Source organism: Tiliqua scincoides, chromosome 1 (genome assembly GCF_035046505.1).
Source record: "Tiliqua scincoides isolate rTilSci1 chromosome 1, rTilSci1.hap2, whole genome shotgun sequence".
In the NCBI taxonomy this organism is placed as follows: domain Eukaryota; kingdom Metazoa; phylum Chordata; class Lepidosauria; order Squamata; family Scincidae; genus Tiliqua; species Tiliqua scincoides.
Window position 1 is genome coordinate 156,636,893 of NC_089821.1, and position 144,179 is coordinate 156,781,071.

At 43.8% G+C, this 144,179-nt stretch overlaps 1 protein-coding gene across 1 annotated transcript; it reads right to left on the minus strand.

The window, feature by feature from the left end:
- Positions 1 to 2,713: 2,713 nt before the first annotated feature.
- Positions 2,714 to 113,439, minus strand: VSNL1 (visinin like 1). Its single transcript, XM_066639855.1, has 4 exons — positions 113,404 to 113,439; positions 66,475 to 66,641; positions 3,522 to 3,737; positions 2,714 to 2,911 (listed from the first exon to the last, which is right to left on the minus strand). Exons 2-4 carry the CDS (start codon positions 66,634 to 66,636, stop codon positions 2,714 to 2,716), a joined length of 576 nt encoding a protein of 191 aa, XP_066495952.1. The 5' UTR covers positions 66,637 to 66,641; positions 113,404 to 113,439.
- Between the last annotated feature and the right edge of the window lie 30,740 nt (positions 113,440 to 144,179).

A 144,179-nucleotide genomic window follows, 5' to 3' on the forward strand; every position in this document is an offset into this window, starting at 1 on the left:
GATCTCCTCTATGGAGAACTTGTGCAAGGAAAGCGCCCTACAGGTAGACCACAGCTGCGATACAAGGACATCTGCAAGAGGGATCTGAAGGCCTTAGGAGTGGACCTCAACAAGTGGGAAACCCTGGCCTCTGAGCGGCCCGCTTGGAGGCAGGCTGTGCAGCATGGCCTTTCCCAGTTTGAAGAGACACTTGATCAACAGTCTGAGGCAAAGAGGCAAAGAAGGAAGGCCCATAGCCAGGAAGACAGACCAGGGACAGACTGCACTTGCTCCCAGTGTGGAAGGGATTGTCACTCCCGAATCGGCCTTTTCAGCCACACTAGATGCTGTTCCAGAACCACCATTCAGAGCGCGATACCATAGTCTTTCGAGACTGAAGGTTGCCAACAATTATGCTCTGAATGTGACCTTCCCAGTAGATCTGCTGGGAAATCATATGGTGACTAGATAGACACTGGTCTGATCCCACAATGCAATGAAGTTCTTAACATCATGATTTTTGTGAGCATGACATTACTTTTCAAGCTAGCAGGGTTGAGATCTCCATCACCACGACTTGATGAAAGCAATGTCTAGCCCTGCTTCACAGCTGCAACTTCCCACCTGATGTTTGGGACAACAGGCATAATTTTGGAGTGTCAGAACTTATTTTCGCATTCAAATGGTGAACTAGAAATTGTTGACATTCCTTTTTTAGGATGAGTGTGAAAACAAGATTGTCATATCTGGTAGGTACAATCTATACTTTCAGGGGAGAGCAAGAGCAAGCTAATAACTTGGGATATGCAATTGTTTTGGTAGGTTGCAACTGGCTCTTGCATAGACCAGCAACCTAAAATGAAACTGGCCTGTAGTCAGATCTGTTGAACTTGTAGTTATTGCCATACTGGGACAAACACTAAATAGGTGTTTGTGGTGCCCTCCTATATTCAGCAGGGGGCAAGCAAGCATGGCATCTTTTATCCCAGCATGGCACCGTTTCTAGTGGCTCTTACTGATGTCTTTTTTGTATTTTTTTTAGATTGCGTGAGTCCTTCTAGGACAGGGAACCATTTATTGATTTATTTTACTATATAAACAGAATTGTGAACTACACTTGTTCAAAAGTGGTATACAAACAATACTAATACTAATACTACTACTACTACTACTACTACTAATAATAATAATAGGTCATCACTAAGAAATTTTGGAAAAGTTAGTTCTCTAGTTAGTCTACTGTTCAGATCTTACGGAAATATTTCTCTGCCTTTAAATAAAAGTACACAGCACTTAATAAGGATGGTAGATCTATGACTACAGTACATTCTTTGTGGAGAATTGCTTGTACCTATTATTTATTTGATGCACGTCTAAGTGGATTATTTTTGGATTTTATCAAACTTCTTTAGTGCCTTGGATGTAAGACTCGTTGTTCCAATAAAATCATATTTCAAGCAAATGGCTAAGGTTGCAGCTGTGGTCCTGCTAACTCAAATGGCACTAAAATGCCCTTTAAATACAAATATTTTGGCTAGCTTGGGAATGCTGTAAATTAGACCAAGATGTAGAGATGCATGGATATCGAGGTGTTTGTGCCAAGTTGTTGTCAGGATTTCCAGTTTCAACATGTAGGACTGTAGTTGTATCAGAGACAGGTCTAGAGGGTGCTCTGACTTTCTGGGACAAATGAAAGGCTGCTTTGGGAAGTGGTAGGGTAGGGGAAATATCAGAAGACTTTTTGTATGTGGTGAAAAGTTCCAGTGCCTGGTCAACAGCTCAACTAACATCTCTGTGGATCCCAACTATTATACAATGGCTTTGGCCACTTTTTATCCCAAGAGTAACACACCAGTTGTGTGAATAAAACAAATGAGAAGTCAAATGTTATAAATTTATTTTGGGACATAGATTTCAACCTCTTTGGAAGCTTATGAAAGTTTCAAGCAGAAATCAATACACTCCCAACAAAACATTTTAAACTTCCAATAAAACAGTATTTTAAATGTGTGTGTTTTATATATATTTATATATTATATATCTATATCTATATTTATGTCAATTTTTCAATTAAGGGAACACTTTAGCAGGGATTAGTTTTGTTCGTTTGTTGTATATTTCATTCCTCTGACTTAGCTCTTTTTTTCTGATCAAAAGGATGCAAATGAGGTAAGAATTAAGGCAAACCTAAAAGTCATGCAAATGAAATACATTTATATTCACTGACAATACAAGCACATATCAGACTCATGAACTGAGAAGCATTCCCTCTGTCTGTCCAATATTACTATACAGCAGGATGGGTGACATGTTTGCTAATGAACAGCTACACTACCATGGGGATTTCAGTGTCACTAACATTACCCAGTTTAGGAGACATACAGCGAGCATCAGTAAAACATGAACAATAAATAGTCTAGTTCACTGCAGCATGGCATTGCTGCACAGGCATCAGAGGAATAGGGCTTATGAAATGACACTGCACACATCACATCGTGGCATAATTTTTGTTTAGAATATATACTTTTGAAATTCTTTAGCAATTGACATTCTCATGCACACAAGTGTTTCAAACACAAGAAGCAAGTCCATTGATAGGTAGTCCAAGCAATTTTTGTTTGTTTGTTTCGTGTGTGTGTGTGTGTGTGTGTGTGTGTGTGTGTGTGTAAATAGCTGCAAACTGAATGGAACATTTAAACTTCTGTGCAGTCCATGAAAGCATGTTTGCATGAGCTCATTTCTGAATGTCACATTGCAGGAGTAATACGATGGAAGGGTCACTCTTTGCGGCTTCTTTGAACTCATCCAGTGTGATCTGGTCATCTTTGTTCTTATCCATCTTGCTGAAAATTTTGTCTACTCGTTGCTCTGGTGTGAGGCCATCTTCATTCATTTTCATCATTATCACAGTGCCGACCATTTTATAAATGGCCTAGAGGGACAGAGAGAGAGAGAGAGAGAGAGAGATCATTTTCATGCTATCCAGGAGAGTTAATTTATCCTGGCAATTCTGAACACCTAAACATACAATCCAGTCAAAGTCAGACTTAAAAGTGCTTAATTGTTGATCGATTAGAAAGTTGGAGTGAACATAAAGTGCATTGTGAACAGCTGAACTGTCACAATAAGAGATTATAGTTGCTACACAGCTGCCTCTACAAGTTCCTGGAAGCTCTCTATATGCATCTTTTACTGTTCTGCAGACACCTGCTCTGCAGTGTGAACTTCCCTGCAGCGTTTCTGCCAACAAAGGCCTGTCATCATGTTGGGAATAGAGGTCTTTCCCCCTCACTGCTACAGTGTGTCCTCAGTGCACTGTTTAGCCTTTAGTGCGCCAGTGCCCCCACATGCAGCACCCTGGGGGTGAATAACAACTAAGAAGTGAAAGTGATCAGGGGCACAGCTGGGGTGTGGGTGAGTCTACACCTTGCATGGTGACACCCAGTTATTAAGGCTCAAGCCCTTTCCTGCGTTCTGTGTCTTCTTTGCAACAGAATGTGTTGAAATGTTGGAAGCTGGTTTTTATGTACGTCAGTTCCTACCTCTATAATTTCCAGCATCTCCACTCGTGTGATTTTTCCGTCTCCATCTAAATCGTACATATTGAAGGCCCAGTTGAGCTTTTGTTCAAAACTGCCACGGGAGGTGATGGATAGTGCACAAATGAACTCTCTGAAGTCGATGGTTCCATCACCATTCTTATCAAAGGTTCTGAAGGCGTGCTGAGCAAACTTCGAAGCATCTCCGTATGGGAAAAACTGCAAAATGAAACACAGACATAATTGTTGGATGATGATTTCATTTTTTGTCTTTTTTTTTTTTTGGCTTGCCTTGAGGCCTCTAAGCAGCTAACAACAATTAAAAACAGCAATACAACAAAAAATGCTTTCCACGTTTGGCATTTTGTACTGAAGTATAAAATGCATCAGAGGAAGTAGCCCTTAAGTACCCCAGCCTTACTGGAATATTTTGGGTTTTTTAAAATGTGTTTCAGTCTGCCACCCATTTGACACCATCATAACCCAATTGACTTTAATGAAACTATTTCTAAGTCTGAAGGCTGCAGCCTTGGGTCCCTTTGAAGATGACATCTCGGCTTTAATTCTATAAAGTGCCTGCAGAATTTATATTATTATAAATCAAACTGAATTAGCTATTTCCAGCTGCTGTCAGCTTATGCCAGGAAGTATAAAACTTATTGGCCTTCATCGTTTCTTTGTTTCTTGCCTGAGCTGTGCATTCTAATAGCCATGAAATCACGCCATTTATGTAATGAAAACCAAGTATGTCTGTTTGACCTTTTGATGCATCGGATTTCATGGTTGCCCACATATTAGCTATCCCAAGGAGGAAGTAAAGGTAGTTTAAATTTAGTTTGCTTTGCCATTTAAATAACATCAAGATAGGACACATTAAGCACTTTGCACACACAGAAATGCTATATAGATGTCAAGAATTATTTTTTTAAAGTAGCATATAAATTTGAGCATACAATATTGCTGAGCAAGTTGCTGTGAAGAAATTTTTTTGAAATTCTGGAAATCTGGAGAATAGTGTGTTTTTTCTGATAGTGCCCCCCCCATATTTATGACAATTACAATCCTTTTTAGAAAACAAAACAAAAAAAACCATACATGCCAGGTATATAAGAAACACAAACAGCATCTCTCTCTCTCTCTCTCTCTCTCACACACACACACACACACACCAGTCAGTCATGGTAGACATTAATGTCAATTTTGTCTTGAAGCCCCAGCTATACTTGGGAATATAAAGGACATTATCAGTTGCAATAAGAGGAAATAGAGGGCTATAAAATTCTGCAAAAACTATACTTTCAAATTAATTGATTTTTTCTGTAAACCACTTTGAGAACTTTTTGTTGAAAAGCAGTATATAAATACTGTTAATAACAACAACAACAAATTTAGTTAATATGTAGGCCTATATGGAACTAGTTAATCATGCATTAAAAGATGGAAGTGTTGCACTGTCATAGGGATTGGAGACTGGTAATTCTCCAATGATGGGGGAGGGAGAAAGTTCTTATTACAGAACTTGATATGAGCTAGGGGATTCAGTAGCGCAGCTAGGTCATTTGACTACTGGGGCCCATAAATTTTTGTCTTTATGCCCCACATGACTTAATTAATTTTTCACATTTTTATACCACCCTTCCTCTTAGGAGCTCAGGGTGGTGTGTATGGTTCCTCCCCTAATTTTTTCCTCACAACAACCCTGTGAGGTAGGCAAGAATGAGAGAAAGTAATAGTCATGACATGAAACAAATAATAATAATGACCAGAAAATAAATGCAGTGAATATTTCCCCACAAGCAATGGATGAAATTCTGCATCAAATGGTATATAACATGATGGTATTATTCCTAAAAGCCACAATTTCCACAATTTTGGTCACTAGGGTGCCCCCCCCCCGAGGATGTCTCATCGGTCCATTTTGAGTTAAGGCAGTGGTTCTCAAACTTTTAGCACTGGGACCCACTTTTTAGAATGACAATCTTTCCGGGACTCAGCAGAAATTATGTCATGGTGGCAGTGACATCATCAAGCAAATAAAAATAAATATAAATAATTAAAGTAAAACTTATAAGAGGAAGGGAGACTTGTTCCACCAAGTGAATTTTCTCTGTAGCCTGCCTGCAATAACAACCCCCCCCCCCAAAAAAAGAGAGAGATTTTCAGCCCTACCCAGTGCCCAGTTCAATTTTATATTTAAACCACATCACTATCAGGACCCACCTAGCTTTACAACAGAAAAAATCCACCTTACCAGCTCAAGCCTCTGTTGTAATCTTTTTATGGGAGGGGGGCTGCCTTCTGGAGTATTTGTTGAGCTCCACTTTCATCAGATCAAGACCATTTTGGCAGCCTTGCATTCCCCTTCGCCTGACCTGAACACGAGGTTTGTTTCGCTTTCTATAAGGCTCAATATAGTTGTCAGCTTGGAAGGAAGGAATTCCTTCTTGGGTGCTTTTGGGGGGCTCTGTTCATCGAATCGGGACCATTCTCAGCCGTCGGACTCCTCTCAGCCTGCCCTTTCCGATGGATTAAGGCACATTTGCCTACTCATGGGTAAATGCGCGATATGGCTCCATTTCATTTTCCATAGGGCTCCATGCATTTTTATTTTTCGGTTTTTTGGCCATAACGTTTGATAGAATTGAGATATTTCACTCCGGTTTTTTTTATTGCATTCTGCTGTAAATTCCACACCAAATGGTATATGAGATGATGGTATTATTACTACAAACTGTGATTTTAGCAATTTTGGTTACCCCCCCCGGATGGTACCTAGGGTGAACTTCCCCCCGCCCCTTCCCTACACCACTGAGGGGATTATAATAGACACTTTACTTTCATGCCAGTGTGTTATGATACATAAATTGATGTTGTGCTGCCAAAGACCAAAGCAAGAATTGGCAGAGAAGCTTACGGTACCTTGTTTCTCTGCAGGATCCATAGCTCTAACCTCTTGCCTTCCACTGAGCTGGTACTATGCAGCATTATTTTTACCATGGTTCTGCATCAAGCAATCATTCCCAGGGACAGCCCACAGTGATAAGCCAAGTGCCCCAAGACCCACCCAATTGTCCCTGACCTGTTGATGTGTGCCCCCCCAAAAAGCTGCATGGAAGGTGAGGATCCAGTTCCCTACCACCTCATGTTGCTCCTTGCTCCTTAAATGTTCCCTTAAATCCATTTCTGCCAGGCCCACAGCTGGACATATTTGGCGCCTGATGTATATATGCAACCTTGGGCAGAAATGGGTCCAGAACATTCTGGGAGTGCTCCCACTGCGTCCCACACTTCCTGTTTTGTTTTAAGGAACTGTGTGATGAAGATGTAAGGATGTATAGGGCTGGATCACCACCATCCGATCCACTTCCAGCTTGCTTTTAGTAGGTGAAAAGAGGATGAGAGCGGCTCCATCCATGTTGGGCTGGAGGAAGGCGGCAGCAGACTCAGCACGAAAAGCAATCTGAGTCTGTTTGCTGCTCCCTGCATCCCGCCACTCAATTTGAATCGCATCGGTTCTGTTGTGGGTGGACTGGCCACAATAATTTCTGCTGCCTATACCTGACAAACAGACTTCCCATCCAAAGAGGTTCCTGTTGCATTTCTGTATGAATTATAATTCTTTGCCTTCTTTCAGTCAAGAAGCATAATTGAAACAGTGAGGCACACAGAAACAGAGCTCCTCTAAGATGCAGGAGGACCTGAAGATTAGTTACAATAAGTCATCAAATAATAGCATATGCTTTCTCTGTTTACCCTCCATGTCCTTCCCCTTCCTCCCTTATTTATTTGATTTATTTGATTTATACCCCACCTTTCCACCCTGCTTAAGGGCCCTCAATATCTTGATTGCAAGCGCCTTGGGGCAAGGACCTGAACTCTGTGTGAAATACCATGTACATTGATGCCACTCTATCAATAGTAAGTAAGTAAGTTGGCATCCTTCAGTCTCGGAAGACTATGGTATCGCACTCTGAATAGGGTTCTGGAACAGAGTGTCCTCTCCAGTGCGCAAAGCCTGGGCAAAGTAGATATGGAGGATAGACTGTTACCCATGCAGCAAATCCCCCCTCTCCACATCGCTGAAATGGTCCAATGGAAAGGCAGAAGCCAATATGGTTGGTTCCAGCGACGTCGCAGGAGTTGCCAGAACGTGACTGTGTTCAGCCATGAACTGCCTCAGGGACTCCGGCTCCGGATTTTGCCTCGAGGTTGACTCCTGAAGCCTTTTCCATAACTGGATGTAGCCACAAGGCAGTGGAGGTTTGGGATCAGAGTTTTCCTTCTCTCAGATGAGCTGCTTTCCCAGGCTAACTAATCCCATCTACCCGGTGGCTGTTCAGTCGCCTCTTACGACAAGTACAGCCAAACTGAGGGCCTATTCTTATCCCCAGCCCTCAGGGGATGACTCTATCAATAGTAATATGCATTTGGGTACAAGAGGTATACTGCTGCTCATAACTCAGGAAAAAGATGCATACGTCTTGGTGCTTTGGTACTAGATTTTACCACAACACAGGCTATTAATGAAAATCTGTGACTGAGCCTCCCTCTTGACATGTAAAGTAAAAGCACCAGAATGAGCACTCTTGAAATGAAAAAGGTGTAAACACCGCAGAGTTCATTCCAGGCTGTGTAAGTAGACTCAAATAGAGATGAGATGTTTCTGGTTAGGCCTCTTTCACATTTGAAAGTTTTCTTCACAAGTATTAACAGAGAGCTGAAATATCATATTAAATCCTGCAAAACACCAGGAAGGCTGTCACGTTAGAGCTAACACAATTTCTTTCCAGATGTACTCAGTAACTGTATGGCAGGCAGCAAGTTAACCTGTGTAGCTTTTTTCCATCGCAACATATTCCTGACAGGAAGCCCTGCCCTAAATGTCTGCCTGTCATGCAGTTGTTGAAGTCACCATGGAAGAAAGGCAGGATAGAAACAACTAATTATAAATCCTACACTGTGGAATGGCTTGGATGGTATTTTATTCCCCCCACATAATTACAGTTAAAAGTGTTAGTGTTTAGGGATGATTTGGATGAACAGTCCCCAAAAGCAACTTAAAAATGTCCTCTGGAAAATCTGAGAGCCAGGATGTGCATGCCTATAATTTTGTGGGGCCTGTTTGGTGGGGAAAGATTTAGTCCAAACCAGCCCCGTAGGGCTTGAAGTACTGCCTCTGCCCAGATGAGTCTCAGAATTCTTGGATATGCTATGTGCAGGTATCAGAGACAGGGTCTTTTTAGCTGTGGCTCCCAGAATCTAGAACCATCTCCACAGGGAGATAGGCCTGCCTGGCTCCCTTACTGCTTGAATAGTGAGTTGGTGCTGATGATGCAAAGTGGCTACAAGACTGAGCTGCAAACCAGAACTCCTCAGCTCAGATCTTGACTCTGCCATGACCAAACAAAGTGGCCTCAGTGGCGTCACTAGGGTTTGCGTCACCTGGTGCAGAAGACCAGTGTGCCACCCCCATGATGGGCCTCCTCCCATGTAGTGGGTGGGGCAACTCCCCAGGCAGTGGGCATGGTGATGTACCATCGCCCCACCATACTGGTTTTTTGGCTATAACTTTTGACAGAATAGAAATTTTTTCAATGTGGTTTGTTTCACTGCATTCTGCATGCAATTATGCATCAATTGATATATAACATGATTCAAGAATACCAAGATTTAAAAATTTTTGGTCAGTAGTGGTGTCACCCCCCTGTGCACCTCACATGGCGTGGCCCACACCGCCCGCACCCTCCTAGCAACGCCACTGGGTGGCCTTATGCAAGCCATGAGCTGTCAGTTGCAACTTGGGGATAGTACCTTACAACAGATGTTCCCAAAGTGTGTGACATAGTGCCATAGGGTGACATAGCGCCATAGGGTGTCGCGATGCATTCCTAGTGGTGCTACATGGTATAGAGGGCCTGTTCTTTCTGGCTTGCTGGGCTGACATTCTGCAATATCTCACAAGAATAGCATGAGATCTTGCGAGAATAGTGCAAGTTCTCGGGCTATTTGAGAAAGGTTTTGCGCCATGTCAGTGTGGTAAGCCAGGAAAAATAGGTCATGTGGCGCCACTTGGCACCCCTGTGAGTGTGCAGGGTTCCACAGACCCAGTGAGTTTGGGAACCACTGCCTTACAGGTTGTTGCAAGGATTACATCAAGACTATTCAAGTGAAATACTTTCCTCACAAATGCTGAGTACTTCGTATTTTTTAGTTAAGAACAAAGACAGGTTTATCTTAGCTCAACTTCTTGGAATATTACTTTTAAATATATGTTTGCTGCTGCTATTTTGAAACTGGATCAAATGGTTATTGATGAAATACGGCTTTTTTCTTATATTGCTGTTGTATTATCTTTTATTACTTGTAAGTCACATTCATTTTGTATTGGAAAGGATGGTGGGTTGGAAATTCAGAAGTAAATAAATAAATGCAACTGCAAGCCTACATGTGCTTGTATATGAAAGATTAATTGGATTGGGCCATGGTCTGCTAGAGTGTGATACCATGTATCTAAACTGGTAAAAACACTACTGCATGAATAAATTGAAGCTGCAGCCATTAATGAATAAAAACAATGGACTTAAATAAGGGCGAAAATCATTACATGTCTGCCTATCACGAGAATATAAAAACAGTTATAGTTGCTCTTGGTCCGTCCTCCCCCCCCCCCCAGTAAAAACAACTTTTCACAAAAGTGCTGTAAAGAGCCAGATCTTCCACAGAAACTTCAGCCTGCTAAAATGTTAATGATTACATTCTGTAAATTGAAGCTACAAGCTGTGCATTGGATGACAACTGATTCCTTGAAATCTGTTGTCGTGTGTGTGTGTGTGTGTGTGTGTGTGTGTGTGTGTGTGTGAGAGAGATATTTGGAATAAGCTGCATAGTCTGAAATTCAGTCTCTCTGAAGAAAATGTTTTACAAGCATACTTGACAGGAATGGAATTTCGGAAACCACCGAGGATACCATCATGTTGGTATTCAAATAACCCAAAGCAAAAACAGTATAGTCTTCGCGTCTGGCTGGCTTTTATCCGTTTGCATTTTTGTGTTGATAACAGCTGCACCTTAAAAACCAGTGGCCCATTTCTGTAAATGAGTGGCTTGACTTTTAGAGAACAACTGGCTATATTTGGAGTCTCTGACAAAAGATAATGAGAGGAAACGAGCTGCAAAGAGAAAATAATGTTTTAAAAGTACTGTGCACTCAAAAGGCATCAGGGCATTTTTGAAAAATAAAACCAATTCCTTTGCAGTGCGTTTTCTGATATTCTTGTATTCAAAGCTCTCTTGTTTCTGGCTTATTACTGGACTGTTGGACAATGGCATGACAGGTGCAACATCAGCAGGCAAACTTCTCCCCATTCTACCTCTGAGCTGGGGAAACTATACCTGTTGAATTTTGATCACGTATTTGATAGGAGTCCTGCCAGAGAAAGATAATATAATAAAGCATTTTTTTTTTTTTGCTTCAGAATCCAAAGCCAGGATGCAAAAAACAATGAAGATGGAACCATATTTCCAAGAGGCCGAGTGGGGGGGGGGGGGGGACACACAAATTTTTCCCCCTTATAAAAGGAGGCACTGCCTGGCTTGGTAAAGAGCTTTTGAAAATGAAAGAAGATTCAAGAGCAGAGTGGTTTATGATACGCTATGCTAGTATGGAGGGGGAATGACTGTTGTTCATAGAAACAAGGTCAAAAACTTTACGTAAGCCTAAGCTTTGGATTTCAGCCATTTTTAGACATATGCAAATATATGCCAATGTAATCTTAATAGATTAAAATTTATGTGATTAATCATCAACTAGGGTGCCCTTTAAACATTGCAGAAGCACTATGGGAGGCACTCTTTGGTGGTTTCATCCTGCAGAGCTTGTGCAGTGTTTCAAGGCTATTTGATCAGGCTGATGGTGTAGTTTGAAATGTTACAGTAGATGCTTTGAGATGAACCCATGGCAAAGTGTCTCCCACAACAGACTTGATGTTTAAAGGGCACCAAAGGCTGCAAGCCGAACCTCACTTTCCTGGGAGTAAGTCTCATTGAACACAATAGGACTTACTTCTGAGTAGACCTGGTTAGGATTGTGCCCTAAGCTAACTTTCTTTGGCAATTCCGCTTCCCTAGAAAATTATCTTCATATCATATAGTGTGGAGCAGACTTGCTTAGTTGTTTTGATACATTCCTGTCTTTACAAGACTCAGCAGGATTCTTCAGCCACATTAAGCCATATCAGCCCAACGTTGCATATATGCAACAAGGATCAAATGTGTACACCCGTGGGCTGGGCAGAAATGGGTTAACTTGATACTCTCCCTCACTGCCATCTTGCTTCAGAATAAAAGCAGAAGTTTGTGTGCATTTCTTTTAAAGAATGCTCATAAAAGGGGCTGTTGTAGCGGAGAGAGATGTCTGCTTGCCTGTTGTTTACTGCCTATGCACTGGGGCTGATCTAAGGTGGAATTGCAGCTTTAAATAATGTTCTAACTTGCAGGAATAATCTCTTGATTCACGCTGATGGAGAATTAGCTACTAACCAGCAGGAAATGAATTGACTTTGAATCACAGTGCTCTCCAATTAGATCTGAACAATGAAAAACTGAAGGCAACCACTGTAGTGTCAGAGGCTAGTACATGAGCAATCTTGCCCTTATGCAATGCTAACCCGAAGCCCCTTTGGCATTGTAGCTGAAACAATTACTCTGATGATACGTCAATGGTGGTGGCTGGCTAAGCGCAATTTTACTGTTGATTGCTCTCCAACCCCATTGACTGTATGGAACATCTATATTTAAAATTCTGCTGAAGATTTTAGTACCCTAAAATCAGACATAGCTGAGATGCAAATTATGTTTGACTGCTGGGTGATATTCACAAGAAAAAAGCAATCTGCAGCAACCCTGGAGAAGCTACTTAACTTTTATACTGTGGGTGTGTACACATGTGGAGTGTTATGGAAACTGAAACTTGGGAAGAGATTACCTAAAAAACCAGTATGTTCCTAATGGATGAACTGCAAGGAGTCCAGTATAATTTGAACAGGTCCCAAGGGAGAACAGGTCCCACATGAGAACTATGAACTGTTTGCCATGCACCTCTTGCACATTGAAAACATACAGACCAAGCCAGAAACACATGGAGGCATAAATTGTTTAGAGGCAGTGGGGGAGGGGGTTAAAATAATGCTCAGGGAAAAGCATAAAACACACAAAGACTAAAAAGGCCTTGCTCAAATTTGGCCTGCAGCTCATGTCTGGCGGTTGTGACCGGCAGTCACGGGCCAGTGTGGGCTCCAACAGTGTCCAGTGGGCCAGAGGCCATTGGGGGCTCCCTGTGGGCTAGATTGGGGGTCCCTAAGAGCTGCAAATGGCCCACGGGCCAGGGTTTGCTCACTTCTGGTGTAGAAGAAAGAAAAGATTATACACATACTGCACCAGTAGCTATGGCACATTCTTGTAAATAATCAACCTAGTTTGAATGATTTTAACGCTATCATGTTCTGTCAGGTAGTCAATATTGAGCCTTCTATTTGAGGAATTTCATACCTAAAAGCCAAGCTGTTGGGGGGCAGGGGTGACTGTGCCTCCTCGAGAAAAAGCTTCCTTGCGTTTTGAGAAATATGAGCACAAAGAGACCCAGGAACAAGAAGAACAATAAACGAGAGGGGAGGATCAGAAGCCTATATGCCCTGCATGAATCCAGGCTTTCAGCAGCAAATTTGATGAAAAAAAAAATACTAGCTCCCCCTGTTTTAATTCTTGCTCTCATGCACACATGAATAATTGTATTTTCTTAAGGGGCATTTAGTATGTGGCATTTGATCCTATATGTGAACGCCCTTAATGTTCAGGAGAAATCATAAATGCCTATTTTAAAAGGAATGAATACTCTGGTCAATGTAGGTTTCACAAGGAAATTATAGACTTGAGAAATGCAAAAGCTGATTGAAACATCCTGTGAGATTATGGTCCTAACTGTACTCAGTTAGGGGTAACCTCCATGAAAATGGGTCAGGCTGCATGAAACAGCTTTTAGATGCATTTCCAGGGAAGGTAACTCACATATCTCTAGCTACAATTCAACACAAAAGAACACTCTTTTAAAAAGATACATCATGTAATATTGCACTGGCATCGCTAGGAGGGTGCGGGAGGTGCAGGCCACACCAGGTGACACGCCAGGGGGGTGACATGCCCTGGGGAGGATGCACTAACATTGCGGGGTTAGGAACTACCACATCATGCCATACACCATTGGATGCGGAATAGCCAGTGGAGTGCAGTGCAAGAAACAGAACTGAAATCACTCCTTCTGTTCAAAAGTTATGTCCAAAAAACCGGAAGGAAAAAAATGCATGGAGCCCTATGGAAAGTGAAAGTGAGCCATATCACGCGTTTACTCGTGAGTAGGCATACTTGCCATAGTCCTTCAGAAAGGGCAGGCTGAGAGGAATCCAACAACACCACAATGGTCCCAATCCAATGAATGCAACCCCAAAAAACCACCCGAGAATCTCCCCCCTCCAGCTGCAAGTCTGAGCCCGAAATGAAGCCATGTGGCCGCATTTACTCATGAGTAGGCAGATTTGCCTCAGTCAAGACAGGTTGAGAGGCTCCAAGGATGTCAGAATGGTCCTCATCCAATGAGTGCAGCTCCCAAAAACACCGGAGGAGGTTCCTCCCTCCCAGTCTATGGAGCCCTATGGAAAGCAAAGCCACCTCATAGTCGTGTTTACTCGCGAGTAGGCAAGCGTGCCTTGGCTGGGGGTCAGGCCAGGCAAAGGGGAATGTGAGGACACCAGAAGGGTCCTGATCCAATGGAGCTGCTTCAGAAGGCAGCCTCTCCCCCTAAAAAGAACAAAAAAGAGGCTTGAATGGTAAGGGGAAAGTTTTCTATTTTGTACTTGTGAAGCCAGGAGGGTCTTTATTCTGATGTGCCTAAAATAAACTTTAAACTGGGCACTGGGAGGGCTGAAGAGCTCACTGATTCTTTTTGGGGGGTTGTTATTGCAGGCAGACTACAGAGTAAGCTCCATTGACCACTATGGGACTTACTTCTGATAGAGATTTTAGAGGGTTAACCTATCTTCTCTGGTTGGAAAAATAACTGAAATAGGAGCCAAGACAAAGACTGGTGTTTCCCCGTAAAGAGATAAGAGATTATGTCAATATGTTAAAGTGACGTAAAGATATCATTATTGACAGAACATGTGGAATTCCAAGAGCTTGTGTAACCAGAGTTGTGGGCCAAGAACAAAATGACCTCCTAGTTAGAGCTGGAGCCATGCACTAAACAGTGTCAATATATGCCTAATAAGAAGGTGGAAGTGACATGCAGTGTCACATGGTTGTCTTAGGTTATTAATATGATTTTCTGAGTGTAGTTCTCTGAGAAGCAAGATGAGAAGGAAGGAGTGCACATCTGTATCCAAACTGAACTGATTTGGCGTGTAACTATGTAAATAAAACCACAAAAAAGATTTTAAAGGGTCTGTGACTGTTTGGCATTGCGTCAGTGCCAAGAATCTGGAAATTTTTCTATCACTTCAGAGTAGACAGGCATAGGACTGGGCTCACAGGCTGCAATTCTACCCACACTTTCCTGAGAGTAAGCCCCATTGACCACTATGGGACTTACTGCTGAGTAGACATGCATAGGCTTGGGCTCACAGGCTGCAATCCTACCCACACTTTCCTGAGCGTAAGCCCCATTGACCACAACAGGACTTACTTCAGAGTAGATTCACTTGGTGGAACAGGACTGACTCCCCCTTATTTAATTATTTTATTTTAATTTAATTATTTATAATTATTTATTTTAATTTGCTTGATGATGTCACTTCTGGCCATGACATCACTTCCAATGGGTCCTGGACAGATTGTCATTCTAAAAAGTGGGTCCCAGTGCTAAAAGTTTGAGAACTGCTGCAATAAAGTGTTAGTAAGTTGACATAGGGGGTGTGTGTGTGTGTGTGTGTGTGTGTGAGAGAGAGAGAGAGAGAGAGAGAGAGAGAGATTCTACAAGTTTTCAAAATCACTAGAATCAGAATTTGGAGGAATAATCCCATCATGTTATATATCAATCAATGCGTAATTTCATGCAGAATGCAATGAAACAAACCACATTGAAATATCTGTGTTCTAACAAAAGGTACAGCCAAAAAACCGGTGCGGGCAGGGGGATGGTACATCACCATGCCCACCTGGGGTGTTGCCCCGCACACTACATGGGGTGACATGCAGGCCCCCTGTATTGGGTGACGCGAATCCTAGTGATGCTGCTGAATACTGTGAGCCGTTTTGGGACGAAGAACCATTTTACTTATTACTTTAGGTCTGTTAAACTCTTTGTGAGCTTACATTGAAAAGCGGTACTATATATAAATATTTTTATTAATCATACTAATACTAATAATGTGCAACAACAATTCCATTTTTCTTCCAGAGATGATATTTGGAACTACAGTGAACAGTTCAGTCTTTTCCACATAAACACATGCTTTGGACAGAAAGAGTGGAAAGACAACTCCTCACGGTGGAGGTCTCGTACAGAGGAAGCAGGTGTTCATTTTTCTTAGAGAAATTGTGACTTGTCAAAAGTGAGAGTGTCTTTTATTGCCTACGTATGTACTGGTTTCATGTTCAACTTCTAAAATGCAATAAAGCTATTCTCAGCAGCCACCCAAGAGAAAAAAATACTGCTCTTTTGCCCAGGAAAAAATGATTTTGTTAATGGAATTGTATTGAATGTTTAGGGATACTTTTCAATTGGATCCTTTTGAGAGGAGGATCCTTTAGTCCTCTCCCTATAGTCATCTCACCATCTCATCTCACCCTATAGTCCTCCTATACCCTATAGTCATCCTCACCCTATAGTCAAAAATAGTGTGTTGTCATATAGCTGGACGCTCTCATATAAATGGCTTCTGGAAGTGAGTGTGTGAGATACCATAATTCTGTCAATTATGGGAGCCATTTTGTGGAGGCACCAGTTTCTACAGTTAGTGCCTCCATGGATTCCGACCAGGCTGTGAGCTCACTTCAGCCTCCCACATTTCAGGAGTCCATCACATAGGTCACCACGCAATATATGAACCAACCATAAGAACGGTGGAGAAGAGGAATGGCATTTTTTTGCAGACGTAGCTTGTCATGATATGAGGCTGCAGGGATGCAAAAACCACATACACCAAAATGCCTTCCCAATTGAAAGATGCAGGAGTCCCATCCTCTGTCATACCTGGTACTTCTAGTTTACTTACTTATTAAACATGCTGCGAATTCCTGACATCTACTGACCATTATTCTTTTAAGTATGTTGATATTTAGATGATATTAAAATAGCTGAGAATATATTTGTCAGCAAATAAAAAAAATATTTTTCTTTAACCAAATAACAATTCACGTTGCTCATAAGCAGTAAAGAAGGCAATTTTACACAATTCCATTAAATGCTTGTATGAAAGCAAGGGCAGATTGGTCTTCTGAGAGGCATCCAGGAAGTTATCTGACAACTGCCTTACCACTTGAAGCAGGTGAATGTCAGTGCTAGTGGAACAGAAGGAAGTGCCACAAAAAGACCACATTGCCATTTCTTTGTCTAAGGGCGCACCTGAGTGTGCCTTGGGCCAGCGCAAGTCCCTTGTGCCAGCCCAGGAGGGTTGCAAATGCGCTGCAAAGCACATTTATGCCTCCTCTAGAGTCAATGTGCGCTGGCCTCTGCACTGGTTCTGATGGGGAAGGTTGCGTTGGCTGAGCTTGGCCGATGCAAGAGTCTGGGGTGGGCAGGAAGGGAGGAGGTGGGAGGGAGGCATTCCGGGGTGGGGAAAGGGTGGGCGGAGGGCAGTCCTGGGGGCGGCCAGGCAGGGAGCGGGAGACAGGGCTGGGACCCTACTGTTATGCCAGATCCCAACCCCGTTCCCCAAGCAGCGCAGAGCGGCTGCAAGTCACTTCACTCTCCTTGGACATGCCACCTACAGAGGTGGCGCAAGTCCGAGGAGACTCATTGGGGCTGCAGTGGCTTACCCAGGGGTAAGGGGAAAAGTTTCCCCTTGCCTTTAGCTAAGCCACTTTGGGCCCCTATCTTGCACTTGTTACAGTGCAGGCCTCCTGGCCTGCATGTTTCAGAGCAAGATAGGATTGTGCTGCATGGCTTTACCCTGTTGATACCACAGGCTAGTGCAGGGATCCCCAAACCCCAGTCCAGGGGCCAGATGCAGCCCACGGGAAGCCTACGGTCCCCTGTGGGCCTCCCCAGCCTCAGAACACCTAAAAAGCATCCTGGTTTTTCTGAAAAACTGAAAGTGAAAGTTTTTTGGGCCCTCTGAAGGTCTTAGAAGACTTTCTTAGGGTCAGGAAGGCCACCCTGGCCCTCAGAATGCACCCCAGCTGTTTCCTTTGATGTGCTGGTTCTGAGGTATTTACTCCTGCACATATAAGTAAGTTGCTTGTGGGGTGGGGGAATGGGTGGGGTCCATTTGAATGTGTGCTTTATTTCTGTGGTATGTGTTGGTGCTTGGAGAAATCCTGGAAATCTGAGCCCATTTATTCATTCACCTAAGTTCCGTCTCTAATGTTTTTATTTAAATTTTATATTTAAAATTTATTTATTTTTCCAGCCCTGGACACTGTGCCAGATATTTGATGCGGCCCTCTGGCCAAAAGGTTTGGGCTAGTGAAAGGGCCCAGATCAGCTTTATCTAGTGTCTACTGGGGGGCGGGGGAGGTCTGCTATGCCTTTGAGAGTTGCGTGACAGGCACAAACCTCAACAGTTTAAACTTTTTCCACATGGAAATGGGGTGGTGGGAAAACTCCTGCCTAGCATTTATTTTTGGGCCCAGTATGCAAACATTAAACATGTCTTTTTCTAGGGGCTTTTCTGGAAACCACTAGCAGCTTTAGTGGCATTCTCATTCCTCGAGGACTTGTCTGAAGACGGTGCTACATACCAGTGGCATCACTAGGGTTTGCGTCACCTGCTGCGGGATGCCAGCGCGTCACCCCCCATGCAGTGGGCGGGGCAACACCCTCGGTGGTGGACATGGTGATGTACCATCACACCACCCCCACTGGTTTTTTGGCTGTACCTTTTGACAGAACAAAGATAGAACACATTCTGTATGAAATGATGCCTTGATTGACATATAACAGGCTGGTATTATTCCTCCAAACTGTGATTTTAGTGATTTTGGTCACTAGTGATGTCACCCCCCCCCAGGGTGTCAACTTACTAACACCTTATTGCAGCAGTTCTCAAACTTTTAGCACTGGGACCCACTTTTTAGAATGATAATCTGTCCAAGACCCACCAGAAGTGATGTCATGGTGGAAGTGACATCGTCAGGCAAATTAAAATAAATAAGTATAAATAATTAAAGTAAAACAAATAATTAAATAAGCAGAAGCCAGCCCTGGTCCACCAAGTGAATTTCCTCTGTAGCCTGCCTGCAATAACACCCCCCTCCAAAACCAGTAAGGTTTTCAGCCCTACCCAGTGCCCAGTTCAATTTAAGAACTTCTGCTTAAACCAGATCACTGTCAGGATCCACCTGGCTTTGCAAGTCTCAAAAAGTTCACCTTATCAGCTGAAGCCTCTGTTTTGATCCTTTTTAGTGGGGGGGGGGGTGAGGCTGCCTTCTGGAGCACTTGCATTCTGCTTGAAATTCCACATCCGACAGTATATAATATGATGGGGTTACTCCTAACCACCACGATTTTAGCATGTCACCCCCCCAGTGCGTGTCACCCCCCCCGTGCACGTCATCTGGTGAGGCCTACACCCTCCGCACCCCCCTACTGATGCCACTGCTCATAACTGTATTGGCAACCTTCAGTCTCGAAAGACTATGGTATCGCGCTCTGAAACTGTAGGCAACTGTAGGCATAACTGTAGGCAACCTGCATCTATTGCCTCATTTTTTCTCTTGCATGTCTGACATTTTACTTTTTAATAAAAGTTGGAAGGACCTTGAGCTCATAGTGAATATTTTAAATCCCGTTTGTCAGGAAGAAACTGAATGGCTCTATTTATAGACACCACAATGCACCAATGGAGAGATGCTTCAAAATTATTGTTTCCTTTTCATAAACATTGCCTTGGAAAAGCACTGGAAAATTCACCCTGACGCAATCAAGCTACCCAACCATCTAATTAATGTGTTTGTACTGGAGGAGCTATTGATGCTTTTCCACAATGAATAATAAATAGTGGTGTCACATAGTTCCCCCAACAGACCAACCACAAACATTTCAGCTTATTTTTAGATGGGCAAGGACAGTGACCATCTCAATACTTCAATATTCACATGATGAAAAAGAAAATCAATGTTTGTGGATGTGAAGTTTAAAAAAAAAGAAGGATGAAGTCAGTCGCTCTAGCGTTGAATAAAACCAGCTTTGGGGAAGCATTCTATATGAATGGAATAGATGGGAATAAAAAAATAGGCTATTAAAAACAGCTTCACATTCAGAATCATAAGGTCACAAAAAAGAATTTGGAGCATGCACGGTTTCTCTCTCTCTCTCTCAATCAGTTCCCTGCCCCAGAAATTAAGTTACTGGAATAACATATCAGTATAAAAAAAATGAAGACGTCAATGTAGTTTTCATTGGCAACTTAACTGTATTTGTCCCTTTGAGACAGTAGTTTTGAAGGGCAGACAATACCTATTTCTTTACAAAGAATCATGTGCTCTAATCAAACTTTTGCAATTCACCAATTGTAGTCTATTGACTAGTGAGAGAGAGAGAGAGAGAGAGAGAGAGAGAGAGAGAGAGAGAGAGAGAGAGAGAGATTTATCACATTTTATACCACCCTTCCTCTAAAGAGCTCAGGGCAGTGTACACGGCTGCACCCTTCCTTTTTTCCTCACAACAACCCTGTGAGGTAGGTGTGTAACCAGTTGGCTTGTGAAATATACAAATCTTGCTGGGTGAAATCTGATCACTTTCCAAGTCAATCCAAGCAGTTTCAGGAAATAATCTGCCCACCACCCTATCAGCTCCCCCTAACTTTTCATGGATTGATCCTAGTAGTAAGAGCAGAAGTAGCGGCAGAACGGGAAAGTAGAGAAGGGGAAAGAATTTTTGTCAACCCCACTCAGTTGCCCTAGTACACTGTGGAGCATGTACCTGGTATACTTTTCTCTTGGTGTGTGGAGCAGAACATCAAGAGAAAAGTGGCAGTGACAGCACACTGGAAGAGGAAAGAGTGTTTTCCTTCTCTTCCCCCTCCCTGCCCTCATACTTTTTTTTGTTTTTTTTTTTTGCATGGTTGCTTTTACTTTTTTTGTATTGTTATGATTTCGATATAATTCAGACCTGGAGTGCTCATAATTGGAAAGGTGATGTCTAAGTTTTATGTGCAAATAAGCATTTAATTGTGATGTTATCACAATTTGGGGTACAAAATGATCAGAACGATAACATTTCCTGATGGTCCAAGCTTGATTAATGATCCTAGCTATACATCTTTTCCCCTGGCAGCCTAACACTTGATTGCTCAGAATGCTTGATGAAGCTAAGGATGCAACCCTGTGTACTGGAGGGCTGCTAAACTTGCAAAACATGATAATAGTCATTTATGGCTCATTCCTAACTGGCCTGGATCAAAACTAATGAGGCAGATGTGAAAGGCTTTCATTGTATTAATCCAATGCTATCGGTTCCCAGAACTTTGAAGGTCTACAAGAGGGCAACTAGGTAAACACAGAGACCATAAATTAAATCTTTAGGATTTCAACTCTGAGTGATTTTTGAACAGTTGCAACAGCAAACATGAGACGAGGAGGGGTGGACTGGGAACAGTTCCACTGCAAAGATTTCAGAATTAAGAGAAATTGAGAATGTTACCTTCAAATTCATATTTTTGTTTTATTACTTCTATTTTCAAATCATAAATCACCCCTTCACTGAAGCACGTAAGGAAATGTGCAGACAGAGAACACCTTACTAAAACTCTGTGTTCTGCTTGAATGGTCTCATGCTTGAAAAAAGAGAGAGGGGAATGATTATCAGCAATTTCCCCCCTTCCCTCTCCAGACCCCTGGGTGCGCACACACATGCATGCGCACAATGCGCGCAGACACACACATACACAAATCTGCTCCCACGCTGTGAGGGACACTCAGAAGAAGCAAATGGTATGCAGCAGGGGAAGCTAATGAGGGAAAGGGGAATTGTCAAAAATTATGGGCACAAGTCCCTTGCACTGGCCCAGGAGAGTCAAATGTTCCGTTAGGCACATTTGTACCTCCTCAGGAGGAAGCTGCGACGGTGCACAGAGGTGCGCCGACACACAGAGGCTGAATCCAGCCTCCATGGCGGCTTCCTCTGAGTGCCTTGCATTGGCTTGAATGTGCTAATGCAAGCCTGTGAGGTAGGTGGGGGAGAGGCAGGCAGTGGGTGGCTCTACGGGCAGGCGGGCGGGGAGCGGGAGGCGGGGCTGGAATCCAGCAGTTATGCCAAATCCCAATCCTTGACGAGAATGGAGTGGCTTCAAGCCACTTCGCTCTCCTTGGACTTGTGCCACCTCAAGAGGTGGCGCAAGTCTGAGGAGGCCCATAGGGACCAGCAGCCCTTACCTGGAGGTAAGCGGAAATGTTTCCCCATGCCTCTGGCTGAACTGCTTATGGCCACTATCCTGTGCTGGATACAGTACAAGCTTCCTGGCTTGCCTGTTCCTGTGCAGGACAGGATAGTGCCCCATGTCTTCCTTCCTTCTGTGAGATAGTATGAGTAGAAGAGATGGTTTGGCTACAACCTGAGTAATCATCATAAAACAATAAATCCAAGGATAGCATCACAACACAGCACTAGGATAACAAACACAACACAACACAAACAGAACAGCATCAATTGTCCTAACATTCTGGTAAAACAGGTATATTTTTATCCAATTTAAAATGTAAGGGACCTCTCTAGAGAAGACACTCCATATCTGTGGTGCTACCACCAAAAAAGTTCTATTCATCAGATCCTCCTTGAACAAATCTCCTTAAAAGACCAAAAATTGATCTGCAGCTGCCTAGAAGATCTCATCTAAGGGCTTGTATGGGAGGTGGGACTGTATTTTTAGCAGCCCAATCTTACTGGTCTTGCTGCCAGCAGAAGGCATGTTCCACTGGTCATAACTGCTGCAAAAACATGGGCTAGGGATGGGTAGATCAGGGTGAAGGAGGTTGGGGCTTTCGCTGTGGCAAGGAATAAATGCCTCCTTGCTTTGAGGAGGCCTCCAGTCTGCTTGGTTCCAGCATAGGATGCAGTCTGGCACTGCTGCATTGGCGCTGGTTAGGACTGAGCTATAAGTAACAAACACTAAAAGCTAATAATGAAAAAGCAAAATCCAAAGCAGAGCAGGAGCTCAAAAATTAACAGCAGTGTGAAACAAAGACAGCAGCAATCTGACTGATCTCACAAGTGAAAGAGGGATCAGTGGCATCTCAAGGGGGTGTGGGCCGCACCAGGTGACACGCACAGGGAAGTGACACCACTCCCTTAGAATCTTGGTATTTTCAAATAATATCATCACATTATATATCATTTAATGTGTAATTTTATGCGGAATGCAGTGAAACCAACCGCACTGAAGTATCTCTCTTCTACCAAACTTATAGCCAGAAAACCAATGGGGGCAGGGTGATGGTGCATCACCAGGGCGTTGCCCTGCCCACTGCATGAGAGGAGGTCCATCATGGGGGTGACACACTGCCGTCCTGCTCTGGGTGACACAAACCCTAGTGATGCCACTGAGAGGGATGTCTTCACAAGTTTTTAAAAACTGAGCAGTGATTGAGCCAACCAGGCCTCTTAGGTGCAGCTACTGAGAAAGTCCTTTTGCATTTTATTAGTGTTATGGGCCACTTAACACTCCAGTGTTATGGGCCACTCCAGTGTTATGGAGCATCTGGCAAAAAAGGTGAGGTATAAAGCAATCACATAAAGAAATACACTTTAAAAAAAAGTCAAAACATTCAGAATTGCAATAAGATACAACGTTATTAAATTCAATTCTTCCTAATCATATGGGATTGAGTACTTTACTGATTAAGTACAGAGACCATACCTGTCTTCCCCCCCCCCCCACCCTGCAAATGACTAATGGCAGCTTTGGCGGGAGAGATTGGGAAAAGGAGGAGGAAAAGACTATATGCCCCTCTTCAGGGCACCACTCCAGCAACCTTCAAAGTGGTTGCTTGAGAATACTTATTAGTTTACAGAAACCTGCAGAGGAGCCTAATCCTGGTTGGGCACTACACTGACAGTACATACAAGCAAACTTCTCTCACTTTTCTTTCAACTCTCGCAGACAGTATTTTGCAGCAGTCATTCTCCAACAATAAGCTGAAGGTCAGTCACCAGGTGGCAGTATTGTCAACTCACTTGTACCTCACAGATTGTGTGCCTGAGAAAAAGGGGAAATAAAATTTTGACCAGTAAAACTGACAACAGTTTTGATTCACCCTCTCACAACCTTCTCCAAAAAGATACACCATCCAAAAAGTCCTCTGGGAGGATTGTCCCAAGGTGGCTTTCTTGTTATACAGGCATGGGACTTCCCGGGCCCCCTATGCCTTATAAGGCATAAAAAATGTCAGGGTTTCCACGAAGAAACCTGAAGTAGCTTTTTTGTTTTTTTTGTTTTTTTTCTATTTTAAGTCATTCTGACCTTGGCAGTGGCTGTAGGCAGATGAGTGCAGCCTCTGCCAGATTCAGAAGACCCACCAGAAGCAAGCACAGCTCCCAATCCCCTCCAGAGGGTGGGGGTCAGGCGTGGGGGTCCTTACTGCATCTGCGAATAAGTGAATCCGTGGATCCCGAATCTGCGGATATGGGGACGCTCTGTATTAATACTGGAATGCCCAACATAGACAGTAGCAAAACCTTCTAGAACGAAGGGAGAGTCTGAAGCTCTATGTTTGAAATAAGGAATGCTCATTATATTCAATGGAGCTGTGAAACTCCTGAAGAAAAGTCAATAAGGAGCATCATTTGCAATAAGCAGCAATGAACACATTTATTTCTTATCAAATGAATAAAAAGACAATTCACTAGAACACAAGAGACATCAGCAGCCCACTTCTCCATCCATACGAGTGTTAGTGCTTCAGAACTGAAAGGAAAATCAGAGCAAAGTGCTTCCCCTTTACAAAAGCTTTTTTGCTAGTTACCTAATCTTCCCGCAGAAAGCCAGGCAAGGACCGATAAGTTGGAGTGATGAAACTGTAGAATGACATGGCTGCCTTTACTGTAGGAAAGTAAAGGAGGGAACACTCCACATCTGTACAGTACTGCAGGCAAACGAATGACAATGTTTTTGAGAAATCATCAGCCCTGTTTGCACAGGCCAGAATATTCTGTTGGGGTTTCCCTATCTGCTTGGAGTGCCAATATTGATCACAGAGTTCTTTTCTGTTGCTCGTAACAGTTGTACCATTCTTGATTGGGTCATGGGAAGATTATCCAAAGCCTCCAGGTTTCCCTCCACCTCCCAAGCCCTCTTTTTGCACCTGTGCACGTTTGTCTGAGCACATGTGTGTGATCACACAAACGTGCGTTTTTGCCTGTTTGCTTCAGAGTTCCTTGCATTCTCTACACTGAAGCTATTTCCAATGGAGTTCAATCAATTGGAATTCAATACTTCACAGTATTACTGTGAAGGAGTTTAGCTCTTCCCACTTGTGTGTGGTGCTGTCAGACTGACCCATTTCCAAAGCACAAGATGCACAGCCTGTAATGTATCTAATGCTTCCTGACAGCAACCTTTACATCTCTCTTTTCTTGCCAGGCTCTACGCCTTCCCTAACAGCCTCCTGGTTTCCTTCCCTTGATCACTGTATGTTTTCTGGAGGCTGCAGAATCCTTTATCTCCCTTGGCACTGAGTATGCTCTTCTTCTGTTAAATGATCTTTATTTGCTTTCATCCAACTGACATTTCTCACTAATCACTTCTATTCACTTATTTCAAGTCATTTCTGCCCAACATTTCATATAAGTAACAGGGATCAAATGCACACACCTGTGGACTGGGCAGATATGGGTTAACCTCTATTCGAAAATATATATGGAGGATCATCCAAAGCTCAGGGCTCTGTGACCTTCTATTTGCCCATTCCTTTCCCTTCCACAGTGGCATTGAGCCTCCTCTGTCACATCCACTCCACCATTAGCACATCTGTTACTGCCCATTCCTACCAGGTGAGGCCTTCAACTTTCCCAAGCCCTGATCTAGCCCAGCATACGTCCTTGTCAGTAATGATGCAAGAAAAAGAAAATGTACTGGAGAAGCCCATCAAAGCAGCTGCCATCTTGGCACCCAAGATGCGTTTTCCACCTGCTCTGGGCAGGCTCTCAGGAAGTTTGGCCACCCTACACAGAGGAGAGGGGCAGTGAATCAGGGGCAGAGCACCTGCTTTGCATGTAGAAGATTCCAGGCTCAATCTCTTGCATTTCCAGGTTTGGGGGGACAAAAAAAAAACACATCTGAAGAGAACTGCTGAGTAGAAAATGCTTAGCTCAGCAGTCTGACAATGGATAGGGCAACTGCTATTAATACTGCTAGCCACAAGCTTTGAAGTAATGTGTCTCATGAGCCTCTCTCTCTCTTTCTCGCTCTCTCACTCACACACGCACACATACAGAGAGAGGGGGGATCATGTGAGGCATTGCTTCAAAGCTTGTGTCAAATAGACATAATAGCGGTATTCTATTAGAAACTGTCAGAATACTATTTCTTATTAAAGCTGCTCTTGACATCTGTCTGCATAACGTATTTGGAGGGGCTTAAGCTGATATAACCCTAGTTATTGATATGAGCATCACCTCACCACCAGCCACCTATTCTAAGTGGTTTTTCAACGGACAGTGCAGAGCTGAGCCTTAGTGTCCCTTAGCGAGCATTATTTCTTTAGTTTTGTACTTCAAACACACACACACACACACAAAGAAAAAGTGATCAGGGCTGCCCTGCCCATTAAATGGGGCAAAGCAGCTGCTTTAAGCAGTGGGGTGGGAGAGCTGGAGGGCTAGCAGGGGGTGCTCTGCACCTGCTTGCCACCTCCCTCAGCCAACACATCTCCTGCCCTATCACTCCACCCTGCTGTCTGTCCCAGCCTCTTCTCATCTACTGTTTTTTTGGAGATCTTCCACCAACACTGTTGCTGAAGAGCATGGTAGTGGAGCTGGAGATAGCTGCAGCCATCTGTTCTCAATCATGTTTGAGAAAAGGGCCACTGCCTCTGCCTCCATCTTCTTCTTCCCCATTGCTGCTTTTAAACTGACCAGGCATGGAGAATGCTGAGAGCGGAAGAGGTTCTGCTCCCAACATCCTCTCCTCTCCATCCTCTCCATCCAGTCAATTTAGAACACACAGCAAGTGGAAGTGGTGTAGACAGTGGCCCTGACAGAGACAGTGAGGTGGGGACCTGCACACTAATGCACACACAAGAAAAAGAAAGGGGGCAATGAATTCGGGCACCATTTTTGGCTTGGGCCAGGCTTGAGAGTGATGCTTTTTAACCGAGCAGTATTGACTGGTGATAAAACTCACAAGAATATGTTAGTTCAGGGTTCATTTGGGAACCTTGGTTTTGAAGGGAGATAACTGAGTGACAGCTTTTTAAGTAGCGGTCTTCTTGTATTTAGAGGACCACCACTTAAACAACTTTAAACAACTGTCCTCTTCACCCCAGCACGGTGTCTTTTGCAGTGGCTATTTGCTGGTGTCTCTTGCATCTTCTTTTAATTGTGAGCCCTTTAGAGATGGGGAACCCTTTATTTTGCAATATAAACTGCTATGTCAAGCTATACATCAATATTTTTCAAACAATAACAATGAATGAAAAAAATTTAGTGCAGGGGAAATGCATATATTGAGAACAGTAGTTACACACACAAAAAAAACCTCCTCCGAAAGTTAGATCAACAAAGACGTACCTCACAGCACCTTAAAGACCAGCCAATGTATTCCAGCACAAGCTTGATTTTAAATCAACACCGGCATAAAAGTGAACTTGCATACAACAAAGCAAAAAAGTCAGAAAATTAAGATTCCACTTGTCTAGACGGCAGGCATCCCTTTTCTGATCTAAAGATAGCATCCACATCTGGTCCAATTATCCAGAGATTCACCATCCTGAAGAAACACTCTGTGGAAAAGGAATAAGGCAGTAGTAGGCCAAAGGCCCCCCCCATTGCCACTGCTACTAATGGCTGCTGCCTCCTTAAGAATGGATGGTTCTGCTCCCCCCTCACAGTGGCCATTTGACACCACCAGCCGTGTGAGCAGAAGAGGAGAAAAGAATGATTTTATTTTTTAAGGTTCTGAGCCCCTTAGGGACAGGACGACCAATACGTAGAAATAAAAATAAATACTGTTAACAGCCCAATCCTGTTCTAGTGTTGTGCTGGCTACTTCGTAGATCAGGTGGGGAGGGTGTGTGTCAAGGCTGGGAAGGGGGCAGTATTGGTGATAGCAGTGCCATCAGTATCCAATCCCCTCTCCTGGCCTCAGTTTGGCTTCCCAGGCCCGCTCGGACTTGTGATATCAGTATTGCTGGTGCCGGTCCAGTTAGATCCAGCACAGCAGCGAAAGCTTAACTTCAGACAAGGGAACACAAATTCCCTCATCCAGAGGAGACATCTGGAACTGCTCTCCCTTGAAGGACGCAGCATGAGCTCCAGTGACACAGCTGCCTCAGTGGAGAAGATTTGATAGGATTGGGCTGTTAGAGATGCAGTTTTCACTGACGCTTGAAATGGTACAATCCCAACAGAACTGTTCCACAGGAGTATACTGAATGTGTGGACTGTCCAATAGTTCAAGGTATCAAGAATTCTTCTTTTTTATAGGAACTGCGCTACTTTGGTAATAAGCTAGAGACGTGAATAGCCTATATTGATGAACCCCTTGCATGCTGTTTATTCTCAGACCATTGACCATTGTGATTATCTTTTTGCTGCATTTGTAACCATTTTCTTTTTCCCTGCCGAGATGCCTGCCATTACAAATCCAGCAGCCTCTTCCTTCCCATAGAAGACTCACTCATTTGCATACAATGATAACCAAATCATTCTACTTTTCATTAGAAATGCATGAGTGCAATCCAATCACCGTTGGCTATTAACAGTGACAAATGGGGAAAAAATATTTTTTCCTTGTCCCATTTCAAGATTAAAACAATTACGTTGATGGCCCAACATTACGGAACCCTCCCCCCATCACTGATTTTACTAGTTTAACATACAGTACAGCTCTATTGAGCAAATATTTCCCAGTCTCTGAAGAGAAAAGCTCCAGGCTTCTCGATTTAATTGGAGACTTGCAAATGATGATCAGCTAGGAGGCTGCCAGGTTCTTTCTCTCACAAAGCCCAGCTACCATTTCCCTCAGCCATAATTTTGATAGGAATTATTTAACAATGTCAGGCACATGATGATTCTAATATAGTGCTGGACTTCATGGTCCTTATGGCCTAATTCCATTTGTAGAATCTGTGATGGCCACCAAGTACAAGGGTGGGTGTGGGGCATTGTTATCTAGTGAAATTAGAGCAAAGATGCTAGAGCTCATTTGTTGATTTATTTGAGGATGGAATGAGCACTGCAATCTGGTGACAGAAGAAATACAAATAAGCATTCCTTCCTCTAAATCAGGGATGTCCAAACCCCGGCCCTGGGGCCACTTCTGGCCCTCAAGGTCTCTCAATGTGGCCCTTAGAGAACCCCTAGTCTCCAATGAGCCTCTGGCCCTCTAGAGATTTGTTGGAGCCCACACTGGCCCGACACAACTGCTCTCAGTGTCAGGGCAACTGTTTGGCCCCTTGAGTGAGCTGTGGGATGAGGGCTCCCTCCACTGCTTGTTGTTTCACAACTGTGATGCAGTAGCGGCGGCAAAGGAAAGGCCAGCCTTGCTTTGTGCAAGGCCTTTTATAGGCCTTGAGCTATTGCAGGACCTTCATTCATTCATATAAGTTCATCTTTAATATATTCATTTATGTAAATTTATTCAAATTTGAAATGTAAATTATTTTGGCCCCCGACACGATGTCAGAGAGATGATGTGGCCCTCCTGCCAAAAACTTTGGACACCCCTGCTCTAAATAGACAAAGAGCAAACAAGCAAATAAATTAGGGAGACATGAAGTAGCTTCAGGATTTTGCAGTCAAAACATGAACAGTATTTAATACACACAATTCTAGCAATAACAGTGGTTACTGAGTCTGAATTCTTAAAGAATTATTTGCGGTCTAGTTATTTAAAAACTAAATACATAGATTCTGTCCACCTCTTGTTTCACCTTCCTGTCTTTCCACGTCATCATCCCATCTTTCCCTCCCCTTAGCTCACTCGCTCGCTCACTCCCTCCCTCACTTCTTCTCTGCCTCTACATTTGCTGGGTTTGATTCCCAGTAGGGGAGACAATCAGGGAGGGATGGCAGATACTGGTAAAGAGTGGTTTATTTGTATTATAATGTTAATAAAGTATTTGGGTTTGGAAGCATTTCCGAGAACTTGAATGATTCAGGGGAAAAAAGAGATTTCCTATTTTAGATTTCTAAACACAGTTCACTGAAATTATTAAATTGGCAGAAATTTGTTTTCTGAGTTCTTCTAGAACTTGAAACCCATTTCTATTTAACACTCTTCACCTTAAAAAAAAAGCCTGAAGTCTCTAATTTTGATGATGATGATGGGTTGTATACCAATACTGTGTAAATTAAAATGCACAGGAGCATGTTTTTTCTTTGTCGTCTGCCGTTGTGCTTTGCTTTGTCTTCAATCCAGTGCTAGGATACAATGTTGAGAGTTTTATGAACATCCAGAGCTTACAGAACAATCCTAACTGTGTCTTGAACCAGGGCAGCGACTGCTGTGCCAGTGTGCGCTGTTGCCAATGTGCTGTAATGCTCATTGCGACAGTATAGATGATAGGTATGCTGGTGGGAAGGCCTGCACTGTCCCACTGCACTAGATCCCAACTGAAGATGTGCTGGAGCAGGTTGCTCGGGACAGTGGAGGGGTGGGGGGAAGGGTGAGTCAGGACTGGGAGGGTGTAGGATCAGCATGCTGGCATATGCTGTATCCTATTTCTTTCTTGGGCCTGAAATCCGACACAGCTCAACTTGAACTAGTACCAGTGAATTAACAAGTCCGAGTCAACCTGTTGCTACAGACAGAAAAATGTCCCCTTATCTCAGTCTATTCAATTCCCACGCAGGATACAGTACAGCCACGCTGGCCCCACTGCATAGGCACTGTTTAGGATTGGGCTGCCCATCGCTTAAAAGTCTTGAGACTATGCAGTCAGGAAGTCACTACAAGCCTAGAAGCCGTCTCCCATAGTTTTGGCGGGTGATTGTACTGATTAGCCAGAAGTTTTTAAAAATGCACATTGTAGTTTGGGTGAGTATCTATCACAGCCATTTTCAACCGCTGTACCGTGGCACACCGGTGTGCCGCGAGTGGTCCACAGGTGTGCCACAGGAATTTGGGGGAAGATAATTTATTAGTAGGGCAAATGGGATTGTGAGCCCCCCATTGGTAGCATGGTGTGCCTTGTCAATCGGCAAAAATCTGATGGTGTGCCTTGACAATTTTAGTGCCTTGTCAGTGTGCCATGAGATGAAAAAGGTTGAAAATTGCTGATCTATCTAGTGTCCTAACCCCATGCTCATCGCTGTGACAGAAAACAAAGAGCCTAGTTATACATAGCCTATTTTAGCAGCGCGAACAATTTTTTTTAGCTGTCCTGGCCACCAGAACAAAGCAAAGATTTTAATCATCTTTTCTTTATCAACTTTCAAGAATATTATGCATCAGGGATTGCTGCAACTGAACATTATTTAACAAGGTTTCAGCAGCTGAGATCAGATGACATTTGCTTGTGGTGGGGAAACTAGAGTTTCCTCTGAAAATTTGTTTCAAGCAAAATCAAAAGTGGATTTGAGGAGTTCCATGCTTGAATTTTCATGCCTTGTTTTTTTTCCTGTGGTCTGAAACCTGCCAGCTGCCCTGGTTTCTTAGATAGAGTTGGCATTTGTCCTTCTTCAACAGTCTTGTCCATTTCAATTTTTCCCATTTGCCACAGAGAATTCTACAGAGTAACAGAGAACTGAGCCTGCTCCAAACAGACCCATCTGTTTGCTGGTCAGACATTTAAGTGTAACATTTAAGTGTAACATTTAAGTGGGATAAAGAAGTGAAACATAAAATTTTTACATGTTAAGAATTTCAAAATTAAATTAAATAATTATCTATGTATCATGTTTTATTTATCCATCTTCATTGTGCTTCCTCTGGTGCCTTTTTTTCCTTTATATGACTATCCAGGAATTCATGTCTGGCTGCCTCGTTTTCCTCTTTCTTTGTGTGTTGGCAGCCTTTGCAGAATCTGCTTCTTTGCTGTCCTCCTAATACTCTTTTCACACAAAGCAATGGAGGAGGGATTATGGGTAGCATAGCAGCAAGCAGTGCAGCATAGCAGCAACATTAGTTCTGCATTCGCCCCCCCTCCATTTTAACCAGCCTGAGAACAGTGAAATCCATAAAGTTTATTCAAAAACAGTCTGCACAACACAGCTTAGAACTCACCCATCCTCCCCCCACTGGTGCAGTTGCGCCAAAAACAGGTGTACTGTATCCAGTGGGGGGGGGGGGCACAGATCCAGAGGTTTCAGAGGGGAAATGGGATTTAAATCCCCTTAATTCCATTTTACCCCTCTATACCTCCACAGCCCCTTACGCCCTCCATACCCCCACAGCCCAATCCTAACCAACTTTCCAGTGCTGATGCAGCCGCAATGGAGTCTTCGAAGGAAGGAAGCAAATGTTCCCTTACCTTGAGGAGGCATCTGTGCTTGCCTCCCTCCACGGCATGAGGCAATGCACACCCCCTTGGCATGGCTACATCAGCACTGGAAAATGAGTTAGGATTGGGCTGATGGATATATAGGTAGGTGTAAACTAAAGAAAGACTTTGAATGACACTTCCCACCCCAAACAGGGAAACATTAAATATAAATCATTTCAGATGCACTGCAGCAGTCGGTTTCATTGTATGGGATCTGATCTGTAGGGAGTTAGTTGTAGACCCAACAGGTGAAGACAATAGACCTAGTATATTCAAATAGACTCATGAGTAGATATGATGAGTCCAGTCAAAGATGTCAAACGATACAGTCTTGAGGGTTATGACAAGTAAAACCTTCGTGTTTAATACAGGTATAACCTAATTATCCACGGCTTCTTCACTTGTAGTTTTATCGCAACATGATGAGAAGGGTCCTTTAAATTAAAGGAAAAAAGCTGTTTAACAATAGCTTCGTTAATGCAAGAGAGGGCAGCCAATTGACAATCCATCAATTATTCTCTCTACAAGTACTTAGAACTGCTTCACTCCAAGGCAAGCAACCTCTCCCTTCCCCCTGAGCAAGTAAAAGAAAGGTAATCACTTTGCAGAAGGGTTGCTGGCTCAGAATAAAGCTTTTCTAAGCAACTGGAGGGAGACTGGTTAATGGATTGTCTGCCTAATGACTCTGTCTTACATCATAAAGGTCAGCAAGGTTGTTTTAAAATTGCCTAGTGAAGGGACATCGTTTTTTAAATGGATTTGCTTTAATTTTGCAATTTTTGCCAATCCACGTGGCAAACCTTCACGAATACCAAGACTCAACCTGTATTGGATCTTAGCTGATTTTAGTTAAAGAAAGACTTGCTTTCATTTTCACACAGCAGATTTTTCTCCTTCTAAAACATATCAGCTAGTTTTCACTAACAACATATGCATTTGGAATAAGTTGACAAAATTACTCCAAACCTCTGTGGCTACTAAATTCTGCGTACTGTATTTAGCAAGATCCCCCTTTCTTATAATTTTCAGTATTTCTGAAAAATCAGCTTCTGCCAGTTTCCCCCCTCATATTAATTGGTATGTGTAAGGCCTTACGTAATACTAAAAATAAAACTGAAACCTTTAAAATAATGACGCTGAGACCAAAAAGAGAAATCAAGTGATTTAAATAGCATTTTTCATTGTGCAAATCATTCAGCCAAATGCTCTTTCGATCCTTATGCAGCTCATAATACTGTTCATCAAGCAGAATACCTCTGCTTGATGAACAGTAATAGAAGCTTCTTTTTGGGTAGAAATAGTCGAGCCCAACTGCAGCCGAATAAATCACTGGAATATGAAACATAATCCTGTGCATGTTTACTTAGAAGTAACTCTTGCTGATTGAAATGAAATTCACTCCCTGCCTGGGAGCAGTGCTGCCTCCACCGGCCTTGCATTCATCAAGCCCCCTGGGGCATCAACCAACCCTTCAATCATGGCTGCTGAGTCCACTGCCACAGTGATCTTGGCGACCAAGCCACCTGCTTGCCAAGTCTGTCATCAACTCCACAACCAACCCCGTGGCCACAAAAACAGGTCACAGTTGGCCTCTGCTGAAGCTGCCACCGTTTACGCCTCTCCCAAGGCATTTAATGCAGGTTTCTTTGTTGCTGCGGCAGGGCAGGTTCTATGTTGGAAAGGGGACCAAACTGTACTCACGCCCATGAGGCAGGCACCAGTTTGAAAGCTTCAGCCGGTGCCAGTAATGAGACTGCTGTGACACAATGCAAGGCTGACGGCTCTGCCTTGACAGCCAGAGAGAGAGAGAGAGAGAGAGAGAGAGAGAGAGAGAGAGAGAGAGAGAGAGAGAGAGAGAGAGAGAGATGCTAGGGAAGCTGAGATTGAAATGAGTGGTGTCTAACCCTCTCCTCTCTCAAACCAGCATGAGGCGATAAGGGAAAGTGCTATCTCCGTGATGCTGCATGCTGTGGGCCAGTGGGGAATAGGATCAGGACCTCAGTGGATCAACCAGTCATGTTCTGTCTAATCAAACAGTCACTGAGGAGTGTTCCAAGCTTTCAACACATGTCCTTTGTTAGGATTTCACAAATGGGCAATATTTTGGCATCACAATCCTGCAAAGGAAGCTCCATTGAATCCCAAGAAACTGAGGGGCACAGCTTCACTCACCCAGGATACTGTTTCAATCAAGGGCAGCCAAACGTGTCCACCACTGAAACATACTGTGTTTGAGGTCTTCCGAGGTCGATATGAAAGGCTTGTCTTTAATAGCTGAACTACAATGGCTGTTTTACAGCTGCAACTGAATGAAAGTGACACACGTAACTTCACCTTTTCTTCCAGGAAAATGTACTTAATGTTACAGACTTAGAACAATGAGTTCCTCCAGTAACTGATGTATTAAAATAATTGCCCCTACTCTATGTGAACAAAATTCTAGCAGACCAGCATGGCGGCATACGCCTACACACATACACTCAGAGCAAACAAGAAATACGAAGTAGTCAAGAGGAGAACAATTTAGTTTAAGCAGATATATTTTCTTTGAAGAGTAAAAACTGCCTGTTATAAAATTGGAAGGAATCAAAAAGTAATCTCATTTAACCCTTTGCCACAAGGTAAGAACATCCATTCATCAGCCCCACCAAGATCAAGCTCTGCAGACCTGTGGGTGAATACAAATGACAAACATGGTGGTGGATTTATACTGAAGGGCTCCTTTCAGTAATACCCTTAGGAGAGCTCATTCCTACACTACTCAATTAGTCTAGATTTTTGGAGACGGCTCAGGGAGTTTTTGTTTTGTTGGGTGCTTGGATGATGGGTTGGCATGTGGTGTTTTGTTTTGCTGCCTGCTCTGGTGTGGATAGCCATCCTCCCAATTGTTTTTAATTGCTTTTATTTTTGGTGATCTTGGGCAGGAGGTCTAGTCCAGAGCTGCTGTTAGCCCAAAGATAACATCTGAAGGTTGCTTCGAGATCACCGGAAGCTTCTGTGAGCTGCGAAAACTAAGAAGCAACTGACAAGCTGAGCTAAGTTTTTCCACCTGCTCTTCAGTGTGAGTGAAGAAGTCTCTTGGCTGCTCTTCAAGTGAGAGATGAAGGAGCTGCTGTCAGCTGATGTGGAAGGTATTCAGGTCCAGAAGTGATACCAGACTATTGATAGATCCATCTGGAGTGTTGCTGGTTCTTGAAAGACAGAACTCCTCTGTTACTGTAAAAAGCCTGCCTATGTGAACCACCTTGAATAAAGCCAAAGAGTTATCCAATGACCAGAAAAAGAAGTTATTATTATTAATAACCAGAAAATACTGGTTATTATTTGACATTTTGTGGAGCTTGGTGAGCTGCCTTGGGCATGTGCTTTGGCATGGGAAAGGTGGAATGTAAACTTATTAAATAAAGAGTTACAAAAAGAGGCAATGCTAGCATGTGAAGGAACAGCAATGGAGACGTCTCCCACCTGACCTCAACTTGCAGCCTTGTGTAGCAGCATGGGAAGGAGCTATCCCGTTCGAAATATTCCATCTCCCTTCCAATGCCCACTTTCTGGCTAATTAACACCTCCCCTTCAGCAGAAACGGCAGCTGCGGTGTGCAAAGGAAGTACAGAACACTCTTCTCAGTTTGAGAGTAATTAACACAATTTATTGCTATACAAACACTCCCTGGCAGTTCCTCTTGTCCAGAGGCTTTCCCTTCCCCCAAAACTACACTTAGCTTAGGACAAGCAGCTTTAAAGCACAGTCCAACAGAATCTTCCCAGTTCAGTGGCAATCCAGCAGCACCCCCACGTCCGTCCTTGGATGGGTCCAATGCAGATCTGTCACGCAGAGTCTCAACATCCCCCTCTGTTCCCTCATGCTCTTTCTAGGACTGCTTTCATTCCTGCAGAGTCCCATTATCATAATAAGGCACAGCTGTGAGCTATCCCTTCCATCCATGCCCATCAAATTCTCCACTGGCCTTAATTAATTACAGCGTGGACTCTAGCCATGCCCTTCCCAGAGCTGTCAACCAGCTGACAAAACATGCAAATCACTGTCAACACCACATCATCTGCCCAGTGATCTCCTGATCTTCCATTACAGGAGCCATGTTTCTGCACTTCAAAAATACCACCAAAACGACATTGAGATGCTCTATATTGGGAGCTATACATGTAACAGCTTACTAGATTCGAACTTCCAGAGTTCACCACATACATGATGAATACCACCAACAGCAACTGGAAGGCAGAATGTAGGCTGCATGAGGCAGTACATAGCTCTGAGGCCTTTCTGTCACCTTATTTCCCCCCTCCCTTACTTGGCTCCTTCTTCCATGCAGACTCTTGAATTGCAGCAGCAAATGTGGTCTGGTCTGGACCTAAATGTGGGCAGGAGGACTGGTCTAGAGGGTAGAGCCTCCGTTTGCCTGAAGATAACATCCGAAGGTCGCCAGTTTGAGGCCACTGGCACCGTGAACGGCGAGACCTTGAAGCAGCTGACAAGCCTAGCCGAGTTATTCCACCCGCTCTTTGGCCGCTGTCAGCCTGTGTGGGAGGAAAATGGAGGCCAGAATGTGATACCAGATCATAAAAGATCCATCAGAAATGTTGTGGTTCTTAAAAGACAGAAACTTCTTCAATTGTAAAAATCCCTATGGGGATTTAGAATCAGCCTGCCTATGTAACCCGCCTTGAATTAAAGTCTGAGGAGAAATCTGACGACCAAGAAAGAGGCGGTATATAAATACCTGTATTATTATTATTATTATTATTATTATTATTATTATTATTATTATTATTATTATTATTATTATTATGTGAAGCATGGTGGGATCACTGCCAAAGCAGATCAGAAGGCAGCAATCAGCACAGGCTCTTTATACAAATCAAGCAATGCAGGGCACACTGAAAATGCACCCTAAATTCCATGCTTTGATTAAACAGCCACATGGAGGAAGGGGGCAGCAAGGAGGCCAGCTCTGTCTTAGGTGGCAAAGTGGAAGAGAGGCAGTGTCTATTTGCCACAGCTCTGCTTGGGCCCCAATCTGCTGCCTGATGTGAATGGGGTTGTTTGCATAATGGATGGGCCAGCTGGGATCAGTTCCCTGCCTAATTACAAAGGTGGGTTAAACACATTTCCACTTCCAGCATCATATCGTTTGCAAGTGTTACAAAAACATGTTTTGTAACTGTCAGGATAAGTTTTGTACATGTTGGTTATACTGCGATTAGTGTTGTTGAGAATACTGCTCTCGTGCCCCTGATTTTAATATACAGAATCAGAAACACTGACATTTGTTAAAGCACATAGCACAAAGTTCTCAGCCTATCTAGTCCTCGGTCTTTCCCTCCCTCTAAAGAGAATCAGGATTTAAATCCTGTTTCTGGAAAGCAATTGCTGTTGCTAAGCAGCTGGCTTATGCACACGTAGCAGCAATCGTCAAAATTCTCAGAGTTGCAAAAGTGCAAAGATTGTGTTTGTAAAAAGCACAGAATTATAAATCAGGTAAAAAGTCACTACGTCAGTGGTTCTCAAACTCTGAGGGAGCATTTACTCCCTCAGTAAGTTCTTGCGGGGGAGGAGCTAGGGCAGTGGCGCGATCCCCAGGATCGTATAGCTAAGGGGGGGTGAGGGAGGGTACTTGTGACTTACTTTTTACAATGTAGGGCTGCAGCAGGTGCGGGGAGCCCTGTGCAGCCCTCCGTAGCGCTCCCTGATGCTTGGAACCTGCAATAGAAGCAGGTGCAAAGCACTTGCGTTTTGCAGGAGGTGCTTTGCGCCCACTTTGATCCTGGGGATTGCGTTGCTGCCTCCCTCCCCTTCTCCCACCCCTTAAAGGGATGGGGGAAGTGTTACACAAACTGGTGGGTCGCGACCCACCAGTTTGAGAACCACTGCACTGAGTGGTAATATTACATTAGCAGCATTCTTTCAAAGATACAGCAGCTTGAACAGGCCCATCCAGCTTGACCCAATCTTATACTCAGAAGTAAGTTCCATTTTAGTCAATGGGGCTTACTCCCAGATAAGCGTGAATAGAACTGCAGCCAGAGTGTGCTAAATACAGAGGATATGTTCCTTGAAAGGGTGTAGATTTTCTCTAGTGGAAATAAAAGACTGTCACCTTTTTTCATTAATGCCTTTAAGGCCGCAATCCTAACCAACTTTTCAGCACTGACATAAGGGCAGTGCAGCTGTGGGGCAAGGGAATAAACATTGCCTTATCATGAGAAGGACTTAATGACTGTCCCCCAACTGCAGGAAGCAACACATGCCCCACTGGCACAGCTATGCCAGTGCTGGAAAGTTGGTTAGGATTACGCCCTAATTCTCTAACAGCAGCACAAAGTGTACCAAACATCATCTAAAGTGGCCAGCTTGGCTCTCGCTGCTACTGCAGCTTTACAACCTCTTGTACTATTTCTGACTGACCATCTATCTGTTTATGACTAATTCAATAGATATTACCTCTGGGGAAAAGGCTCTCCTTACTGACTTGGAGCCACCTTAGTAGGCACTTGTGTGTGCATCTATTGGCATCTATTTAGCCTTGGGCACACCACCACTCACCAACAGGCAGAGTGGTTTGTAGCAGCATGCCATAAAAATGTAGGGCGGAAAGGTTAGAAGTGAATAGAGGTTGCACTTTTTTTCTCAGCTGGTATGTGTTGAATTCGTCATATGAGTAGGCCCTGAGGGGAAAAAAATGTACTTGTCACACTTGTATTCCACGGCCAAGCTCAGGGCAGAATACATGTTTCTTTTCCCCATTTTATCTCAGCAGTAACACTGAGAGGCAGGTTGGATGGTAACTGGCCGAGTGTCGCCCAGTGAGATTCATGGTTAAATGAAAATCTGAACACAAATTCCCTGATATATGTCTACTTCTCTTTAGTTAGGCAGGAGAGTGGAGGCATGAACTCCTCTTTAAATAGGAAGATCGTCCCTTAAATTCCGAATTGTTTATGTGAGTATTGCCACAGTACTGACCTCTTCACTGGCTCCCCAGTTGCCCCTGTAGACACCATAGATACTTTGACAGGTCCCTCTTTAGAAAGCAGAACTTGAAGATAAACTCAAAGAGCCTCACTGAACCTTAATCTCCATTTTCCACAGGTAAGGTACTGTGACACATAAAATGAGTGTGCACCCTTCTCAACGAACACCCCCCCTTTTTTCTAACATGCATACCATTTGAATAAAGCTATTAACTCTTTTTCTGGTTAACTTGCCTTGCAATTCAATTTTCAAGACTTCCAAGAACAGATGGGGCTGGAATTCACCAAGGTTATGTCAAGCTCTCACAAATGTCATATGTAGCTCAGGTCCAAGCAATTTTACAGTTCAATCCTAAACAGGGTTAGGCTGCCCTTTACGACAGTGGAACATAGGCCTCCATGACTACCCTGCCCCACAGGATACTGCATACACCACTGCTGCAGCTGTATTGGTGGGGAGATATGTGGTTAGGATTGGACACTTATGGTGCAATCCTAACTTGATAGTGGGCCATCCCTGCGCCAGCCCAGATTATCGCAAACATTTACAGCATGTTTGTGCCTACTCAAGAGCCAGCTGGAACACCACAGAGGCCTGTACTTGTTCTGCAGAGCCTGATACTGACCTATACCAGCCGGCACAGGTAAATTCACGCTGGGCAGCGCAGGGGCTGGGAGAGGGTGGTGGGAGGGTGGTTTGGAGGTGGGGAGGGGGTTTTTGGGCAGAGGAGGGTAGAAGGGGGAAATATCTGGCCAAGGAGGAGGACAGGATTGGCAAAGGCCTCTTCCACTGTATTCTAATCACCATTCCTGGCCTGGGTAGTCCTATATGGGCTTCCCAGATTTGCACCAGCTACATAGCTGGCACAAATCTGAGAAGCCCCATAGGGAGGTGTGTGGGGTGCAGACCACACCAGGTGATGCACTCAGGAGGGTAACACCACTACTGGCCAAAACTGTGGAATCTTGGTATAGTACCATCATGTTATATATCAATGGGGAATTCCATGCAGAATGCAATGAAACGCAACGTGTATGAATATCTGTAATCTACCAAAAGTTATATCTGTAATCTATCAAAAGTTATATCTGTAATCTATCAAAAGTTATAGACACAAAACACAACTGCCTTAAGTAACAAAAGGTGTATTTTCTTAACTCAAAACTAAGCAATGAGACTGATTTTTCCAAGAGCCAATGAGGTATTATTATGACACAGTAGGGAACCAATAAGGTGTTAGTATGAGTCAGTTCTTATTTCCATGTATCAGAGCTAATACTAGAACTCCTGTTCAGGTGAGTGAGTGACATTAAGTTGGCCACTGGTTTTTTGTTGGTTACTGATTTGTTCTGTGACGTGTATTGTTATATATTTAAATAAAATAAAAGGTAATAGAGGTTACACCAACCCTAGCAATGCCAACACCAATCCTAGTGTGTGTATGATATTGTAGTTTATTCTGTATGGTCTGGTAATGCAATGAGTTCTTGCTCTGGGTGATACAAGCCCTAGTGACACCGTTTACCATAGGGTTGGCTGGGGCTTTACTCAGGGTAAGGGGAAATATAGCCCCTTACCCCAAGGAGACTTCCAGTCACCTAAGCTGCACTGGATGCAGTTTAGGCCATGCAGCTTGGCTATGCCAGTGCGGTTTAGGATTGGGCTGCCCATGATGTTGTTGAGGAAGGATGTGCGTTTCATGCAACATAATGTATCCTCAGGCTTGGATTATAAAATGACCTCAAAGGCATTCCCACTTGGTGGAGGCTGACAGTACAATTCAGCTTCCTTGACCCTTTCTGGCTGGTGCAGAGAACTTTGGACAAAAGACAGTCTGCAGCTTTGAGTCAGGGTAGGAATGCCAGAAGGGGAAAAAATGCTGCCTTGCAGTCTCCAATAGGTTAAATGCCCACACTAAAGGGGGAAAGAGTGTCTCAAGGCACAGTTGTTAAAGGACCTGTGATTGGCTTTATTCAATAACTATGGCCTGGTTTATATTCCAAATTATTTGTCTCATGTTTTAATTTGGGGGTACAAGGGCAATGGGATGGTATTTCACAAAAGTCAACTAGAGCTGTTGCAGCAAAGTTTCTGCAACTTGCCTCCACTTTAGCATTTCTCCTGACAGTTTTGTGGTTTTGTTGAAGGCTGGCATCAGATTGATGTGTTCTGTCCTTTAATCTGAAGCCTTGTTCATACATCTCCAGCCACTGTGGCTGTCCTGAAAGCTGCTCCAAAGGAAGGCTTTGATGTTGCTATTATGACATGTGATATAAACCATAGTTATGCTGCAATTTCACTGATCTACGCCAGAATTTGACCTATTTTGAACAAACCCATGTGTTGACAGTGAATCAGTTTGTTGGACGGATCTGGGACTTATTTTGTATTGCAGTTTTAACATGGCCGTTTCTAACTGTGGCTGCAAGCTGGGGAACATGCAGACGAAACACCCTGTTGAACAGCACGCTTCATAGCTAGCTATGTAACGGTTACAGAGAGTTTGGCTGGGATCTTGCATAGTTAACAAGGAAGAGTCTCCTGGTTGTTGTCAAATGCATCAAAACCATTTTGTGGTAGCTGGAGTTATTTTTGAAATGTCTCTGTGGCACAAAAAAGCAATCTCCAGGGTGGCCATTCTCTCTAGCTGAGCAATGTTGAGTCATATGGATTTAGAAGGAATAAACAAATAACTTTCACTGCCCATGTGCCATACTTGATCAGCACCAAAATCTAGTTACACAAATTGTTAGAGGGAAAAAATGTATTTATTTAATTATGCACCAGTTTACTACAAATAAGCAAAAGTGACAGATTTTTTGTGCTCATAACATTTTTGGAGCAGACCCAAAAATTATTAGACCCCATAATAAATAGAAAATAGAAAATAGAAAATAATAAAAGAAAAGTTTTAATTTTGTTTTTTTTGTCACCTTGGTTTGCCAATTTTCCACCAGTCTCTCCAACTCACAAGCTTTGCATGCTCATTTTTATGTTAAAAAAACAACAACTATTTAAACAAAAATGACTTCAACTTTTGAACTGGGCTGCTGACTTCAATCCAGGCATACTTCTTTGTTAGCAACAACTTCATTACTTCAGCCAACACAGATAAATCTAACTGGCCCCACACCAATTATTTTTGCAAGAAACCAGCAAACCACCACTCTTCTTCCAACACAGATTCCAACATGTGCATGATGGTGAAAATCCAGCAAACTGCATTTGGGATGAAATGTGATGATTCATTTTGGATTAAATACATGTAGGGATTTGGATTGGAAATCCATGGATTAAGTCCATGTAGGAAAAGGTCAATGTGGTCATGCTAACCAGTGCTGAGATGTTAGGGTCCTCTTCCCTGTAACAGGTGATTATCATCCCTACCGAAGTGAGGGGCCCTAGCCCAGTGAAAGCATCTGCTTTGCATATAGAAGGTCCCAGGTTCAGTCTCTGGTATCTTAAAGCAGGAAAAATTCTTGCCTCAAACTTGAAAAACTGCTGACATTCAGTTCAACAATACTGAGCTAGGTGGACCAATAGTCATGTCAGACATGTCAGAGCGTGATACCATAGTCTTCCGAGACTGAAGGATGCCAATGATGAAGACATGTCAGTTATAGCAAACTTGACAGAATTCTCATGTGCAGCAGTAAGTAGGCAGCCAACTGCTTACACTACACAATCAATTGGTTAGCCTAAAAGCTGCCATAAGCAGCTGTGTAGCTGGGGGGGGGGGAGAATCACAGGACTGCAGGTGGTACTGTGTGTGGGGTGGCAATACTGCCCCCTGCGGTCCTGCTCCCTCACTCGCAGGACTGTGCTGAGACTGGCTGCAGCAGCTGAGAAAATGGATGGCATAGCTGCAAACAGTGGGAGGTGCATGATCGCACACAGACTGGCTGTGGTGGTAGCAACAGCCTGGGTGCAACTGTGCCCAGACTGGCTGCGATCACGCCCAACCATAAGTAATTGTGGTGACATCATCATGTCACCACAGTTACACCTGGGTTGGGTCAGGTGGGGGAGGCGAGAGCTCAAGGTGTACCCCAGAGTGGCACATAACAGAGCTAAGCTGCTAGTCATAAAACTGTGTTGTTTTTAAAACACCTTGTGTTTGGGATCATTTTTAGAGCTTATATAATTGTTGCATCTTGAAGTGCTGTACATAAGAACATAAGAACAGCCCCACTGGATCAGGCCATAGGCCCATCTAGTCCAGCTTCCTGTATCTCACAGCGGTCCACCAAATGCCCCAGGGAGCACACCAGATAACAAGAGACCTCATCCTAGTGCCCTCCCTTGCATCTGGCCTTCTCACATAGCCCATTTCTAAAATCAGGAGGTTGCGCATACACATCATGGCTTGTACCCCGTAATGGATTTTTCCTCCAGAAACTTGTCCAATCCCCTTTTAAAGGCGTCCAGGCCAGATGCCGTCAACACATCCTGTGGCAAGGAGTTCCATAGACCAACCACACGCCAAGTAAAGAAATATTTTCTCTTGTCTGTTCTAACTCTCCCAGCACTCAATTTTAGTGGATGTCCCCTGGTTCTGGTGTTATGTGAGAGTGTAAAGAGCATCTCTCTATCCACTCTGTCCATCCCCTGCATAATTTTGTATGTCTCAATCATGTCCCCCCTCAGGTGCCTCTTTTCTAGGCTGAAGAGGCCCAAACGCCATAGCCTTTCCTCGTAAGGAAGGTGCCCCAGCCCCTTAATCATCTTAGTCGCTCTCTTTTGCACCTTTTCCATTTCCACTATGTCTTTTTTGAGATGCAGCGACCAGAACTGGACACAATACTCCAGGTGTGGCTTTACCATAGATTTGTACAATGTGCATTATAATATTAGCCGTTTTGTTCTCAATACCTTTCCTAATGATCCCAAGCATAGAATTGGCCTTCTTAACTGCTGCCGCACATTGGGTCGACACTTTCATCGACCTGTCCACCACCATGTATTGGCAACCTTCAGTCTCGAAAGACTATGGTATCGCGCTCTGAAAGGTGGTTCTGGCACAGCGTCTAGTGTGGCTGAAAAGGCCAATCCGGGAGTGACAATCCCTTCCACACCGGGAGCAAGTGCAGTCTGTCCCTGGTCTGTCTCCCTGGCTATGGGCCTTCCTTCTTTGCCTCTTAGCCTCAGACTGTTGGCAAAGTGTCTCTTCAAACTGGGAAAGGCCATGCTGCACAGCGTGCCTCCAAGCGGGCCGCTCAGAGGCCAGGGTTTCCCACTTGTTGAGGTCCATCCCTAAGGCCTTCAGATCCCTCTTGCAGATGTCCTTGTATGGCAGCTGTGGTCTACCTGTAGGGCGCTTTCCTTGCACGAGTTCTCCATAGAGGAGATCCTTTGGGATCCGGCCATCATCCATTCTCACGACATGACCAAGCCAACGCAGGCGTCTCTGTTTCAGCAGTGAATACATGCTAGGGATTCCAGCACGTTCCAGGACTGTGTTGTTTGGAACTTTGTCCTGCCAGGTGATGCTGAGGATGCGTCGGAGGCAGCGCATGTGGAAAGCGCTCAGTTTCCTCTCCTGTTGTGGGCGAAGAGTCCATGACTCGCTGCAGTACAGAAGTGTACTCAGGACGCAAGCTCTGTAGACCTGGATCTTGGTATGTTCCGTCAGCTTCTTGTTGGACCAGACTCTCTTTGTGAGTCTGGAAAACGTGGTAGCTGCTTTACCGATGCGCCTGTTTAGCTCGGCATCGAGAGAATGAGTGTCGGAGATCGTTGAGCCAAGGTACACAAAGTCATGGACAACCTCCAGTTCATGCTCAGAGATTGTAATGCAGGGAGGTGAGTCCACATCCTGAACCATGACCTGTGTTTTCTTCAGGCTGATTGTCAGTCCAAAATCTTGGCAGGCCTTGCTAAAACGATCCATGAGCTGCTGGAGATCTTTGGCAGAGTGGGTAGTGACAGCTGCATCGTCGGCAAAGAGGAAGTCACGCAGACATTTCAGCTGGACTTTGGATTTTGCTCTCAGTCTGGAGAGGTTGAAGAGCTTTCCGTCTGATCTGGTCCGGAGATAGATGCCTTCTGTTGCAGTTCCAAAGGCCTGCTTCAGCAGGACAGCGAAGAAAATCCCAAACAAGGTTGGTGCAAGAACACAGCCCTGCTTCACTCCGCTTCGGATGTCAAAAGGGTCTGATGTGGAGCCATCGAAGACAACAGTGCCCTTCATGTCCTTGTGGAAGGATCTGATGATGCTGAGGAGCCTGGGTGGACATCCAATCTTGGGGAGAATCTTGAAGAGGCCGTCCACCACCACCAATGTACAAATATTAATGACTGAGCTTCACAGTGCTCAAGTGAAGCATGAAAGAAACACTACACTGGCCATGTATTTTAATTACACTGCTTCATTAAGTATGCTCTGATTTGGGATTTGTAATTAGTTTAATTGTTACGGATACTGATAAAATGACACAAACAACTGTTTTCAAAGTATTTATCAACATAAGATGGCAAAGATTAAGATCTCCAAAGAGATATACATTTTCTTTGTACTTCTTGGCTTTAATTTCTCTCCTTGCATCACTGAAAAAAGCAGTTAAGGCAAAATCCCGGCAAACTGAAGCACTTGAGCTCTACTGATTTCAATTGGAGAGATTTAATGGAGTGTTTAGCTTTATTTTTAATTTTTTTTATTTAAAGTATTGGCAGCCCAATCCTATCCTTCCCTGTACTTGCACAGGGTCCAAAAACAGCGGGGGGGGGGCTGTTTTAAGGTGTTAAGTATGCATGGAAGGACAGGTAGCGTCTACTCCCACTGGTCAATGCCACATTTTAAATGCCTCGCTGGCTTTGCAGCTAATCATGCCATTCATTATTATCTAGTGACATTAATACAAGATAATTAGTTTCACAAGGATGAATGTTGTGCAATAATTTTCCTCACATAAAAAACATAAATATGCTTTTATTGAAACAGGTCTATTTGGCAATCTATTACTACATAATAAATGCAAGATGTGTGCACCTCCAACAAAAATTCTACTGCCAGTTAAAGCCAACACTTATGACTTATTTTTTTGCAAAATAATCTGAATGAGCACTGGAGAGCCAAATTTCAGATTAATTATCACTGAAAACAATCCAGAGCAATTCAAAATGAGGGTGAAAAGTTTGGATTGTTGTGCTCTTTTAGTTAACGTTTACAGGGGAATTGGCAGTTTTTGATAATTGCAATATGTCAACACCAATTATCTTAACCTACTCCCAGGGTGTGGACACCAGTGTTTTCCAAGCTCTGATGTACTTGGTTCATCTGTTGGAAATTCAGGGGGAAAATGTGGCAAATTAAATACCAAGTCCAAACTGGCAGTGTTCTTAATAATTTTACTTTGTTAGCCACCCTGAGGCTCACATCAAACATACAGCTATTGCATGGAAAAACCTGTGATGGTATGACTGCTGCACCTTCATAAGTACTTAAAAATAAAAAATTCAAAAACCAGTTGCTTACCATGCTCCTTGCACAGTTTTTTCAGTTGCAGAAGTGTAGGACTTCTGGTTTGATTTAAAGGGACTGCACGAATGAAGGAATCACTCTGTTCATGGAACCCAGCACATCAAACTGGAAGCAGTAACACACACGCCCACACCTGGATATTCCATGGCAAAAAAGTCATGGATGTCTCCTGGATAAGGAAACCCACTTGGATCTTGTTTCCAAATGTGCAGTTATTCCGAGGGAAATGCTCATTTCAACATGCTCAATTCAACATGGGTTTTTGCACGTTTGGTCTAGGCCTAAGCTTGGGAACAAGTTCCCAGAGTATGGTATCCATGTTATTAACTCTAGGAAGGAATGGTGAGAAAGAGGACACATCCCTTTTTTTAATTTGGAAAAGTTAATTTAGGGTCCTCCATGTGTATTCAGTGTATTTGAAACTTCTGTATTTGAAACTTCATTTTCAAATACAGAGCCTAAAATTTTAAGTGGGCATTTTCCACTGCAGTTTCAGAGTATCCGCCAATTCTTTTCTTTTTTTCCTGGTGATGTATTAAACTCCAACGGTATATCTTACTTGCGTAACAGGAAGCCAGTCTATCCACTATGCCAGCCTCCCCTCGCATTTTGCTAGGATTGTCTAAGGGAGGTACAATCTCTAGCTAACAACCCATGAACATTTGATGTGGGGGAAGAAGAGTGGGAGGAAGAAGAGCCATTTTAGATTTTGTGGCAAAGTCTTCCTCAACTGGATATATCTTTCTCATTTTTAACTGAATAAAAAAAACTGGTTGGGGAATGGATGAACTGATTCTGTCATCTTGATAAAAATGTATGTTTTCTGGAAGAGCAAGTGAACAACTCAAATATGTATTGACTGATTTAAAAGCTGCTGGTGAGGTTGATACAGAATGATTATCCATATATATTGATGGAATTGCTTGGTTCATATGGGGAAAAATGGGGACAGAGTTGATGAGATGATTCCAACATTGAACCCACGACTGGAATACGCAGAGCTAGGGAAGCGGGTAGGGAAGGAGGGCTACCCACGACTCCTACTAAGGGTATGGCCATGTTTTGTATACACACATTGAACCAAAACGGTTTGTCTCATATCTCACATAAGATCTCTCTCTCTCCCCCTCACCCACTCACACTCACACAGAGCTTTAAAGCACTGGATGTTCTTTTCCCTCTCACAACACCAGAACCAGGGGACATCCACTAAAATTGAGTGTTGGGAGAGGACATACAAAAGAAAATATTTCTTTACCCAGCATGTAATTAGTCTGTGGAACACCTTGCCACAGGAAGTGGCGAAGGCATCTGGACTAGGGGCCTTTAAAAGGAGATTAGACAGATTTTTGGTCTATCACTGGTTACAAGCCATGATGGGTATGTGCAACTTCCTGATTTTAGAAGTAGGCAACCTCAGAATGCCAGCTGCAAAGGAGGGCACTAAGATGCAGGTTTCTTGTTGTCTTGCTGCTCCCAGAGGCATCTGGTGGGAAACTGAATGAGATGGGCCTTTGGCATGATCCAGCAGGGCTCTTCGTTCTTATATTCTTAATCTTTCTTTCTGGGCAACAGTTAAATTATTTAGCAAAGTGAGCTCAATGAAATTTAAACAGTTTGATTGCTGGACTTGGCGAATCATAAAACAGCTAGCTGGTGTCAATCACCATCCTAAAAATGTACAGATAAACACAAAATCAAGAGTATACTTGAAGCATCTCTCCAGTGTGGCACCAATGTAGTTCCACAGTGTTTCTACTCTGGTCATTAGCTACCATAAACTTCCATGAATATTTGTAGCACCATATGATTGTACAATGCGAATGTATGTATCTGTATATTTATTGATCTAAATATTTATGTCCCACAACCTTCCACTCCATATAAGGGATCATCAGGGTGGTTGAGGGAGCTCCCTCCACTAACCAAAGAAGCATTCTGTATGTAGAAAGGGCCTTGCGCAAGTGGAATGCTTCTTCCATTGAAGGAGAAGGAGCTTCCATTTGTGGAGGGAGTTTCTGATAGAAGAAGTGCCAGTCAGGATGCCATCCAGTAGGTTTAAAATATCACAATTCATTTATATGTTATCAATCAGAACTCATAATACAGGGACAAGATCTCAATAACAACCATATTTTCCTAACAAATTAATTTGTATAAGCCAAATGGTCTGTCATAGACAGGGAAGAATTTATCAGTAGAACAGTAATATCACAATGAATGTGCGAGATTCTTTAGTGGGGACATAGCATCAAATTTTTATCAGGCAAAAAATCAATAATTTTTTCCTAGTTATATTGCAGTTTTCACAATAAAAGCAGCCGAGCTGGTGAAAATACGAAATATCTTATTTTTATAATGATGAAAAAGATAATTTCAGTCATGCGGCCATGAGCCTGGGACAAAGAATAAATTGGTGCTGATCATTAGCAAATGTTATAGGCTGATTCTCCAGTAAAATTCCTCTCTTATCCCTGCTGACCCAAAATATCCTTAATTCCTGACTCAAATCTAGCATTCAAATTAACATTTAAATGCTTAAAAATAGTCAGTTCTCTTTATACATAAATTTGCTTATCTGCGAGGGCAGGATTGCCAGCTATCATTATCTGCAACTCTGTTTTCATTATCTGTGAATACTGAACTGGTGAACTCGGGGGAGGGGGCTTGAGCGGGCAAGCAGGGATGAGAGAGTTTGCGGGAGGTGGAGGAGAAGAGACAGTCAACCCCAACAAGCAGAAGGCAACACTGGCTCTGTGCAGGGGGAAGAGGAAGAGATACCTCGAAAACAGCCGAGAGGGGAGAGGTTTGCCATAATCGCATCTAGCCAATTATACTCCTTGTTTTTTAGAAAGTTATTTGGATTGGGTCAATTTTCCACATCAAACAGGCATTTGGAGAATTGTTGTACACATCTGTGTCCACTTCCAGACTTGCCCCACCCTCTTGGACCACCATCAGGGGCTCCAGCTGAACCTTCACAACTACATCGATGAGGGGAGGCCGATAATGAAAGCTATCAGAAGGCTACCTGAGGGCTGCTCTGGGGCTGGGGCAAGCTCAGGGAAGGAGCCAAAAGACAGGTGGAGGAGGAGGATGGGTGAAGCAACCCCCTCCTCCTGGCTGAACTTGGAGACCTAAAAACCAGGGTTTGGCTGCCCCTGCCATAGAAGTTGCAAGTGGGGATTATTGTTTGTTGGCAACCTTCAGTCTCGAAAGACTATGGTATCATGCTCTGAAAGGTGGTTCTGGCACAGCGTCTAGTGTGGCTGAAAAGGCCAATTCGGGAGTGACAATCCCTTCCACACTGGGAGCAAGTGCAGTCTGTCCCTGGTCTGTCTCCCTGGCTGTGGGCCTTCCTTCTTTGCCTCTTTGCCTCAGACTGTTGGCCAAGTGTCTCTTCAAACTGGGAAAGGCCATGCTGCACAGCCTGCCTCCAAGCGGGCCGATCAGAGGCCAGGGTTTCCCACTTGTTGAGGTCCATCCCTAAGGCCTTCAGATCCCTCTTGCAGATGTCCTTGTATGGCAGCTGTGGTCTACCTGTAGGGCGCTTTCCTTGCACGAGTTCTCCATAGAGGAGATCCTTTGGGATCCGGCCATCATCCATTCTCACGACATGACCGAGCCAACGCAGGCGTCTCTGTTTCAGCAGTGCATACATGCTAGGGATTCCAGCATGTTCCAGGACTGTGTTGTTTGGAACTTTGTCCTGCCAGGTGATGCGGGGTTATTACAAACAGACAAAGGAGTGAGATTATGAAGAATAGAAAACAGATCCTAGCAACAACCTATCAGAACAAGTTATTGCAAAACTAGCTGAGAATGGAATGGACATTTCCAATACTGAGAAATGGAATAAACAAAATTTAATTAATGTGGACCTCTCTGAACACTCAAGAGTGCTATATAAAACACTTTAATAACTAAAGTGTAGTTAATATTGAAAAGAAGCATAACAGCAGCCAAAATAGCTGCCTTTCAAGGGTTAGAATGCAATGTTTCTTTACTGATGTAGAACTAACTACCCAAATGTTTTTATCACCCACATTTATCTTGTGGGTTTCAGGTTTTCTTTTTTGGAAAAAAAATTTTTTGCTATAATTTGCTATTAGTTATTTAAACAGTGCCATTATCCTTCTAATTGCATGGGTTCATTTGTTTAGATGAGCAATTACCCAGTGAAGAAAATATTTCCTTTTTATTGTTGAAAGTTGTAGGTAAAATTATTTGAGAAATGAAACTGAGAAACAAGTGGAAATTCTTTAACGATGCATCTGGTTTCCACTTAACAATCTCGCTAACACAATCCAGGAAAGGGCTGCATGCTATTTATCTTTTAATTAATAGCTTGAGCCACCACAAAACCCATGTTTGACTTGTATTGCAATCTGGAGCACAGATTTAGAAAAAAATGAACATTTAGAGGAAGTTGAGAATATGTTAAACTGGTTTCTGGAGACTTTACAAATCTATATGATCAAAAACACAAATGACTGGGATTGAAATAAGACTTGGGGCACAATCCTAACCAGGTCTACTCAGAAGTAAGTCCTATTTTGTTCAATGGGGCTTACTCTCAGGAAAATGTGATTAGGACTGCAGCCTAGGTCTAACAAGCAATTTATGAATCAGATGCAGTCCTAGCACAGTGGATCGGTAAGAGCCACCGCAATGTTATTTGTCCCTGTTGCACTAGGGCTGTAATCTCAGCCTAGCCAAAGTGCGACTGCAGTAGCTATCATTAGCTCTGGCTGTGTCTCCGCTTCCTCGCTTACAAGTGTGCCTGCCATGCAGGCTATTTACCCAGCTGCTAGAGAGGGAACCAATCCTTTACATCCCATTCGACAGTCTACTTAACAGCTTGGAATAATCAAGTCCCCAATAATCAGCACAAAATGTACTTGATTGCTGGGACTCAAGCAACTGTCCATGTCACTTAGATGCTGGCTCAAAGCCTCCACTTGCCTCAGCCACAGATAAAAATGTCACTTTTGTTGCAAATGGCAGGATGCTTTGAGTGCAGTCCTGATCCTGCAACATATGTGCAAAGAGCAGCCTGCAGAACAGTTCACCATAGGAGTATGTTCCAATACAGTCAAGCAATTGGAAGGTATGCCAGCCTCCAGCCTCCAAGAGGCTATTTTTTGGCAGAATCAGGAACAGGCCCATGTGTGGAGCCTGTGGAGAAATGGGCTGACAGATTGTCCTGTACAAAATGCAGGACAGCCTAAGCTAAAACTAAATACAGTTCCTGGACATGTTTGAAGTACATTGGCATGACAAAGGCAGTGAGAAGGGGCGAAGAAGGTTCTGCTTGCCTCCAATAAGGAGCTGCAGCCTGCTTTCTATGCACATATGAGAGGGGGAGTGAGGGTTGCTATGGCCTTGGAGAACTGGACTCCTGTTCAGTCATTCAGTGAATGTATTGAGAGCAGTTATCAAGATGTATATTGAGCTTCTGTTCATAAAATTGGGTACCCTGGAAAATATAAGATCCTAGATTGCACATATTGGTGAATACTTATGAAGGCTCCAAGCACAAAAGTCCCTTCAACATTGAGGCTGGGGGCAGGACCACTGGATGACTCCCTCATTATGTTCATTTTAACCCAGACCCACAGATCCACTGGCAAATCCATTTTGCTAGTGAGTGTTGTGTGGAATGTACGAGTACTTATTAAGTACAAAAAACTGCCTGGAAAGGTCCCGAGGTAAACAGATGGTCAGAAATCAAACCACTCTAGTCTGACACGTTTAAGATTAGCTAGGAGGCAACCATATTTTTACATCTGAAGCACAGAAGAATACAGAAGCAGATAACAGGAAACATATTTCAAGCAGAAAAGATTCATGCATAAGGAACTGCTATTATGTTTTGCATTATTGTTTTCCAGAAATACTGTAGTTAAGATTAATGGACTCCATTCCTTTCACTAATATTTTTAACAGTTAAACAATAAGCTTGAGAAGACTTACAGCATAATCCTAACTTACGCTGGAACAGGCAGGCCTGCGCTGTTTCCAGCGCAAGTTTGGGGCTGACTATAGGCCAGCCCAGGGCAAGGGAAAATACTTCCCCTTACCCCAGGCAACACTGTAGCAGCCCCAATGGGGCTACTCAGATCCATGCCATCTAGATTAGTGGCGCAAAACTGAGCAGCCAGGGGGTGGCTCAGGCTGCCTGGAAATAGGGCTAGGATCTGGCATAAGTGCTGGATCCTGGCCCAGCCTGCCACTCCTCACCCACGGTCTTGCCTGCTACTCCCCCTGCCCTGAAATGCCTCCTCCTCGTCCTCTCCACGCCTTCCCCAGACCCTTGCACTGGCCTGGAATGGCTGGGCAAACTCACCCTTCCCAGGGCCCGCGTCTGCATGGGGAAGCCAGCGCATGTCCTTTTACCAGCTGTCTCAGAAAAGACAAAATTGGGTTAAATGCAAAGTATAGGCCTCTACCTGAAGCCATGTTAACTGCCCTGAGCCATGTTAGCCAGATGCAGCTGTGACAAGGTTGCTCATTAGAGCATTCCAGAGGAGCTAGCTTCTTGGGGAGATGAAGGAGTGGCTGGCCCTCATCTCTAAGAGATAGCAGTTCCCAGATTGCCTGATTGGCTGATTCGGACTCCACATCCCTATGGGACAAGGATGGGGAGGTTAAAGAACAACAAAGACAGAGTAAGAGAAGCAATTGGGAATGGTAGTGTGATGGGGTGCGATATACAGTTTGGCACAATGAGAGGATGCAGAGACAAAGGAGCGAATAAGCAGCCCATCCTGGGGCATTCCATGTACAAATGCTTTTATGCAAATGTCCGAAGTCTCCGAGCAAAGATGGGAGAACTGGAATGTCTGGTGACAAGGGAAAATATTGACATAGTGGGCATAACAGAAACCTGGTGGAATGCAGAAAATCAGTGGGATACCACAACCCCAGGCTATAAACTCTATAAGAGGGACAGGGAGGGGCAGGGTGGAGGTGGGGTGGCCATTTATGTTAAGGAAGGGATAGAATCCAGCAAAGTAGAGATTGAGGGTGGGTCCGACTCCACCATAGTATCTCTGTGGGTTAAATCACCAGGCCTGAGGAGCGATATAATACTGGGGGCGTACTATCGTCCTCCAGACCAGAAACCAGAAGGGAACCTTGAAATGAGGAAACAGATCAGGGAGGTGACAAGCAGGGACAGGGTTGTAATCATGGGGGACTTCAACTATCCTTTTATTGACTGGATCAATTTGTGTTCTGGTCACGAAAAGGAGACCGGATTCCTTGACATGCTAAATGACTGTGCCTTAGAGCAGCTAGTCATGGAGCCCACCAGAGGACAGGTGACTCTGGATTTAATATTGTGTGGTACTCAGGACCTGGTTAGAGATGTCAATGTTATGGAGCCATTGGGGAACAGTGATCATGCTGTGATGCGTTTCGACATGCACATCAGGGGAAGAATACCAGGCAAATCTCTCACAAAAACCCTTGCCTTCTGACAGGCGGACTTCCCTCAAATGAGGAGGCTGGTTAGAAGGAGGTTGAAAGGGAAGGTAAAAAGAGTCCAAACTCTCCAGAGTGCATGGAGGCTGCTTAAAACCACAGTAACAGAGGCCCAGCGGAACTGTAAACCGCAAAGGAAGAAGGGCTCGACTAAATCCAGGAGGGTTCCTGCATGGCTAACAAGCCAAGTTAGAGAGGCTGTAAATGGCAAGGAAGTTTCCTTCTGTAAATGAAAGTCATGCCCTAATGAAAAGGAACATAAACCATGGCAAAAGAAATGCAAGAAGGTGATACGGGAGGCCAAGAGAGACTATGAGGACTACAGGGCCAGCAACATTAAGGGGAATAATAAAAGCTTCTTCAAATATGTTAGAAGCAGGAAACCCGCCAGAGAAGCAGTTGGCCCTCTGGATGGTGAGGGAGGGAAAAGGGAGATAAAAAGAGACTTAGAGGTGGAAGAGAAATAAAATGAGTTCTTTGCATCTGTCTTCATGGCAGAAGACCTCATGCAGATACCGCTGCCCAAACGGCCCCTCCTGACCAAGGAATTAAGTCAGATAGAGGTTAAAAGAGAAGATGTTTCAGACCTCATTGATAAACCCTTGCATCAATAAGTCACCGGGCCCTGATGGCATCCACTCAAGAATTATTAAGGAATTGAAGAATGAAGTTGCTGATCTCTTGACTAAAATATGCAACTTGTCCCTCAAAACAGCCACGGTGCCAGAAGACTGGAGAAAAGCAAACGTCACACCGATCTTTTCAAAGGGAAGGAGCGGGGACCCAGGAAACTATAGGCCGGTTAGCGTAACATCTATGGTGGTAAGATGGTGGAATGCCTCATCAAAGATAGAATCTCAAAACACATAGACAAACAAGCCTTGCTGAGGGAGAATCAGCATGGCTTCTGTAAGGGTAAGTCTTGCTTCACAAACCTTTTAGAATTCTTTGAAAAGGTCAACAGGCATGTGGATGCGGGAGAACCCGTGGAGATTATATATCTGGACTTTCAGAAGGCGTTCGACACAGTACCTCACCAAAGGCTACTGAAAAAACTCCACAGTCAGGGAATTAGAGGACAGGTCCTCTCGTGGATTGAGAACTGGTTGAAAACCAGGAAACAGAGAGTGAATGTCAATGGGCAATTTTCACAATGGAGAGAGGTGAAATGCGGTGTGCCCCAAGGATCTGTCCTGGAACTGGTGCTGTTCAACCTCTTCATAAATGACCTGGAGACAGGGTTGAGCAGTGAGGTAGCTAAGTTTGCAGACAACCCCAAACTCTTCCGAGTGGTGAAGACCAGAAGTGATTGTGAGGAGCTCCAGAAGGATCTCTCCAAACTGGCTCAATGGGCAGCAAAATGGCAGATGTGTTTCAACGTAAGTAAGTGTAAAGTCATGCACATTGAGGCAAAAAATCAAAACTTCACACATAGGCTAATGGGTTCTGAGCTGTCTGTGACAGATCAGGAGAGAGATCGGGGGGTGGGGGTGGACAAGTCGATGAAAGTGTTGACCCAATGTGTGGCAGCAGTAAAGAAGGCCAATTCTATGCTTGGGATCATTAGAAAAGGTATTGAGAACAAAATGGCTAATATTATAATGCCGTTGTACAAATCGATGGTAAGGCCACACCTGGAGTATTGTGTCCAGTTCTGGTCACTGCATCTCAAAGAGGATATAGTGGAAATGGAAAAGGTGCAAAAGAGGGCAACTAAGATGATTGCTGGGCTGGGGCACCTTCTTTATGACGAAAGGCTACGGCGTTTGGGCCTCTTCAGCCTAGAAAAGAGACACCTGAGGGGCGACATGATTAAGACATACAAAATTATGCACGGGAAGGATAAAGTGGATAGAGAGATGCTCTTTACACTCTCACATAACAACAGAACCAGGGGACATCCACTAAAATTGAGTGTTGGGAGAGTTAGGACAGACAAAAGAAAATATTTCTTTACTCAGCATGTGGTTGGTCTGTGGAACTCCCTACCACAGGATGTGGTGATGTCATCTGGTCTGGGCGCCTTTAAAAGGGGATTGGACAAGTTTCTGGAGGAAAAATCCATTACGGGTTACAAGCCATGATGTGTATGTTGTTATGTATGCAAGTTATGCAGGATCAAAATTCTGCATAACTGATTGGCCCAGACTTATGCCTGGCCAATCGGGTGATGGATCGAAATTCTACCATTCGATTGGTCCTCTAGTTAATGTTTCAACTGCACTAATCATTGGAAGTCTGGGCGGAGCTAAAGGGTATAAAAGCCAGAGGTGTTTGCCTTGTGTCAGATTCATTGCCAGGTCCTGTTCTGAAGATGAAGTAAACGTATTGAGTTGTTATCTCTATACCTTCCTTTATTTGCATGGACCCACTATATATGTGCAACCTCCTGATTTTAGAAATGGGCTATGTCAGAATGCCAGATGCAGGGGGGGGGGGCACCAGGATGAGGTCTCTTGTTATCTGGTGTGCTCCCTGGGGCATTTGGTGGGCCGCTGTGAGATACAGGAAGCTGGACTAGATGGGCCTATGGCCTGATCCAGTGGGGCTGTTCGTATGTTCTTATGACCAAGGACGCCTTGATTATGAATCTGTTCTAGCTGCAGGATTCAAGCTGGGAGAGGCGATGCTCCGTGAGGGCCGCCCAATCCTGAGCTGCCCGGGGCGCCCAGGCTTGGTGGCACCGAGGAGGGCTGCTGCTAAATCCAGCGCCTCCTGCGCTAACGTGGGAGGTGCCTCAGGAGAAGGGGACGTTCGTCCCCCTCCCCCGATTAAGGTAAGCAGCCCCGCAATGGGAAATGGCGCTCGTGTAGGGCTCGCAGCCCTCCATGAGCACCCTGGATCCTGCGGAGCGGAGCTCCGTGCATCCTCCTTACTCCCTCCCCACTCCCCGGAAGGCCTCCTCCCTGCCTCCATCCCCAACTCCTGTTCTGCAGCTCGGCATTCTGGGAGGCCACCAAGCCACGGGAGCTGGGCGACTGCCCAGCGCTAGCCCAGCACCGGCCAGCACTGGGTTAGCACAGGCGGGAGCCCAGCACGTTTGCGACTGTACTCAGCAGCATGGAGCCGTGCCACTGAGCACAGGATTGTGCTCTGAGTTGCCTGACTGCATGTCCACCACTAGAACCTTCGACTGGTTCAGATTTCTAATTGTCTGTTGAGCTCAAGTCAATTATAAGAGTTACCTGTTAGGAACATCCTTTGTCTTAGTTCTTCTCTGGCCTGTGGGGACCTGAGCTTTGACCACTCTGGTCCAGGATGGACGACCCTGACCACGGCAGGGCCGGCTCATGGACCGATGGACTAAGATTTATTGATGTGAGACAGCTGGTGAGTGATACTTAGTGTTAGGAGTTAGTTTTTTTATTATTTTAATTTTGGTGTGTATTATATGCTGTCTTCAAATTCCTAAATCTATGCATAAGTAAAGTGCCTGTATAATGTTATTTCTATCCTTTAATAAGTCCTATCTATTTATAGCTGTGTGGATTATTGGAACCACGGAAGGGGGAAACTGGTGGTAAATGGGACTGGTTTCCAGTGACTTGGTCTTACGCTACCTTGATGCCCATTAAGTGTACCTGGCACCCTGTTGCAAGCCAAGTGGGGACTCTGGCTGTGAAGTCATTGCTTTGGAGGGCAATTGTAAATTGACTTGTTTGGTATGGTCTGTGAGCTCCTTGGGTAGAGAGAGCAATTGGCAGTAATCAGAAATTAGCTGGGTAATTAGAGGGTGATTGGGTTATTGCCCTGCTAATTATCTGGCTTGTGAGGGGCTTCTCCTCTTTAATATCACACCAGCTTCCCCGACTTGAATGGAGGTGCAAAAGTGTTTTACGGCATGTAAAGGGTCTTGTGCCGGCCCAAGGGCACTTCAGGATTGTGCCCTTAAATGTTAATACCTTCCTGAAGGTAGGTAAAAACCTTTCTGAAGCAAAAAGGGGTGTTAATTTACATTTCTACTTCTCCTATTTGTTATTTCCAGCCCATCTCTTCTTTTGTGAGGAGATAGGCAGAATTTAATTGTGCAAGTCATAAAGAGGCCCAAGGCCCATTTTCTTCCATGCAGATAACAAGGAACCCTGTGTGTGGTGTGGATTCAGTTGAAACAGCAAAGCATCCACTCAGTGTGCAAGCTTTAAAGAAACAGCATTATCTCCTTTTTGTACTTGGCCTCTAGTTTCAGCTCCTTAATCTTCCCACATGAATGTTTTCACCACTGTTGTTTTGTCATCCTTGAAATATATAATTAAGAGAGCAAATCTGCACACCAAGAAAGTTGGAAAGTCTGCAATCAGTGGTTCTGTTGGCAAAAATAAGGCAATTGATGCAAAATCTAATGAAACACAGAGAGCAATTTGCCTTCCTTGAGGAAAAATAAGGTTGATATCCCAAGGTGCTGGAAGTGTTCAGTCTATGATTAGCAGAAACATGACCTGAATCTCAACTACTGCTTTTCACGATAATACAAGGTATCTAGACTGATGACTAACAGGGTGTTTGGCTACAAACGGGTGCCATACAAAAGCACTTTGTACAGCACTGTGGAAACCAGTCATGACAGTGCATAATTGTTCATTGTTGATTCACCTTTCCAGTCACAGTGGTTTAAATGCCCTAAATAGAGAAAATTAGAATAGAAAAGCAGCTCTTCCATTATTACCTCAGAGCTGTGAATGCAGCAGCAGTAGCGTATCTCCACATGCTGGCCCAGTAAATGTCAGAAGTCCAGATCACAGAGAAGGAGCTAGCAGTACAGAAACTGCCCACGTAAGTATCAGACCTCTGGGAACTGAGGTAATGCTGGTGTGGGAATGAAATGCTTTGTTGGCTCCTCTCATATGATGTGGAAATTCTGACATACTTGAACAGTGCAGGAAGGAGATGGGTAGTCCAATCCTATCCTTCCCTAGTGCCCAGGACTAAAGCAGTCAAAATGGTGACCAACGTAGGACTGCAAACGTTTCCTTACCTAGTGTAAAACCCAGGCAACCCCAATGGGTCTCCTGGAATCTGCTCCCACTATTGAGTGGCTGTACAACTGAGGAGACCCATGTTGGGTTTCTCAGCCTGGGAGGGGGGTTAGGATGAAGTGGCAGAGCCTGCTGCCATCTCCATCCCGTCCTGGGCCCGCTCTTCCTTGCCCCCTGCCCTCTACCCATCCAGTTCTGCCCCCTTCCTGCTCTCCCACTGCCCTGAAAAGCCCTTCCGCTGGTCAGTAGCCATTCTCACCGCTGTGAGATCTCAGCGTCCGATTGGTGCTGGGCTCAGTGCTGGCGGTGCATTCTTAGTGCTGGTGTAAAAGTGCCTTAAAGCACTTTTGCGACAGCCCTGGTTGGTGGTGCTGGCAGAGTGCTGGTGCCACTGCCCATAGGATTGTGCCCTCACTGCAGTGTCTCCCCTGCCACTGAGGTAAAGTCATCAGAGGCCCCAGGGTGTAAAATACATTCCTTTTTTTTCACAGAAAGATTGGCCATGAACCAGATATAACCAAACCCTGTGGAAGTACTACTTACAAGGCACCTGTGAGGTGCTAGGAGAAGAAGTCAAATAAGTCAGCCTGGCTTCTGTGAGGTAAGGATTTGTGCACACATTCTGCTGGTTCCTTGTGTATCAGAAGGCAAAAGAGAGAATTAAAGCAGATGGCAGTTTAAGTTCAGAGTGCGTGTGAGACTGCCTCATCAAATGTGCAGCAGACATGATAAGCAAGACGTGGCCATTTTCTTTTCCAGTCTTACCCGTGGTATCCCAGTCTATTCCTGTTTCTTTCCACACTGCCATTCTAGTTAGAAAATGAACAGGCAGTCACAGGACTACCTGAGGAGTTAGTCTTTGCAAGAGACAGTTATGCATATGATGGGGCACACTGTCTTCACAAATGCATTTCATATCACGCTTTATGGTGTTTCCCACCGTAAGCATCACTCTAGTGTGGCAAACATCTTTGCCAGTGGTATACAAGTGGTTCCCAATCTGCTGGGTCACGACCAACCAGGAGAACTGGAAAAGGGCCATTCCCAGAATGGAATGGCCCAGAAATCAGAAGCAATGTGATTTTCACAATCGTGCTGCTGCTGGGCAGGGAAGGTGTTTTTTTTTTTTTTTAAAAGACCTACCTGGGGGTCGCTATGGCTCTTTGAAAGATCTGAAAGAAAAGGGAAGAAGATCCACTTCTGGTTTTTGTCCCAAAACAAGAAGCAACTTTTTCCCCCCTTTTAGCAACATTTCCAAGTCTTGGGAAGGGCTGCAAAAGGGGTTGCAGGCTCCCCAGATCCTCCGGAGAGCCATAGTGGCCCCCAGGTAAGTTAAAAAAAAACCCTTCCTTGTCCCGCTTCGGCATGATCGTGGCGATTGTGTTGTCCATCCATCCCCTGTTCATGCAAAGAATTACAGTGTTCCCAAAGTCCAAGCAGTTAGCTCCTCCTCTCTCTGTTTTTCTACTTACTGGGAAACTGTTGCCCTCTTATGCCTTTTCTCTCTATAGTTGTTACTGTAGTCAAGAAGGAAACATATGCAATGACTGTAAGCAACGGAATACAGCTTTGTCTTTTCCCAGTGCTGTTTTTGGTTCTGAAACGTAATATATGAATTTGATTTTTTTAAACAGTTCCTTATTGCTGTGTTCACCATTCCAATTTCAGGATTTCATATTTCCTCAGGTGCCCCAAAAGGACACTCAAGAAAACACTTAAGTAAGCAGACTTGTGATTAACAAGCAAACTATTCTCAATGAAATAATTAGAGCAGGAAAAAGGAAACGGAATTCATCTTATACTTGAACATAATGATTATTTTTCAGTGCTTTATGACACTTCACCATGCTATTTTGAATTAAGAGTTTGGATATTATTTTGGACAGGGTTTGGGCTCAGTCAGAAACTGCTGGTCACCACCTGGGCTTTCCATTACACTAGGTCCCTTACTTAAGTACCGGTTAGGTTCTAGGGGTCTGTACTTAAGTCACAACACACTTAAGTCAAAACATGATATTCTTGCCAGTCCAGTGCTATCATGCCAGCACTAAAGCAATACAGATGACACAATCCTAAGGTGCCGCTGCACCAGTGGAGCAACCAACGTAAAGCGCATAGCGACCACGTAGAAATTAGTAGCACTGTTGGGAAGGCCTGCGCTGTTCCGCTGGCACTAGAGCAGCAACGACATGCACTATAGCAGGTTTTAAATTTTAGTCACATTAATCATAGTTAAATTTAAGACTAACAGCCCAGTCGTGTGCTCCATTTCACCACAGGTTCCATTTGCATAAAGATCTCTAATACTGGCTTAGAAACATTTTGCATTGGATCCAAAGGAACAGAAGGAAAAGAGCTGCTGGTGCAGTTCTGGAAATGCTTGTACAAGAGCTTGCACGAGAGTTCATGCGACACTATAATAGTACATTCTGTAGCCATCTGCATGATGCTACTTGTGCAAAAGATTATACAAGCAGGAGAACCACTCTGAATTTAGTTTTCTTTGAGCTATGCAGATAAAATGGGGAACTCCCACACAGTATAAAACTGACTCTATTGTAAGATGTGGACTGATCTTATGTGTGCTTAGTTTTTCTAAAAACTAGGCATTTGTTTTGGATGCTGAGTGAAAAATTCTGATCCTTAAATTATAGTATGGAAAGAAGCTTGCTTAGGCATAACTGATTGCAAATGTCATTCTGCTTTGCAAGTGTCATTATGGGATGGATGCTGTGTACTTATACAGTCACTGCACAATTTTGCCTACTCCTCTTACAGTACATCTTAAGCCATTTCTGCCCAACTATGCATATACGCAACAGGAAACAAACGTGTACACTCGTGGGCTGGGCAGAAATGGGTTAACTGTAAAGATATGAATGGCCCAATCCTATCAAAAAACTAGTGCCATTGGAATGTGCATTCCACTGGTGCAGGCTGCACAAAGCAGCAGCAAAGTGCTTTGCTGCAGTGCAAGCCTGAGCCTTCATGCACACTACAGGGGATATCAGGAGGCCCACTACAGCAAATAAGCCCGGTGTAGGGGTTGGAATAATGTGGGGAGAAGGCAGGGAGGGGATTTAATGGGGCAGGGTGGATGGAACAGGAAGAAGGAGATGGGGCGGGGGATGCGTGGATCAGGCCCGGAAGGGGGCTGGTTCAGCGATGGTAGTGCCTGGCGAATCCAAACACCCTTCATCTGCCTGCACAGCAATTTCACTGGTGCAGGTCTGAGTTGACCCATAGCAGTTGCTGGGGTTTACTCCAGGGCAAGGCAAGAAAGGTTTGCTTACTCAGAAGAGACCTCCAGCAGCCAAAACTACCCCGCAGGCTGCAGTCTCTGCTCCACTGGCACCACTGCATTGCAGTGCTGGGGATTAGGTAGGAGTGGTCTGTAAGACATGAGATGTGATGAATGTTGGATTGCTTTCTAATGTTCTTACCTCTCGGGGACAACCACTTGGCTTAAAAATGTGTGGCAGAAGGAACAATACATTCTTGGTTCCTGTAAAAATGACACGGTCACAAGCAACTGTTGTTTGCCTGCTGTGCAAGGCAGTGTTTCATACAACACCCTCACTTCCTGTTGCAAGTGAGGAGGAGGTGTATTTGTAGTGAAAACAGAAGTGTTCCAGGATGCTAGAGAAAGGAAGTACAAAATGTTGCACTGTCGACATGGCATTCTCAATGAAAAAAGCTGGACTGAAAGAGTTCAGATTTTTGTTTTCACTCTGTGACAAGCCTTTTGAACACTCCACAGCGAAAAGCAACACTGCTTAAAAATTTTGTGTTACAATCCAGCAGAAGTTATGAGTCTTTAAAGGCCCAATGCTATTCCCAGCCAGCCCAGAGTGCATGCTATCTGGGCATGGGGGGGGGGGGAGTCCAGAAAGCGCAGGAGAAGAAAGTAACAATTGTTTTCGTTTACCTTTCCACAGATCACCTGGTTTTCAGTGAATCTCCTTGGGCCTACACCAGGCATATACCTGAGGAGACTCCTGGGGGTGGGTCTGGCCTGGGAAGGGGGGATAGGATCTCAGCGTGCATGGCTGCTGAGGCCCTCCATTCCTAATCTCTGAACCGCCGCAAGCAAGCCCGCTTTCCGCTCTGATCTGCCCACCATCCTCCCTTGAAGTACCCCCAGTGACGATGGGGTCAGAGGAAGTTCAGAGGGCCGCTTTCACCCTTGCACACCCTCTCACCATTTGTCCTGGCAGCCATGGTCCTCTGAACAGCAGAGTGGCTTTCATGCTGTCGGTCTGCATGAAATTGTATTTGGTTGATGAATTGCATTTGGGCTGAATCATTCCTTCTAGTTTTGAAATATTTGTTTTATTTGCTTTATTCTCTCTTTCACATATGATCCTAGATTATCCTTCTCAGGGAAGGCAGAAATTATGAAATGTCCTAGTTTTAAACCATGTGCTTGTTTTAAATAATGCTGTTTGTTTTGTCCCCTCCACATCCACTCATCAGCTTCATACTCCATGAGTAAGCGCATAGTAACATGTATTCCATGTACAAAATTACAAAAACTAATCCTAGCTCAACGGATAATGCATCTTGCCATTAAAAAAAACCCCTTAGAATTGAGAGCTGTTCTTTGTTTACATTTATATACCAATATCCATCATTGATACTATTGTGGCAATTTAGAGTCACTGTGGAGCTTCAGCTCTTCACTGCCCCAATTATGTAATAAATTCACAATTTCCATAGGAGTCACAAATCATGTGGAATTAAAAATAAACACCAAATAATTTATTTAAGAAAAAAAAGCTAGCAAGCAAGCAAACAAAAACACACACTCATTAGAAACCCTTTCAATAAGCCAGTGGGTAGGGTAAAAATGTTTAATTGAGTTTTTTTAAAAACTAAACTCTGTACATTTCATACATTTAACTTGGCATTCAGAATTTCATGGATAGCACATAGCCTATTTGGTCTTTATACTTCATCAAAAGGAGAAGGCAGGAAGATGAAGGGGGTTGTGCTGGCCTCAGGGAGGGTTAGGGAGGTGTGCAGCCCCCTTTGCTTGCCTCCCTGAAGTTTGAAATTGCTTAGTTTGGGATCAGAGCACACTTCTGGTTTTCGAACAAAAATTGGAAGTGAGCTCTAATCCCCAGAGAGTCAGTGTTCTGTGATCTACGGGGCTCTGTTGAAGAATTCTGGGACACTGTTTTCTGATAAGTTGTGTTACACTAAGACCCTCTCAGAAATATGGTACTTTAGTGGGACTAATCTTTTTATTCTACAGTTATACACAAAACTCGAGCAATTCTAGTGGGATCCAAATCAATTCAGCCAAACTGTCCCTGCTGCCCACTGTCATAAACTGCTTCATTACAAAACTCTACACTTAGTTTCAAGCCTTTCTCCTAGCCAATTTTGACAGATTGTGAGAATGAGGCGTTAGGAAAAGAAATGTCACAACTAGAATCTTTATAACTTATAACTCTCTTAAGGCCTTCTAAGGTCTTTAAATGTCACTTCCAGTTTTGCCAGAAAAACTGGAAGTGACATTCTAAGGCCTCCCAGAGGCCTCAAAAGCCATTCTGAGGGCTGGGGAGGCTGCAAGCATCCTCTTTGGCCCTCGGAACACCCTCTGAACACAACCAGACATTCCAGTTGCATTCAAAGGGTTTATGAGTCAAGATCCACGGATTTGATTATCCAAGGGTTTTGGCATCTGCGGAACAGAATCCCCGCGGATGACAAGGCATGACTGTACATATATGTAAAAAAAAGGTTACAGCACTCCCTCCATAACTATATTCATTCACAGCTTAAAGGATTTCACATAGGAAATATTTTTTTACCACCAGAAATTGAAACAAGTTGGTTGTTAATCTAAGAAAGGATCCTGCTGCAATCACATCAGCCTGTTTGCCCTCTCTTTTCCTTCTTTTTTTTTTTTTTTTTAATATATTTTATTTATTTATTACAGATACAGGAAAGGAAATAGGTTTAACTTTGGGTGGGTAGAACACAGGTTACACATAAGGTTTGGCCCCAGATTACAACATACATCATTCAGTTAACACACAAAAAACACAATAATCATCAATACAAGGGCTCGCATATTTATCAATATAAAAAATTGACTTTTACGAAACACTCAATCTTATCTAACTAAATTTATCTACCCAATCATAAAAAAACTTCCAATATTTTCTTACTCTATCTAAATCTCAACTCCATGGAATTTTTGATAGAAGACTTAAAACAATATGGAGATGTTTCCCCTCTTTTCAATCATAATTTCATTGTAAATAAATCTCACAATCTCACAATGCATATTTCTTAGACAACAAGCATATATGCAGAAGGCACACGAAAGCATTCAATCCATTCAGCCATATATGTAAACTAAAACAACGGAAAACTTTCACCTGCACTACCTCCACACAAAGTTTTATGCTTACAACTATACCCAAAGTAATCAGGCTATACCCCACTAACCCCCTCTTAAACAGCAGTGCTAGAGTTATTGCCTGAGGAAAGCTCTTCTGTACTATCCACAGTGGCACCACTACTTTGAGAGTAAGAAATTGGAGGAGGGTGGGAATAGTCAGGATGCAGAGAATAAGATTTGTGTTTGTCGCCTTCCTAAAAAACCAAGCACTAGGGAGGGAGAGGATGCAGTTTTAAAACAGGGAGGTGGCAAGATATCCACAAATGGCATGGCATTGTTGAGCATGGAGAGAGTTGTCTTGCATGACTCTGTCATTTTTTTCCAAGGTCCCGTATGCATCGTTCTGCACTTGAGTGGTATAGCCTTCAAATAATTTGTTTTAAACAAAGGTCACAAAATGATGTGGATGTTGGAGAGGGCAAGTTTTGTTCCTGATCTCTAGTCATGTGGAAGGTATTCTCTAATAAGTACTCATGACGGCTGACAAATACATTACACACTGTAATAGACAGAGTGGCTGAGGAGATAATCATATTATAGTTTGAGTGCAGGAAAATGCAATATCTCCACAACCGGGCAACTATCTTGTGGAAAGGCTACTATATTCCCCTGTAGCAAACGAACACCAACTTGTGCTTTTGTTATATAACAAACACGAAAGATCCTGTTTGGCTGGTTTTAGATCATATCATTAAGTAGTCAGTAAGGTATGACACTTTTACTGTGGCCACCCAAAAAGAAAGACAAAAAAATTGAACTTACCTTAACATAAAGTTGCTGAAATTCTTCCAGATTCAGCCTCCCACTAGGGCAGTCCTTTAGAAATCCTTTGTACCACTGTTTGAGTTCATGTTCATTAAACTCCGTGCTCTTCACCAGATCCTCCATCACTTCAGGAGCCAGTTTACTGTTCTGTTTCCCCATTATGCCTAAAAGAAGAAAACCAATATTAGCCCACCTTAGTTATTTATTTTCTTATAGCCCATATTTCTGTACCCTAAGTGATGCTCAAAGTGGTTCAGATCATATCCCTGAAATTGTTCTGAAGTTCAGTAAAACTAGCATAGAATATTCTATAACAGTGGTTCTCACACTTTTAGCACTGGGACCCACTTTTTAGAATGAGAATCTGTCAGGACCCACTGGGAGTGATGTCATGACCAGAAGTGACATCATCAAGTAGGAAATTTTTTAACAATCCTAGGCTGCAATCCTACCCACACTTATCCAGGAGTAAGTCCCATTGACTATCATTGTTAAAAGCATATACATAGTAGCCTGTTCAAAGTATAGATCTGTAACATTTCCCCAGATGCAGTCACATACCATGGCAGCATCAAATCTAAAATATTAAAAATAAAATTTGGAAATGAATGGGGACACACCTGAAATTGGCTCACAACCCACCTAGGCCACAATCGTAATCAACTTTCCAGCACTGACATAAGGGCAATGCAACTCTGAGGTAAGGGAACAAATATTGTCTAATCTTGAGGATGCCTCCACGTCTGCCCCCCAACTGCAAGGTGCAGCACGTGTCCCACTGGTAAAGCTATGCCAGATCTGTAAAGTTGGTTAGGACTGTGCCGCTAGTGGGTCTCAACCCACAGTTTGAGAACCACTGTTCTAGAATATCTTGGATTTCTTCAGCCTGCATTTGGAATCAGTCCCAAGTTATTTTTATTTCCATGAATGTAGTTATTATTTGACAGACACATATGCCTCCCAGTTTTGGGGGAAAAAACAGAATTTGTGCCACACTGACAAGAACCAACGTGACAGAGAAGTACCTGACCAACTCCTTCCTGTCACTTGTGAAGGCAAGTGGTGTATGTGGTATAATGAAAAAAAACTAAAAGAGGGAGGGAGCACAATGAACCTCCCAGAGAAGCACATTCCACTGAAAGAGCATCACCACTGAGAAGGCACTCTTATGCATCCTCTGATCACCTTGGATAAACACCTTGCCTTTGTTGAATTCAACATAGCAGGCACCTTCTATCAAACAGCTATATTAATTATGCTTCTGATTTGCTCCCTTCCAGATGTCTGGTCAGATTATAACACCTTTAACCAGGCACCATATAAGCCAAGAATCTAAATTATGCCAGTGCTAAGTTAGCTTTCCCTTTAAAAACTCATTACACATACAGAAAGAATTGCAATCCTAAACATTCATTCCTTTGTATTCGTTGCTGCAGTACAACAGAGCCATTATCTGCCTTGTTCTATTGCTGCTGAAAACTGTGCTAGATGAACAGCCTTCCTCTATATAATCCTCTGTCATAATTATACCCTTTCATTCATTAATCTTCTCAAATGTAACTTCTTTTATTAGTAAAAATACATTGTTAATTACAGTCCACACTTGGCACAGCATTTCTGAACACTTATTTAGTGCGAATCCAAAGTTTTCTGGTTATAGATCTAATTAATGAGAGTAAGAAAACTGTAATTCGTGCATTATCTAGTTTACCACAAAATGGACACCAACATCTTCCAGGGTTTCGTAAGCTGCTCTTTGTTACCACAATGAATGCACATAGTTCCAGAAATATGCTGCCCCTTCTGCAGTCACCAGCGCTGTTGTGGACTACCGCAACCAACTTTTTTCTTTCCACTTGCATGCACACATGTGTATAAGAAAAGTGGCCACTGTTAAGCACGCACTCGTGCATATAAGAAAAACAAATCCTGTTTTTTGAAATTAATAATGGTTTTCTGAGCAAACATTATGCATAAGGAAAACACACCCACACATCCGTGAGGTTCTTTTCTGTTGCTTCTTACCAATCAAAATCTGTTTTTGTAATAACTTTTTATGCCAGCAGTTTTTAACTTCCCTGTCCTAAGGGAATTATTGCCATATCGTGCCTGCCAAAGAACCTCTGCGTAGAAGAACATCTGGCACGGAACCTCTTCATGCTACGAAAGATTCTGGGAACTGTTCTATATCAGTTGTCTTCAACCGTTTTCAAAAAATAAATAATTATGAGTCAGGGGGCACCACTGTTGATCCTACCCTCCTCTGCCCCATCACCGCCCACCGCTCTGTCCCTGACACCCACTCCCCACCCTACCCCACCCCACCCCACCCTCTCCCCTACCAAGGTGAGAAAAATATATGGCTGCGATGGTGAGGAGAGGAGCAGTAAGGGTGCTAACCCAAGCTGCAGAGGCAAGGAAAAAGTAAGGGTGCAAACCATGACTTCAGAGGTTAGGAGAGGAAAGTGTAGGAGAGGAAGTGAGGAGAGGAGAGAGTAAGAGTGGTTAATAACTAAATGTCTGTGCAAGGTTATCTCTTGCTGTCACCACCAGATCAAGCTTCCTTTCCTTGATGCTGGTGCCATTGGGCCACGTTCCCTTCCCTCAATGCTGGCACTAAGCTCCCTTCTCCTGTGAGTCCAGTGCTCAGGCTCATTCACTCTGCCACCACCAGGCTGGTGAGCGGCATCCTTCAGGTAGGTGGGCTCTGCAGGACAGGGATGCCTTGACTGTAGCTGGTGAAGGAACCTGAGTGCTGGACTTATGTGCTCATTCACCAGGCAAGGGAGCCTCATCCTCCAGGCTTGCCTGGCTGAGGGAGGCTGCCCATTGGCCTGGGGGTGCGGTAGGCAAAGAAGCACACAAGCCCAGTGCTCTGGCTCCTTCTTCTGCTGCCGGGTAAGGCAGCCCCATGTCATGGAGCCCACCTGCCCAAAGGAGGTTGCTTGCCAGCCCAGCAGTGGCAAGGTGAAGATTCCTGAGTGCTGGGCTTGCAGGAGAAGAGAATGCAGCCCAGTGGTGGGAGAAGGGAGTTATACTCTATATTTTCAAACATGAGTTGCTGCAACCCCACAGACCCCAAGGGGTCCTGACCCCAAGGCTGAAGAACACTGTTTTATATAGTACATACCCAATTCATATGGATGAACTTTTGGGCTTCACATTTATTTGTGGTATTTTTATCCTCCAAGAAGTTCAAAGTGGTGTCTATGATTCTTTACCCCTTTTTATTCTCACAACAACCCTGTAAGGTAGACTAGGCTGAGAGTGCCTGGTCCAAGGTCACCCAGTGAACTTCATGTCAAAGCAAGCATTTGAAGCAAGTCTCCCCAATCCTGCTCCAACCATTACACCATACTTGCTCTTACATGGTCTCTCAGGGACAGGGTGCATGTCCCAGTGCAGTGGTTCTCAAACGTTTAGCACTGGGACCCACTTTTTAGAATGAGAATCTGTCAGGACCCACCAGAAGTTATGTCATGACTGGAAGTAACATCATCAAGCAGGAAAATTTTTTAACAATCCTAGGCTGCACTCTTACCCACACTTACCCAGGAGTAAGTCCCATTGACTATCATTGTTAAAAGCATACACATAGTAGCCTGCTCAAAGTACAAATATGTAACATTTCCCCAAATGCAGTTACATACCATGGGAGCATCAAGTCTAATATGTTAAAAATAAAATTTGGAAATGAATGGGGACCCACCTGAAATTGGCTCACAACCCGCCTAGTGGGTCCCAACCCACAGTTTGAGAAACACTGCCCTAGAGAACACAATCAGTACTCCCCCCAAACAGCTTGTTGAATGGTCAGATCAGTGGCGATGATACAAGTTCTTTCAAGTTTGTTCCCCAGTGTTTGTTCCCCATTGCTAATCTTTTCCTTGAAAAGCCTCTGGTATGCTTCCAGGAGAACCCAGTATGAAATCCACTGTGTTCTGCTATTCATTTCTATTAATTCCATTTTAGAGTATGTTGATTTCAAAGCAACTTTCAAATGCGCTACATTTTGTTTCTAAGCAACCTATTCTAATGAGTTTGGCTATTTTGATTACTGTGAATGGGAAACTACTGAGTAGTCAACTAATCACTGGTCAAATAATGAGTGGTTAGGAACTTAACAGAAGAACATTATTGTTCTGTGCTGGCTGGAAATCCATAGCTTGCCTTTGAAGGGAGTCACAGGGGATCAAAGAAGGTCAGATAGCAAGACCTGTGAGTTTTAGTTGGAGTTTACAACCTGAAACAACCTTATATATATTGGCAACCTTCAGTCTCGAAAGACTATGGTACCGCGCTCTGAAAGGTGGTTCTGGCACAGCGTCTAGTGTGGCTGAAAAGGCCAATCCGGGAGTGACAATCCCTTCCACACTGGGAGCAAGTGCAGTCTGTCCCTGGTCTGTCTCCCTGGCTATGGGCCTTCCTTCTTTGCCTCTTAGCCTCAGACTGTTGGCAAAGTGTCTCTTCAAACTGGGAAAGGCCATGCTGCACAGCCTGCCTCCAAGTGGGCTGCTCAGAGGCCAGGGTTTCCCACTTGTTGAGGTCCATCCCTAAGGCCTTCAGATCCCTCTTGCAGATGTCCTTGTATCGCAGCTGTGGTCTACCTGTAGGGCGCTTTCCTTGCACGAGTTCTCCATAGAGGAGATCCTTTGGGATCCGGCCATCATCCATTCTCACCACATGACCAAGCCAACGCAGGCGTCTCTGTTTCAGCAGTGAATACATGCTAGGGATTCCAGCACGTTCCAGGACTGTGTTGTTTGGAACTTTGTCCTGCCAGGTGATGCCGAGGATGCGTCGGAGGCAGCGCATGTGGAAAGCGCTCAGTTTCCTCTCCTGTTGTGAGCGAAGAGTCCATGACTCGCTGCAGTACAGAAGTGTACTCAGGATGCAAGCTCTGTAGACCTGGATCTTGGTATGTTCCGTCAGCTTCTTGTTGGACCAGACTCTCTTTGTGAGTCTGGAAAACATGGTAGCTGCTTTACCGATGCGCTTGTTTAGCTCGGTATCGAGAGAAAGAGTGTCGGAGATCGTTGAGCCAAGGTTCACAAAGTCATGGACAACCTCCAGTTCATGCTCAGAGATTGTAATGCAGGGAGGTGAGTCCACATCCTGAACCATGACCTGTGTTTTCTTCAGCTGATTGTCAGTCCAAAATCTTGGCAGGCCTTGCTAAAACGATCCATGAGCTGCTGGAGATCTTTGGCAGAGTGGGTAGTGACAGCTGCATCGTTGGCAAAGAGGAAGTCACGCAGACATTTCAGCTGGACTTTGGATTTTGCTCTCAGTCTGGAGAGGTTGAAGAGTAACAACCTTAGGGTACACAGTTGCTCTATGAGAATCTGATGCAGGATCAACTGCATCACCCTTTTGCTTCTTGCTGTAGAACACTGGTACTCACATACTTCTTTTTAGAACTGGGACCCACTTTTTAGAATGACAATCTGTTGGGACCCACTGGAAATGATGCCATTAACCTGGAAGTGATGTCCTGGCCAGAAGTGACATCAATTTAGGCTTCAAACCTGAGCCACGATCAGCCAAACATCCCATTACACAGTGCGTTCATGCTGTTATTTTGCATAGCTCAAACATTCCAGCTCGGATGTCAAAGCAGAAGGCAGACTTGGATCCTTCTCCAACCACACAGCCCTCCCCTCTTTCCAGTGTTCCATCTATTCTGGGCAAAGCACCATGCCCCTCTCCCACTGGGATCCTGCCCTGCCCAGTAGCTCTGCACTCTGTATTTTCAGCTTTGTATTTTCAGTGGTGGTTGAGCTACGTGCTTTGTAACCCACCTGAAATTGGCTCGTGACCCATCTAGTGGCTCCCAACCCACAGTTTGAGAAAGGCTGCTGTAGAAGATTTATTTGCTTCTGCTTGGCGTTGCTTGTATATTTACAAATATAACTTATTTTACAGACATCCTTAGCATCCAGTATTCTCATTCAAAGGAAACAACATCTGCAAATCTATGTCACTTACTTGGAACTAAGCATCACAGAGACCTTATGTCACTCACTAGTGCTTTGAAAAATAACAGCTCAACACTGTTCTTCCCTTGCCTCCACCACTGGTGCAGCCACACTAAAAATGAGATCACAATATCCAGCGGGGGCAGTGGATTGGAAGGTTTCAGAGATGAAAGGGGATTTAAACCCCCTGACCTCTCCATAAGCCTCCTGCTCTGCAGTGGGTCTCCTTGTACCTCTGCTAGCAAGTTTGAGCAAAGAAAGGGAGGGCAAGCTGCAGAAAATCAGGGTATGATCTGGTGTGCATCTTCACTGCCAAATCCACTCCCTCCAGCAGCCTCCCCACCCAGATACGCCCCCTCCCCAAACAATTTTGCCCCCTCTCTGCTGCCATTCTATCATCCCAGCCACCTTACCTTGATCTGGGGGTGGCTAGGGACCCATTGACACGGATGGAGAAGCTCTGGCTTTCCTGTCAGCACCCTGGCAGGGAGCTGCTGGAGCACCTTTTTACAGCCAACGTGGATTGCTGTATGGCAGTCAGCACCAGTGAAACTCATGTTCCACTGCTGCCTGGTCCCAATAAGATTGGGCTGTGAGTTATGTTTATTGCATAAAATAAATAATAATAAATAAATAGTAAACCATCCTGAATTCTTGATTCTATACAGAAAAATGGAATATAAATATATTAAGGTTGCAATCCTATACACACTTGGGGATAAGTCCTATTGAAATCAACTGGACTTACTTCTAAAGACCTGCATAGGACAGCACTATAAATACTGTAGTATTTATACTATAAATAAATATAGCACTATTTATAGCACTATTTATAGCACTATAAATAAATATAGCGGTATATAAATACTGTTTAATAATAATAATAATAATAATAATAATAATAATAATAATAATAATAATAATAAACATTTGCTTTTGGATTATGCAACACATATTGGGGGGTGGTGTGGGAACAGACAACAAACCAGAAAGTACCAGATATGCACAGAATTCTGGACAATATGATAATAGGCCAATTTTCTTGTTATTTTTCATGACAAAGTTTTAACAAATTTCCTGCTGTGTGCTAGTAATAACTACAACTCCTGACAACCTTCTGCATTGTTCCCTTCTCCTCAGGCATCTTTTGACAGTGCCTTTCCTCTTACTCATGCCAGCATGAAGGGTAGATAGAAGTAGCACAAAGCTGTCAAGTCCCCATCACGTGTTTCACCATTTAAAATATAATTCTTGGTTCAGAGGGAGAAAGAGAGAAGATTTAAAAAGAAAAGAGTAAAACTGCATCCTTTCCCTTAACATTGATGGAGCAAATCTCTGCACAAAACGTGGCTGAACTTCTGTTGCCAGAATGTTCCATGGAGATTAAAAAACCACAATCTCCCACTCAGAGAAAAAATATCTTTTCCTGCACTGTGTGCTACCCCAAATTTGTCATCAGGCACTCTTTGAATATTTATGCCTTTCAAAGAAGATATACCCAGCTCCAGCACAAGTTGTCAAAATAATGTCTTTTACCTTAAACTAACAAGTAATACATCCACAGAAAAATGATAAATTTTCTTATAAATTGGCTGAATGAAGAACTCTGCAGTTTCCTACCTTCTTTGTGGCTGGAAGCAAATACACTTTCTCACCTCTGTTTGTGATAACTTGTGGCTTTGACTTCAGTCCTACACATATTTATTGGAATCATGTCCCATTTATTTTAACTATACACACCTCTCATAACGGCACTTAGGAGTGCCATGCTTGCCATCAGTGATTTATTTCATATTCCAGATCTAGTGTATTGCTTCTGTTGTGGTCTACTAGATTCGACTTCATGTTAGAAGCACCACGGCAAGTGTACCACCACCCTGCAGTGAGTACATGTAATGGAAACACGAACCCCTCAAAAAGATAGGGTGTTAGGTGGTTTCAACAGTGGCCCCTTGCTCTGACTGGTCTGGGAAGCATAGGGTAAAAACCTAGGCTTTTAGCAGTGGGTGTGCTGCACAGCTGCAGCCACTAGAGGCAACAATATCTTCAAGGATAAGAGTAGTACCTGGAGGAAGGCAAAGGGAACAACCTGAAACAGTAGGTGAGTGTAGAAGGAAGGAGGTTGGAGAGACCGAGAGAGCAGAAAGAAGATGCTTGGAGGAAAGAGGACTGAATGAATGAATGAATGAATGAATGAATGAATGGAGATTACTGGAGGCTGCTGGAACAGAGACTGGTGTGTGGCTGCAAACCCAGGAGCTGCTGGGACCAAGGTGTTGCTGTAGTGGCTGGAGATACTGCTGGTGGGAGAGTGCAGGAAGGAGGAACTCTGCAGGTTGAAGCTACCCTAGTGGTGGGATCTAGCAGTGCTTTCTGCAGGATTAGGGCTATTTCAAGTGAAGAGGGGAACTAATTAGCTTAAAATGGGCTTAAGTTCTCTAGACCAAGGGGAAGGGGAATTTGGCAAAACAGTATGCTAAACTCCAACCTTCCCATTTTTGAAGGTTTAAGGCAGGGGTCCCCAAACCCCGGCCTGGGGGCCAGATGTAGCCCACAGTGAGCCTCTATACGGCCCGCTTCCAGCCTCTTGTCTCCTGAAAGCCTCTGGCCCACTTGACTGAACATGACCAGAGCTGTGCTCTGATTGCATCTGGAGGGTGTTTTGAGGGTCGGAGAGGCTGAGTGAATGAGCCCCCTCAATCATTTATTCATCATCTAAGTTCCATCTCTAATTTATTTATTTAAATTTTATATTTAAAATTTTTTCCGGCCCTCAGCACTGCACCAGATATTTCATGTGGCCCTCTGGCCAAAAATTTGGAGACCCCTGGTTTAAGGTATGACGCTTCCCCCAACCCCTACCCAGCTCCAGGTTTGGGAGGGAGACTGGGATTTTGGCCACTGTGGTAAGGCACCTGGAATGCTTGCGAGTGTGCTCTATGTGCCAACCACTTGATCCCTTCCAGATTAACCCTGATACTTAGAGTGGAGAGGGTCTTATTTTGGCTCTCATGACTGCATCCTATAAACACAAAGGCCAAAAGGTCAAGCCCCTGCCCCCCCTTTTCAGCGCCTAACTGGAGCAATGTCATAACAAGGGAAATAGTGCCTGAGGCAAGGAAAAAAAGTGCCCCACACTCCTCTAATCAGTAGAATTAAAATACCTTTAAAATGTAATACCACCTCTTTTTCATTTAAAATGGCACATATTTTCAAATTTAGATATTGCGTTTCATATTTAGAATGTTTTGTACATAGTTGTCATTTGCTGTTCTGTCATTGGGGAAATAACCTTTAAAAGATTATTTCCTTTATTGCAGTGATAGCTAATGAGTACACAGAGTGTTTCCAATTTGTGTGATCATTTCAGTGCCTACAAATGACTCTCAATGCAATGAAAGCAAAAACTTCTCCCAGTCTCAAAAGGTGGGTGGGGCTTAACATATTTGGGCTTAGTGCCATTTGGATGCAAACTTGGGCAGCTAACTGCAGAGATGCCACATATATCTATCTTCCTAAAGTCAACGATAGCGCAGATTATTTGACGATTTTCACACTCTTTCCATTTGTACTATAGCTTATAAATTGGAATAACAATTTAGGTGCCACGTTTTGGGTGTTCCCATGTCCACCTGAAAGAATGTTGAAAGCTTATAATTTTTGGTGACAGGTTCAATCAAAAATTGAATGAATGGAATCAAAAATTGGTCAATAGGCTTTCAACATCTTTATTCTATTCTTAAGGAGGACAGAGTGATTTGTAACAGGTATGGGCCACCTGAAATAGAAAAAGTAGCAAACTGTACACTTCACTGGCTCAGAGACACACCCAACACAAAAATTTTAACTGCTAACTAGGCTTGTCATCAGACCATGTACAAGCATGCATAATTTTGGCGTTATATCCTCTGCAGCAGTAATTATCTTTGTAATAAACTTCTTTTTCCATGGGGTCACTTGCCTGGATGCTGTTGAGCATCATTTGTGCATTTGTACCACAAACATCCATCAGGCTGGGCTACTACTGATGATTTGATACTGAGAAGTGACTGGTTTGTGTAATGTAGAAGATCTCCCATGTGATGTTCGTATAGTCATACTTAGAAGTGAAGAAAGGTGTGAAGAAAGGACTTTTCCAGGTGTGAGTCCTGGAAAACCTAGTGGATACTGAATAAATAAGCCTACAGGAATGGGGTTAAGTTCCAGGGGACCCTCTTCACCATACTGTCCATGAACTTTATGAACCTGAATCTTAACTTGAAGTCTATGGGGTTGGATGACAGTGAGGGCTCAACAACATGGTTCCTCCATGCTGGAAGTCCCTCAATGTTCCGAAGGTTGAGGTGATGACAGTTTCTCCATGCTGGCTATCCCTTGACTTGTTGAAGGTTGTTGGCCCAACAGCAAGGCCTCAGCGTTCATCAGTGGGGAGTGATCTGCTCCCTGCTTCCACCATCTGCTCTTGGCATCTTCCCTAGGATTCCCCCAGCCCCAGAGGCACCCTTCCAGAGGCCTCTTGTTATCGGCCTCTCATCATTGACAGGGTTGTGAAGGTTCAGCTGGAATCACTGAGTAGTACCCAAAAGTGCTGAGACTTGTGGGTCAAGTCTGGAAGCTGACACAAATGTGTCCAATTCTCCACGGGCCAATATCCCCTCTCCCTTTGGCCGTATACTGTATAGCATCTCTTCCTCACCTCCTGCATGGTACTGGCACTTCTTTCTGCTCAAGGTGAGGCCACTGTCTCTCCTCATCCTCCTGCAACCTCTCTCATTGCTGCCTGCCTGCTCATAGTTGTGCTAAGCCCCCCTCCCCTGAGTGCACTGGCACAGTATTTGCGGATAACAGTCATAGATAACAAGAGTAGGTGGCAATTCTGCCCCCCCCCCCACAAATAAGCGAATAAGTCATAACAAGATCTGATCACAAGTCTACTTCAACTCTGAATTGGTACTACCAGTACTAATTCTGTACTTCCAGCACTGAGCAATTCCAGCAGCAGTTTGTAGAGTAAGACAGTAATTTGCATGTGGAACCCAGGCAGATTCATCCCTCATATATAAATGAGCACAGAAATAGGTTAATTTCCCCCCTTGTACTAAATCAGCACTATAATAATTAAAACCACATGTCTACATGCAGCAGATAGTAATGGAAGTGGGTGGGATGAATGTAGATTAATGCTTTTCGTGTGTTTTTTTTTTCTTCCCTAAAAACCTTTTAAATGTGAAACAAAGCTTCAAAGTTATTATGGCTACTGCTCCCAAGGTACATCCCCTTCTTTTCAAGCTATTCATTATTAATCAGTCATCAGAACTGTCCTCTGTGAATACCTTTTGATAGTATTCAATTAAATGCTGTGGAAATGTTATTATAAAAACATGAATCATAAATCAGCAGAACAAAATGAGCGGATTTATGCTTTAAAGTTAGGCATAGATGATGGTCAGAATGGTTAGTCAGCGAGGCGAGTCAACAGATGATTCATACAGAAAAAGTAACTTATAATAGATGGAGAGTGAGAGAACAGCTAGCTTAATACTCTGTTTATGAAAACGTCAGACAGGGGAAAGGGGAGAAAATAAGAGGGACAAAAGACTTCTGGGTAGCAGAGTGGCTCTAATGATGGATGATAAAATATAGACTTTCATTCACAGTCAGAATTGCTCTAAGAGAACCATTTGGGTTATTTTTTCAGTAGGTTTAAAAAGTGGATGTTTAAATGAGTGTTCACTGAAAAACAGTGGGGTCTGATGGGGAGTAAGCTGACAGATGTGGGCTTCCACTTCAAAAATGTTTTCTCCTCTTCTCTAAAATGCTTGGGCCAGTGACAGCAAAAAATGGAAGGTTGGTTCTCAATGAGTGGTTCTTCCCTGTCATTCCACCTTAAAAGAAGGTTCTTAACTGTCATTTCACCTCATCAATAAAAGGCACTGTTGCTTCCAGCTTCCCACCTACACTCACCGCTCATTAAAGAAGCTGATTCACACAACCTTTGGAAGACACTGCCGATATGTGGGCTGCTGTTTTTGTTAAGCCTGTTTCCGTGTACTCTGTTGTGAGCACAAATGATGATTCGGAATGATGATGTGAATTGAACCCAAGTTTCATGTTCTATGGCACCAAAGAGAACAAGCTTCACAGCATCTGTAGGGACTGCTGTAGAGTAGTCAACCAGATAATGTGACAGCTTTACTCATTCTGACACGCAAGAGATAACTATAGCCACTGTCCCTAGTCCAGAGCCCCAGATTTTAATTTTTATCTTGTGAGGACCCAATCCTATCCACTTTTCCAATGCAGCTGTGTCAATGCAGCTGTGCCAATTTTTGTGTGTTGGGTGCAGCTGTGCCAATGGAACATGTGCTGCATCCTGTGGTGGTAGGGCAGTCACAGAGGCCTCCTCAAGGTATAGGAACATTTGTTCCCTTACCTCAAGGCCACATTGTGGCTGTACCAATGCTGGAACATTGGATAGGATTGGGCCCTGAGGCACTTATAGCCTGCCTTTCCAGGATAAATCACTCTCAAGGCAGCTTGCACATTTTTTTTTATATAACAGCAAATACAAAATCCCAGAATATCAGCTATGCAGAGCAAGAGGAGGGCACACTAAAAGTTTCTCCAGCAATGTAGGCTGCATCTTCCACTAGTTCCTTATCCCTTCACATTACAGAAGGGAATGGTGGTTTTGATACACACTTAGGCCTCAGCATCGGTAAAGCAGCTACCACGTTTTCCAGACTCCCTAAGAGAGTCTGGTCCAACAAGAAGCTGACGGAACATACCAAGATCCAGGTCTACAGAGCTTGCTTCCTGAGTACACTTCTGTACTGCAGCGGGTCATGGACTCTTCGCTCACAACAGGAGAGGAAACTGAACGCTTTCCACATGTGCTGCCTCCGACGCATTCTCGGCATCACCTGGCAGGACAAAGTTCCAAACAACACAGTCCTGGAACGTGCTGGAATCTCTAGCATGTATGCACTGCTGAAACAGAGACGCCTGCGTTGGCTTGGTCATGTGGTGAGAATGGATGATGGCCGGATCCCAAAGGATCTCCTCTATGGAGAACTCGTGCAAGGAAAGTGCCCTACAGGTAGACCACAGCTGCAATACAAGGACATCTGCAAGAGGGATCTGAAGGCCTTAGGAGTGGACCTAAGTGGGAAGCCCTGGGAAGTGGGACCAAGTGGGAAGCCCTGGCCTCTGAGCAACCTGCTTGGAGGCAGGCTGTGCAGCATGGCCTTTCCCAGTTTGAAGAGACACTTGGCCAATAGTCTGAGGCAAAGAGGCAAAGAAGGAAGGCCCATAGCCAGGGAGACAGACCAGGGACACACTACACTTGCTCCCAGTGTGGAAGGGATTGTCACTCCCGAATTGGCCTTTTCAGCCACACTAGACGCTGTTCCAGAACCACCTTTCAGAGCGCGATACCATAGTCTTTCGAGACTGAAGGTTGCCAACATGGTAGGCCTCAGCAGAGTCCTTAGCAGCAATGATGAGGAAAGAAAGCTCCTTTATCCACTCCTTCTTCAGGGCTAGGCTGCCTTTCTCCTTGCCTTGATGTTCTTCCTCAGAGGCAGTGTGCCCCTTGGCTCTTAGAGACGTAGCCAATGGCAGAGGCCAGAATGCAGTGGCCCCTCAAGTCTGGTCAATCTGTACGCAAGCTTCATGATAAGTGGACTTTCCCATTCACTTGAGTTGGGGACAAGATAGGATATGCCCCACACATGTATACATTTGTAATCAAAGAGCCTGTCCATCCAAGCAAGCGGGGAAGCCTGTACTCCAGAGCTCCGTAGAGCCCACGGAATGGTCAGATTGTGGTCAATTCAATTCAACATCATTACTAGTTGATAGGCAATCCTATTTCAGGTGGATGCCAACATTCTGGCACTATTCTTTTTCATTCTGTCCAATTTGTATGGTATAGACCAGTGCTTCTCACACATTTAGCATCGGGACCCACTTTTTAGAAAAAGAATCTTGTTGGGACCCACCGGAAGTGATGTCATGACCGTGACATCATTGAGCAGGGATATTTTCAACAATCCTAGGCTGCAATCCTACCTACACTTACCCAGGAGTAAGTCCTGTCTACTATCATTGTTAAAAGCATATACATAGTTGTTAAAAGTACAGGTCTGTAACATCTACAGTCACATGCTATGGTAGCATCAAGTCCAATATATAAAAAATAAAATATTGAAATGAATGGGAACCCACCTGAAATTGGCTCACAGCCCACCTAGTGGGTCCTGACCCACAGTTTGAGAAACACTGGTATAGACACTACTAATTGTTACATTGTTTTATAAGATCTTTTAAACTGGAATATATGGCTCTACCCTACCAAGAAAAATTTTTTTTTTAAGGGTAGGGGTTGTGCAGTTTTCTTTGGCAATTGTTTGGGCCTACTTGATGGCAAAACTATGAACATTTTCTAAGCAGACATGTAGCAATGACCCCCAGTTGTGATGGGCAACCCCATCCAGTACAACTCAGATCTGGGCATAGAAAGACTGGATTTTTCTCATCCCCAACTCAGAAAATAGTTCACTGTTTTTGCCCCAGTTGCAAGTCTGTTCAGATCTTGTCATGTCCCCAAAGATTGTCATGACATTCATTGCTAGCTTGTTTCTCTCCAGCCAATGACATTTCTCTTTAGCTCAGTGTAAAATCTGAACTGGGGAAGAATCTTTTACAACAACAGAATGCTTTTCTTGCATTGGAGGTGGGTTATGAAACGGCCCAGATTCAACTTCCAAACCATACTTGGATAAAGCATGTTGACCTCGTTAATTCTCATAGGCTTTTTTCAGTTTCACAATTTTTGTATTGGAGAGTAAAATAATCAGGAAATCAAAATGTTGTAAGAGATAGTGGCTGAGGAAGACTATCTTCCTCAGTTTCCTAAAATCAGAAACTAAAAGGTAATCTCTAATCCTCTCTGTAAGCACAAGAAAAATACTTTGTGTTCTCAATAAAACAACTTCATTATTATTGCATAGCTTCTCCTGAGGTCTTATAAGACTTGGCATGTCCTCTGTAGGTCTAAAAACTCAGTGTGGTCACAAGCAGGAATTGATGCTGTCCTTTTCTCCCTCAGATCAATAATGGGGTCCTTCTGCAAAAAACATTATTCTGAATTTGAAACTCATTCTATATAGGGTGAAGGAAAATGTCTATGCTCAAAATTTGGTGGGCAGTTGCTTGCTTTGTTTTCCTATTTTTTTTTTTTTTAGATATAAAGTTGTGAAATTAGACACTTGAGAAGAAAGATGCAGAAGGGATTTTTAAGATGTCAAAATGTTAAGACCTCAACCATTAATGTACTGTTTCCATGCTAGTAATTCAGCTTTTGGTAGTTTGAGTGAAGATTACATTGTGTAACAAAATGTGAACAATTTTGTGTTTATCTGACTATTTTGATATTTATTCATTTTGGTACAAGGATTTAAAAAATGCTGCTACTTTTGACATCGCTTCAAAAGCTTATCCACAATTTGTGCTATGCAGTTGTATTAGATGACTTTTTTTAGTTTTATTAGATGTATTAGGCAATGATGCTTTGAAGTGTTAATGAAACAAGAAGAAGGGGCAGACAAAGAGCACACTGACCCCATCAAAACAGATACAAAGGTGAACATCCAACAACTGAAAGAAGCTGTGCTTTACAGGGCAGCATGGAGAGATCTTGCCTATAAAGTTGCCAAGAGTCGAACTCAACTGAATGGATAAAGAAAAGATTACAATGCATTAAGCCGGCAGTCTCCAAACTGGCCAAACTGGTTGTGGTGGGTAAGAACAGTGGAGAATTTTGGGGTTCTGGAAGATCTCTTGTAAAATACTGTTCCCTCTAGGTTTTCAATCAAAAGTATACCTTGAAGCATAGGAATTGTCAGCTAATCAACCCTTTCAGCAGAGTCCCTTGAGGTTCTTTGCAAAATCATTACTATTGTTTGTTATAGTAGCACACTTGAAGTCAATAAAAGGCTTAACAGCCTTTGATACTACCAGGAATAATTACAATTATATATTTCATTGAGTTCACAAATAATAGAATTTCAGTCATATTTCCTAAAAAGAATCCTAGTAGTGTCTGAAAGAAGTTAAGGGAGGATTTATTACACATCACCAGCCTCTAATCTGTATGTTGGCTATGCTTTTAATCTAAAAAAAGTATTGATTAGTACAATTAGTAGTATTGATTAGTATAGTACTAATGTTTTCATCTCAATCTGAAATCATATATGAAATGCAGTACAATGCATTACAAGTTTGTAACCCACGTCTGATCTGCAAACTGGGTGTCTCAAAAAAATGTACACACATTTTAATGAGTTCTAATTAATAAATTATTGTAGAAAACCTGCAACGCTCAAATGTCTAAGGGAAGCAATTAAGAAGATGTATGGAACTGTCCCAGCACACATCTTGGTGGGTGTATGTAGATTCCTTAGTAAATGATGTCAGTGGCGGACTTGGCCTAATTCATTAATCCTACATAGAGTTGGGTGGTCAGCCGGAGTGCTTTGTGACAGCAGAATAGAGTCCTGCTGTCTCAAAATGGCAGCTAACAGCATGTAGAGAGCTCCATCGGTGGTCATTTTGGGAGTGCTGCCATCACTCCCCATCTGTCACCAGACCTTTTCAGTACTGATGCAGTAGCAACGGAGCCCTGCCATAAGGGAACAACATTCCCTTACCTTGAGGAGGCCTACATGACTGTCCCCGCACCGCAGGATGCAGCACATGCCCCATTGGCACAGCTGAATCACAGCTAGAAAGTTGGATAGGATTGGGCCCTCAGTCAAGCAATTGCTTCTGTGTACGTCATATGCAATATATGTGTGAATTACAGTATCATAATATATGGGTGAATTATAGCATAACAAATTTGGCACTAAAATGTGGGTACATTTTCTTGAGGCACCCTACGGCATCTCATTTACTGCCTTCTGACTTCTGGACTTCACAGTTATAATGGTGGAATGGATTCCTCCATTTATGAACTTCAGTTGCTAGGAAGGCTTCAAATAAGTTCTTGGAATGGAAGCAGGAAGCTGAGAAGTCACTGAGAAATGAAATGTAAAATAAAAAGACAGAAAAAAACTTGAGGTTGGATTCCTCTAAACATGCTTGCTAGGAAGTCAGCCCTATTACATTCATCAAGGTTTACTTTGTAGCAATTGTATATAGGATTTGGCTGCACAAATATCAGAAACAAAGCACAGAATTTACAAAAGAAGATGATTTAACTTTCTTGTGCTGTTGCAATTTGGGTCAAAAGCACCATTTTGGTAAGGAATGTTTGAACAAGAAAGAAAATCACCAAAGAGAAAACAGCACCCAAAGAGTAAAATGCAAAGAAAGTGCAACAAAATCCAGACAAAGAGTCATTACTGCAGTGAATCAGAGATGAGAAAAACTGGCAAGTTGGGTTAGAGAGTAAAGTCCAAAACAGCCAGAGAATGCTAGCAGGCAAGAAGTTGTCTCATCCAGTTATATTTGCAATCCCAGTTTTGTTAGAATGATTCTGTTCACATTTTTTTAAAAAAGTTATTCAAGAGAAGGCCAAGGAATGGACCCAGGCTGCTGCCCTACACACACTTACTTGGAAGTCAATCTTATAAAAATCCATGAGACTGATTTCCAAGAAAACTCTTTGGGATGAAAATGAGCAGCAGTTCTGCATCAAATCCATCCTGCTGCTATCTTTGGATTAGGAAAAAAAAAAAATGAAACGGAGGGACTGATAATATTCAAAGAACTCAGGTTCAGTATTGGGAATTGGGAAGAAAACAGTGCCAAGTAGCTTTTAAGTAGACAGTTAAGCCAGCCAGGGATAACTTCTTAGAGCAATCAAGAAATAGCTTCAGGGAACAGGATCAAGAACTCTGTACTCCTCAGCTAAACTGCATATTTTATGTGTGGCGAAAGATGGACAGAAAAAAATATCCAAGGAGACAGCAAGTACACATAAAACCTCAGCTCCAATCGCCTGTAGATTTCAGCAGCACTAGTCCCACATGACAAACCTTCAAAACCCACCTTTTGCCAGAAAACCTAAATCTAATTAATTCTCTTATTAAAGACTGAAATTAAAACATGGAAATGGAGCTAAATGTTAATTAAAACAGAGCTAACATGGTGAGTATTAACATGGCCATGCAAGTAACACTCACCCTCACACCATAATGCAGGTCTACTCAGAAGTAAATCCCAATAAATTCAGTAGGACTTGTTGCCCAAGAAGTCTGTCTAGGATTGCAGCCTTACAGCCTCATCTTTTGGGACTTTTGTGACAGCAGATCTTCTGATCTGCTAGCACAAAAGACCCAATGACGGCACCACTGGCAAAACCAGCGAGTGGCACCATGCAGACTTAGAACTGCTCAGATGCTCTGCCAACCTAGGGAAGGCCACAATCCTAACCAATTTTCCAGCACTGACATAAGGGCAATGCAGTCCGAGGTAAAGGAACAAACATTCCCTTACTTTGAGGAGGCCTCCGTAAGTGCCACCCAACTGCAGGATGCAGCACATGTCCCATTGGCACTGCTATGCCAGTGCTGGAAAGTGGATTTGGATTGCACCATTAGTTTACTTTACAGGGTGGTGTCGGCAGCAGAAACAGCACTGCCAAAATCCTATCCCCCTTCCTGGTTTCAATCTGCCTTCCCAGGTCTACTTGGACTTGCACCTGCACAATAGCTGGTGCAGGTCCAAGTAGACCCATTTGGGCTGCAGAAGCTTACCCCCAGGCAAGGGAACAAACGTCCCCTTACCTGTAGGAGTCCTTTGAACTCCCCCAACCCTGCAGGATGCAACACAATTATGGGCAAGGTAGGAAATGGAACTTCATGTAAATGACCAAGCAAAACCCATGTCATTGAGGAGCAGACTCAGTTCATATTAACATTGGCTTACATCAAAGGAGTTGATGTGGAAAGGTGTTGGATAATGAGTTCCTAATATGCTGCTTGTTTAACTTTACTAATTTTAATAATCACAAAGAAATTTGATTTAAATATAGCCATTTCAGGTAAATCTGACTACACAAATATATGTTCTGTAAATGTAATCAATACACATTCATTAGGTACTTTCACAACCATATTTAGAAACTGATGAGTCTGTTTCCTCTCCCCCCAAGAACCCCAGTACCTTCCAATGACATAGGTCCAATGACTTCCAAGGTCTGAGTCAGATGCTACTTTTGCTTTCTTTTGGATGCTTCCCTTCTTTGAATGGCTTTTGCCACCACATCATAGCCACACACACAAGCTAGAAGTGCATAATTGGAACTTACAGTCTAATACACAAATCCTACTGAAGGTAACAAAATAAAAATCTGAAACATTCTAGGCAGAGCCAGAAAAAATACCTTTGAACCTACAGTTAATTAAGTGCCTTGGGAGATAACGTTTTAAGAGTACATTCTGGTGTCGCAGCTTCTCTTGTGGCTCAGAAGATAGAAGTGATGGGCTTTTGGAATGACAAGACTGGGGCTGTAGGCTATTCTCTCTCACATTCGGTGTCCCCAGTAAAACTTCCATATGCTTCTGTGAGGTTTTCTTGAATTTGTTGGCTACTTGAATTGCCAAAACTTTGCATTCTACTTCTGTCACAGACCGACCTGTTCTGACTAGGCTGAGTCCTTTGTATAGAAGAGGAATTTTGGCAGGTGTGGCTTTTTAAACCCTTCCATATTAAGCTACACCTGACAAAATTCCCTCTTCTATACAATGGTGAAAGGTATAGACACCCTCTCCTCCACTGTATCTGGTCACCCTATGCAGGCAGGACACTGTCTAATGCAGCAATTTTCAACCTTTTCATCTCATGGCACACCGACAAGGCATAAAAATGGTCAAGGCACACCATCAGATTTTTGGCAATTGACAAGGCACACCATGCTGCCAGTGGGGGGCTCACATCCCCCATTGGCCCTACTAATAAATGACCTTCTCCCAAATTCCTGTGGCACACCTGTGGACCACTCATGGCACACCAGTGTGCCACGCCACAGTGGTTGAAAATGGCTGGTCTAATGTCTCAATCCTATCCAAGTGGTACCTCAGCTGACTCTGAGGTCTGCTGGCAAACTGCATGGTACACCATTGTGGCAGCTTTCCACTGGTCTGTGAAGCGCTGCCAACAGCGCAAGGCCCAGAAGACCTCACCACGCCAGCAGCACAACACAGAGTAGTCACTGATGCAGTTTTGTGGGGGGGGGGGGGCAGATCAGGACAGGGTGAATCAGAGTGAATCTCTGCGGCACTGGCACCTGCCAAATCCTATATCCCCCATCCTGGTTGGCACAGATAGGAGGAGACTCACTGGGACAGCAGATGATGGACCTAGGATGGGGACAAATCAGAGGCATAGCTAGGTCATTTGACACCCGGGGCCCATAAAATTTTGTCACCCCATATGACTTAATTAATTAAACAATAATTAATTAATTAATTAATTAATTAATTAATTATATTGTTTAATTAATTAATTAATTCACTTTTTATACAACCCTTCCTCTAAGCAGCTCAGGGTAGTGTACATGGTTCCTCCCCTTATTTTGTCCTCACAACAACGCTGTGAGGTAGGTGAGACAGTAATAGTCATGATATCAATGAATAATAATAATGGCCAGAAAAATAAATGCAGTGAATATTTCCCCACAAGCAATGGATGAAATTCTGCATCAAATGGTATATAACATGATGGTATTATTCCTAAAAGCCACAATTTCCAGAATTTTGGGCACTAGGGTGTCACCCCCCCCCCCAATGTCTCATTGGCCTGGTTTGAGTTAAGGCAGTGGTTCTCAAACTTTTAACACTGGGACTCACTTTTTAGAATGACAATCTGTCCAGGACCCACCGGAAGTGATGTCATGGCTGGAAGTGACATCATCAAGCAAAATAATTATAGATAATTAAAGAAAAACAGATAAATAAGGGGAAGCCTGTTTCACCAAGCAAATTTCCTCTGTAGCCTGCCTGCAATAACACCCCCCTCCAAAAAATCAGTGAGATTTTCAGACCTCCCCAGTGCCCACCTTACTAGTTGAAGCCTCTGGTTTATTCTTTGGGGGGGGGGGGGGAGGCTGCCTTCTGGAGCATGGGGACCATGCAGTTAGACTTTCATTCCTCTTTGCCTGACTTGACCAGGAGCCAAGGCACATTTGCTTACTCACAAGTAAACACAACCATGTGGCTTACTTTTGCTTTCCATAGGGCTCAATGCATTCATCTACTTGGAGGGAGGGACTTCCTTCTTGGGTGTTTTTGGGGGGCTGCTTTCATTGGATAGGAACCACTCTGGTGTCATTGGATTCCTCTCAGCCTGCCCTTTCCGACGAACTATGGCAAGTTCGCCCAGTCACGAGTAAACGCACAATATGGTTCAGTTTCATTTTCCATAGGGTTCCATGCATTTTTTTTGTTTCCAGTTTTTTGGCCATAGCTTTTGATAGAAAGGAGATATTTCAATCCAGCTTTTCGTATTGCATTCCATTGGAAATTCTGCATACAACGGTATATAACATGATGGGATTACTCATAACCTCCGCGATGTTAGGGTATTTGTGGTGTTACACCCCCCCCAAGAGTGGTGCCCGGGGTGGACTGCTCCCCCGCCCCCGCTAGCTATGCCACTGAGACAAATGTTACCTCAAGGAGACCTCCGTGATTGTCCCCTTGCAGGATCCCACAAGCACTCCAATGGCATGGCTGCATTCGTGGGCAGGGGTTTTGGGCTGTAATTCTTGCACCTCTGTCAGACAATACCAGCTTATTGCAGGGGGTAGGGAGGGAAGTGTGTTTTGACTAAAACTTCTGTACCTAATGACTGAGATGAGATCTGAACCTATGACTTTCCAACTTATACCAACTTAGCCACTGTTTTCTACTAGCCACTGTTCTGTATTAGTGGGGGGAGGGAGTGGCGTGGGAGGGAGGCTGGATTCAGAACCCCACATCAGGTCTGCTCCCAATCTGACACAGGGCTACTTTGCTCTGTGCTGGCCTAGCCCTAGAATATAGGTGCGGCTAAATAGCTGGTGTAGACTCAAGGAGCCCCATTGTGCGGCCTGCTCCCTTACCCAGGGGACGAATTTCCCCTTCCCCTGAGGAGCTGCTGGCGGCTGCCCAGAGAGTATTGGATGCTGCAGCAGCCATTTTGGTGCCTCTGCTTCTCTGGACACCAGGCAGCTCAGTACTGGGCTGTAAGTGGGGTTGTTTTGCACATTAGCAGAACAAAACATAGCACAGCACAGCACAGCACATATGGTTATTAAAATAAAAGTATTTGCATCACATGTTACAGGATACACTACAGTTAAATGCACTAGGTTTGTATCCTAATGTTGTGTCCCATAAACAGTAGCTCCTTTCATAAATGAAAGAAGAGTTGTGTTCATAGAGGTACTCCTTCTACACATGTAACTCACCCTCCATGAATAGAAGGAGCTCGGCTGCAATCCAATCATGTGTATCTGCTAACCTGTAACATTAACTCTGAAAATTAATCATTTTCAATCATTTGTGCTCATATGCACAGCAAACATTCCAGGCCATTTTCTTGGAAATGGCTTCCTTTTCTCACCTCAAAAAAATGGTGAGATGTTTGTATCAAAATGGAAATGGTACACAAGAGCCTTTTACTGAAGATTTATTTTAACTTGTTCCCTTCATTTGCCTTCAGCAATGAGTTATGTTCACATTGCCCTTGCTTTTTTTTCCTCCCTGAAGCTTCCTGCAAAGTCTAAGAAAAAAACAAAACATTAGCACATTGTTCTGTACAGAAAAATAGCTATGATGAAAAAAAATGAAATTAGCTGAAGAGCAGTGGAGTCATCAGTAGGGGAGGCCAGTGTGTCACCCCCAGAATGGACCTTCTCCCATGCAGTGGGCAGGGCAACACCCGGATGGTGGGCGTGGTGATGTACTATAAATTACGCACTGAATGGTATAAAACATGATGGCATTATTCCTACAAACTGTGATCTTAGCAATTTTAGTCACTAGTCACCCCCCCCAAGGGTGTCACCTTACTAATACCTTAATAGTTCCATGATGTGTCACAGTAATATCTCATTGACTCTTCGAACAATCTCAGTTTCATTTGTTTGTTTTGAATTAAGGAAATATACTTTTTTATTACATAAGACAGCTGCATTTTTGTTTTCTGGTTTTTTGTCCATAAGTTTTGATAGAATAAAGATATTTCACTCTGGTGTTTTTTTCATGGCATTCCGCTGTAAATTGCACATCAAATGGTATATAACATGATGCTATCATTCCTACAAACTGCGATTTTGGTCACTTGTGGTGTCACCCCCCCCCCGTATGCGTCATCTGGTGCGGTCCGCACGCCCTGCACCCCCTAGCAACGCCACTGCTGAAGGGCAGCACAATCCTAACCTGCATTGGTGCGGCTAGTTTAGTAAAGGAAAAAAAATCAAATGACATACTCCAACTAAAGTAAAGAACTTTCCCACTGACTTCAGCTGGAGAGTTAAGACTGCATTTCAACCTCTTTCATTAACATCAATGAGATTTAAAAGTACATAACTTTGACTGGATTATACTCTGTATGTTTCCAATTTTATTGAAACATGCGTAGATAAAACAAAGCAGGATATGCAGCTATGCCCTTAAAAGTCAAATTCAACACCTCTTAAAGTTTGAAATGCACAAATCAGAAGGAAGGGTAATCTGCACTTAAAATTCATTAGTAGTTTGAAGTCATCTTTTCACTATAGCGTCTCCCAAACTTTCAGTCCACCAGAATAAACATTCTTTCATTTCTGCTTCCTTAGGTAAACCTCCGGTCTTCTCTCCAGCATCTTGACTACTAAAGCCTTCTTCTCTCTGGTCTTGCACTGTCACACTTCAGTCCTCTCACCTTTTCTCAGATCTATGCTGCCCAAATTGAGTATCATTCAGATCATATAACACTCTTCCTTAAATCCATTCAATAGCTCCTTACGCTATTCCACATTCAGTTCAAGCACCCTGCCCTTACCTTTTCCATAGCTTTGTCCCAAGCTTTCTCTACCATCATATCTCTGCTCCACAGCTTTTGGGCCTTTAATGACACTGTTCCCAGCCTACGTGAAGGTTCTCTCAGACTAATCTGATTAGGTTCTTCCTTCCAGGATACTGAGGTGTCATCAGCATCTCTCTCTCTCTCTCTCTCTCTCTCTCTCTCTCTCTCTCTCTCTCTCCCCCTTTCAAATCCCTCTGCAAAATCCACCTTTTCATGAAGATTTTCACTTATCTGCTTAATCCCGTCAGTTCTCATCCACAACTGGAACACAGTCTAAATATAGATAACCGTATTTCCTCAGATTCCTTCTCTTGTTATGGTCTCATTCCTCTCTTCCCTCAGTTGACCTCCAATGTTTATACAAGAAACATATGAGAACTGGACCAGATTCAATAGGAACCAGTGCTGTTGTGGTTCAGACTGTAGATTTCTGGAAAAGGACATAAAGCCTTGCCCCAATCTACAGTAATACAAAAAATTTGGATGAACAGAAAGGCTACAATTATATATGGAAAGAGTGCAAAAATTACATTTCCTACAAGGATCCCAATTGTTGCATTTGTTCCATTGAATTAATGGGAAATGTTAAACATGAGTGATAGCCCAAACCTACTCTGGATTGGTGTCTCAGGAGACAGAGCGTTACAACAGTGGAAGTGTGCCACTGCTGCTGGATTCACCCCCTCCGCTGCCTCCCTGCCCACTTACATCCCCACTACTTACTTACTGGTAGTGGCAGCCAGTCCAGATAGGGGTATATAAGGTACATTAGGGGCTTAGCACTGGGATTACACTAGAAGTGGGAAGGCAGAATTCATAAAGATTAGATACAGCTCCTTGGATTTGACAGTCTGAAAGGCTTGTGGTACAATTTCATGGCAAGGTATTCCTTGTTTTGTGTTTTGGGTACTATCTTGGCATTAAATTCCCAAGGTGTTCTTACAGCAGAGTAAACCCTTCACTCTGGGAAGTATTACAAGTTTATGCAAAAGTGATACTGGGATGTTCCATAGTATGGAAGCATCATGTATGAAATTTTAATATCTCTGAAGATTTGATTTCAAAATATAGCATTTTTTTAAAAAAGTTCCTCTGTACTGAATTTGACTTTCAAATTCTCTGAAATGGTATTAGAATTATTAGCTTATACCTCAAAATGCAGATTAGCACTGATATTCTTCAACAATGTATCATTTTAATTTTTAAATGGCAGTTATAATACTTAAGAGAGCTAATTTAGATGTACCCAAGAGCTTATGTATGCCCAATGAAACTTTTAGCTTTCTTTCTTGAGACAACATACTCCTATGCTACATCACAAATTGCTTGCAAAACTCCTCCAAATTTTAAACTGTTTGCCTTACAGTTTGGGGCCTGTTGTCTAAGGAACACAAGTCCAAAGCCCCACTGGATACATGGCACTAGGTGTGCTGTTCTCTGGGTTGCGGCCAATGTTTTTACTGCACACCACTTTAATTGCTCATATAGAATGGTCTGCTACAGTTGGACTTGGAACTGTTATTTCTTTAAAAGCCTTAATAAAGTCATGTAATGTTTGATGAATGAAGACTTGGACGGTGTTTTTGCCAGTGAAAGGTAATCCAAGAGCCTGTCCAGACAATGGCCTCTTGCACTGCTGTTTTGGAATAAAAGTACAAAATCATGGGCCTAGGAAATCCCCCAAGGAAAGACAGGCTCTGGCCTGGTTCAGAATAAAATAACAACAAACATTGCTTGTTGTTACACGCACGAGCAAGAAAAAAGCAGAAGTGTAAGACAACTCCCTATGAGCAATGGCCTTGTGCGATACACCTCACCTTCACATGCAAGGGAAGGAGATTTAAAGTTTCCTTTCTGATCATGGTTTGATATGCTCTCTTGTTAATAAATGGTGGTTTGAACAAAAAACAGCTTCTGATATACAGGCGAGAAAGAGGATTTTGGCTTATTACAAGCAGCAAAAGGAGGCTTTGCTTGTGAAACTCTTCCACATTTCAAAGTTTGTCGTGAATTCTGGGCTTCCTCACTTCACACATTTCCCTTGTGCTACAGCTTGTTGGAATGTCTGAACTAGGTGGCTCTTTCCCCTGCGATACTTTCAGAGGGCCAGTTCAGAGCATATCTTAACTTTCAAACCACCTTGTACAATTAAAGACATGGGCACTCCTAGGTGCTCATGTCTGGCTCTTGTCTTTTAAGGGACTTTTTAAATTGCATACAAGAGAGCAATTTGGTCGAATCGACTCTCTACATACACCAGTGGATTTTGCAGCATGTGTAGAGGGGTGGACATGCAAGTTTTAAAAGTCTTCTGGAAGACTGGGAGGTCCAGGACATGTGCATGAACATCCATAATTACACAGGGCCAGTTTGGTGGAGGAATATATCATCCGAACCAGTGCACAACTAACCTTGGAAACCACTGGACTGCTCAGGTCACCCTGTTTCTACATCTACCCTTGTCACTAATGTGGACCAGCAGGAACCAACAAAGACATAAATACTGAACCTCACATGCCTAGACTGCAGCATTCCCGAAAATGCAAGCCATCTGCACAAACTCCTAAGTATTCAGATTGACAAGAAAAGCCAACTATCAATATTTAAGATATGAGTTTTTGTTTCGAACCCCTTTCAACCCTAGCCTTGTTGCTTTATCACTGAGGGTATTTTGACAAGGTTGAAAAATGTTCAGAATTGTTAGGGATACTGTCAATTACAAATCAAGGCACTTGGAGGGAAAAAGGAGTTTCAAGGTTACACCTCCTTCAGAATCCTCTTATATGCTGTTCTGATTCTTCACACATCTAAGTACTGTACAATATTCGACCACTTCCCATATTGCTCCAGGACCTTGGTGGACGCCATCACTGTCCCCAAGCTAAGTAAAAAAGCCCCTTGGTGGCAGCAGTGCTGCAATCTCTGCAGTACTGTCACTGTCATTGGAGTAGGGCTACTCCCCTTAAGGGGGAATGCCCTGCTTCCAGTTCCCCTAGTGGGTCGCAAACCACCACCACCACCACATATATTTTACTATGTGAACATGATAGGGAAGGCAAAGGACCAACAACAGAGAAGTTTGGAGCCAGTCATGGTTGGTTCACCAGGTTCAAACATCACAACAATCTGCAGAGCATAAAGGTGAGTGGTGAGGAAGTGAGTGCTAATCACCTAGCAGCGCGTGAATTCCCTGGCACACTCAAGGCAATCAGCAAGCATGGGAACTACTCTCTCCCAGTTTGTCTTCAATGTGGATGAAACCAGCCTTTATTGGAAGCACATGTCATGACACACTTTCAACTACCTAGAAGAGGAGCACATGGCAGGGTTTAAAGCCTCTCAAGACCACTTCACACTCTTGCTGGGCAGTAATGCTGTGGGAGTTTCAGATGAAGCCCCTGCTAAACTACCGCTTGATGACACCCCAAGCGATGAAAAATTATTCTAAGGTGCTCCTGCCTGTCAATCTGGAAGCCAAACAAAAAGGCTAACTGACAAGAAACATCTTCTAGCAGCAACCCATCTACAGTAAGTACTTACTGTATTTAGTTTTTCCTACATTACTATTAGACAATGCAAAATAAATTTATTAAATCATATACTGTTGTTTAAGTTACCCAATATTGTTGGTCATTAAGTAAGAAATCACAGTGTTGGGACCACATCATTTTTGGAACTATGCTATAATGATCCCATATGGCACTGATTCATTTAGCACTCCTGTTCCCAGGAATCCATCCCCAGCATTAAAGTGTGTGTGTAGTGCATCTCAGTATACATCTGCTCTTGGAGAAATTGCTGCTGCTGCCTGAAGGTGAAAAAGAAAGTGGCAAATAGGAGAAAGAGGAAATGCAGAGGGTAGAAAGACGACGGGAGGAGAGATGGAAAACACGGAGGTGGAACAGAGACTAGTGGTGGAAATCAGGCAGAGAGAAGGAACAGAGTACACTAAAGAACAACAAGACAACTGGGGAAGAAGAGAATCAGGACAGGAAGAACCCTTGGGGCTAGAAAGAGAGAGAATTGGAGAAGGGGTGGCAGAAGAGGCTGCAGCAGAAGGGGAAGAGGAAGCAGTTAGGAGGGCCCCAATTCAAGCCCCAGTCCCTAATCAAGACTAGTGTAGTGTAATCAAGGTAGTGTAAGGTGCCCAAAGCCCTATCCTTCTACCACAAGGCAGCACCAGGACTGAGATAATGGCTTCAGAGAGAAACCACAGAGTAGTTGGCTTCTGGCAACTTCCGACACTCTTGCTGGTGCAGTGATCAGCAAGGAGCAAGTAGAGAGAGACTGTTGCTGAGGCAAGCTCCTGGTCTTAAAGGACTTCTCCCTCACTTGTGTGCGGCTGGACCGATCTCTCTCCCTTTCTGTTGCTATTACCTTTGCAACTGCACGCTACCCTGGGATGCAGTGTGCACTCCACTGCCTGCATTGGTGGGGTTGGGGTGGGGATTGGGCTATAAGCAAGCCTCCTTCAGTGGATTCATTCTGGATTTATGACAGAAGTGAGATCCCACAATGTCATTCTCCAACCTGTAAGATGTAGACTTTCCCCACTGGGAGAATGGAGTGCATGGGGTAGCCCCAGGTCCCTAGTCAGGCAAACTATTATTTTAATTAATGGCTTCAGCACCTGATTCTGATCATTGTGTTTCTCAGCTACAGCCTACCAAGCATCTGACTAGATCTACAAATACTATACGGCATTTTGAAGTACTCATCAAATTTGTAGATGATTTGGTTGAGGAAAGGTTAAAAAAAATGTTGAGAGAGATGATGGGACTGAACTGGATTTTGGCTTTACTGAACAAATTTATTCAGAGTTAGAAGAGATTGTCATAGAGCTGCACAGAAGAGGTCAGCTTAGCTTGAAGACCTCCAGGAAGATAGCAGGCATGAATAATAAGAAACCGTGGAATTTCACAGGATACAGCTGGTACAGTATAGGAGCTGCCTTTCTGAAGCAAGACTCAAAAGGTTATGAACCTTTTTATCTGTGCATGGCTTGGCATGAAAAGTGTTTAACAGATGTCTTGAACCCAGGCCACCTGCTAAGTATATTCCTCCATCTGCCAACTGCCTTGAATCCTTGAACCCAACTGAATATATGCAGCCTCACCACTGTGTGAGTATGGATCTATGGACTGCAGAACCAATACAACACTGGCATTAGAAGGAAACCACAACAGGGCAATTTGATACCAATTCTGCATTACAAGTAGTTTTTTCCCTCTGTGGACAGGCTATGAATTAGACTGGAGGAAGGGTGTGTGAAGAGAGACTGGTTAACCCTGTCCCTATCAGTTGTTTGCACTCTTTCCAAGTTGCTTTTTTCCTCTACAGGGAAAAATACAGGACCAAATACACAGTTTGCTCTTTAGACTTACGTATGATCCTAAAACCACTCAAGACAGTGAAAGAGCCAGCACAAGAGGAGGGGAAGCTGTTGTGGCCAGAAGCAATCATATGTTCCCTGTTTCTGTGCAGCTTCCATGGTTAGTTGGATAGTTTGAGTGGCTTGCATTCCTAAACATCTACTTGGAGGAAAGTCTCTCTCTGGTTGTATTTGCTACATCTAATTCCCACCTTGGAATGAAATTCATGTCCCTGCTGCAAATGTCTGGTGCCCATCAAGAAGGACTTATTATCCCAGTGTTTGAGAATGAAGGTTTAACATACTGCAACTGTTAAATACTACCAAATTTAATACTGCCATCAGGACTACGAAAAAGAGGAAAACGTCGAGAAAATAAGATCATTTCCTGCGTATTGTTAAAAAAAAAAAAGATTGAGGTGATCCCCACTATAGCTCTGAGAAAGGCATGTGCTTCTTCCCACCCTCAGATCACACCAATACACATATCACATGTTTTGCAACACATGTATATCTAGCATTCTTTTAGACACCACTTGCAATGTGAATTTATGCTCACAGTACAAGCCTACTGGGGGTCTGCCTGTCCGCTGACAGCCTTCACACTGGATTACCTAAAGATGGAGGAAATGGAAAGGAAAAGAGTGTTAGGAACTGAAGGCTCACTTCAGCTCCTTTCTCCTCACACTCAAATCCTTTGCTGGGTTGTGTCTTGATCGAGTAACACAAGCCGATTGTGAAGGTTTGTTTAATTAAACAAAAGGAAAAGGTTTGTTGGGAAAAGGTTTTTTTATCTGTTCGTGAAATTATGTTTTAATCTATTTTATATGTTGTTAGCCGCCCTGGGTCCCTTTGGGGAGAAGGGCGGGATAGAAATAAAGTTTTATTATTATTTATTATTATTATTGGGAATAAAAATGGGACAAAGGAAAAACCAGACCATCAAATTCTATAGTTGAGATCAAGAGGCAAAGTTCAAAAGAAGTAAAACCAGGTTCTAACTACAACTTCCCCTAGAACTGGGGTCGGCAACCTGTGTTTTCAGAGCTGCATGCGGCTCTTTCAGTCCTCTGATGCGGCTCCCCAGTGGGGGCTGGAAGCGGGTCGCCTTCCCCTTGGCCACTGCCCAGCCTGGAGGACGCCTCACTCCGGCGCGATGTGCTGCAGGCGCTGGCTGCTGGTGAGTGCGGGGCCAGGGCGCCGCTCCTCCCTGCAAAGCCAAAGCTCCTTCCCTGCAAGCTCTTTCCCTGCAAAGCGCCCCCCGCACACACAGCAGCTCATTCCTTGGCAGGCAGGCAGGGGCAGCTGCGCTCTCCTGGACCTGCTCTCCGCACCCTACAGCGAGCAGGCGCCCCACTGCGAACAGGTGCGGGGGGGCAGCCGGGCACCTCTTCCCTGCGCTCTTCCTCCCTTCGCCCTGCAGCGGGCAGGGGGCTGAACGGAAGAGGCGAGGCTGGTCGGAGAAGCGCGGGAGAGGCAGCGCTGCTGAGGCAATGGTCAGGAAGGAGCGAGGTGAGCTGCACTCCTGTCCACACTTCCCTGGGAGGAAGCCCCATTGACTCTACTGGGGCTGACTTCTGAGGAGACAGGGAGAGGAGCCCCTCTCAAGCTGCACACCTGTCCACACTTCCCTAGGAGGAAGCCCCGTTGACTCTACTGGGGCTGACTTCTGAGGAGACAGGCAGAGGATGTCCCCTGGTTCTGGTGTTATGTGAGAGTGTAAGCATCTCTCTACACACTCTGTCCATCCCCTGCATAATTTTGTATGTCTCAATCATGTCCCCCCTCAGGTGCCTCTTTTCTAGGCTGAAGAGGCCCAAACGTAGCCTTTCCTCATAAGGAAGGTGCCCCAGCACCTACAAGGGAACTACAAGAAGGGGCTACATTATAAAAATGGGACCTGTAAGAGGGGAGCGCATTATAAAAGTTGCATATACAAGAGGGGAGTGCATTATAAATTGGGACATACAAGGGGGAGTAATAACTATAAATCTCTTTATTGTATTGAAAAATACTAGTCATTAGATTCTGTATTTCATTGTACCTCTTTTACATTACTGTGGAAAGGACACAAAGATGACTATTTACTGTTGGTCAGGATTTTCTGCTAGGGAGGGCAGCAGCCCAAGTCTTGCCTATAGCACCAAATTGGCTAGGGCAGGCCCTGGGAAAATAAATTAGTATTTAATTTAAATGTATTTTATTTTAGCTCTTTTGTTTTTTATATATAATTCTAAATTTAAGAGTATGGTGATCTTGTAACATTAAAATATGTTACATATTGTTTTCTCTGTAGCAGTTCATTCATTTCAAAAATGCAACACACTATAGTTTTTTTATACATAGCATAAAGGTAAAAAAAAACACTATATATGCAGTGTTATCTTCATTTTAGATGTCAAAAGGTTTTTGTGGCTCCCGAGGTTTTCTTTTCTCCGGAAAACGGGTCCAAATGGCTCTTTGAATGTTTAAGGTTGCCGACCCCTGCCCTAGAAGAAACTTCAAGAAATTCAGCATCTTTTTCTTGTAGACTAGAGTGAAAAACAACAGCTTAGGAAGCAATCCTGTCCTGGCAGACAGCACCAGAAAGCGCTTAGAGGTCAGCATCTCTTACTTACAGGGCATCTCAAAACTTAACCCAGCTGGTCAGCAACCTTTTATCCAGTTTTGGGGAGAAGAGCCCCCCCCCCCCCCAAGCTCTGATAGGCTGGTTTGAAATTAAAGGATTAACTAATGATTCAAATTTCCCATATCCATGTCAGATGAGCATACTGAAGCAATGACTAGCTCGCATGTGCTTTAGAAGGTTTGAGAGAGAGAGAGAGAGAGAGAGATGGGGTTCCCTCTTATATGTGTTGGTGTATAGAGGAAGGGGAGAAAACAGCAGGAATCTCCCCTGTTGCTTGAAAGGCTCTCCTACTACTGTTTCTTACAGTACTACTGTTTCTTACTACTGTTTCTCCTACTACTTCTTGAAATTTGCAGTGGAAGTAAGAACATAAGAACCCTGTTGGATCAGGCCAGAGGCCCACCTAGTCCAACTTCCTGTATCACACACTGGCCTACCAGATCCCTCAGGGAGCACACAAGACAAGAGACCTGTATCCTGGTGCCCTAATTTGTCCAATTCCCTTTTAAAGGCATCTAGGCCAGCTGCCATCAGTAAAACCCATTAAGGACTTTTGTGTGGTGCCGGTGTCCTGTTCACCTGAGGATTGCAGGCACATGTCATTGAGGAGCTGGTGAGTGAACTTATGGATGCTTGACCTAAGTTCTATAGCAGAGTTTAAAAAAATTTAGCAATCACATGTTAGCACATAGCAATGTTGTACTGCACACATCATACGTCCTGCTAGTATATTATTGCTTTGATGTGAAAAACTATGGAAGAACACATTTATTCTTGCAAAAACAAAAACATTCATGTACCAATCAAGTGATTGGTTATGATGGCGCAAACTTCAGGTTGTACCACTGCAGTTAAAGACCGACTGCCCAATCCTATGCATGTCTACTCAGAAGTAAGTCCCCTTAGATTCAATGGGGCTTACTCCCAGGAAAGTGTGGATAGGATTGGGCTGTGAAGAATCTAAGACTTAAGAAAGAAACAATATCTTCCAAACAAGGCAACCTGGTCATCTTTGCTTAAATTGTTTGGCAATAATGAGGTATAAGAAAATTTTTTAAATAGCCTTATTGAGTTTTAGAAATACACACAAATTTATAAAATTAATAAATAATATAACCAGCAGTTAATTATTTAGTGGGAAAATCATCTGCTTTGTAATTAATTGGCTAAGATTATGAAACAATAAAAATTCTTTTATTTGTTGATAGTTCTAGAAAAAACTATAACTTACTATGAACTTGTGAGAAATGTGGGAGTGTGCAAAAATTGTATATTCTTAAGAAACTGGAGCTTTATTCATTATCAGAAACAAAGCTTTTTATTATCTTTTTTCCCCCTAGTACATGAACACAGGTTCAAAAATAAACACGTCACTAGTGCAAATCTGCATGGACTCATGAAGGTGGATCAGGCCCAGACCTGATCCGCTCTTCTCCTTGCCCCATTGCTTCCTTTTTCCGCCCACCTTCTGCCCATTCTGTTCCTCTCCACCTCCTTTCCGCTCCCTGCATAGTCTTACCTGCAACAGCAGGCATCTCCAGCTCATCACAATGCGGACCCAGCCACCTGCCACTTCTGGAGGTGGAGCACTGGCTCTATCAATGGCTATTAGTCAAGATGCTGGAATCTCCAGATTCTCAGGCAGATATCTATGAATATCATTTGCTAGGGAACAGCAAGGCTGTTGCTTTTATTTCCAATTTGTGGAATTCAAACAATAACCTGGTTGGTCATTGTGGGAAGAAGGATGTTGGACACAATGGACTTTTGAACTGATCCACCAGGGCTCCTGTCAAAAACTGTTCCTCCCATTGAAGTGAATGGAGAAATGTGTTCTGATAGGCACTTCATGTCAGCACTGCTGGACACATGGTACTGTTGGCAGGTGTAATTTCACCAGTAACATCAGCAGCAACAGTCTATCTCATTAGAGACTCCTAAATTCCTAATATTTGTCTTATTTGTCAATATTGACAAATTGACTTATTTGTCAATATTATTGGTGCCTCCTATTTTAATCCTCTCCAGATTAAAAAAAAATTCTGTGAAATATAACTATCAATTGGGTTCATGATTGGGTCAAATAAGACATACAAATAAGGAGCTACATTTCATCTAGCCCCACTATTGTCTGGCTATAAAGAGATTTCCAAGGTTTCAATCAAAGGCCCTTCTTTTTCAAGTCTTCTTGGGAGCAAACCTCGACAGATTGCGAGCAACCCATGTTCTTAATTATGAGCTTTTATGAACGAGATGTTCTCATTTTAAATTAATTTGACCTGGATAAAAATCTGTTTAAATGAAACAATATTCTCTCAGACCTATTACTCAGAAGAGATATCCTTCTAGGTATAATGGCTACAATTTAATATAAAGCTGTTCTTTCTTAAAAAAGAAATATTTTGCTAGGTGATCTTTATTGGAAATCTTATTTGCCAGAAACATACAGTCATAGCAAAATTGTGTTGCAAAATATTGAAAGCACAGATATAGATCCTTTACAGAAATGTTGTTCAATAACTGTTCAGGTATGTTTAATTACAACAGTACTTCAGGGACCAACTGACTCAGCCATTGTTAATGACACAGAACTCAAGTACCTTTTTTTTTTAATCAGAAAGGATAATCAAGCACTGGAACAAATTACTAAAGGATGTCATCAGGGAATAAGGGACACTTAGGAAAATGTATACACTAAGGTTATGGTTTGCTACCATATTTCAAAACAACTTGGTTTAACAAGCCACTTAGGACTGTAGCCGGAAATCCTAAGGTTGTGTCCTAAAACTACATTGGGAGTGAGCATCACAAGTCAATGCAAAATGGCAAAAAACTTAAATGTAATTTAGAAATTATTCTAATAAAATGTTTACTTCTGATGAATCCAATTAGTAGCAGAGTGCTTAAACATTTTTCCTTATTTCTCTGTAGGTGAAGATACCCAAGTTATGCTTTTGGGCAGCCCAATTCTAGGACCCGGTGGGGCACAGCAGCGCCAAAATGGCCACTGCTACATCCAGTGGGGCTGGGAGAGCTGCCGCAGCTGTGTCTCAAGCCCAGGTGGCCCCAATGGGTCTCCTCGGAGCTGTGCCAACTGATTTGCTGGCACAGGACAAGGTCTGTGTAAGGCTCTACAGCTGGAGGGGGGGTATAGGATTCGGTGGCAGGCTCTGCCACCATCTCTGGCCCCCTCCTGTGGCCAATCTTCCCCTCAGCCTGCCCTCCCCCACCCTTACGCCCTCCCCTCACCTTCCCCCACCCCCAAAAGCTTCACTGCTGGCCAACGGAAGCACTTTTGCTGGCCGCTCCCCACCATCGTCTTCCTGGCACTGAGGCTCAGCACTGTCTGGTGCTGGCCTCAGTACAGGCACTGCGTCCTCTCTGCTTGCACAAGAGAGGTCTCCAAGCGACTGCTGGGGCAGTGTGCTGGCCACTGATGCTGCCCTGGCTTAAGACTGGGTAATTTTTGTGATAAAATCTGAAAATTCAGCGTCTAGAAAATCCCAAAACACCAAACCCTAATGCAGTGGCGTAGCTAATGAGTGTGTAGCTTGGTGCGGAGCTCAAAATGATGCCCCAGAAGTGATGTCACAACCAGAAATGACATCACGCCCGGGCTTTTTGAAAAGTGCAAACTGGGGGGAAACCTACCTTCTCCCCCCAGCAGCTCACCACCCACTTGATCTGCCACCTCCCTCCAGCCAGTGGCATAGCTAAGGCATCTATCTGCTACCTGGGATCAAAGAAGATTTTGTAGCCCCCCAAGACAAAATCAAATTTAATTAAGTAAATAAATAAAAAGTTTGCCCCTTATTGGTTAGAGACACTGTGCTGGGGTGAATATTTATCTCTCCCTGCATAAATATAAGAGGAGCACCACTTGAAAAAAGGCCTCTTTACCAGTTAGCAGGAGTAGCTATATTAATGATACATGGAAATGAGAGCTGACTCATATTAACACCTTATTGGTTCCATGCTGCATCATAATAACATCTCATTGGCTCTCAGAACAATCAGTCTCATAGGTCAGTTTTGAGTTAAAGAAATCCAGTTTTTGTTCCTTAAGGCAGTTGTGTTTTCATTTTCTGGGTGATTGGCCATAACTTTTGATAAAATACAGTTATTCTAATGTCGTTTGTTTCACTGCATTCTGCATTAAATTACCTTTCCAATGATATATAACTTGATAGTATTATTTGTACATACCAAGATTTTAACAATTTTGGCCATTAGTGTCAAGCTCAGCTTGTTGCTCCTCTAAAGTTTGTTGTCTGGTACGACCGCTACCCCCACAACCCCTTAGCTATGCCACTGTCCTAATGTCCCCCCCCCCCAATGTTCCTCCCCATGGCCTAGTAGCAGACACTGTAGAACTAGATAAGTTATTTATAGTATTATGACCTGCTGGCCTTCTATGCTTCTGTACAGGTGTCTACTACCCATAGGTTTAGAAATTCCATGGTGGCACCATTCAAAGGTGAGTGACCTTGCTGCTGCTGCTGCAAGCTACTGGTAGTTTCTAGATAGTCATCTTTGATTCTCCACCTTGATCTCAATTCTTCAACAGTTGTTTATTTGCCATGCTTCACCATTGTTTGCTCTTCTGTTCTTGAGACTTTTAAGCATTTTTATGACATATTGCATCTTCTGTCAAATACTGTAAGGTTGGTTTAAAAGAACTCTGGATGGCATTGTGGAATTTTATATAAATATCCCTGAGCACCAATAGATGGTAGGTAGTAGAACCATATGAAGACAATTATTATTAATAATACAGAGTAATAATTAATACTCTGATCAATGTGTACCTGAAGGTTGATCACACATATATGCCAATTCATGTTCTCTTCTTTTAACAGGCTTCACTGCTTCAAATGAGTTAACTGGAACTCTGGCATGGATTTTAACTCTTAGTGCTGCAGTGCTACTGGAGCTCCTAGTCAAAGCCTGAACATCTTTCTTTAAAAAAGCCCACTTAATCCCCTGGAGGCTGCAATTGTGGAATGAAATTCTAGGCCTGGCTGTGTTTAAACTACAATACCACAAGAGTTTCCAGAGTCTTGAAATTCCACATTATGTTTTCCTCTCTCTAACTTAGGATTTCAAATCCAGATAAACAATCCTTCTCGTTAAAAAGTCAGATCCGCTCTCCAGGAGAGAAACCACTACCTTCACAAGTGATATTTCACTAGGTGTCACACTGCTCTCTTCTTTGACCTGTTTTCTGCCTTCTTCCCTCAAAACCTACCTTTTCCGTGATGCTTTTTTGGGCTTAAGCCCCTTAGGCTGCAATCCTATCCACACTTACCTTGGAGTAAACCCCATGAATTGTAATGGGGCTTACTTCAGAGTGGACATGCATAGGATTGGGCTGATAGTCTTCATTCCCAGTCTTAAAATCCATCGTTTATTATCTTTCTTTCCTCCCCTCTCTGTTGATTTTCACTTTTGCCTCTTCCTGTTTGCTTTCTTGATGATAAGGTTCTTGGGGAAAGGACCTGTGTTTTTGCTTGTGTAAAAATATTACTATGTCACCCAGGGATGTCAAACTCGTTTCAAAGAGTGTTCATGGCACCTATTGAGGGCCAGAAGGGCTGCAATTAAGCAGGAAGTGACATAATTAAGCAGATGAAGGCCAGGAATAAGCACTTTGTTTTCAAATAGGAACTCATCTGTTGCAAATGGCAGAAGAGAAAATATGTTAACTTTGATCATATTTTTAAAATACGGGAGAGTGTGTCCACCTTTTCAGCAGCATTGCTACTGCTGAGGCTTCACTTTGCAATTTAGCAGGTGAGAGGTGCTCTGCAAAATGATGCTGGGGAGAAGCTGCACTGCTGAAAGGGCTGTGCTGGGAGAGCCCAGTTATAACAGGAGCAGAATAAAGAGCTTCCAGGGGCACATCTGCCCGCAAGCCTTATGTTTGACATCCTTCAACTAGCACTTCCGCCACTGGAAGTGCCTTCCGTGAACAGAGGAAGCAGCACATAATATACACGTTCTGCATGTTTCAAAAGCAATAACGCTATACATAAACAAAAAGTATGAAGAAGAATTGTGAATGCTAATAAAAGTTTAAGCTTCCAAATGATAATTTTTTTTTCATTTTTGTTCACTGAGGACCTTAGGGAAAACTACATTAGTATTAGAAAATTCATGCCCCAATCCTATCCTCCACCAGCCTATGTGATGCAGCAGCACTAATGAGTGTGTGCTGCACCCTAGGGTGGGTGGGTGGGTGGGTGGGGGTGACCAGATGGCCCAGGTTTGGTAAGTAAAAATATCGTTTTGGTAAGAAAAAAATGCTTCCATTGGCCACTATTTGGCTGGGGTAATTTCAAGGAGCTTCAAGAAGCTCCTTGGAATGTTGGGCTGAGAAAAGGGGGATAGGATCATGACATGTGCAACTGCCACAGAGATCCACCCCTCTTACCCTTAAACCACAATTGCTGGCCCCGTTCCCCGTCTGCTCCTCCCCTGAACTGCCTACATCTCACCAATATAGCCACCTCACCTACTCCAGCAAGTAAGGCATTGGTATACATGTGGGGTCTCTAGCCATTTGCAGTAGCAGTCCCACAGCACATGACAGCAGCACACCTTTTGCAATGCCACACTGGAACTTACAGTGGCAGACTATGAGATCTGGCGCCATAAACTCAAGATTGAATTGGGCTGTAATTAGTATTAATTTAACTAATTAATTAATTAGTATTAATATAAAAATTTGTAACCAGTGCTCTCTCTAAGGTGTGCGGCTGAGTTGCCATACACCTCCCTGCCAAGACCCACACAGCGATGATGTCATCGCTGAATGTTTGGAGGTGGTGTCGCGACAAGTGGTGATGCTGCACAGCTGCAGAAGGGGTTTGCGCATGAGCATGGACCCCTTACAGGGAATGCTGGTTAGTATTAATAGCAGTTAATATTAATGCAACATCAGAGTTTGAAGCTCCATGTTTTAAAGCTATTCATTCTCTTAGCTTAACTCAACAGACAAGATTTAACACTAGCAACCCTACTTTATGAGATAAAAAGATACATGCCATTCACTTTGAAATCTTATGTACATCTACTCACATGTAAGTCCCACTGAGGTCAATGAAGCTCACTTCCAGGTAAGCATGCATAGAATTGCAGCCTAAGGGCCCAATCCTATCCAACTTTCCAGCACTGGTGCAGCTGCAATGCAACCCCTAGGTAAGGGAACAAATGTTCTCTTACCTTGTGGCGGCCTCCATAATTACCTTCCCACCACAGGATGCAATGCACACCCCATTGGCATGGCTGGAAAGTTGGTTAGGATTTGGCCCTCAGTGGCTCATGATGGGAGCTGAGGACTTGAATCCAGGACATCTAGTTCCAGAACCAACATATTACTTTGTCACAGCTAATATATAAAATTCTCAAGCAGGCGTAATAAACTGGGAATGTTTCAGAGTCTTTCATTCAGCCAGGGACGTACTGTCTGTGATAAGTATGCAAGACTAGAAAAATCAAGTCTCTTGAAGGAGAAAATGCAGAATCTCCAGTTCTGCTGCTCATTAGTACTCTAGTATATTCTAAATACTGAACCAGCCCTTATCAGCTAAACAAGGTAAGGCCTGAGGTTTAACTCCAGGCAATTGGCCTATTTTGGGTCATATTCTATAATCAATAGCATCAATTAGTAGACCTTCTCCTGGACTGCACCACTTGAAGTTGTAGGTGGGGTTCTAGATACACCATCACTAAAAAGAGAGAGGCTTCCCCTCTGCATGCAGAAAACTAATTGGCAAGGAGAAGGGGTCAGCCTCACCGTGAATAGTCACCCCTCACCCCCTCCCATCCAAGTGATACAGTACAGAAAAAGCTGGGTCACTTGATTTTGCTTATAAACTGGCTATCAGTTTGCCTTTAATGCAACATCTCCCTTGAACATTAAAAGGCAACTATAAAAACTGATGCATAAATTCATGACACAATTCTACGCCTCATGTTCAAAAACCAGTCCATTCCCCAGGGAGGAGATAAGGAAAGTGTCCTATTGTTTACACAGCCTGAGACTAGTGAGAAAAAACGAATCCTGGAATTTAGCTGCTCAGCAAATGAAACTCTTGGAAACAGATTCCAGTATCGGTAAGGGAAGTAGAAGGGCGGTTTGTGTGTAGAAAACCCTTGCACAGGGCTACAGACAGTACAGGAGGGACTGTGGACTGATATGTTCACTAGGAAGCAGACTAGGGAGAAAGTAACATGCAATAAAGGAACAGCAGTTGAAAGAAGACAGTAGAGTAGGTCCTGGGCTGAAAACATGACTTTCAGGTTAAAATAAGGTAGACTAGACTATAAGGGAAGTGTACAGAAAGGTCAGTGAAAAAAGGAATTGTGGCCTGACCTCAAAGGACCTGATGTGAGAAAAAGCTGTATGCTCTTGATGAGGAAAGGTGAGAGAGAAACTCGGATGTTAGTAAGACAATGAGGCTGCTGACTGGCAAGGCGGCTGATAAGTAGCACAAAGGAGGCAATGGGCCGAAAATTACAGAGGTGAGGAAATGATGGGTGACAGAGAGAGGGACTGAAAAAAAGAAGATGCTAATGAAGAAGGCCAGCTAGGGGAAAACCATCCGGCCTAAGGACAGGAAGGGCTGTGTGCTCTTGGCAGAAAAGAAGTTGTAACAGATGAGAGCTTTGAAAGTTTTACAACTGTGATTTGGGAGCAGTGGGGGAAAGATTGCAATGGGTTACACAGAGACAGAAAACAAAATAAATAATTCTGCATTTCAGTAAAGCAAACTAGTCTGATCCTCCATCACTGTCAAGATGTGGAGGCGGGGAGTGGAAAAGATGTAAAACACATCCATTGCAATCACCCACAAACTATTCAACATGCCGAAAGCAATGAGAAACAAGGAACAAGAAGGCAGGTTTGACAGGATCAAGTTATGCCATTCTACAGCAAAGATTAGGGTTTTGTAAGGAATGCTTCACATAAGGCAAATTTCCTACATATCCCTGGCATGTAGAAAAACACGTGTACCCTATATGTGCATTGTGTCAAGTGATGAAATGTGCATGAATTGATGTACATGAGGTGACACAGACAATGTGTGTCCATGGGTTAAGGAGCCCTGGGTGATTAAAAAGATGGAGTGTTTTTGTAGGTTTATGTTAACAGACATCTCTGACATTTACTTCAGCGGCATCAAGGTTACGCAACACCATAACAGACAAAATGCTGAGTGTCACAATAAACGGCTTCACAATCCTGCACCTATTTCTTGTATTAGAAAACTTCTTAACATTTTAATCAATGTATTAATGAACCACTCAATGTTTCTTCCACAATTTGAAGTCTCGCTGATGAAAAAGGGCTTTTCCCCTCCTCAAAATCTAAGAAAAAACCCCCGCTTCATGTATCCTTGTCAAATGTTCACTGCTACTACCAATGTGTACCACTTTAAAAAATAACAGTTCACACATCACAGATTTTTAAAAGGTCAAAACATAAGATATGTCCTTATATGTCATAGTGGCATGTTTGTAATTTCACAGTAAATGGCCTGAGAGCTTAAACATCGCAAGGCAGACTCCCAAAATCATATTCACTGACTTCCTATAGACGCATTCACTTTTTTACAAAAAATGGCTAAATTACTAAAAAGCCATTTGCTTATTTCTTTCTTTCTTTTTTTTTCCCCCGGTGATAGCGGGGGCAAAAAATGTGTTGTAGCCTCGTAAGATGCATGGGTAACTCAGAATCCAGTGGAACTTTTTTCTACTAGAACATATTACACTGTTCATGCTTTCTGAGTTGATATATTTTTCCCAGCTGAACTAATACTGCAGAGTTCATTTGTCTTTTAAAAAAAAACCAAAAAAACCTGTCAAAGCAGCAAGTGCCCCTGTTAAGATGTTAAAGACAGTTATGTAACGCAGAGTTAGCCACAGATGGGAAGTGACTGTGCGACAAAGCAATATGGTTTTTGTGACCAATCACAATGCAATGAAAAAGGCAGCTTCTCACCTTTTCAATGGCTTCCTGTTATTAGGGCTTCATAGTATAATCTGATGTCAACATACAAATGCTATTTACTCATTTCTCTGGGTAAAAAAAATAAAGCCTGAAATCTCCCAAAGATCTTAAACTAATGAAGAATGTACACCCTGCTCTCTCTGAAGGACACATATGTGCAGTGAAAGGCTACTGCTTTTCCTAATGAAATCATAATGACTTTATTTGAACGCTTCACTGTGAGATCTTTTTCAAATGGATCTTGGAAAAGCATTCAGGGAATAACACGCATGCCCCAAAAGGACAGGCATTCCCCTTTCCCCTCTCAGTACTGGTAGAAAGGTATGGGAGATCAAGTACATGTAACCTTTCATTGCATCTTCATGTAAAACGGTACAATTCTTAATGACGCCACTCATTGCTTAAATGTGAAAACACTGGATGACATGTTCATACAGATGAGGGTGCATAATGTAGCCAGCAAACAAGGCTATCTCAAAGTAGCACTGTTGTTGTTTCTTCCCCCCCCCCTCTCATTTTTTATGTTCTGCAGAGGGAGTCCATCCTCGAATGCAGCAGCAACCAAATGCAGCTGAAAGAGTCTGGCATGTTTATACACTACTGCTTTGCGGTGACTGCCAAAAACCCAGAGCATCCAGGGTTGCTGCTGCTTTGCTGCTGCTCTTGTAACAAAGCAGAAGACTTTGGTATTCCAGACTAAAGAGACCCTGACCCTTCCTGTGATACAGTCAATGCAGAGAATTTACTATGCCCTCTGCTTCTGTGAAATCCCTGTAGAGTTTTCATCTCTAAGTGATGCTGATTTCAGATGTTGTCCTGAAGCAAAAAGACAAAATGACACCTTACCCCCTCCTCTACCTTTTTTGCTAGAGCTTGTTTTTTGAACAACACAAGGTTAGAAGCATCCTCTCTACCACCTGCTACCCTAAGCCACCACTTCCCATTGTGTTGTGAGGAGGACAGCTCTGTCTGGAAGGGAGAGATGAAGACATGCAATCTAAATGTCCTCCCCTCCCAAATAACACTCGGATGAAGAGAGAGGATGGAAACCTCCAACAGAGGCACTGATGACTAGATGGCTATATTCTTAAGAGATAGCAGAGCAACTCTAAAAAGCAAGGTCAACTGGGTCGACTGAAGCACTATGGTCAACTGGGTCTGCAGCAGCTCTGAAGCTGATTGATAGAAGATGAATACAGGAAAGGGTTTCTTGTTCCTTCTGCAAATCCTTCTCAACCACTGAGACCTTGTTATCCCACAGAACTCCACAAACTGTCCTTCTTCCTTCTATCTCTTTCTCTTCAGGTCTGGCCCCTCCCACAACTGCCTTAGCACAGTTACATAACATTAGCCCTATGTTTTCTGCCACCTTCTGTCCTTCCAACTGCTCATGTGGTGGGATATCCTGGAGTTGGACAATTGTTATCTCAGCTACTTGCCCCACAAGCATCAGGCAGTTCATTGCCAGAGAAACTGTCCAAAGTGATTTAAAGAAGGAGGACACCTACTAGCTTCCAAACAAGTAGGAGTGGAAAACAGTGCATGTAAGATGAAAAATACAAACAAACAAACAAACAAACAAAAGAGACAAAAACTAATTCTGAGAGATGAATGAGGGGAATTATGTTTGCCAGCTATTTCCAACAAAAGGGAAGAGGAATATGGGAGTCAGGTTGCAATCCTCTGCACGCTTACATGGGAGAAAGTCCCACTGAACTCAGTGGGGTTTACTTTTGAGTAGACATATATAGGCTTGTGCAGTCAGAGAAGCAAGAGCTCTTTCAACCAAGGTGCTTCAAGGCAATGTGTATTACCAAGTTTGGTTTGTGGAGGGAAAAAAGGGAGAGGCAGGAAATTTGATCTGTTTGGATAAGAAACTGTGAAGAGATGTGGCATGCATTGAGAAAATGAGAGGAGATGTATGTGCACAGGGAAGATTTGCAATAGTTATGTGCAGGCAGTGAACTATAAGAAAAAGCTTGCTCAGTGCATGCTTAGGGTTGATGTTGCATTGAAAAGGAAGACAACATGCCAAGAGTAAAGGAGAGAGTGAGATTGTGTTAGGGATAAATAAATATGTACTGTATTCTGTAAAGGGACACAAGGGAAGCAGGGCTTGTGTGTGTGAATCCACATAGCTTTGGTTGGTTTTGTTTTTGCTCCGTGGGCGGGTGAGGAGAGACTATTGGAGCAGGGATAGGCAAAGGACTTAATTTCCTCAAATTCCAGTCCTTTGGCATAACTGAGCAGTGTGTGCTTCCATCTGTCAGATGGTCTTCTCACCACAGATCCTGCTCTGCTCAAACGATCAGGATGTGTGTGGGCTTTTTCCAGCTCACAAGAATGATGACACCTTCTCTCTTCCCCTCTTTGCAACCCTTACCAACGTCGGATTAAAGAGACGCCGGCCTGCCTCAGGTGGGTTTTGCTCTTCTGGGCTAAAAAATTGGGTGCGTTCACCAACGCCACACTATCAGAATGGCTTTAATTTGGCATGTTTGGATAGGTAATGGAAATCTGCCTTGCATGGGCAGGTGACCAGATCCAATGGAGGACAGGGTGCCTATACCTTTAGCCATGGTATAGAAGAGGGGATTTTGGCAGGTGCAGCTTTTGAAACCCTTCCCTGCTGAGCTGCACATGCCTGAATTCCCTCTTCTAGACAGTGGTTAAAGGTGTAGGCACTCTGTCCTCCACTGCATCTGGTCACCCTGCGCATGGGGGGGTGTTTCCCCTCCCAATCCAGGCTTTCCCACCTCTTTTTTACTTTGAGGGAGAGGGCAGTGAGTGCCTCCTGCACAGCTGTACTTGATGTATTACCAGCTTGGCCTCCCTGGTGCATGCCTGTGCATGACCTGACATGACAGCGTCAAACCGTGCAAGGCACATGTGCACGGGAGCGAGTTCCCTCCTGACTCCACAGGGTGCGCAGCTCCCAAGCCGGGGCGCCCAGGAGGGCCGCAGTCTTAATCGGGTGGAACACTGCAGTGAGCAGGGCTGGAGACACCTCCAGGAGACATCAGAGCGCGCTTTGATTGGCTGCTTCGCGCCGAGTGGAACGCCCCGCGCGCCCCTTTGAGGAGGCGTCTCAACCTGCTTGGCCATTGTTTGGGTCTCGCGCGCGGCTCCTCTCTGCCGCCTCCTCCGACGACCCCCTCTCCTTGCACCGTCCTCTCCCTTGGCACCGCCTGCTCAGCGCTTGCTCCACAGCGCTGCTCTCCCTCGCACACCCACAGCCCACCCCTAGCCACACTTACCTGGGAGGAAGCCCCGCTGACTCCAATTGGGCCGACTTCTGAGTAGACAGGCAGAGGCTGGGGCGCCCTCACGCCCCCAGAAACCTCTTTCCCTCGTACAGACGCACGCGTTCAAACACCAGTCCCTGCTCCTTAAAATATACTGCACGTGTAAACATCGCGTGCTCCTAGTCAAAGAGGGGAATCGATCGCCCCCCCCCCCACATACACGCAAGGAACAGCGAGGAAGTGAGCCCACGAAGAGCCCAAGCCTATGCATGGCTACTCAGAAGTAGAGTCAGTGGGGCTTACTCCCAGGAAAGTGTGGATAGGATTGGGCTGTCAGCCCAAGCCTATGCATGTTTACTCAGAAGTAAGTCCCATCATAGTCAATAGAGCTTACTCCCAGGAAAATGTGGATAGGATTGGGCCCTAAGGCTGCCCATTGACTAAAATGGGATGCACTTCTGAGTAGACATGCATAGATAGGACTGGGCTCGAAGTCCTTTGCCGCCTTAAATAAATAAATAAAGATCTCAAATCACTACAATGGGTCGGATGACCTTGCGGAGAATGATCCTTCTCACAGGGTCTCGTTGCACTGGGAAACCAAAGCAATCTTTTTTTTTTTCCTTCCTGGTGCTTCCAAGTGAAAGCGGCTTGGAAAATAAAGACTTTCAGCCGTGCAGCCAGCTTTAGAAGCAGACTGCCAGATGCCAATTATGCATCTCGAGATCCACAGTTGCTTTCCAGGTCCTTATATTCGTGTGGATGTGTTTGGAAAAGCCAGATCATGCGGTTTTTCTTGTCTTAAAACAGCTTAGGTTGATTTTTTTTTGGTGGGTGCTCTTTCTCTCCATTTGGACAACAAATAAAAGCCAATATACGCAAGATTTTTTAAAAAAATTATTATCATGAAAGGTATCACTGAACTTTGCTACAATGATTTCTAAACCCTCCCAAAAAGGGGTGGGGAGGGGAGAATAGAGATATCCTAAGCATATGGTTTAAGCTTCTAAGTATCAACATATGGCACACACAAGACCACTCTCTAGATACATTTCAATCACCCCCCTCACTTTCAAAGGCTTCTACACAGAGGGGGGGGGGGGAGGAGGAGGAAGGGGAAATCTGTAGACGAAGGCAAACGGATTTGACACCTAATTGACACTGTCTTCATTTCCCATCTGATTCCATCAGCCAGAGCCTGGAGAGAAAACTTTGCCAGATTTGCATCATCTACAGATTTTGCGTTTGTATGGGAAAACTGCTTCTATTTATAGATTTCTTTAGAAACCACTGGCAATTATCTCCTCCCGCCTCTTTTCTCTCTTTTCACTCCCCCCCAAACTCTTCAGCTAAAAAAAAAAAATCATCACCACTCCAAGCTGCTGCTCCCCCCCCATTCTGCATTCTTATCAAATAACCAGATTTGGTGGTGGTGGTGATGATGCAAGCCCAACAGAGATTTCCTTTGGATGCCCCTGCATCAGTCAGACTTTAACAGCCCAATCCTATGCCTGCCTACTCAGAAGCAAGTTCCATTAGAGTAAATGGGGCTTACTCCCAGGAAAGGGTGGCTAGGATTGGGCTGCAAGTTGGTGATTGATCCAAGAGTGCCGAGAGAGAACACTTACAGTTTGGGATGTAGGCTGTCCCCTACAGCAGAGGCTGAAACTCAACGATGCAGATTTTTTTTTTTTCAGAAACTGATAATGATAACGAAGGTATTCTTCAGGATCAGGAGTAAGCTGGTCCGGGCGTCCTCTCTCTAGCGTTTAAATCCCTTTTGGGTCGCTCCTGCAAACCCAGCAGCAGCACCAGCTGCAACACGTTCCTCCGCTTTACTCTGCACTGCAGATCAGGAATCCCGAAGAAATTCAAGGTTCCCTTGCTGGATGGAGCCGCCGTGCGCACGCGCCTGCCAGCGAAACCCTCGCCGGCACACTGTTCACAATCGCAGCCGCGGCTTTGCGGGGACTGAGCATGCTCCTGCCGGGCTGAGCACGCTCAATCCAAGGCATGACGCTCCTGCCCACAGAAGGGAAGTGCTCCAAGTCCACTGCTTGCCCACGCAGCTCCCAGTGGGTTGGGAAGGGCAAGAGTGGCCAGCCAGGGGGGTGCAGCTGCTTGGGTGCTGGCATCATTCTGTGTGGGTGGGGAAGCCTGCTCTGGTCCTTGCTTTCTCTATGCAGAATTTAGTGAGGAAGAAGGATGGGCATGAAGAGGGAATTCTTGGGGTGGGGCAAGGGGCGGAATATCAGAACTTAAGAACTTGGAGCACACAGTGCTGGGGAAACAGTCATTCTGCCAGTGGCCATTTACTCACTCTCTCAGGCAAAACTCCTTGCCACTGGATGTGGGGAAGGCATCTGGCCTGGATGCCTTTAAAAGGGGATTGGACACATTTGGAGAAAAGGTCCATCATGGGTTGTGATTGCTAAATTTTTTTTAATGCTGCTATAGAACTCAGGACAAGCACCCATAAGTTCACTCACCAGCTCCTCAATGGCAAGTGCCCCCAGTCCTCAGGTCAGCAGGACACCCAACACTACACAAAAGCCCTTAACAGAGGTTTTACTGATGGCACCTGGCCTGGATGCCTTTAAAAGGGGATTGGACACATTTCTGGAGAAAAGGTCCATCATGGGTTGTGATCGCTAAATTTTTTTTAATGCTGCTATAGAACTTAGGACAAGCACCCATAAGTTCACTCACCAGCTCCTCAATGGCAAGTGCCTGCAGTCCTCAGGTGAGCAGGACACCCAGCATCACACAAAAGCCCTTAATAGGGGTTTTACTAATGGCACCGGGCCTAGATGCCTTTAAAAGGGGATTGGATACATTTCCGGAGGAAAAATCCATCATGGGTAACAAACTGTGATGGGTATGTGTAACCTCCTATTTTAGAAGTAGGCTACCTGAGAATGCCAGGTGCAAGGGAGGGCACTGGGATGCAGGCCTCCTGTTGTCTTGTGTGCTCCTTGAGGCATTTGGTGGGCCACTCTGAGATACAGGAGACTGGACTAGATGGGCTTCTGGCCTGATTCAGCTGGGCTTTTCTTCTGCCCTTAAGTATAGTATGGTGTAATACAGTATATATAGATCAATGTTTATCAACATTTGTCCCCCACTGTACCACTTCACATGGTCCACCTGTTGGAAGTACCACCAGAAAAAATTATGTCATCACCAGTTACTTTCAGTTTAGGAGACCAGATGCGACACTACAAACACCAGTAAGAGGCTAAGGGCGGACAGGAGGGCTTTTACGAGCATGCAAAAAGCCTGCACTGACCTCTGTCTGTCAAGCTGAACACTCTACCGCTGTTTGTCACATTGCATTGCTGGTCTCACTGCCAGGTGGTGGGTGTTTGGTAGTCCTGCAAGTACCACCAGACATAATCTCAAATACCACCAGTGATATAGACCAGGGGTGCCCAAACCCTGGCCCTGGGGCCACATGCGGCCCTTGAGCCCTCTCAATGTGGCCCTCAGGAAGCCCCCAGTCTCCAATGAGCTTCTGGCCCTCCAGAGATTTCTTGGAGCCCACACTGGCCGGACACAACTGCTCGCAGCGTGAGGGCGACTGTTTGACCTCTCACATGAGTTGTGGGATGAAGGCTCCCTTCACTTCTTGCTGTTTCGCATCTGTGATGCCGTAGTGGCAGCAAAGGAAAGGCCAGCCTTGCTTTGTGCAAGGCCTATTATACTCCTTGAGCTATTGCAAGACCTTCATTCATTCATATAAGTTTGTCTTTAATATATTAATTTATGTAAACTTATGTAAATTTATTCAAATTTTAAATGTAAATTAATTCTTTTTTCCCCCGGCCCCTGACACAGTGTCAGAGGGATGATGTGGCCCTCCTGCCAAAACCTTTGGACACCCCTGATATAGACAATAGTGTATTTTTCCCCCCTGGAGCCAAAGGCAGGTGGATTGCTGCCCATGATGTTTGCTCAACTCACTCTTGCCCCTGATAAATCCCATTTGCAGGGCTTTGTTTCTTTCTGAGAACAAAAAAAAAAAAAAATCCTACAAAGCATATCTGACTGGAGTCAAGAATGAGAGAAAACACTTGTCTACATACATCATGGACAGCAAAGGCTCTCTCCAAACCACTTTCAACAGTGTTAAAACCTGGCCTGTTTGTCTCCCGTTTCTACTTTTTAGGTCTGCACTTAAACACCCTTTTCTAAAACTGAGGTTAAAAATGTGTATCTGTGTGGCAAAATGTTCATAGATATACCTATGAACATTTTGCTACGCAGATACGAGCAAATTTTTCACCTTTTGCCCTTTTTGTCTATACCAGGGGTGTCAAACTCATTTCATACAGAGGACCAAATAGCATTCATCATGTCCACTGAGGACCGAAAGTGATGTCATTAGACAGAAAGTGATGTCATTAGACAGGTCATAACCAAAAATAAACACTTTTTCCTCACTTAGCTGCAAATGACAGAAGAGAAAACATGCAAATCTTGATATATTTCAAGATAAGGGACAGCCCAATTTTCATGTGGACTGCCCTTTCAGCAGTAATACCTCAGCACTGCTCAGAAGCTGAGAGACTGAGGTCCAGATAAAAAGCTTTCGAGGGACCCATCCGGCCCCCGGGCCTTTTGTTTGACACCCCTGGTCTATATAGTTATGAGTTCTTGGAAAATGCAATCCGAAGCTTAGTCCTGTAACAGGCTAGCTTATGGGGCGTTCTGGGTGTGTGCCATGTGATTATGGATCCGTTGTGATTTTATTTATGTATTGTTGTGATGTTTATGCTAATAAAGATCTCAACATCATCATCAATGTTCACAGGAGGAACTTGGGTATCCCCCCTTATTTTGTTTTCATCTCAGAATTCTGCATAGAAATATTGTGCACTTCAGAGCTTCCCTAAACTTGCAATCTTTGGCACACTTACCTTCATTTGTTTACACACTCTCATTTGTGCACTTCCATTTCAGCTAAATGCAGACCAACTCAAATGGGCCACATGCATTTCAGGATGCTCCCTTTCTTGCTTGGGGAATCCTTTATGCCCTTTTAACTTACAAATATGTCAGAGAATAGAGTACAGTTTTTGCCTCCTGCAGTAGGTATTTTTGGCCTGAATCCAAGCACTGCAGAGATGCATCTGTACTGAGGAGCCACTGATTTGAGAAGAAAAGGGAAGTGCGTCTCTGGGAAGCATAATGCCCAGGCTATGACAGTTCATGAAGGGGGGTAAAGGGCTGCCTGTGGATTGATATGTACTCAACCCATAATTCCAGGGTAGTGCCAAGAAGTCATAAGTTCACTTCCTTGTATCATCTTCTTTCTTTTTTCTTCCACTTATCCTTCTATTTCCTTATTCTTTAAAGTGGGTGGAGAGCACTTTTTTTTTCTAGGCACAGAAGAATATAGTGTTTTGAGTGCTGGGAAAACATGGCACAGCTACAAAGGAGCTTAAAACTTGCTGCATTTATTCCACCAAGGGGGGAAAAAATGTGTGGGAGGGTTCCAAGAACTGAACATAAGAACAGCCCCACCGGATCAGGCCATAGGCCCATCTAGTCCAGCTTCCTGTATCTCACAGCGGCCCACCAAATGCCCCAGAGAGCACACCAGATAACAAGAGACCTGACCCTGGTGCCCTCCCTTGCATCTGGCATTCTGACATAGCCCATTTCTAAAATCAGGAGGTTGCACATACACATCATGGCTTGTAACCCGTAATGGTTTTTTCCTCCAGAAACTTGTCCAATCCCCTTTTAAAGGCATCCAGGCCAGATGCCATCACCACATCCTGTGGCAAGGAGTTCCACAGACCAACCACATGCTGAATAAAGAAATATTTTCTTTTGTCTGTCCTAACTCTCCCAACACTCAATTTTAGTGGATGTCCCCTGGTTCTGGTGTTATGTGAGAGTGTAAAGAGCATCTCTCTATCCACTTTATCCTTCCCATGCATAATTTTGTATGTCTCAGTCATGTCCCCCCTCAGGTGTCTCTTTTCTAGGCTGAAGAAGCCCAAGCGCCACAGCCTTTCCTCATAAGGAAGGTGCCCCAGCCCAGCAATAATCTTAGTCGCTCTCTTTTGCACCTTTTCCATTTCCACTATGTCTTTTTTGAGATGCGGCGACCAGAACTGGACACAATACTCCAGGTGTGGCCTTACCATCGATTTGTACAACGGCATTATAATATTAGCCGTTTTGTTCTCAATACCTTTTCTAATGATCCCAAGCATAGAATTGGCCTTCTTTACTGCCGCCGCACATTGGGTCGACACTTTCACTGACCTGTCCACCACCACCCCAAGATCTCTCTCCTGATCTGTCACAGACAGCTCATAACTCATTAGCCTATATGTGAAGTTTTGATTTTTTGCCCCAGTGTGCATGACTTTACACTTACTGACATTGAAGCGCATCTGCCATTTTGCTGCCCATTCTGCCAGTTTGGAGAGATCCTTCTGGAGCTCCTCACAATCACTTCTGGTCTTCACTACTCGGAAAAGTTTGGTATTCAACCATGTGAAACTTCTTCTGTTGCTTCTGCAGAGCAATGGGACATGGTACAACTTGTGAAAACCCTCTTCTGTGAAATGTATAGAAGTCCCACTAGGTCTCAACCTGACCATGCTGTATGTTCAACATAGATGTTGTCCAAGCCAATAAAACACAGAAGTGTGCTCAGTTTCCATGCATCCTCCCTCAGTCTAGCTTTCCTCACCTAAACATAGCAGGAGAAAAATTAAAGTGAGGAAGCAAAAGAAGTATGGATTCCTCTTGAAAGAGAAATATGTTAACTCCTGCTTTGTATGTCTGCAAATGTAAGAGAAACTGAGCCTACTCCTCACCTTTCCTGGTGCCCACTACAGCGATTATGGCTAGTTCTGCTATAGGATGCTCAGACATAAAGAAGCTTGAATACCTTCTTATGTCTTCACCAAACATGATCTATCTAATGTTAAAAACAGTTCTATGTATTCCTGGATTTAAAAGATGTGTATTGAGGTATGCCCTCCTGAATTAACTTACAGAAGTGACCTATGTTGTTTGCATATATTCATGTGAAGGAGAGAGAGATGGGTCTTGCTAAAACTTGCAGCCCTGCCCTATGACTTTACAAAGTTGTAAAGCCCTGACTCTGGATAGGAACGGGCTGCAATCCTATAACCCTTACCTGCAAGTAAGCCTCATTAAATTTAGTGGGTCTTATTACTGAGTAGATATAAATATCTGATTGCACTGTTAGATATGCATATTTGGTTAGTAATGGTCAAGAACCCCTGACTCTGGAATCAGTTATTGGCAGGCTGAGCCCAATTCTGATGGAAAAAAATGTGTTTGATTTATATCCTGCTGGATCCCATGCACTTAGAGGGCCTTCCAGTGTTTGTTTTTTAATCCCTACATTTTAATAATCCTATCCCCAAGCACTCATAAACTAAACATCATCATGGTTTGGGGAAATAAAAGAGCCAAATGAACTCAAAATTACATTGAAAATACAATTTGTATTTGTATATCAATTTGAAAAGAAAAAAATAATTCAGTCCAAGGTGTTATGGTGATAATGTCTCTTCATCTCTGCCCAGGAGGTAAGTGGATGTTAACCAGTGAATGTTAAGTCCTAGAATGTTTCTCTTCCTCCTTCTTCTCCAGTAGCTCAATGACATGGTCCCTAACCTCTGTCCAGGAGGCAGCAGATTTTCACTCTCTTTTCACTCACCCAGTGCAAAACATTTCCTGGTGTATTTTAAGCTCTGGGTTACTGTGGATCATATGACTGAGGATGACTGACGTCCTCCAGTGGCATTCAAATGTTTTCAATTTCCTGTGAATTTGCAATGGGGCCTGTCATTTCATCTCCCAATTCCAATAACCTCCTGTTCTTTTGCGCTACTGCTTTTGTCAGAATTGATCTGCAACTATTCATTTGGCTCTCTTTTGTGCAATCTTTTTGCAAGGGCATTCTTACAAAGCTGTTTTGGCCAGAATTTAAAACACACTAGGGGCAATCCAGACAATGTGAATGCCCTTCATTACCATTGAAACTAATAGCTTGATCCTATCAGTAGCAGATCTCAGAGACCTGCTAGAGTTAAGTCCTAGTCCAGTACCATAAAAGCTGTGCCACTGCTGTGCGCTTTGGGGCTGCTGGTGCAAACAGATGAAGGCCCTGTGCGCATGCCAGCAGCTCATCCAGCCCACACTGGAGCAGGTAAGATGGCAGCAAGGTGGTTTGTGGGACGATCAAGGATTGGGCCAAACTGGGGACAGGAGGAGGAAGATCTTGGTGCAGCGGTGCACACCAAAATCCTATCCCCTTATTCCTGGCCCAGCATAAGGTGGCCATTTAAGTAAAAGGTAAGTAAGTAAAGAGAGGTAAGTAACACTAATTTTTACTTACCTCTCCTGGGTTGTCTGGTCACACACACACCGTTGCCGCCAATCCATACTACACAGGACACACTCCATTAGTGCTGCTATATCACACAGGGTGATGGGAGATAGAATTAGGCTGTTAAACACACTAATAGCCTGATTGTATATCCTACCACCACTGGAACGAGTATCTGACTGTGGTAGATGCTTTACAGCATCAAAAAATGCTTTCCGGAAGTGCAAGGAGCTGTGTGCTTCCAGGCCGCTGCTCAAGATGACAGGGAGGGCTCAGCGTGTGGTGGGAGCAAGAAGGCTCCCTGACTTCAGTAAATCAGTGGTGGGGAGGATGATTGGGAGAGGGCTGGGAGCATGTTGGAGGCATGGAGGGGGTGGCTCCTGGTGTGGACAACTTGGTCAAATGCTATTCAGAGCAAGTCAACATAACAGTTGACACAGGCCCAAGGAGACCCATTGATGGTTGTGGAGCTTAGGGAGGAGTAAGGAAAAATAGCTTCCCTTTCCACTCATAGGCTTCCTGTTTGGCAACCCCCATCATAGCATGCAGCACAGCCTGTTTTGGCATGGCTGCATGCTGTGGCAAGGAAAAGGATTGGGGCTTGGGCTGTAAGACTGCTTGGGCTGTAATACTGTAATGTAACCCTAAGGTGTAAGGCATACTGAGTTAAATGAGATAGACATGCCTAGGTTTGTGCTCTTACATTTTTTATATTGTACCCATTCACTATTCATCCAAAAGTCTGGCATGTACATATGCACTCAATTAATATTCTTTGGGTGCAATTCTGTGCGACTTTCCACTACAGATGCAGCCTTGCCAATGGGGCATGTGCTGCATTCTTTGGTGGGGGGAACAGTAACAGAGGCATCCTCAAGGTAAGAGCACATTTGTTCACTGATATTGGAGCTTGCGGCGGCATCAGCACTGGACAGTTGGATAGGATTGGGCCCATTGTTGTATAAAATACCATGGTAGTGGAACTTAATTGGTATATTGCTGGCCTTCCACTTCTCCTTGACTCCATATTTTGATTTCTTCTGCAGTTCCACAGTTGAAGTCCTCAGCATTTGCCATTCAAGAAATCCTTACTAGAAAGTCCAGTTGGATGCAGTCAATTATTTCTAAACAGATATGCTGAGGATTGGGTGGCTATTTTTAACATTTCTGCTGCACTTGTAGTGAATGAAGTGCTTTGGAATTACTTTCTCATTCATTTCTCCTCACAACCATCCTATAAAAGCATGAGAGTTGATTTCCCAGTGTAGAGAAAAGTGGTCCTACTAATCCCATTGAAATCAATAGGATGGAATAGGCAGCTGAAGTAATGCCAGAAACAAGTTCCACTGAATTTAATAGATCCTGCTCCAGATAAATGCCCAATCCTACCCTTGAGATACACCAGTGTATCTCCACATATGCAAGTGCAATGATAGCCCCACCAGTGTAGAAGACCACCTCCTGAGGGATGCACGATGTGCCCTAGTGCAACCTCTGAAAAATGCTGTGCCAATATAGCTGAGGCATCACTAGGATGCCAGCCAACTCCACTAGAGGAGAGTCCAAAACAGGAAGGAGATTGGGGTGTGATGAGGGAGGGACATGGGAGGATTGAGGAGGAGTCGATATGCACCATATCCTAACTTGCTTTCAGACAACAGACATGTCCCAATGCCAGAAAAATGCTACACCAACAGAGCTCATGTAGGTAAGAGTAACCCCATAGGGCACAATGGGGAAGGGAAAAAAAAACTACAGAAAATTGCCACCCCCTGCCCTGCCCACTCCTTCACAATGGAGCATAGGATACAGATTACATTTGTCAGCCAATCACCACATCAACCCCAGTACTGAAGCTTCTGATTAGCAGACTACAGCTCAGAATATTAGATAAACAATGGGGGACTTTACGCCTCTGTCCTATCAAAGGGAAACTTTGGTGATAATATTTGGGGCATAGACTTACCCACGGCTGCAGACAGAATTAATAATTTGGGGGAATAGCTTAGGTATCTGAACTACTGGTTTTTTGGGTCTAGTTATGGACATAAAGCTTTATTTCAAGTTTTGTTTCTGCCTCAATATATTTTATTTCTGTTGCACTTCTCAAGGCGCAAAGCACATTAATTTTCATATTGTCTTTTTCTATTGATATTATTGTCTCTTGGGGTGCATCCACAGGTAGCAACTGGTGAAGCACAAAACAGGGGTCCATGCTCATGGAAGGTCCCACACCCAGGTCTGGCCAATTTCAAGGACACAACTCTGAAAGCGAGGGCCCATGGAGATACCTACCAGATGACTAAAGAGGAAAAGCAGCAGCTAACCACTCTCTTTTTCCTCACATCCCACTTTGCAATACCTGCTGCTTCTACTATCCACTATTGCTCATTAACCAATCAGGGCTCCAGGGAGGCTTTCCCAGAGGCAGTGGGGAGCTGGTGGCAGAAACAGGCATGAATCTTCATTTGCACCATGACCTGTAACTGTTGTGGTGGTGATGAAGAAGATCTATCAGTTGTCCCCTGTCCATTTACCACACACTACAGGGGTAGTGGTGTGCTCTTCTGCTTTTCAAAGCACATAGGGAGCATGCTATTGAGGAGCCCTTTGAAGGCTTTTGGCCCAGGCTCCCCCAAAAGCTGGAGCTGCCACTTTCCGTAATGACACCATTTTACAAATAGTGTGAAGAATAGAGAGGGACTATGACTTGCAAAGGCTCACCCAGTGAGTTCACTGGAAAAAATTAGGGAAGAAGTGGAAAAATGGAGAAATGTCATAAGAAGAGACACAAAACAAGCAGAGGACAAAGATCAAGGGGTTGGGAAAAGACGGTTATGTGTTTACTTGGAGTTGTATAGTCTGCCCTATTTATGCGGTAGAAAGAGACACTGGTCTACCCACATTTTTGCCATAATGATCAAATGATCACATTTGATAATTGATGACACAGATGAGGAACAGAGAACAAGTCAGGTCACCCAGTCAGGTCACCTGGGATTTGAACAGAAGTCTTCCAGGCCCAAGTTCAGTTTTCTGTCTGCTGGCCCATCCTGGAATGCAGGAAAATTTATGGAGACGGATGTGAGCAGAAAAACCACTCAAATTGGGAGAGTGGAAAGATATATAAAACCCAGAACTTTGTAATATGTAAACTACATGTTTCAGACTTTTCCTCCAAACAAGAAAGAAAGCAGAGGGAGTGTAAATGTGGTTTCTCTCTCTTTCTCGTGACCCTTTCAATACAAAGAGAAGTCTCTCTCTCTCTCTCTGGAATGAATAATATGCAAGGAATATGAAGGCCCCGCATGATGTATTATTTTGATTGCGGAAGAACAGATATGTTGAGGATATATTACTTGCATGCCTTGCGCTCTTATTGATTAATGCGGTCTATAACCTGTTATGCACTGTTGACAGTCCAATTAAATCAGAGTACTTTGATATCAGCTGATTTCATTTCCTTGAAGTAAACATGACTTAACTGGCTTTAATCAAGAGGTCTTACCTCATTTCTGGATCAGAGCCTAAGGCTTCCATCCTGTGCACATTTTCTTGGGAGTAAGCCCCATTGAACACATTGGGACTTACTTCTGAGTAGTCATGCCTAGGATTGTGGTGTATTTATTCAACACATTTTAGAGAGCATGGTTAATGTAATGACAGTTTTTGGGCACATGAATTTGAAAGCTTGCAACAAAATATAATTGGGAGTAGCCAGAACAATCACTTTAGTTAACATCATATAACTTGTTGCCTTATGGTGACTGATGAGTGAAGCTGACAGTGAGGCTAGTGATGTAGGATGCCCAGTTCGCTAAATCTACAAGCTTCCGCATTCTCCTAAAAACTGACCCACTAAAAAATACTGCAGTACCACATGCCCCCTTCATTTCCCTCAACTTGCCGCATCATGAACAACATAGAAGCAAAAGGCAGGAAATGGATTTTGATTTGATCTCCCAATGCCCGGCAACACCAGCTTTTGTTTTTGCTCATTTTGACAAATCATGTATACATATATTGTCTTAATTTATACAGTGGATGTTTGAGTATGGCATTCTCAGTTAAGGTTTTACATTTTCCGTTATAGTTCAGTTTTCTCTTGCTCAGGGCCCAATCCTATCTGACTTTCCTATGCTGATGCAGCCATTCCAACAAAAAGAGGGCTGCATTCTGTGGTGGTGGGGGCATTCACAAAGACTTCCCCAAGGTAAGGGAACATTTGTTCCTTTACCTCAGGGCTGCATTGGTGCTGGAAAGCTGGATAGGAGTGGGTCCTTCGTCACGTAATGGAAAACTGCCTGATGCTAATATTGACATGACTGGCTTCACATGTTCAGGAAGAACAGTGATTCACGCTGTAGAACTGCAGTTGTTCACTGGGCCATTTGGGATATTTTTTTTTAATGTGAATCGATCCTACATGGGTCAAATGGTTCAAAGGCCCTACATGATCATGGTAGCGTGTGCTCCCTCGCATACATGTCCTAGTTCTTCTCCTCAATTCCTGGTTAGCTTCTCTCATCTCATTAGTTTCTTTCATTCCAGTTCATTCTACGCCCTCCCTTCTGTCTGCCTCATGTGATTGGGAAATTAACAGGGAAGTGAACAGGGGGGTAGGACATGTGAGCATCAAGTATGTATGGTTGTAAATCCATGGAGCCAGCTTGGATTTAAAAGTATCATCTCTGACCCAGCCCACAATTGTCTTCTGTGTTGAATCAGATAATTACTATAACACATTTTGCCTCAGGGACAAAAATTTAGGCAGGAAGCCAGAGCGGAATTCTGGTGATATCAGACATGCATCCCTTCCTTCCTCCCTTGGTTGATACTGCAAGGTTGTGTAGAATTGGTGGGGTTTGTTTTGTTTTTAATTGTTTTATTATTTTATACAGTGTTAATTACTATAAACTATTAGGGCAGGGGTGTCAAACACATTTCATACGGAGGGCCACATAGCATTCATGATGCCTGCTGAGGGCCGGAAGTGATGTTATTAGGCAAGAAGTGATGTCATTAAACAGGTCATAACCAAAAATAAACACTTTTTTCTCACTTAGGAACTCGTTAGCTGCAAAAAAAAAAGAAAAGAAAAGAGAAAATATATGAATCTTGATCATATTTCAAGATATGGGAGAGCCCAATTTTCATGTGGGCTGCCCTTTTAGCAGTAACAGCACAGCACTAATCAGCAGCTGAAAGCCTGAGGGCCGTATAAAAAGCTTCCGCAGGCCACATCTGGTCCCCAGGCCTTATGTTTGACAGCACTGTGTTAGGGGGTTCTTTGGACCAAAAGCATGGAATGTAAAATAATCTCTGCTGGCTGGGCTAAGAGGCACTTTCCAGTTGGGTGCTCCTCTTATATTTAGTAGGGGCAGAGTAACTGTCCCACTTCACCCCAGGATGGTGTTGAGTGGCTGTTGCTGGTGTTTCTTCTGTATTTTTTAGATTGTGAGATTATGAGATTTAGATTGTGATTACCCTAAAGGGGTACAAAACCATCTCTCTCTCTCTCTCTCTCTCTCTCTCTCTCTCTCTCTCAATCGCTTTGTAAATGTTTTTGTCGAAAGAAGGTACAGGTCATCCCTCGTTATCCACTGGGGTTTCGTTCCGGAACCCGTAGTGGATAAAAAAAAATTTGTGGACTTAAAAATCAGTGGAAAAATAGATTTAACGATCTACTTCCATTTCTTGCCCCTCCATTGCTTCTAATGGAGTAAGGCCGTGCCTTGACATCCCCAGGTGTTTGATTCTGGGACTCCCTGCTGATACCATAAAATATGTTAAAAAAAGCAGTTAAAAAATTAAAAGTACATCCCTTTTCAATTGTGGTTTAAAAACAGCTTTTCTTGCTGTGGTATAGAGGCAGTCAGCAATTAGAAATGCAAAGGTCTCCCTGCCTTTGCCTGGCTCAGCTAGAATGGAATGATTGTTTGCATGACTGTCTCTCTACAACAGTAAGACAAGCAGTTTTTTAAACTATGATTTTAAAGGGATGCATTTTCCCCCTTCTCCAGGGATCAGCACATTCCTTCTCATTTGCAGTGGCCATTCATGTTGAGTCAAACCACCTTGGTTTCTTGTTGGCATCCTTCAGTCTCAGAAGACTATGGTATCACGCTCTGAATAGTGTTCTGGAACAGAGTGTCCTCTCCAGTGCGCGAAGCCTGGATAAAGTAGATATGGAGATAGACTGTTTCTTATGCAGCAAATCCCCCCTCTCCACGTCGCTGAAATGGTCCAATGGAAAGGCAGAGGCCAATACTGTTGGTTCCAGTGGCATTGCAGGAGTTGCCAGAACATGACTGGCACATGACCCACCTTGGTTTAGTGGTATATAAATACTGTAATAAGGTGGTATATAACTCCCGGTTGTATATAAATACTGTAATAAGTAAATTACAATAATAATAATATCCTGGGAGAGGAGTCTCAATGCTTGAGGCTTCCTTTTCTTTACCTCATATTTCTTTTGCTCGTAAATACAGTTCTCACCCCGCTGAGGCAACATGCAATTATTAAAGGTTGTATGCATCAAAACTCCTGAAAAGTCCAAGAATTCAGTCTCACATTCGATGAATTACAGCAAATTCGTTATTTTACACTGTTTTTTTTTTTTTTTTTTTTTAAGGAAACATGAGTATAATTGCAGGTAGCTTGTTTCAGAGGATGAAATTAATTCTACTGCTTGAAAATATACTACATTTGTCTAGTAGCATATTTTGGGTCTGTATACATTCCCAGGAAGCAACAAAACATATGAATAATAGCTGGAGAGTACAGTAGCCCCCCCCATATCTGCGGGGAATATGTTCAAGACTATCTTGGATGCGCAAAACTGTAGATAGCAGCAAGCCCTATATAGAGTACACTATTTGCAGGTGGCAGGCTCTAAGACCAAGAGATGTCCTGCCTGAGTGACAGACTGGTTGGCTGCTTCTGTGTTGATAGCAGTCAACAGTCTCTGGGTTGGAGAGAGCTACTGAGTGATGCTCTGTGAGAGGAGGAGAGGGAAACAAGGTGGGCTGGAAGGAAGGAAGGAAGGAAGGAAGGAAGGAAGGAAGGAAGGAAGGAAGGACTTTCTGTAATTTAAAAAAATATTTTGATCTGCAGGTAACTGAAACTGTGACTGTAACTGAAATACGGGACCTTTGGATACCGGGGATGGGGGTACTGGTCTGTATTGTATTCTAGATAAATTCCCTGTCTAAGGGCGCAGTCCTAACCCACTTTCCAGCCCTGACATAAGGGCAATGCAGCTCTAAGGTAAGGGAACAAACATTCCCTTACCTTGAGGAGACCTCTGTGATTGTCACCCAAATGCAGGATGCAGCACATGTCCCATTGGCACCGCTATGCCAGTGCTGGAAAGTGGGTTAGGATTTGGGCCTAATTCAGGTTTCCAAAACAGGGGGCAGCATTTAGTCAAAGAATGATTTCCTTTGCATTCTCCTTTCCATTTTGCCTTCAGATGTATAAAGACTGAGTTTAACCTGTCATTGTGCAAAGGTGTTAAAGGAGCAATGCAGCGATACAGACTCACAGGAAGGGGTTGCTTCTAGATATTGTATGAGTAACCCAGACTGTTGGTGGAAACTGCAGCTTGCAAATCAGATGCTCTTAGGAGGAAAAGTACCAGAAGTTAGTGTTTTTTGGTTGGAAGTGGGGAAAGTTGCAACAACACAGCACATTCTGCACCTGAGGGGGGCTTTATAACTGGTGAGCTACCCAGACGGGATGTGAAAGTCTCCCCTCTTACTTTTCCAGTACAGTTCTCTTTGGGATGCAGATTGCCGTGCTTCTACTGTATGCTGTAGTGCTCAGGGTGTTTGAACTGTACTGCAATTGACTTGCTCAAATTACACTGCCTGCCCTCCAACAATTTTCACAGTACTGGGTTAACAACCTTTGCATTGCAATCCTATGCAAGTCTAGTCAGAAGTAAGTACCACTGTGTTTAGTAGGACTTACTCCCAGGAAAGTGTGCACTGGATTGCAGTCTTAGAGCCCAATCCAATGGGCTTGCTGCACTGCCAGAACTAGCATCTCAGCAATGCAGCATGCTTTATGACAGTCACTAATGGCAACCTGCCATTCCCTGCAGCCAGGCCACTGCTGCAAACAGTGAGCAACCATGTGCCAGCAGAAAGCCCTGAAGCCGGTAAGTCGGCATGGAAGTGGGGGTGCGAGAATGGGGCAGGAAGGGGCAAGAACGAGGAAAAGAACAGGGTGGGGAGGGGGAATGGGTTGAGGCAAGAAGCCTAGCTCCCTAGTGAATTGTTTTATCAGCTTCATTGGCTTTCTGTACATTTCTGGACACAATTCAGGGTGCTGGTGATGACCTTTACTGCTCTTAATGGTGTGGGACCCAAACAAAGGATCATCTTTCCCTGTACAAATCAGCCAACTCTGTGAAGTAACCTCGGGATTTGCTCTTGGTGGTGTCACCATAGGGAACTTGTGAAAGGGTCTTCTCTGTTGTGACAACTGGCACACAAAATTCTTTTCTGAAAGCTATCAGGACTGCCCTTTCTTTGCTGGCTTTCCAAAGAGTTAAAACTTTTTGTTATTTCACAGAAGTCTTTAACTTGGTCTGTGTATTATGTTGGCTTTTAATGGTGATGTTGGCTGTTCTGCTTTGACATTTTTATTTCATTTGGATTGTTGTCTCATTTTATTCTTTATTTTTGCCTGATGTTTTGTTGGTTTTGTATTGATTTATTGTCTGGTAAGCCGCTATGAGCTTTCCCCCCCTGGGGTTAGGAAAGGTGCGGTAAAAATATTTTAAAAATAAAAATAACAAATATAATAGTGCAGATATCAACACGGAGACAGTAGAGTGGAATGAAACTGAGAAAACGTTCTCCCACATCTACCAACATGTGCACCCTTGGGAGACTGCCTGAAATAATTTGAGCGATTGTGGCCAAGTTTGATGTGTGCTGGGCTAAGACACAAACAATTGATTCTCTTCAAAATTTGAAGAGCATCTTGTGTTAGTAGCTTTTCCCCTTCCCCCTTTTCTCTCTTCCATAGTGGCTTCTGTTAAAGATATTTGTATGGCTTCAAAAACACATGTACAAGTAAGATAAGAAGAATGTGGACGCTAAGGCCTTGAAAGCTAAAGAAGAGAACTGAAAAGCTAAGCCCATGAAATCCAAACAGAGACAAAAATCTGTAAGAAACAGTCACATTGCAGAGCTCTGCTTAGAAAAATGGCCTTCCTTGAAAGAATCAAACAGAAACAGGACATTTAGAGAACCTGGCACAGGTTTGAACAAAACTAACCATTAGATACCAAGCACCAGAAATTATGAATGAAATAAGTAAATCCCATTTAGTTCAATGCGATGAACTCGCAGGTTAGTGTGCCCAGTGGTGTTCCCAAAGGGGACGCAAAGCACTAAGTTTTGCAAGGTGCCACAACGCGCCCTGTAAGTGGCCTCTCCCCTTGCCGTCAGAGCCATTCAGAGCAAAGTGGAGGCGAATTTAAACGTTCGCCCTGCCCATGAAAACGCAGACCCTTGGCTTACATAAACCTAGATCTACATAATTTCATGTAAGCCCAGCACACTGAAATGCGGTTCCTTTCTCCACACAGGCTCTTAAAACAAAGAAGGAAATGCAAAGTGCGTTGGGACTGCCAGCACACTCAACGCTTCCTCCTTCATTTAAAGAGCCTATGTGTTGGAAGGGGCAGGTAGGAGGCCAGCTTCCTTCACAGCAGACTGGAGGGAGGTGGCAGGTGACGCCCTCCCATTTACTGCTGCTGGCTGTACTTGCACAAGTTGATGGTGGTGGCAGCAGCAGCATGTCTCCCTGTATCTTTCACTCCTCCCTTTGGTCTGCTGCTGTGTGAACTAGAACCAGGATTCTGACTTTTGTAAAAACCAATTTACATAAGGCTGTCCAGAATGAATCCCTTATGTATGTCAGACCATTAGTATTATTCCCATATTGAGCGCAGCAGGGGGAGAAGGATGTGTGAGAGTGAGTGTGTGGTTACAATGGCTCTGCAATGTTGCCGCTTAGAGGAGGGACTGAAAGAGAGTGGTTTATAGCAACCATGCAATGTAGTCCAGTATTATAAGCATATTCCGAGGGGGGGGGGGGAGAATAGTATGGCATTTCTGTAGTGCAGTCTAGTGTGATTATCCAGTCTCCCAGGATCTTTCTTAAGGGAAATACTATGGGGAGGGGGCTACAAAGTTACAAAGCAGCAGCATGAGAGATTTCTCTGAAGATTATTTTGATGATCAAAATCACCTACTTTTCTACCACAGCAACCCCCCTATTCCCCCCTCTCCCCGATAGGGAAGCAGCTGGGGAGAAATGTGATCTCAAAAATGGTCTACACAGTAAAAAGCTAATCACCTTTTTCTCCAGCACCACTGCTATGATCTTTTTCAAAACTCTGTGATGAAAGCATTTCCCATTTAAAAAAACTAACCACCGCACAAAAATATGTAAGTTTGATCCTCAGGGCTATTAAATGGTATTAGTTTGCTGACATTGTATCATGAATATTCCTTCACAATCCACATTTCCCCCCCCCCCACCACCATTTTCACAGATGGAGAAAAGGATAACTTATTCAGAGCACCAAGATATGATCTCCACTGAATTTTTATGGGGTCTCCTAAACCAAGTAATCAATTGTGGCTAAGAATCTGAATGTTGCCGCTTAGTTTCTGGAGTAGAAGTAATTTTCTCTTACATGATCCTTTCCGTGTTTTCATCATGATGAAATGAATTTCTATTCCGTGTATTTGGCACCTGTCGCTTTGAGCCAAATGTATTTCTGATTGAATTTGATTTCTTGGACAACTAACTTTCCCGTCACTTGGTGCAGAATTTGCCCATACAGCTCTGCTCTCTGTGCTATGATGATAGCATTCACTGCTTTATTTAGTCATCTATACATGTTCAAACACCATTTCTTTGACCAGTCATCTGCTTGTTTCCCTGAAGTGTAGGAGCAGAAGGCCTTGGATTGGTGCCCAGAGTATCTCAAGAAAGAGCAAGGGAGAGTTTGTCTTAATAAGCAGTGACCGCTAACAGGCCAAGTAAGCATGACTCAGCAATTTCCCTTTAGCTAAGCCTTGAAAGAGCAGACTGACCATCAGGAAGAACTTGTGCAGACCACTAACTCCTTGAAATAGAAAGGTCTTCTCCAATCTGCCAGTACAGTGTGTTACTGCTAAAGTGAAACTAAAGAGATCCTTTCCTTCTAACAAGTGCTTATTGTTAGTATCTGAAAAGGGAATGTATATTGAAGTTTTGGCAATGAACAAATGCATTTCAATGTAATAAATTCATTAATCATTTACAACTCAATCCTACTGAGCTCTTCAGCTGACTTAGCATTCCAGCAGCAGTAGATGCTTTATGGCCGTCGTAAACAGCACCTGTCAGTGCATGGAGCCATGTGCTTCTGGACCACTGCCGGAAAGGCTGTGGGGAGAGGCTGCTAGAGAGGCTGTGCTGGGAATGGAGCACCTGTCGATGAAGGTGAGTCGGTGGGTAGGGTGTAACTGGAGGAGGGTGGGAAATGTGTCTGAAGTGGGAAGAAATGTCACCAGGTGCAGGCTACTGTCCCATCCAAATATTCCAACTCCCTTCTAATGCCCACTTTTTGGCTAATTAACAACCTCCTTTTCCAAGAACAGCAGCTGTGGTGTGCAGAGAAATGAACAGAACTCCTTATCAGTTGAGCAGTTAACAAGAGTTTATTGCTACAAAAACATACACTCCCTGCAAGTCCTATTGTCCAGAGGCTTCCCCTCCCCAAAACTCTACTTAACTCAGTGGGTAAAGGTCTGAAGCCTCCAGTCCATGTCCAATCCAGTCTCCAAAGCACAGTCCAGTCTTCCCAGTCCAGTCTTCTGCAGCAGAGTCCCTCCTCTCCAGCAGTGTCCTCTCCAGCAGAGTGTCTCCTCCAGCAGGGTCCTGGCAGTCCTCTCTTCTGTGTCCTCCAGCAGAGTCCTGGCAGTCCCCTTCTCCTGTAGGTCTGGGTCTGTCCATGTAGGTCTGGGGTCCTGTGGGTCTGGGGTACCTCTGGTCAGGTAGTATCTCCCTCTGGGTCAGGGTAGCTCTTGGTAAGGTAGCCCTGCTCCTTCCGAAGCTGCCTTTTATCCTGCAGCCCCTTGTTAAGTCCAAATGCAGTTCAGCTGTGAGCTACCTCCTTAGCTCATTCAAAGTCTCATCAAGGTCAAATGAAGCTCAGGTGTCCATCCAGGTCTCCATTGGCCTTGATTGATTACAGCTGTGGAGCCAGCCCTGCCCTTCCCAGAGCTGTCAACCAGCTGTCAAAACATGGAATTGCTGTGAACACCACATCACCCACCTGATGATCTTCTGATCTTCCATGACAGCTAATTGTACCTGATGCTATCCTTTCTGGTAGCAGCTGACACGCTCCATCTCCTCCAACTAGCTCCAGCTAAAGAGCTGGTGTAGGTCCAAGGAGAACCATTGGTAAAGTGGGAGCCTTGTGGAATAGCAAATGAAAGTATTTTCCCTTTCCCCTCTCAATCTGCCCCATCCACCATAGCATGCAGTGCAGCCTGTTTTGGTGTGGCTGCATGCTACGGTGGGAAAACCCATAGGCTTGGGCTCTCAGTTTACAGGCATGCAATTCATCAAACAGTCAGACTTTGGTATCTGTTTCAGATCCCCAATAGATACCAAAACCCGCAGATAATGAAATTCACGGTTTGAGGTTCAACAGGGGCTTTGGACATGCCTGGAACCTCACATGCAGCCTCTGCAGCCTCCTGGATGCAACTGGAGAACACCTCTAGTTGCTTCAGGGCACTCAGGTCCTTCCTCCATCACAGGTTCAGAGTCCATCGTTAGTTAAAACCACAGGTCCCAAATCTGCTTATTCAGAGGTGGGACCTGTAAACATTCTTTAGTCACAGACAGCATTAATATATGAAAATTAATTAAAATGTACCTCCTTCATAGTGGTAAACCCATTGTACCTTTATGGATTTATCTGCTTTATGCCACTGCGTGAGTTTTCTTATTCCCACATAGGTTAAAAAGCACTGAGTTCCGTTTTGTCAGCTTCCTTCCAGATTGTGCTAAGAGGAGTTATTTATTTAATGAGACATTTTAAAATGGCAGTCATTGGCAGGGGGCAGCATGGAGGATGTGTTCTTGGCTGATGAAGCCTGATCATGAGTTAGTGTAGAAATACCAGTAAATAATATACATACAAGTTGTAGGTATATACTAGTTGCCAACTTTGTAATCTGCACAGGTGTCGTGGGTTTATGGGTCCTCTGTGTGTGTTTTAGTTCTTTGCTTCCAGTCTAGATGAGACTGATCATCTCCTTTGCAAAAAACTAAAAAAAACAACAGTAAATAAAAACAGAGCATTCACAGGTGCCATCACCATTTGGGGAAGGGGGAGGCTGAAATAATTACATAAACCAGACATTCAAGAAAACAACATGGATAGGTTTACAGGGTGGAATGCCTGTGGGTTTGACTTGCTTTCCCTTTGGTGCTTACTGCCGCAAAGAGCAATTGGGAGAGTGCTGATTCAGGACTCTCTCCCCTTTATGAGATTGTCTGCAGGGCTGAATACTTCCAAAAGTGCTTTTTAATATATTTAACATGGGTCCAGCTGGAGTTCATTTTCCTTGTAATGTACATAAATTGCATCCGAAATGCAAAATGGTGACTGATAGCTGGGCTAAAACTTGTTTGACTGAAATTGCTGAAGCATAAACACCTTTGACAAAACAATAAACCACGGAGAGGAGGTTTTTACAATAGCATATGCAGCCAAGGCTTCAGATATTTTGCTTTGCAAGGCGCGAGTCACAGTTGCACATTAGATGGTGGGCTTTGTAGTTGTTTTGAATAAACAATACCGTTCAGCATAGCTGGCACAATTTTCTTCAGCAAAGCCCTGTAGGAGTAGAACAGTCATCTTGTTATGGGAGAGACATCTGCTCTTACAATGGAATATCCCACTCTTTCATGTCCCCATTGGCAACACAGGCATTGAATGTTGGTTTAGTGTCCCAGGCACTATGCAGCAAATGGGATTCTAGCTCTAGCTAAAGGAGATACCTACCAATTTTGAAGGCCTGGGTACAAATTACCCCCTTTACCCCTCTTTCCTAGGCCCTGTCAATGAGCTTCTTGAAAACTCCTTGCACAATGAATGCCATAACACCCCAGTGATTACTAAGCAAGGTTTTGTGATGTATTAGATCAGCCAAACCAGATATTCCATTTGATAATGTATGCCCTCTTAACTGAATCTGCAAACAAGCAAACATTTCCTAGAGTGGTCTGCTGTTTTCAGACTAGAATCAATGCTTCCACTTAAAGGCACCTCCGTTGCTTTCCAAAGACAAAATTTTCGCAGAGGGAGCAGGTGACAGGCTAGATGCACTTGTGAGTGCAGCAGCAGAAGGCTCATGGATGAGATTAGAGCAGGAAATGCTTGAGCTCATTTTTTTGACAAAAGAGTTTATTTTATTTTTGTTGATTAAGAGTTTATTTTTGTTGCAGAAACAGTGATTTTAATGACTTTTGCCTCTCCTGCAAATTCTCTTTTTTGGTTTTCTGATATTCTAGTTGTCATTGATTAAGCTGGGGAAGATTAATGTAAGATCATGATTGTTTCTATGGGAAAGATCCGGGTGCAGGATTGCTCTGGGGCAGCCATAAAGGGCATTCCACCATCAGAATGCTAGTTTTGCTAGGCCCATGCAAATAAGATTGGCCATTAATGCATTTCAGTCACCACTCAGAATGAGGAAAACTGTTCTGATTGGTCATTTGGGGATGGCTCCTTAAACCACGATGGGATCAATATATTACAGTGACTATTCAGAAATTCAACAGATCCCAATGGCCACTGACTGGCTAATAGACTAGGTTTAATTAATTAACTGTTAAATTGATTATATATATATTTTTGTATTGTGGAAGGAGGGGAAAAATCAGAATAGTCAATAACCTCATATGACTTTCTTCTTTCTCAGTTAGGTGGTACCACAGATGAAGAAAGCACTCTCTACTTACTATATATATATATATATATATATATATATATATATATATATATATATATATATATATATATATATATATACTTTTGCAGAATCTAGTGACTAGTAATGATCCTGGTGAAATCAACCTTAATTCAATCAACCAAGCCAGGCTTGATATTTCCAATTTCTAGGGCTAGTTAGACATGACAGGGAATTTATTTTATTTTTCACTCCAAGCTTTGTGAGTTCTAACAACCTGGTGAGTTTGGTGTCTTTGCTCTTGAGATAAGGTTGATTGAGGCAGTTTCCCTGGACAGTCTTCAAGGCAGAGAGTTATGAAACAAGCCCTTAATATGCAATTAGGAATAGCCCAGAGGAGAGCATGGAAAGGGAGTCGAGCTGTCTTTCTTGAGAGGAAGGAGGACAGGATGCATTGAGAGAGATAAGCAGCCCAGAAAGTTTTCCCACCTTGTTGAGGGTGTTTTGGATGTCTCTGGACTGCTTCTAGATTGAGCTTAATCATGGGCTTGATGAGGACCCCTGGAGGTGTGAGGCTTTTGCTCGATTTCGCAAAACGGTTTTTCTCAAGTTCAGAAGTCTAGGGAGATGAATATGGTCCCAAGATATCAAATATGCTGAACTTGGAGCTGGACGGCTTCATCTACATTTTGGAGGCACAAATACTCCATTAGCATTTAAGGAATAAACAGTCTCCATTCAAATTTGAAGCACTGAACTTTATGAACTAATCAAGGGAGGGTGATTTCACTGTTCCAGTATGAGGTGTGAGGGCGCAATCCTATCCTGCACTGGAACAGGTAAGCCAGAGGCAGTGCTGGATAGGGACCAGAGACAGCTCAGCCAGAGGTAAGGGGAAACATTTCCTCTTACCTCCAGGTAAGGACTGCTGGCCCCTATGGGTCTCCTCGGACTTTCACCACCTCTTGAGGTGGCACACGTCTGAGGAGAGCGGAGCTCCATTCTCCCTGGGAACAGGGGTTGGGATCCAGCATAACTCCCGGATCCCAGCCCCACCTCCCTCTCCCTGCCCGCCTGCTTCCAGGGCTACCCCCTGCCTGCTCTCCCCCTGCCCAGGAACACCTCCCTCCTTCCCCCTCCCCCATGCCTACCTTTCTTCATTGTGTCAGCCCAGCCAGGCCCACGCAACAAGCAAGGAGGAAGCCAGCGCGGAGGCTTGTGGAGGCCTCCGAAGGCCAGCGCTTCTTTGAGCATTGGCCTGGCTTCCTCCTGAGGAGGCACAAACATGCCTTACGGCACATTTGCAACCCTCCCAGGCCGGCCCTGGGCACTTGGGTCGGCATAGGGCACAGTTAGGATTGCGCCCTGAGAATGTGGCCTTGCTGGCCTTTGGATCTGACCCACTGCAGTACTGTAAACTAGGCTTGCTACTGTTTTGGTCTTTGTTCTGCAGACATCAAGTACACCTGTTAAGGTGGACACCTTTAGTACACCTTTAAGTACACCATTAAGTACACCTATTAAGAACACCTCAGACACCTTGAATTAACAGAATTAACCAAAATAAAATATTGACCATGTAACAAATTCCTTGTATTCTAACTTGGGAGCAAGCCCCACTGTGTTCATTAGGGTGTATTCTTATGGCAGCAGCATTTAGCATTAATTGCAGTTTCCAAGTACTTTTCAAAGTACTTTTCAGTCCCACAGACTCCATAACGCACTGCAATGATCTTAATGAGATGGGACCGAGGCATATATGCCAGTTGCAACCAGCAAATAAGTGCATCATAAAAGTCTCATATAATATTGGCAGATCACTCTAAAGCATTATTGATCCCAGAAAAGGGCAGCCCTGCTAAATAATGGTCCTTAAAATTGCTTGATGACTACAGTATGATCTGATCCAATTGCAATATAAAAAAGAAATTTCTGGAAACCACAATGGGCATTTTAGTGGGGTCTGGGTTAGTGGGGTGTGGGTGATAAGATTGCATTTTCCAGCATCAAAATTTTTCAGATATTGTTTCAGGCATTTGGTGGGCCACTGTGAGATACAGGAAGCTGGACTAGATGGGCCTATGGCCTGATCCAGTGGGGCTCTTCTTATGTTCAGATGCCATTCATGTGATACCTGCTTTTCTGATTATTAAGCCATTGATTCTCCATTTAAGGAAAAAATTTTAAGGCACAACAAAACAATTTTTCTATTATTAATTCCACTTAGGAAAACAAACCTGAAGCCTGGCACAAATAAAAGCCCTGGCACAAATAAGAAAAAAAATCAGGTTTTTAGTTATATTTACTGATTCATAAAAGATTTGTTATGTGCCTCTAGTCAGCTCCAGGAGGTTGTTTGATTTGTAAGTAGACCTGTGCATCAGTGTCTGATAACCAACATGTGGTAGATCAGACAGGATTTGTCATTTTCAGTAACACTGGTGTAAAAGGTCAACTTGAAGTATATACTGAATTTGTCAAGGAAATTAACATTAAATGGTGTGTGTGTGTGTTTGGACGAGGTAACTGTATGCTTAAGAAAACACAGCCTGCGTAACCAAAACCTCTGTGAAGTATTGATTTAGATTTGTAACAAGCCCAGCAGCAATCAGGTCACCCCTGCAGTAATCAACCAGTTCAAGGGCCATTTAGCAGAACTGTCCTTTTCTGGGCCCTGTAATGCTCAAGATTGATCTGTCAGTATGATACAGGACCACTGGGTTGGCACTGCACTTATTTACCAACTGCAGTGTATGCCAAACAGAAATAGGAGAAATGGCATCCACATGTTCTCTTGCAGAGGGACCATATCTAAACAGAAGTCTGAAACCAACTACAGAAAAATATCCACCCGTGATGATCATATAAAAACACCCACAACTACTACCCATGATAAACAGATGTGATATAAATGAAACAAACAATATAATAATTTGAGATAATGATACTAAATATTTCAGAATTCTGTTATTTCAGTGGGAAAAATTTTTACCTAGGCAGCCCAATTCTAACTAAATTCCTGTGTGTCAGTGCACCTCTGGAGGTGATGCAAGTCCGAGGAGACCCGTCTCTCATTCCTCACAGTTTGCCCTTCACCCTGTACCGTTCTTTGCCTTCTGAGGCCTCCTTCTGTCTCTCCGTCCCTGCGCCTTGGTAGAAGCAGTACTGCTGAAAGGATGGCCCACATGTTGTTAGATTTATCCATTCAGGGCACAATCCTAACCAGGTCTACTCAGAAGTAAGTCCTCTTTTGTTCAATGGGGCTTACTCTCAGGATTTGCTGGTTCATGTATCTGCTGGTTTGAATCCCACTCTGAGGAGTTGACACCAGTCATTGAGGAAAATAGGAGAGCTCTAGCAGCATACAAAGCCTGTCCCAGTGAGCGCAACCTGTAGGTCCTCCGAACTGTTCACAGCAAAGTCCAGCAGACTGCCAGGAGATGTTCTAACGACTACTGGCTCCAACTCTGTTCCCACATACATATAGCAGCTGACACAAGCAACATCAAGGGGATGTATGATGGTATCAAGCAGGCCCTAGGTCCAACACAGAAGAAATAATAATAATAATAATAATAATAATAATAATAATAATAATAATAATAATAAACAACTTTATTTCTATCCCACCCTTCTCCCTAAAGGGACCCAGGGCGGCTTACAACATATAAAAACAGATTAAAACATAATTTACCAAACAGATAAAAACATATTAAAAACACATTAACAGAAACCATAAAAACAGTAGTCAGATAAAAGTCAGAATAAAAAAGAGCATAAAACAGCAGTTCATAGAGGAATCAGGCCTGTAAAAAAGCAACTAAAAGATGTATAAAAGATGTTAAAAAGGCCATGAAGTCAGAAGGCTTGTTTAAACAGCAAGGTCTTCAGGCCTCGCCGAAAAGTCTCAAGAGAGGGAGCCATTCTCAAGAGGGATCTGAAGGCCTTAGGGATGGACCTCAACAAGTGGGAAACCCTGGCCTCTGAGCGGCCCGCTTGGAGGCAGGCTGTGCAGCATGGCCTTTCCCAGTTTGAAGAGACACTTGGCCAACAGTCTGAGGCAAAGAGGCAAAGAAGGAAGGCCCATAGCCAGGGAGACAGACCAGGGACAGACTGCACTTGCTCCCAGTGTGGAAGGGATTGTCACTCCCGGATTGGCCTTTTCAGCCACACTAGACGCTGTGCCAGAACCATCTTTCAGAGCGCAATACCATAGTCTTTCGAGACTGAAGGTTGCCGATATACCACAGTTTTGTCTTAAGTAGTATTATGAACTCTGAAAATATCTGATCAAAAGCATTCTCAGAGACAACTGCCTCCTAAAGTGTTCTGTCTCTTTAAAATGCAATGTAAGAAGTTGCCCATATATCATAATCCTGAGCACATTTATTTGGAAACACTGAAATAAGTTAAATTTACTTACAAGGTAAAGGTGTTTGGGTCCATAGAGTTAGGTATACCATTTGTTATTATTATAATATGAAATCTGTAATGCTCCGAATGGTGCATTTGCACAGGATATTTTTCAGGGACTAAAATTAGTGCATCTAATCCTGCAAGCCTGTCCTAAAACACAACCTTCTTTTCTGGGGCATAGTTCCCTATGTCTCTAGTTTCGCATTTGACATAAACACAGATCTCTCCTAAGCAAATATACCCAGAAAATGACCATGCCCTCATATGATAATTAAATCAGACACAAAACAAAGATGCAGCTAATCAGTTACGAACACACTCAAACAGCTTTGATTGGCAGAGTGGCCATGCTTCCTAAAATGTACAGCACTCATGAAATTGGCAGGAAACATCAGGGCTAGCCAGGCTAGGAGGCAAAGGATGCAATCCTAACCACAGTTTCCTGAGAGTAAGCCCCATTGAACAACATAGGACTTTCTTTTGAGTAGACCTGGTTAGGATTGTGCCCAAACAGGATCATTTAGCCAGATTTCTGCTTCTCCAGCAAGGCCATACCACTTATTGTGGGAGCCTTCTTTGGGTCCCATCCCCACATGTCTCCTATGCCTGTAACAGTGACATTCTACGACAGGCAAGAATTCAGTTGTTCTTTTTGCACCAGGGAGAAGCTCTGGGAATCTAAGTTCAAGGTTGGAGAGACTGGGATTCTCTCATGTCAAAAGCAACAGAAGAGACGTTGAAGAGCTGTCTCTGTTCTCTCCCCCTCCAGTAGTTTCACCATGAAGCACCTTTTAATTTTCCCCACCCACCACCCCTTTTTTTGGTGCTTAACATTAAACATGATAATGAACCGAAAAGGAATGTTTGTTCAGGCTTTGGTTCTAATGTGTGTGTGTGTGTGTGTGTGTGTGTGTATTTGTGTTGGAGGAGGATGCCTAAGCTTTCCACTGTGCCAGGGACTTCTCAAAAAGTCACCCCAAACTACGCACCCCTTGTCACCTAGGCTTTGCCTGGGGTGGGCTCCTTTCCAGACAGCTAAGACCCCCAAGCCCCTCCTTCTCGTGGGAAGAAAAAGTTCTTAATGGAAGGAGCTGAGTTTCAGGCTGCAATCCTCTATGTAGTTACCTGGGAGTAAGACCCATTGAACACAATGGGACTTACTTCTGAATAGACAGAAATTGGCTGAGGGGGGCAGGGCTGCAGAAGCAGTTCAGATGCTTGGCTGATACTCAGCCAGTGGAGAGTCCTGAGCACCTGTGGAACAATCCCCCCCCCAAGCCATGGGTTATTCTGTACAACCTCCCTCCCTCATCCACCTCACACAAGCGGTGCCTGTTTTCCTCGCCTCCCATCTCTCCATGTGCGACTTTGCCCCTACATTTCCCAGCGCGCCCCTCGCCCTAGGATTGGTCAAGGCTGGAGGAGAGAAGAGAGGAGGGGAGCCTAGAGGGCCTGTGAGCATTTTGCTGCTTTTCCAGCAGTGATAATGAGCGCCCCATCTCCTTTAAAAAAAGGACAAACGGGTGGAGGGGGGTGAGGCTGGTGGAGGTGCCCCCAGAGGGTAAGCCCTCAGGGCATCTGCCCCATTTGTCCCGCCCTAGGTCCGCCAGTGCCTCAGGGGAGAGAGATTTGAGGACAGTGCTGTTTTGGTCTGCAGGAAACATTGGGTTACTATGGGTTGCCTCTTCGTGGCTTGGCCTGGATTGGTATTGTGACTCTTGTTGTTTGTCTCTTCTTATCTGCAAGCCTGAACCCCCTCAGAAGAAAGCAGCACAGTGGTGCACAGCTGAGGAAAATAAAAAAGCAAGAAAAAAGGAAAATGAAAAGCAATTTAGATCTCTCTTTAAATATGTGAGCCATACTGCCACTGCAACCTCTGAGGGAACAGCTGGAACATCATCCACAGCAGTGGAAGGCTCAGAGGAAGCTGCTGGAATGTCATCCACAGCAGTGACAGCAGTGGAAAGCTCTGAGAAATCAGATGATTCTGAAAAGGAAGATCCTTCTGCATTTACTGGTGGAGAATGAACTGCAGAAGAAGCCTCAGTATATAATGATGTTGCTGCTTGGCCTTTTCCTGTCCCTGGCCACCTAAGACCTAGCCTGGTAAGGCAGGTCCAGAACAAGGACGGACCATTCCCTTCCATCACACGAGTAGGGGTTTGTGGTAATGTCTCTAAAAGACACATGGTTCTACAAGACTTTAGTGGGGGCAAAACAGTTCTATGAAAATGGATGGTGTATTCTACATCAACACAGTTGTTGTACTGCTTCTGTTGCCGACTATTTCATGACCAAAGCCTTTCCTTTTGCGTTTGTGACAGGATTCAGCTTCCGGCAGAAACTCAGCACAAAAGTCAGAGAGAATGAATCATCTGCAGCTCATACTGGCTGCATGGAGAAATGGAAAGTCCTAGCAATGGGACTTAAGAAGCAAGCAACTATTGACGCATTTCACCAACTGAAGCTGGGGGAGGAGAGGAGGAGATGGAGGGATATCCTTCATGGTCTATTGGAGGCTATTCTGTTACTGTGCAAGCAGGGCCTTCCCCTCCATGGTCACAGGGAGGAACTCTACTCTGAAGAGAACAAGGGCAATTTTTTTGGAGCTGATTGAATATGCATCAAAATATGATCCAATTTTGAGAGAACACTATGTCAGAATCAAAAATGCCTGTCCTTCTGAAGAGAGAATTGCAAGCTACCGTAGATACTTGCATATAAGGCGAAAAATTCATGCCTTGAAATCCAGCCTGGATTGCCCGGGCTGTCTTATCTCCGGGTCACTAATGAGCTTGGGTGGTTTAAGGGTATTGCGGCAGCTATCAGAAGCCCAGAGGAGCTTCCCTCTGGCTTGCAGCGCGGCTCCGTTTGCTGTTGTGCTTCTTTGGCTGCTAGAGACTGCAGCCTGTACTTGCAAGCATGACGGGAGCAAGTCATGGACCCTGGAGCTCTCTTTTTTGTTCTGCAAAAGAAACAGGCCGCAGCCCCAGCATGGAAGCAAGCTGCAAAGCCTTGCTTTGCAAGACTTTGCAGGAGCGTGGGACTGGGAGCACCACGTGGACAGGCTTGCCTAAGGAGAAAGTGAGGAGCTACACACTTTTGTGATGGAGCATCACACACTTGGGTGATGGAGCATGCTGTAGAGCAGCAGGACCAGACCGCACACGTTTGTACCAACTCCCAGGCTGTTGGAAGAAAGACAGCTTTACTCTGTACAACCGCCCATTGTGGGGAGAGGAACTATGGTTAAAAATGGATCAATGCCTACAACGCCTAGCCATGTATATGCACAGCATATAGACAGGGACAAAAGAGGCAAGCTATAACCAGGCAGTGGATCAACAGACCCATGTTAGAATACCACACCAGCCCAAAACCCAGACGACAAGCTACTGGTTATAGCTTGATGGGCCCATGAAGTCTGGACATCTAGGGACAAAAGGCACCAGGAGTGGGTGCTTCAGCAAGGCATCCACTGCTCAACCAGTGTCACCCACACAGTAGCAGCAGTCTGTGGGGTCTGTTCAAGATTAAAGGGCATCCCCTTTCTAGGACACCCTTGGGCCATCTGCACAGAGGAGAAAGACCTGGGCAAGTCTGGCAGGTGGACCATGTAGGCTCCCTACTCCAGGCAGGGAGTCGGCAGTGTCTCCGCACGATGATTGATGCCTATTACAGATATTTACTGGTGTACCCTTGGGGCTAGGGCTAACCAGCAGACCACGATTAAGGGGATGGAGGCACTAATACAAAGGTATGGGGTGCCTATGCAGGTACAGAGTGATAATGGGAGCCACTTTTCAGGAGCTGCAGTGCAGGACTGGGCCAATGAATGCGGGATCCAGTGGGAAATCCACGTCCCTCACCATCCTTAGGGAGCCGGCCTAATAAAGAGGATGAATGGGCTGTTTAAGAAAATCAGACAGCTAACACCTGATCACAAGTGAAATGTGGTACTGGAGCAGGCAGAATTTAAGCTAAATAACAGGCTCATTGGAGAAGGACAACTCCCCACCAAAATGTATACTAGGGCTGGCAGTCCCCAAATGGATCCTATATTTAAAGGTTTAGAAAACCCATGTGTATGGGGTCCTACCCATATGCATCACCCCTGAAAGTGCCAGGGTGGATTTGATGACACTGGAGGAAATAACTGTACATGCAGAAGGACAGATTACCATCCCCTTAGGGATTGAGGTCATCGTACCTGTGGGGACATATGGAAGGACTGCACCCTGGTCGGGCCTGGTACTTAAGGAGACACATGTGTTAGGAGGAGTGGTAGACCCTCACTACCAGGTGGAGTTAAAAGTTATCCTTCATAATGGGGTACGTATGACCTCACCTGCTAGGCTGGACAATGGATCGCACAGTTACTTTGTGAAAAATGCAGTGTGCTGCCCATGTGAGGGGTGGGATGACCCAGGGAAGCCAACAGCTAGAGGGGACAGGGGATTTGGCTCCACTGTTCAAGTACAGTGCGGTGACCAAAATGTCTGGGTTATATACCCCCACCAACCAAACAGGGCCAAGGAAATCGGGGTCCTGGGGCCACATATTGGGTACTAATGGCAGGGACTCCCCCATTGGCTGG

Bases quoted from the DNA above. Each gene is read 5' to 3' on its own strand.
- VSNL1 (XM_066639855.1), bottom strand. From the start codon at position 66,636: ATGGGGAAACAGAACAGTAAACTGGCTCCTGAAGTGATGGAGGATCTG. The intron at 3,738-66,474 runs GTAAGTTCAATT...TTCATTTTGCAG, and splicing joins TTCAGCAACTTTATGTTAAG to TTTTTCCCATACGGAGATGC. The intron at 2,912-3,521 runs GTAGGAACTGAC...CTGTCCCTCTAG, and splicing joins AGATGCTGGAAATTATAGAG to GCCATTTATAAAATGGTCGG.